We start from the raw sequence: 144179 nt of genomic DNA, 5'->3' as shown, positions 1-144179 counted from the left end.
GAAATTTTATCATAATCTAGTTTTAACTATAACTATATGTGAATAGTTGATTGCGTTTGGTTCCTGATGAGAGCCGTCTACTATTGTAAATACATTTCATTTAGAAATAGTTTCATATTAACTGAAGATGAAATTTTATAAACTGAATTCAAAAGATCTCAAACAGAATAGAACGCTTTAAATTGTTTTTAACAATGAGTTTGATATTTTTGCACCTGATCTTAATTTCAAAGTTTCCTCTAGGATATAATAATGTTTAAATTACCCAAAAATATATCAACTTTGTGGTGCAGACACATTCTTCATTTGGCTTTTAAATGACATTTTGTGTAGAATCTGAAAAACACATTTTAGAATTGAAAACCTTTCTACAGCACATTAAAATCTAGTGTCAGTTTCTCAAAGAAAAAAATAATACAAATATCAATGGAAGAGCAAAAAAAAAAATAAGCTAAAGCCACCTCTTTTAGCTTTCACATGTGCCTTTTTTCACTTCTGGCACATGGAGTGTTTAATTGATTTGTAGCACAAGTTTTTAAGTACAATAAGAAGTATGAGCTGAATGTTGTTTTTTTTTTCTACTGATGCTGTATTGTACGGGTATTGTGCTGCAACAATACGAAATGTAATAAAGGAAAATTCAGTTGTTGGTTTTTTTTTTGTCCTGTACTACTACTACTGTATATGAATGGATGGATATTCTTCCTGTTAACCAATTGAAGTACATTGGTAACATGGTTGAATTAAATTTTGTGTTTTTTTTTTGTTTGCTGTGTTTTTGTAAAATTCAGTCATACCCTTTTGGGCATGCTGATGATGACGTTGTACGACTACGATGACGATGGTGATGGTGATATTGTGCATACATACAACACAGGGCTTAAAGCCAAATGAAATTGCCATTAAGTGAGTGTAGGCAACAAATGAAAAAAAAATATTTACGAAAACAACAAAAAATAGTACAAAAAACCACTGTATGTAGATGCAAGACCAAAAAAAAGAAAAAAGGATTGAAGTTGCACCAGTAAGTGTGTACGAGTGTGTGTCTGTGTGTGCCACAGCCATAAATTAAGTAATGTTGAAAAAATTAACCCTTAGTACAACAATAAAAAAAGCCATAGCACAGCAAAAACACCAACAACAAAACAAAAAACAAGTACATTGCACACTCAATTTAAGTTTAATGTTTTCATAGCCGTCATTATTGATAATATATTGATTATTGGTTTTTTCTGTTACTTGTTCATTTCAGTTTTTATTACCAAAATAAAAAGAGAAGAAACAAAATTTGTTGGTGGCAACAGCAACTTTTTATTTTATCTTTTTTTTCGGAAGTAAATGATTTTAAATTATGTGTTGGCTGGCAAAATTTATTGTAATTTTATTGAAATGTTTTTTTTTTTGTATAAAAATGAAATAATAAATGCAAATGCATACAAGATTTGGTTATAAAAAAAATGTTAAACAGACATTAATATTTATTAGGATCTTTCAGCTTTCAACACATTTTTCTTAATATTTTATCAGAGACATCAGCTTTTGTAGAAGAAAAGTGCGAAGGCGAATAACGCAAATTAAATGATAGCAAAATGAATTCTTTAATTGTCAGATTTACAACTTGACTCCAAAAGCCAGGAATACTGCTGATGAAGATAGTTATATTTAGTCCTAAATGAATGGTCCTAGTTGGTGGAAATTTCACTAAATTTTAATTTATTAAATTCTGCATAGTTAAATATAACAAATTTAATTGTTTTGTTTTTGTCTACAATGCAGACATTTCTGTTAACAATTAAACAAACCCAAAATAATCACGTACGAGTACAACAAGTAAAAACCTTAAATTTTAGTTGTCATCAATGTTTATTTTCTCCTCCTGTACTGTATTTAATTCTTCAATTGCTTTTTTTTATTATTTTTCATCCACTCAACTTTTTTCTAACAAAAAAATCCGGGTAAACATTAAAACAAACGAACGAGTGTAACAAACTGGACACCAATCTGTTGTGTTTCGAATACAAAAAGTGTCTGCGTTGTACGAATAGAAACGTGTTTGCATTTTGCGGTCTTAGTCAGGTTGTAGAAATTTGTTCTCAGCTTTAACAAAAAAAAATCCTAAATTAAATATTAAAAAAAATGTCGAAAAAGTTGTATTGTATCCAACTGAGTTTCCGTCAACAAATATCAAAATGACTTTGAAATCCATGAACCCCACTATTCTATAACACACTTAGCACCAACAATACCCCCCATTTCAAGTGTAAAAAGACCAAACGTTTGGTCGACCAATATTTACAGTATGACAACCTTAAAATCCCTGGCAAAATCCTGCTTCTTTATTTTATAAATTTTTATTTCTCTTGCTTTTTTAAAGGGACAAAACATCAATATGTTTGTGGGTTTTACCTGGTGTATGGTCAAATTATACAGCAAAATTTGCCTTTTCGCATTAAAAGTGTTTCAGCCAGCCATTCAGCTGTTAAATTAAAAAACATATAACAAGAAACGAAATGGTTTCAGGAACATTTCCGGAAGACTTTAATAAATGTGCATGTTTTTGAACTAGCAGCAGCTTAAAATTATGATTATAAAGTTAAAGGATATGTTAAATAAAGTGTCCGCGATCATATTATACCATATTATGGTTGAGGTGGAATTACAATATGGTTGGAATAAGAATCATAAGGATAAGAATATAACACGGTGCTACGATGGAAAAAAATTTGGAAAACGACCTTGCGTGGGTTATAAGACTTGCTGAGTACATTATAAATTGTGTCAAAAAATTTCAGAAACACCCTCATATTCAGAAGTTATTCTGAAAAACCGTTTTCAGTGATGTACGTCAACTTATCGTTCTGTAACTCAGTCAGTTTTTGACCGACTAAACCTGATTACGTTTTAAAACGACGTGCATTTTTTGATACATTTGTAAGTTATAAATAAGTATAGTTTTTGTTAAGAGTATCTAACAGAAAAACAAAATTTATCAACTTTTTTGAATTTAGTCGCTTTGCATTGCTTATTTAGTTCTTAACAAAACGTGGATTTAATTATTCAAATGGGATGAAATTTGTAAAAGTTATTCAACTTTTCATTAAATCATTTTTTTAGTATTTTATCCCCCAGCCCATATGAATAAAAAAAAACAAAAAACTAACAAAAAAAAATAATTGTACAATTTTTAATTTACAACGTAAATTTTTTCGAACTTTTTTCCAAAAAGTTTAATAATTTTTGCAATTATAAACCAATTTTAACAACTAATGTCTCATTTTTGTCTATATAAAATTGTCTTTAAAATACCGTGCAAAAAGAAATAGGGTTTCATAGAAAAACTTAAAATAACTATTGTTGAATTTGAAAAATGACGAAACAAATAAAAAAGAAAGCGAAACTTTTTATAAAATCTTACACAATATCTTGGATTATAAATTTTATGCATACATTTTATGAAAGATTAATTCTTTACCTATCCATAGTTGTTTAAAATTTTGAAATCGGTCTAAAACTTTGTGAGTTAGAGGTACTAAAGTACTACGACCTACCCTAAAACAGTTTTTTTTTCAAAATAACTCAAAATTTTGAGGGTGTTTCAAAATCTTTGAAAACGGTTTCAGTATGTCCTCACCTAGGCCTACAACCTCCATTAGGTCGCTTTTCAAGTTCTGATAAAAACTGTTATTTTGTAGCAGAGTGTAATTTTCCAGCAACAATAAAATCCAATCATAATATGATGCTGTTCGATTATGGTCACCACAACTATATTTATTCAATCACCCACGAAAATAAATTATTTTAAATTTTAAATAGAAAATGTGTGTACTTAGTGTAGGGTATTTTATGGTCCGGCTTGACAGACTATACTTTCTTACTTATTTTTATATACAGGCAAATCCCGGTATAACGAACGATATGTTGTCAGGCCCATTCGTTAAATTGAAAAATTCGTTATATCGAGATGTTTTTTTTATTAATTTTGGACAACTTTTTCTATATTGGAATTTAACTAAACATATGCCGTTTTGATCCCTAGGTTGGATGAGCGGTGTGACATTAGGAGGCATGAATATAGTCCAAATTTGTATATTTTTAGTAGTTTTTACTAATTGTTCTTCAGGAGGATGGCTTGGTGCATTATCCATGATTAATAAAGCCTTCATTGTAAGTGATTTCGATTCTGAAAATGATTCAACCTGCAGATAATTAAACTCAGGGACAAATTTGAAGATTCCAGATTCCACTTAATTTATGTAAAGATAATTTACAGGAAACACTTAGTCACGATAAAATGTTTGTTTTTATTTTCTTCAAAATACATGTTGATAATTTTATTATTCCATATTTCATTCATTCATCCAAATTTTTAGTTTTTCTTTCAATGAAATTCTTCTACGGTTTCCCATACTTAATTCACGTGAATTATAGCCTGTTTCACAATATCGATTCCCTAATTTGGATTCCCTAACTTCATGTTTATGTGAATCAGTTTTCTTTCGCTTAGAATGCGAACGAAATCTTTCATTCGATATTGTGAAAACAAGCAATTAAAACAAACCACTATAGAAAAATGCAGCACCTATTAATAAAGAGAGTAACCATTGAAAACGGTACTGTAACGACTTATTTTCTTATTTTCACATTCTTTACTACTTTTGTTATTTATACTTTCTGTTAGTTATATTGAGCATACAATTTCGAAATATTCGCTATATAAGGTTGTCAATTTTAAAAATGTGGTCGTTTGTTTGATTTTGTTTGTTTTTTCTCATCATTCGTTATATCGAGCATACAATTTTTGAAACTTTCGTTATATAAGGTAGTCAATGTTACTAATTTGACCGTGCGTTAAATCGGATTTTCGTTAAAGTGAGATTCATTATACCGGGATTTGCCTGTACATACATTTTTTCATTCTTATTTCAAACTCATTCATGTATGCTAAAATTCGAATGTTATTATGATTAAAAATTCTGTTTAATAGAAATTGACAAAAAATATAGCACCAATCGTTGGATATAATAGAAAATAATAATTTTTTGTGCTGTTTAATTCTATCACTTGACATTTGAAAACATTCAAATTTGTTTGAATTGTTGCCGTTAAAGGGGAGACAAAGTTTGATGTTTTTAATCTATTACTATGTGATATTTTTTCTTGTTTTTTTTGCTACAAATTATTAATTGCTTTTGACACTATCTGTTTTTTGTAATTTTTGTATGATTTTGATCTGTGTTGGCAGTTTTATATTCTGGTTTTATAACATATAAATTTTTGCTTAAATTATTTAAATCATATTATTGTTATCCTGTGTTAAAAATGTTATTGTATATTTAATATGCAGATTTAAAAATAATATGATTCTCTTTGTATCTTTGTTATCACTATTATTTCATCATAATAAATAAATGATGTAATAAAGTTGCATTTTTTTTTAATTATAAAATAATAATAGTGTTTTTATTATATAGTCAGTAAATTTAAGTAAAATTAAAAGTAAAAGATTTAATATGAATTATGTTAGAGTGGAAAAGTTTATTTTGAAAAAAAAAATTGGTTTTATATTTCTGAATTTCTGATAAACCAAAGAGATTTTGTTGATTTTGTTTTAGTTTGTAATTTATTTTTTTTTAAATCTTAATATAAACTTACCGTTAAACATTCAGAATTTTGTTGACATAACGCGTCTTTTGTGGTAAACTGAAATGAAACAAAATAAAGAAAAATAACAATGAAATAAAATTTTATTTATTTTGGTTTAAATAATTAAAAATAATGTTACCCAAACACACATTTTTTAAACTAATTAGTAATGCTAAAATTATTTTTATGTTATTTTCTAAAACCAAAACTTTAAAATTTTTGTTTCAAAACAATTTATTGACATCTTCTGGAAATATGGTGTGTGTGTGTGGTACATTTGTTTCTATTCTTCAACTAAATGAGGTCAATATCTTTTCCGACAACCCTCCAAATTATTTCTTAAATTGTCTGCTGCTGCTCCCCAATTGGAAATTATGTTGTTAGAACTGCCAATACAGACGTAGCCACTAAACACATGTTAATAATTCATGACAGTTTTGGTGACACATTTTGTTGTTTTTGGTTGATTTCGGTTAAATATGCAAATGGAATTAGGGGCATTGAAAATTCATTAATTTATTTGAAAACAGTTTTGAAATTGTTTTTGTTTTGTTTGAGTTTTTTAATGGCCCGTTTTTTTTTTTGTCAAATAACTTATGTTCATGATTAATGTATGTTAATTAATGAATTGAAAGATTAACTAATTTGAAGAGGAAAATCTTGTGATCATTATTTGTTGTCATTTCGGGGGATATTTTGTTTTCTAAAGATGATCAATTGCTAAATGAATTATCAAACAATTGTTCAAATCGGATGCTTATCATTTGCGAGGGATCTAATGAGAAATTAGTTGAAGGTTTTTTCGATTTTTGATCAGTTCAGCGGATATTGATCAATTAGCTCAAACTTCGTGATCCTAAATTATGTTTAGAATTTTTCTTTTTCCATCTTTAAGGAATTTGTACAATAGTTAATTTAAACGATTATTGATCAGTTTAGTGGACATTGATCAAGTAGCTCCAACTTCGTGATCCTATATTTAGTTTAGAATTTTTCCTTGTCCATCTTTAAGGAATTTGTACAATAGTTAATTTACTTTTAACTGAGACGTGTTTACCCAGCAGTTTTACAAGTAGTCAACGTATGCCTTTAAGACAGTAATTTTAACTACTGTCCAATTACTAGGCTGACTGAAATTTATATATTTGTGGATCATTTGACACGTATCCTTGTAATGCAAAGAGAAGTCGTTTTAATGATAGGTAAAATCATTAGCTCGGTACAGTCACCTTAAACAGCTGGGCGTTCTATCACATGTTCTCCACGCGTAAAAATAATTAAAGATCTATATAAGCGATAATGCCAACTACAGTTAAAGTTCTGATAACTTTTATTAAGATCACTACACTTTGGGGTTGACGCAATCTTATATAAATTTGGAAACTCAGATTTAGTTAAACTTTCACTGATAACACCGAGAGTTTGGATAAGTAGAAACTATTTTGGATCTGATTAAATGGACAACAATGTTGTGGCCCAACTATCAAATCATTTTGATGATTGGGGTTTTTCAAAGAGTGTACAGAAAATAATATTGAAAGGGAATGAGAAGAGCTCTCAATGTTGAGGGCTCTAACTATCATTTTTGTTCAATCACTTTTGTTCAGTAAAAAGTTTTGAAGGAACTTGCTTCCTAAATATTTTTCATCATGTCTTTCTTTCAGAGTCTTTATTTTCCTAATTCAATTGATATCAAATTAAATTTTGAATGATTTAAAATAAGACCGCTTCTAGACTGCTAATCGTTTGAGAACGATTTGAGAATAATTGGCGTCTCAACAGAAAAAGTTTATTTCCAATTCGAGAAATAATTTATTCTCATTTAGTTTTCTCTTAAAATATTTATTAAAGTTAAGTAAATAGCTATTTAAATTTGACTTTGTTTTTGGTTTGAGAATAGTCAGTTGTTTAAAAATGATGAGAATGATATAATTGTTATGATATTATTGTTATGAGTTTGAGAACGTCTTGAGAATTATATATTTTAAGCTACAATACAATTAGAAATTTTCCTAATAAGCATTTTTAGTGGAATTCGACTTGAAAGCAAGTGTAATTCAAGCCTTGAATTATAGTCAAGCATTTGAATTCCAGTTGTATTATACTTTATATCAGTAGCATTATACAGTAAAAGGGAAACATAAATTCAAACCATATGATTTTTGTTTGAAAAATATTAAATTTTTTCAAATATTTTTCATGTTTAAAACATAATTATTTTTGCATTCAAGTCAAATTCGAACAAAATATTCAAGTGCTTGAATTTGTGGGGCTTTGGTGCTTATTGGGATATAACAACTTAAATTAAAAAGCATATTAGTAAATACTATCAGCTCATTGTAGTAAAACATGGTGAAGTTTCTGGTGGAAATCGATCTTGCACCCAAAGAGAAAAATAATTTATTATAAGTTTTTTCTTAAATTCAAACATAATTTTGGGTTTGATAAATTCTGTGACATAACATATGAATCAAATGGATAAAAAGGACATTTGTACATATTTTTTCTCCAATCAAACTCAAATATAAATATGTACCTAGGTTTAAGAATAATTGGAAAATTTCATAAAATAGCTAAGAACAATATGCATAGGAGAGTTTCCGCTCTATGTCTATTCTCTGTGACACTATGTATTAAACATTTGTTTCCTAAATTCGATTATAATTTTGAGTTTAAGAAATATTTTGTTCTCAAATTTAACTCAAATGTGAAATATAAACATCTAGGTTTGAGAATAATTAGAGAATTACATTTGATATCAAATGAAAATTAAAACATTTTTCTAACATTTGATTTTGGGGTTCTTTGATTTAACCACTTCCCAAATCAATCTCTCTTAATTTAAATAATTTCTCACAGTGTTTTCCATTTTTCTAGATTGATAACAAATCTTCTGTTTCATTCTTCCAACTTTAATTTATTTATTTTTTTGTTATAAATCGTTGCTAAAGACTTATCTTTAAAATAACAGACTTCTTTACTTACCTCTAACCAAGTTTAAAGTCAGAAAACCAGTAAAAAGAATGAAAAATCATTTTGCATAAATATAGTCTTCTCAAATCATGATAATTTTCCCCCTTAGCCATTGTTTTCTTAACTTACTCGTATCTCTAAATACTTATATTTCGGAAGAGCACAACAACAACAAAAAGTCAGTCAAACGGCAAAACCAAACGGCAGTAAAAGAATACAAAAAAAAAGGAAAAAACTATTCAAATTGGACACTAAATGTGTCAGAGGAACTCTCTTAATTGTAAGATTGATTGATTTACGATGAACAGGTCCTTGTTTTGATATGCGTATAAATTGTGGTCACTGACAATACAGCGCAGTCAACAAGGAGAGATGGATAGAGAGAGAGAGTGAGAGATACATATACAACATGGTTAAATAGAATGGTTAAGTTGATTTGACTTGCTGTTGCTGCTGCTGCTAAAACTGTGGCAGTTACTATTTGCTGGCTTGAGAATGGCTTTTCGAAAGCTTAATAATCATCATCATCATCCATTGTTAAAATGTTACTTTTTTTTTCTCCTTTCCTTTTATTCATTCTTAGTTATTTTTCCTGTAAAATGTATGAAGTTCGCAAATATATTGAGCAGAGAATGAAAAATGAACTGAATGAAGTTGCTTGAGGTTGCTTGACTTGTGTATGTCGGCCATAGATATTTATTATTTTTATTTTTCGTTTCTTTGTATTTTTTATTTTTTGTTGCTCCTGCATTTTTATTTGATCGGCCATTTGACAATTGTTGTAGAAAATGGGAAACAAAAATAATTGATTTTGAGTTCAGTGAATAGGAAACTTTTGTAATATACAATAATCATTGGAAATTGCTAAATTGTATTTTCAATTTTCTTCAAAATTTAGAAACAAGTTCAAATAAAACTTAATTTTTCCTTTTGATTTTTTTAGGCTTTTTAAGAGTTTTTCTTTTTTGGTAATAAACCACAATTGTTAAAGGAAATTGTTTGTTTACTTATTTTCTCTTTTTCTACTGAAATTTTAACCAAATATTCAATTACGGTACAGTGTAACATAATGAAGGGGACTTTACAGCAATAGAAATTTTAAAGCTAAACAAATTTACTGTTATTTGAAAATTCTAAATAAATTAATTAAAAAATTATATTTGATTTTAGATTTAAAGGTAAGTAGAAAATAAATATCATTTGTTATTACTAAAGCCATTGCTTAAAGCTTTCACTGTCTGTTGTCCTTAAATCATTGACAGTTGCCGTTTTTCTCTATTTGTGTTGCATGTATGTATGTGCTGATTTGTTTCGTTGATTGATTTTTGTGTTCGTTGAACGTTTATGTTGTTTTTTATATAAAAAAATTTTGTTTCTGTTACAGTTTTTTTTACCAATAAGTGAATCTACATTGGGGTTGCTTCTTATCAACTCATCTATTTGCGCCCCCTGAACTTGTTGTCTTCATACAAGGCCTATTGGGAAACAATGTTGTTGTGTTTTCTTTTTAAGAAATTTTTATTGAATTGCTTGATTTTGATTTATATTTTTTTTATTATATTTTTTCTGTTTTCTTTTTTCATCATCAGTTTGTGAAAATTGTCTCTGATTTGTATTTGTTTCCTTTAGATGACATTGTTAGTATTGATACTGTTGTTGTTGATGATGTTTTTTGTTATTATTATTATTGTATATTTAGTCTTACAACATGTCTGTGTATGTTTTCTTAAGTCTTAAAATTACACAACTATATAAACATGGATACGAGGGTAATTTAAAAAGTACTGATCTAAAATCTGTAATACCAAATATTTGGAAAACAACATTTTTTAATTTCGTAGGTCTTTATTATTCAACAACATTATATCAATAAATTCACTGAATTTTAATTGTCCGATATGTCAGTCAAGTTTTTAGTCATATGTGGGATGTTTTGATTTACTTCTTTAATTTGACAAAAGGGTTTGTGGGATTCAAAAGGGGTGATTTTGACAGGGAAGAAAATTTTCGCTCAGGCCACTCTATGAAGATTGTTGTCAAACTCAACAAGAGCTTGCAAAATCATTGGGACCTACTCAAGCAGTAATTTAAAAGCGTTTGCAAGCAGCAGGATTCATCCAAAAGCAGGGCATTTGGGTACCATACGAATTGAAGCCGAGAGGCCTTGAAAGACGATTTTGCATGTCCGAAATTATGCTTGAAATCTATAAATGAAAATCAATTTTGCAACGAATCATTACTTGCAATGCCAAGTGGATCCATTACGATAAGAAAGCCCAAGCCAAATATCCATGGTGCTAAGTTAATGCTCTGTATTTCGTGGGACCAAAAGGGTCATATTTCTTATGAGCTGCTGAAATTTGACCAGGGGATCACAGGGAACCTCTACCAAATGCTACTGATTCCCAGAATATGCGGCCAGACTTGAAAACGTAATATTCCATGATGACATCTCTTGGCCACATGTTGCAATACCTGTTAAAAACTATTTAGAAAGAAGTGGTTGGGATGTTTTACCTCATCCAGCTTATAATCTAGACCTTGTCCCATCCAACTACTATTTGTTGTGATCTATGCAGAATGCTTTCACTGGGAAACGCTTCACTTTGGAACAGAGTATCCGAAATTGTCTTGATTCGTTCTTGGCCACAAAAGCAGTTCTTTTGGTTCGGAATGCACATGGCAAAAGGTCGTAGCTAACAATGGCCAATACTTTGAATAAATTTATATTGTACAAATGTTTTAAAAATCCAGCATTATTTAAGTTATACACTCAATTACTTTAAAATTATATATAAAAGTTTTAAAAACAAAAACCACTTTTAAAAGATATTGTAAATCCCGCATTTTTAAGTCATACACTCAATACTATTGAAATCAGTACTAGCTCCTGTTATATTCCTGATATCTAGTGAGGAGATCTGTCTGATGGAACTAGACTGTGTCCTCAAGGTATATTCAACCAGAAATCTGTGTCTTATTATATGAAATTCTGGACAGGGAAGACAAAATCTCGTTTTCTTCTTTCCTAATAACTGTTACAAGAATCAAATAAAAAAATAATAGTCGGTCAAGCCCGACCATATGATACCCTACTCCAAGAAGATGATTATAAACAGTTTTGTTTTAAAATTTATATGGGAGGTGTGACTAATTATGGACCGATTGTCACAAAATTTGGTAGTGCCAATTCGACTTATACAAAACTAATTTTCGCTGAATATATATAACTAAGATATTTATGAGAGCTTTTCAGTTTTCAGATAAGGAAATCGTAGTAATAATGAACCAATTCTAACCAAATTCAGTAGGTTTCGTCCATGGAGCAATGGAAAAGCTTGTACCAAATTCTGTGGAATTATCTTTGAAATTGCGACCTGCATTTATATTACAAAGGTTTACATGGACGGACGGATATGCATCACTTAATCCACTCAAAAAGTGATACTGATTTTTACACGTTATAAACATCAGTACTAACCCAATATACTCTTTCCCCTAAAAGTATAAAAATTCAGCTTGCATGATTAGATATTGAATGCTCAAATGACTCGTTAGCACTGCTATCCTACTTGAAATAAGCTTTCGATTTAGAGTTCAAAATTGAGGGGTGTAGAAGCAAACGGACTTTTTAAGTTTCTGTTATAAATGAGAAAAACTTGTATTTCTAATTTATTAATTAGTTTAACGTCATAGTCAAAACAATATTTCAGAGAAGTTTATCGAAATCGGCCAAGGAATATATAGAAATAATGTCGTGAAATATAAAATAGTTAATCTACAGCAGTCGTAAGCATTCATAGCCACTGGGGCGGCACATGATCGTTTATTTACCTGTAATTTACCACGTATGTCAATGAAGTTCATAAAAATTATCAAATTAGCTACAAAATCTTCATTAGTAGTAGCCTGTCGGAAACAGCGATATTGGGAGTAAGATGTTACCTTCAGAAAATTTGTGTCAATTGTATTAAACGAACTAGTTTCGTGATATGTGAAAAGAGGTCATATCACTTGACTTGTACAATTTATAAATTGTCAACTATTTTATCAATGAATTTTAAACAAATCTGGTAAAAATATTTTAATAAAATTGTATGACCAGTATCAAAATATCAAAATCAGAACAATTGCTTTCAATTAGTTTCGTGACATATCACAGAGTGCTTAAAAGGTGCCAATTTACCCCTTCCTAGGGCATCGCCATGTTAAAGTGACAGGTCCCCTTCATATAAAGCGTTTGAGCTAGAACCGTTTCCTATCACTTTGGAACTAGGCACGTGACAAGTTTTGTGTTAGTTCCTGTTCCCCTAGGGTTATTATAATTCATATATATGACGACTATTTGGTATTCTGTGAAATTTTAATAAAATTTTCAGTTTTGACTCATATATCTATATCTCCTACTTGTATTGGTTTCAAATGTTTTGTATTATTAAATTGTGTATGTACAGAACTTTTTATTCTATTACGACCCCATATATATAGAAATATATACATATATTTAGTTTAATTCAATGTCTGTATTTTTAATAGACATCTAGGAGGTCTTCACATAATACCTATGTATGTGTAATATAATATGTGTATGGATAATTTTTGTATATGTGTGATGTTATTGTTATTGTAAATAGGTCTTTTATATGAAAAATCTTTGTAATTTTATTGATTATATGTGTGTGTATGTATGTTGCCATCAATAGAAAAACATATCAAATGTAATCAAATTATTATGATTATTATTTGAACATAAATTGTATTTTGATGCTGTGTATTATGATGTTTCGTTATAATTGACAAAAACAAAGTATAGAAATCTACCACATACTTCAACTACATATGAGTAAGTGTCATGGTAAATTTATTAGATATTTATTAAGACTCTTTTTATATGTACATTTATCGAACATATAAAAACTTTCGATAACACACATGAATTACAAACATATCTAATATTGTTTGTAGGCGTATTGTCTTAGATTTATTTCAAATACCAGTGTTTATATGGAGTGTTGCACTATTTAGTCAGGTAACATAAATTGAGTTATTGTAAAGGTAATTGCTTAGATATTTGCCAATTAATTTAGGTTGATATTGTCAATATTTTGCTGTAAGGGGTTTTCATTGTATATTTTTTATTAGTTTTGTGGTTAAATTGAAAGGCAGCATAATAATAATAATAAAAATAATAAACATTTTAATAAAAATAACTTAAAATATGATACTCTCCTATTAGCTTGATGTACAATCGTATATTATTTATATTGAAACCTATCCCGATTCAATTCCTTTACATATCTGTAACTCTTCCCAACAAAACTAACAATGAGCAATTTTCCAATTACAAAATTTAGTTGTAGTATTTGCAAATCTATTTAAACTGTCTGTCTAACTGGCCGATTTTGTTGTACGACTGTGTAACATGTAAATCTCCTACAATTGCAAAGATAGATGTTAATTTGAATGCCTTCCTTCATGCTCGTATAACAATCAACAAAAACAACAACTCTTCATTCATACTGTGAAACATCATCCACCAACAACAACAACAAAACCAACTACAACAACTCACTTAAACTTTACTTTTTAACCTCTTCTACGCCAATTAGTTAATTTTATTTAAACTAGCATTATTATTATTATTAGTATTGCTGTTGTTGCTCTTGCTGTCGAGTACCATGCATTGTATCGCACAGTTTACTGTACGATAAACTTTACTGGCAGGCATATTTCATTCTCTGACTCTGACCAAATATGTTGGAATAAAACCAACACCAATCAGCCTTAAGCCGGAAGGTTGGTTGGTGAGGGAGAGAAATAGGAAAAGTGAAAAAAAAGATCTATAAACATTATTACAATGTTTAAGGTACGAGTATAAACATAAGTAGTTTAGTATTTGATTACAAAAACATTAACAATTTTCAAAATCCAACATATGTATATACAATTTGTAAGTGGTGGATGTATGTGCACACAATTGAACAATATAGTTTATGGAGGAAATTATGGGTACATATAAGGTGACCAGAGAAATTATCCAGTTTTCTAAAGTCTAACTTTAAAACTAACAAAATATGTTATTTAGTGACATCAGGAAAGCCCAATTTGTTTACTATCAATATTCACAATATAGTTTGAAAAGTTGATTTTTGAAAACAAATATTAACACTACTTATTTCCATCTTTCTTGGTTTCAGAAAAAGACAGGTACAACCATTATCCGAAAAAATTATATCTTCAAAATTGCTACATATTATTGTCGAAAGGCAAATTTATCAACAACATGTTACTGTTTGAATTTTGGAGACATCATTGGAAACAGTAACTGCTACGCTAGCGATATCGCACCATAATAACAGAGTTCTTTCGGCCTAAATTGGATGTGGTTACAACAAACCAATTCCACATGCCATACAACACGTGAAACAATTAAATTACTGCATGAGACTTTTCTTAGTCGCTTACTCTCTCTAAGGTTGGCATAGACCTTTGACTTGAAACAACTCCATAAAAATAAATCCATTGATGTTATATCACACGATCAGGAGACCAATTTTTATCACCGGGTGAGGCAAAACTTACCAACCACTTAATTCTAAATATTTTTTAACATGTATTTGCAATATGCGTGTGGCATTCTATTCTATGCATTTTTCGGCAAATGCTCATTTCAAACGAATCATTTACGTTCGGTACAGGTTCCCTGTGATGGTCAACTCAGATTTCAGCAACTCATAACAGACAGAACCCTCTTGCGCCATGGATATTTGGCTGTGTTGTCTATTCGGCTGCACGCAGAGAAAAAATATAGTTGGGCATGGTTACTGTAACCATTTCAATATTGTTACAAGTTTTTTAATTATATTATAGTCACAGTAACCATTTACATGATTGCGGTAACCGTAATATGGTTAATTTACGATTCACATGATTGTATCAACCATATATATGGTTACAGTAAACAAATATATGTTTGTGACAACCATTCATATGATGAAGGACTTATCATATTATGTTGCTCGGCTTATCATAATCTGAGAACAACATATTATGATAAAATTATTTATCATAAATATGGTTGCCACAAACATATATTTGTTTACTGTAACCAGTAAACAAATGTGAATCATAAATTAACCATATTATGGTTACCACAATCATGTAAATAGTTACTGTGACTATAATATTGTTAAAAATCTTGTAACACTATTTAAATGGTTACAGTAACCATGCCCAATTATATTTTTTCTCTGCGTGTGGTTTGCCGGGCTTCACATACGATCTCTTACGCTTTGTGTTATTGCAAATTCATCTTTCAAGGTCTGTCGGCTTCAATTCGTATGGTACCTAAATGCCCGGCTTTTGTATGAAACCTGCTGCTCGCAAACGTTTTGAAATAGCTGCTTGAGTAGCTCTTAATGCTTTTGCAAGCTCTTGTTGAGTTTTACAATATCATGGAGTAATGCCTCCAATTCTTGGTCTTCATACTGCTTTGGCTGGCCAAAAAAACAACTTATTTACTATGCAATGGTGCTATTAACTCGAAATTTGTGTTTTTTGAATTATGACGTTGTTACAGCAAATGAGCGCTATGTGTGGAAAACCACACACCAACGTTAAAAGCAACAACTGTATTAATATCTCGTTATTAACACATTGACTGCCACGTCGGACACATATGTGTGACACTGCACTATGCGGTTTACGCCACGTCGGACACATATGTCTGACACGACTTTTATTCTCTCTAGGCATGTCAGACAATAGTGCTGGATTTTAAGAATTTTATCGATGTTGTCTGGAAGTTCCTCATCAAAACTGTAATCTTCACATTCTTCATCACTTTCTGAACTTGTACTGAGTATTTTTTCTAACTCAGTATCCCATAAAAAAATCCTTTTCGCCATTTAGTAAGACCCTCTATTTTATATCGGTTTCTAAGCAGTAAATATTACTGACAGTAGCCTAAATTCCAATATTGGCGTTTTCGAAGAGATTACGCAAAGAAAATGCTGTGGCCCCCAGCATCTTATTTGGTGAAAGTGCCTTGGCAGTCAATGTGTTAAAAAATAGTTTTAATCAATTAATGGAGAAGGATTGTCGTATTAACAGAATTTGTTGCTAATCGAATGATTTAGACTTAACGGCAAAAGTTTTCAGTTGTGCATGAACAATTTTAGTAGGCCTGACAAAAATTGTGTTATTTTTATCGCAATTCTTCATTGTCAACTAACGGTCTGTTGCTGAAACCGAAAATGTCTATGGACATAATGGAATCATTCGATTGGCAACATATTTGGTTATCACAACAATGTATATAAGATGAAAATTCCAGAATTTTCCAGACAAAAGTCTACCAGGATATATATGAAAAATATTCCTTTAATATTATCCAAATAACTTCAGTCTAATATCAATGAGTTCGGAATGTTAGTGGACAAACCGAATACAAACTAGTGAATTTGTTGCAAATCGAATGATTCGGTTCAACGAAAAGAATTTTTCGGTTCTATTAAATAACAGAAAGTCAGTTGATAAAGAAGAATTTTGGTTGAAGCAACCAAACTTTTGTTTGCTTCATTAAGGTCATTAAGGCAGAATCGGTTTTCTCTGTGTAGTCAATATTCGAATTGTTGTGTTTTCTTTGGCAAGCTTTCACAATAGATATTACCATCGCACATTTTGCAACCCATCATACAAATACGACTGATGCGAAAATACTCTCACATATCGTTTTGGCATAACATATTATTTATGTAAATGTTCTTTGATATTTTTTTAATGTTTTGCCAATTTAAATCTCGGATGTCTAACATTTCTAATTAAGCTAGTAAATTAAAATTTTCTGTAGCTTACTAAAATAATTTACTGCATATTTTAGATTAGGTCTGCAAAACTTTTACATCCGTTCACATGGCCACTTTAGCTAAAAGGTTGATTTGTTTATTTACAAAACTCAAGTACAACAATCATTTAGCCAAAATACAAATTAACAAATACAGACAGACAGACAAACAAACATACTTTATGTAAGTGTATAAAAGTAAATAAGTAAGTAAATATGTATGTATGTGCCTATGTCTATAATTTTTATATAGAAGAATTAACAATTACAATTTAATATATAGACATACTACTTACAGCTATGGACATATAAATGGCACATTTTACCAAAAGTTCTTTCTTATACTACTATATCGTAAATACTATTAACAAACAAAAAATTTTTGGTTTTTTGCAAAGTTTTATTACTTATCTTTAAAATGAATATAAACAAAAATTTAAATTCATTATTTTAAAAAAATTTCTTTATTAAGAAAAAAAACACCACTGAAATCAGCTGGACACATAAATGGCACAATTTTTAAAAAAGAGAAAAAAATCATTTTAATATTTCATTTGTTGGTTTTTTGGTATGTACAAATATTTTACTATTAATATTAGTGATGTAGCCTTTGTTTTTGATAACAGCTTCGCACCTGCGACCCATATTTTCCACTAGTTTTTGGCATTTTGTTTTGGGTATGGCATACGAATCTTTCTGAGCTGCCAACCACAGATCGTCCATATTTTTATAATTTTATTGTTGCTGTATCAACCTTGACTTCGTTCCAAAGGTCCTCTATAGGATTTAAGTCAGGGCACTGGGCTTGCCAATCCAAAACTTCGATCTTCTCTGCACAAAACCACATCTTTTACTTCTTTAGACGAGTGTTTGGGGTCAATATCTTGCATTAATTGGCATGGAATCGAAGGCATATGGCTCCATATGGTTTATTATAATATCTAAGTACTGAAACTTATCCATTTAGCCATTGATTTTTATAAGGGGACCTACGCCATGCCAAGAAAATGCACCCTAAACCATAATGCTATCACCACCGCGTTTCTCCATCTTCTGAATGAACCGAGGATTGTACACTTGTCCTTAAGGACGATGAACAAAGGTTCTGCCATCTGTTCCTATCCTATTAATTTTTGTTTCGTCACTCCATAACACGTTTTTCCAAAAAATAATGGGCTTTTCTCTATGGGTTCTGGCGAAGACTAATTGTTTTGAAATATTTTTGGTTTGGGGTGTTTTTTTTTGGCATGGCGTAGGTCCCCTTATAAAAATCAATGGCTAAATGGATAAGTTTCAGTACTTAGATATTATAATAAACCATATGGAGCCATATGCCTTCGATTCCATGCCAATTAATGCAAGATATTGACCCCAAACACTCGTCTAAAGAAGTAAAAGATGTGGTTTTGTGCAGAGAAGATCGAAGTTTTGGATTGGCAAGCCCAGTGCCCTGACTTAAATCCTATAGAGGACCTTTGGAACGAAGTCAAGGTTGATACAGCAACAATAAAATTATAAAAATATGGACGATCTGTGGTCGGCAGCTCAGAAAGATTCGTATACCATACCCAAAACAAAATGCCAAAAACTTGTGGAAAATATGGGTCGCAGGTGCGAAGCTGTTATCAAAAACAAAGGCTACATCACTAATATTAATAGTAAAATATTTGTACATACCAAAAAACCAACAAATGAAATATTAAAATGATTTTTTTCTCTTTTTTAAAAATTGTGCCATTTATGTGTCCAGCTGATTTCAGTGGTGTTTTTTTTCTTAATAAAGAAATTTTTTTAAAATAATGAATTTAAATTTTTGTTTATATTCATTTTAAAGATAAGTAATAAAACTTTGCAAAAAACCAAAAATTTTTTGTTTGTTAATAGTATTTACGATATAGTAGTATAAGAAAGAACTTTTGGTAAAATGTGCCATTTATATGTCCATAGCTGTATATACATACATATTGTATAGTTGTTTATACATAAGTATTACTTACTACCATTGATGTTATTTTGTGGTACAACTTAAGGAAAGTTAAGGCAGCAAAAATTGCAATTCAATACTAGACGTAAATAAAACAAACAGAAAAAGATGTACAAAACACTACAATTTGCTGTATAAAAATTAAACTAAAGAAGAAAAAAAAATACACAAAATCAACCTCATTTCAAGATTATTTACATTTCCTTTTAATGTGGAGACATTGAGTGACTGAACAATGTTGAGAAGCAGCAGCAGCAGAAAACAACAATCAGCAACACACAAAATACATAATAACAAAAAAAATAAAAACGAAAATAATAGTTGTCGGTTGTATCTCTACGAAATGATTGTTAACCCATTAAAAGCCAAGACCATTTAAAATGAAAAATTTTTAAATTCATTTGTTTATTTAAACTAAAATACGGTCAAAGAACATAGAAAATTAAAAAAAATTAAAAAAAAAATTTAGGAAACGTGTTTTTGGGGCTGTACCTGAATGGGTACAATGGCGTAAAGTGTATGCTATTTTTATAATGTGTGAAAATTTTTAAAACATTACTTTTTCAACACAACGCAATATCGCATTGTTCAGACAACCATCTTATTCTGTTATGACATTCACCCCATCGTAGGGGATTTTTTATCGTTTAAGGAAATTGGTTTCCAGGAGTACTTGCGACACCAGAAGCCAGTGTAATTTGTATATGGGTCTCACCTTCTCAGTAGCATCTAAATTAGTGTTATCAGCCAAATTAACAAAACGTTTTATTTCATTGAATCTGTTCCGTGATATAATTTCGGAAATTTTGGAGTGCGAGTATCCTCACAGAGCACCCAATACATATCTTCTTTTGGCATAGAGCGAAATCCAATGTAATGCAAAATACTCAAGAATATATTCAAATCTTCTGCGTTGAAGGATAAATTGTGTTTATTAGCTTGCGATGCATAAATGCAAGTCTGCTAAATGGTTAATCTAATAACCTTTTCCCATTCAAGTATGAAATAATATTGAACTCATTGTCCAAAAAAATAGATTGAGACATTTGAACATCGCATGGTCTTATTATCCAAATAGAATTTGTTTTGCTTGATCTTGAGGGCATTATTTTCTGTCAGAACATCTCAAGTGGAACATCATCGTCGCTATCACTGTCACAAAATACTAATATTTCACATGGTACATGCGATCTCTAACAAAGTCGTCAGCAACACCTTCATCTTCATCCATATTACAATCCGGATCTGATAAAATAATAGTTATCAAAATTGTGGTGCTCATATTTTTCCAAAAAATCTAGTTTTTAAAACATTTGCATTAAGAACTTCACGTTTTGATGGTCTGAAATTCTATTTTAGCGTAAGAAAAATCTTAAAAAAAATAATACATATCAAGCCATTGTACCCAATTGGGTACACCGATTTTCCTAATCACACAACTTTGTCCCAAAAAATTATTTTTCTTATACATTTTTATAAAATGTACACATAATCACTCTACTTCAAAAAATTATAAAAAACTCTTGCTTTCGTAAAACTGTGTTTGCTCTCCGCAGCTCAATTGTTACTAACCTCGCTAATATTCCAAAAAATGATATAGCGTTATAAAAACAGGACAAAATATACCTTAAGGGTATTATTTTTTTAAAATTTTTATGTGTGATGTTTAAAAGCACAGTGTGCTGAATGCAAAATCACAAAAAAAGTTGTCAAATTTATCTTGTTAAAAAATTTATGAGTATTTGAATATTGCCTTTTTTCTGTACTCAAGCAGGTACAATGGCTGGGAATGGGTTAAACAATGTTGTTGCCTTTTTTACTTGCTACACTTTTTACTGTTGTTTGTTCAATGTTGTGAATTTTGTAGGAGATTTTGCCACACTTTTTTTTTTGTGCCCAGTTAGTTTGCTGTTGTTGTTGGTTGTTCCTTAATTTCTGTTGCTGGCTACTTTGTTTGTTTACTACTTTGATTTGCTGTTTGATATGGTTGTTTGTTTTAGTTGCTATTGTTGTAGTTTTCATGGCCAGATAAGGAATAAGTTATTTTTTGTTTCTTTTTGTTGCAATGACCATTTTTAAGGTTTTATTTTGTTTTATGCATTTTCTTCTCTGTATTTTTGATTACCTGCTGCTTAAGCTTAGCTCCTTGCAACTTCTACTAATACTTCTGCTTTCTACTGATATTACTCATTTTAGGGAACTTATTACAATTGGGATATTCACATGGTCAACTATTTGTGTCATATTGTCATAATGTCCTAATATATTTGATAGTTTAATCAAATTTTTTTTGTGTTTCAAACAAAAAAGTTCTAAACTAATAAGACCATTTGAACTATGTTTATTGTTTTGTCATAAAATAATACTTTTTTTGTTTAAAACACAACAACTATTATAATATAATAGGACAATACGACTAATAGCAGACCGTGTGAATACCCCAAATGTGTTTATTTGTATGAGAATTATAAAATTTGTTAAAAGAATTATATTACATATAATTACTAGAGTGACCATTAGAATTAAATTTTTGAAATGTTGAAACGGTACCCGCTGAAAACTGTCGTAATGACCTAAAAAAAAATCAAAAAAAATTTAGTTTGTTCTAAGAAGGGCAAACCCTGCCGACTTTCTATTTAGTTTTGAGATGGAAAAAAGGGGAAAAAATGTTTTTTTTCAGTTTTTGTAAAAATTTTGCCATTAAATAATTACTTTTGCAATTTAATTTAAAAGAATCGAAATGTGTACGTAATTGTCGTTCTAATAAGATATATAAGACAAAAATTGGTTAAAAAATGTAAATGTTATTAAAAAATCGTCAGGCCATTAACGTGTCTCAGGTCACTAGAACAAGAAATGTAGGAACATAATTAACATATTTTTTGGCCCGATTTTTTTGAAACTTAAAAAAAACATAACATGAAGTCTAGTATTTACAATAACATCACAAAAATGGAAATTAACCTTTAAGAACACTTGGGGTCAAAATTACTGTGTTTTTCGAGATTTCAAAAGTTCAGGGTCAGTTGGATCCCAAGTACTATTAAGGGTTAATTTCCATTTTTGTGATGTTATTGTAAATACTAGACTTCATTTTATATTTTTCTTAAGTTTCATCAAAATCGGCCCAAAAATATATAATATTTCGATATCTTTCCATTAGAAATTCCAAATATTGAAAAATTTGAACTTTGACCTTCATAAATCGTGAAGGTCAAAGGTTTAAAGTTTTTTAATTTTAATAAAACTTTCAGACTATATTTAAAATTACCTGGACTATAATATTCTGAACAGATTTTATTTAAAATTAAAACCAGTAAGGAAATTGGTCTCATTCTCCAAAATATGGCCAAAAAATTTGTTTTTCTCGAAAATCGCAAAATTAATATCGCAGGTACGGAAAAACTATATGGGGTATTAACGTACTTTTTCACATTTTTATTCCCTATTATGTTGTAAATAAATCCCCATTTGATGATCAACAAATTCTGAAATTTGTTTAAAATTTTTTGAAATTTGTTTTTCCGAAATCAAAAACTTTTTCTTAAAGGAAAGCTTAGATATTTTCTTTGAAGAACTGTTTGGTCGCTTAGTGGAATGCGAGTTTATAACTATCAACATTTTTTTTATATTGACTATAAGGCGGGTGAGATACAACTTTCTTCTTTCTAAATAGTTTTTAGCAGGTATTTCACCCTGTTGTCTAGCGATATATTAATGGAATACTACTGTTTCATGCCTGGCCGCACATTCTGGGCATTTTCCGGCCAATGCTCGCTTCAAACGAATCAGGTGCATTCGGTAAAGGTTGCTGTGATTTTATTTATTTTATTTATTTATTTATTTATTTAATAATTCAATAGATTACAAGCCTTTAAGGCCAATACATCTAGGAGATAAATATGACTATATATTAAACAAATTCATAATAACAAATTTTAATATAATTTTAGTATCCTTATAAATAAGATAAATCTAATTTTAATTAAATTTTATATATAAAAAAAAATTATAAAAGACCCACCCCAATTTTGCACAAAATATCGAAGTTAAAAAAAATTAGAATATTGATGATAAACGCTTAGATCTTTGTTTTGTTAGTAACAGCAAATATAGGACTTAAATGTATTTCTTTGAAATATTCTTGAACTCTCTAATAGATTTGTTAAAATTTCGCTCTTCATTGGGAATACAGGTGTTCCATAACCTTGTAACTCGGACCAGAAAAGATCTAGTCATATACAGAGATGAGTGATTTGGGAATATAAGTGTGTTCGTCCTAGAAGATCTGCCAAAGTTGAATTTCTCATGCAGATATGGAGGTTTACAATACTTAACAATTTTATAAAATTGCATTATCAATCGTAATTTAATAAAACTTTCAAAATCTGAGCCCATTATACTGAAAATATGTCCAGAAACATGTTCTCTAAACTTAAGATTGCAAATATACCTAATAACTCGATTGAAACATATTTTCAGTTTAGCTAAATTCTGTTGAGATATTTTTTGAGATTTTGAGATTTTAGCACCTCATTAGAGAGGTTTTGGCTTTGGTTTCGATTCGGCTGGTTGGCCTGGCTTCACGTACGATCTCTTACACTAATGGTTTATCGTAATGGATTAATTTTTCATCGCAAGTAATGATTCGGTGCAAAAATGATTTTTTTATAGCATTCAATCAGCATTTCAGACATACAAAACCGTCTTTCATGTGTCTCAGTTTCAATCCATTTTCCATGGTTTTAGATGAATCTTGCAGCTTCTGATTGAGTAGCTCCCAAAGATTTTGCAAACTCTTGATGAGTTCTTGGTCTTCAAATTTTGTTGGCTAGCATGGGCGATCTTTGTTTTCCGTGTCAAAATCACCACTTCTGAAACGCTCAAACCGATAAGTTTAAGTGAGCAATTGGTGTGCTTCAGCGACACTTTTTCCAAATTATAAAAGTTAAGCAAAACTTCCCACATATGACGCTTTGATGGTACAAAATTCAACATTTTCGAAGCAAAAAAATGTTGTTTTCTTCACTATAATGTTAAATAACTAATTGAGAATAAATGAGAGATATGTAATCATCAAAATGACATATAATTTATTAAATACAAAAACCGCGTTCAAAAGATATGCCATCTATTTGAAATCGGTAATTTTTAAGTCATACACCAATAGAATATTGGTCAATGCTTTCGTCAAAATTTTATTGAGATCTCTAATTGATAATTTCATAATGGCTACATTCTACTTAAATTTTTTGATACGTCATAGCAGCGTCTATGACATTGAAAATTAACAAACTCCAAATTAATTTTCAACCCAAAATTTTCATTTAAATCATTGCATACAATTGTGCAATCTTCATTGGCCTTAATATAGACATTGACCAAATAAAAGTATAAAAAAATTGGAAATTACAAAGTCATTGTTAAAGTTCAAAATCTTTAAAACATGCAAATTACCACAAAATGACTAAAGAACAATTTTTTTTTCTTTTCAAAAAAAGAACAAGTTTTGCATACCAAATTATGCCGTATTATTTCACTTTTTGTTGTTGTTCGTGTTGGTTGTTGCAACAACAAGTTCAGAACAGAAATATGATCATGTACGGAAAATATGCATACCGAAAAAAAATGCATAAAAAAACAATTCTTATAACCGTTATTAAATACACAGATTATTATGACTCCCAACATAAAGTAACAAACAATGATATGTTGGCTGTATGTTGCACAGACACAAATGCTGTGCTGTTTTGCTCTCTCAACCAAAGTGAGTTTTTGCTGCAGCCGATGATGATTACATGTGGAATGTAAAATACTCGCTCGTACATACAAAAAAAAAGACACAGAAAAATGCAACATAAAAATAATGTTGTCTTGGCATTAAATTGCAAGATGTCATGATACAAGGCATCAGCAACATAATAATCATTGACAACACTTTTTTTTTCTTTTTCATATACAATTTTTTGTTTGTTTGTTGGTCTAGAGTCAAACGTATGCGAATAATGCCAAAGACATTGGTAGACAACAGCAATAATAACTGGCTACACCAGCCAGGCAGTGGTAAGTGAAACTCATCAGTGTCATAACTGCATTAAAAAAAGTAGAAACGGCCACAAACAAACACGGCAGCTAGTTGCAGTCAGTCGTTTCGATGAGTGAAAAAAAGAACGCATCATGTTTCTTGCCCCATACAACATGTTTTGGGTGGTAAAAGCGTACACCCTCTCTCTGGCAATTGTAGCCAGTGGGCAACATTAACTACTACCAACAATGACTAAAATAAAAACAACATCAGCAGCAGCAACAACAACAACAACATGCAAAAAAATACTTGGTTTGCCACATTTGCCACCATATGAGATTTTGTATACATGCAATTTTGTAGGCAATGTTTTTGTATTTATGCATGCAAGAGGTTAGTCTCAAAAGTTGTTTTATAAAATTATATTGAAATAGAATTGTTTTTAATTGAATTTTTCGCAAGGATAGAAACATAGATGACAGCTAGATATGTAACTGAGAGCCAACCACCTAAGAAAGCGATTCCCCAATGATTGATAGCTTTATTATCGTCAGCCGGCTTCGTGTATTTTACTATTTATTATCTAGTCCCTTTTACAGTTTTTTACTGACAGTTTTCATTCAAAAATTATTTGAACAGACAGTATAACTTTCTGTTTCAAACATTGTGAAAATTTTGCTTATGATAAAATAGTTATTACTGGATGTATGACTTAAAAATGTATGATTTTTTGAAATGTTTTATTTTGAAATATGTAAACAAAATAAAATTAATTCAAAGTATTGGCCAATGTTATATATGACCTTTTCCTATCTTTCTGTCAACACATGGATTCCGAGCAAAAAGAACTGCAACTGTTTGGCCGGGCCTCACATACGATTTCTTAAGATTTGGGTATTCGGTGCTAAAATGATTTTCTTTTACATGTAAAATCATTTTTCAAGCAAAGAGACTTCAATTGGTATGGTTCAGTTTGGTTGAATCCAGCTTCTCCCAAACGTTTTGGAATTGAGTAGCTCCGAATGATTTGGCAAGCTCTTGTTGAGTCTGACAACAATTTTCATAGAGTAATGGCTCCAATTCTTGGTCTTTTAACTTTTTTTGTAGGCCTGGGCGATCTTTGACTTCCGTGTCAAAATCGCCACGTCTGAACCGCACAAACCATCTCTCGCACGTTGAAACCGATGGAACACATTCACCATAAGCTTTGATGAGCCATCAATAGATGTGATGTAAGGCATATGATTCGTTGGTTAAACATTCTAAATGTAGTGTTGTTTACTGTCTAATGTTCAATAACTAAATAAGAATAAATGATATAAGGACTGAGATCGAAGAAACACAAGTACTATTTGATGATTTTTTTTTATCAAGGCATCTTTCAACAAAACCCAACTGGTCCTACAAAAAGTTGGCCAAAGCTTTGTCGTCAAACTGTTTCCAATGTTATTAAAAAGTACCGGGAGAACTTGTCCGTTGATAGAAAACCTGGTTCAGGTAGAAGGAATGGTCCGCATGATGTTTCTAAAGCCAATAAATAGAAAGCATTTTCAAAAGAGCTCCCAACACATCCGGTAGGAAAGTAGTCCGATTAGCTCAGTAGTCGGACTATTTGGTACGAAAAACTAAAGCCAATGCAGGTTTAAAAACATACAAGGCTCAAAAAGTTCCTGACAGGAACTCTGCTAAAAATTTAGAGGTCAAAGACAGAGCACGAAAATTTATAAAAGAAATATTCCCTGCTGCATAATGGATAAAACGTATGTTCTGGAAAATATTTCGCAAATTTCCGGTCAATATTTTTATGTTGCTAATGCTCGAAAGAATGTCGTAGAAGTATTTATGACCCAAAAGCAGACAAAATTTCCCAAAAAGTTCTTGGTAGGGCAAGCAATATTCAGTTGCGGCAAAAGAAGCCAAACATTTGTTACAACGGGCTTCGATGTGTCCACTTATTTTTGGCTTGATTTGGCATCCTATCACTATGGTAAACATGCTCTTGAGTGGTACATGAAGAATAATGTGGTATTTGTACCAAGAGAGACAAATCCTCCAAACTGCCCGGAGCTAAGGCCAGTGGAGAGATAGTGGGCTCTTGTTAAAAGAGAATTGGACAAAAAAGTATCCAAAAGTGTGGTAGATTTTAAACGGAGATAGACTACGGGTTGGAACACAGTGACAGAAAGGGCTATAAAACCTTAATGGAAGGGTTTCCGAGACAGGTTCAAAATTGCATCACAAGTAATTAGAACTATAAAAATATTTTTTTTTTTTAAATTTTAATAATAATTTCAATCAAATAAAAAAAAACAAAACCGTAAGTTTAGTTGTTTCATTTTTATTATGTTAATAATTTTTCGATCTCAGTCCTTATAAGTTATTAAAAACCAAAACCGCGTTCAAAGATAATAATGTTTCTGCCCTATGCCTTTTTAATATTGATATATTACTTATATATTGTCATTTCGTCTGTAATATCCATATATATTTTGGATCGTTATAGATAACGTAGTTGTTTGCAGAAATTTACTTTCCGAAGGAATACAAATGGCTGAGAAATAAGCCATATCGACTACCGCGATATTTTGAATTAATGAAAGGCATTTATAACGTCATTGAAAATCGGACTGGCAAATGTTCAAAACGGGAAAAATATCTCTTTAAACCGATTTTTCACCATAATTTGTTATCAGCAAAAATTGTATTAAGTCTTGGTGAAGAGCATTTAACAATGATCTTTGGCCATAGTCCTCAGGGGTCGAGTAACTTCGGCTACTCAACAAGATTCTCAACTAAGAGCGTAAGCAAAACTAACATTTAATTTAGTTGTATGTTAGGTTTAATATTTTAAAGTCGATAGAAAACACTATTAGTTAAGTTTCAATGACATCCAGAAAATTTTAGCCTACCGACATGGAGACTAAGAACCCTATGCTGGGATCTGTTGGATACTATTCCATCTTTAGGTAAAGGGTTTAAAAATGAGTAAAGATATTTTACAGACTTATCTCGGTAGCTCCTGCTCATTACATACATATGTATATTATTATGATGATATTTTTATTTGTATGTGTAAAATTGCATTTGAGCCTGCATGTGCATGTACGGCAACTGTGTGATTGTGAGTTGTTTACTTTCTTTGAATGGCTTTCACGAAGTGCTATTAAAAATGGCCAGAACTGTAATTACATGAATTTTTTTCTGCGTGCCAGAGACATCAAGTGTTTTCATAGGATTTACAACCGAAAAAAAAGCAGAAGTAACAACATCAGCCGAAGAGTTACTCTTCTTTCCACATTTTCCAACGTCATCAGCAACATCAACAACAACTGCACGCAGTCAGTCAGTTAGTCAGTCAGTCAGTCACTCAGTCGTTAAGGCCATAACAATTCAGTAGAGAAGTTAAGTTAAGAGAAATGTACATAAATACACGAATTTTATTGAGTTGTTCATATTTACTTACTGTTGGGGGCTATTTGTTGTTTGAGGTCATTAAACGTCATAATAAACTCCTTAATTTTACAATTTTGCTTTCAATTTTTGTTATTTTTTTCCAAACTCCCCTCTGACCGCCCAACATTCAAGGGAACTCAGGCAAAGACAAGCTTGAAGGCTTTTATTTATTTTTTTGGGTTACTGTTTGTGGGTATGCAAAACTCATAATATTTTAAAATCCATAACATTTTGTTTTGGGGGGAATTTTAAATTGTTTAAACTCTACTTGAAATTTAACAACATCTGACAGAAACATCATCAACTGTAGGATGTTTCGACTAATGAGTTACTTGAACGAATATATAAATTGTTAATATTTTGGAAACTTTTAAATAATGTTGGGTTTTGGAACTCTATAACGAAAATTATTTCTTTATACACTTGGAAAAACCCTGAGTTAAATTAAATTGATTTATTATAACCATTTTAATATTGCAACCAAACTCAATTGCTAAATAAATGATAATAATGCTTTTGGACATTTTTTGTTATTATTACATTTTAAACTTTTTTTTTACAAAATCTACCATTTTTATTTATTCCCATCCGTCCATCATCATTAGCTAACAAAATAATTGAAATCAATATATATTTTTTTATTAATTTTTTTAATGATTCTATTTCATTGAAACTATCCAATAATCATAAATTTTAATGCATATCTGCAGCAAAAAAGCACACACAAAAAACAACATTATTGATTTGATTTTCAATTACTAACGAAAACTTAATAAAAAATATTGACCTGCAAAAACAGCAACCACTCACTACCTAAAATATTTTATAACACAAGCACACAAGTATATTTCATCAATATATCAACGAAATATTAGAACGTATTTTATGCTCTACGTATGTATAGATAGATATATTGTATAAAAAGTCTTTGAGCAGCCTTTTAGCCACATCTAACGTAACACAAAATCTGCAATATAATCAACCCATATCTCAAACGTACATAATAAGCGAGTAATATTAAAACTATAAAAATAATCAAAGGGATTTAAAAGATTTACGTAGTAGTCGTGGTATGATCTCTTTTGCTGCTGTGGCTAAAACTATAGAACAGGTATATACGACTTGGCCAACTGCCAAGAAACGTAATAAAACTGAAACACACAAACATACACTGAGATATAACAAATTAAGCCAATATAAAAAAACATACACAATAATAATCAAGCAGCAGTAAAATAAAAAATAAATAAATAAAACTGAAGACGAAGAAAAAAAAAACATTAGCAAATAAAGCAAAAAATCAGCGGCTAAATGCAATCAAATCTTTGAGAGAAAAACATGATACACGACACTGTGAAAAATGTTTCTTAAAGAGTAGAGATTTTTGTGAAAAAGATGAGCTAAAACTGATTTCAAATACGATATGCGTTGTAATTAATTAAAATTTCCTTTGATTTTCATAACTATGACAAAAATTATACTTTGATTGAATATAACTTATTATTATACTCATGGTGAAGAGTGGTAAGGTTATATACATATAAGTTTGTCATTCCATTTGTAATTTCTAGATTTTTCATTTGCCACACCACAAAGTATATATATTCAGGATCGTTATTGATAGCGGAGCCAATATAGCCATATCCATCTGGCCGTCTGTATGTTGAAATCAACTTCCCATATCCTGCAAATAACTTACATAATTGATTCATACATCAATATATCCGCTATAAAACCGGTTCGGTTGCTAGTTAAAATCGAAAAAATCGTTCAACAAATTGCTGATATATATGGAAAAAACTAGGACAACCTCGATTTTTCATCTACTTTTGATCTATATCTGGAATAATAAATCATTAATATAGACAATATGGATATCTAATGCTACATATTTCAAAGACCTTTGCAACAGTGTATATAAGGTCATCATAGTAAGTCGGACATATAATGGGTCAAAATCGAAATTTTTCTTTCATAAAATCGTGTTCACTAATAAATTTAAAAAATTTAAATTTTTTAGAATTTAAATAAAAAGCTAATAAATATTTTTTTTTACATTTAAAAAAAAATGTAATGTATGATTTGGTGAATGGTATAAAAGATTTGGCATAGCCGAATAGAGCTCCCTTACTTGTTTTAACATTGCAGGAATTACCATAACTACATTACTTCGTTATTACTAAAACTTCTTACAAATAACTACTTTAATCTCACTAAAGCCGTTAAGTAAAAAAATGTAAGTGACATGAAAATAAGTAATTATATATCAGATAATAAATAACTCATTATTTAATTACATCTTGGTAATGCAAATAGTATGTACAAGCTATTTTTTTTTGCATGCTTTACATTATATTCAAAATCCTGTTGCCCAGAGATTCCCTCAAGGATTTCATATGTATACATATCGAAAAATTAATCCTTATATTAATCTCTTAATTTCGCCATATTGAAAAGAAGAGAGTTGTCACACAATCCTCTTTACAATAGAAAATTCTGTGTATAACAGTATTCTCTATTGACGAATTGAACAACAGAACTACGCATATATGAAACAAATTAAAAATTTCAACTCTGAGGTTGAAACTAGTTCTATTTGACTATAAGAATATCAGAAGTTCTTGTTCACAATATTGGTTCAAATCTATGGCCTTCAAAAAGTTGAGTTTTTGAAAAAAAATTTCTCTTTCTGGCAATAATTTTACCCTGTTTCTGCCCTATTTCTATACGAGTTGCTATACTTTTATTCTTTTCTGGCAAAAATGTTGCCCCTTTTCCGCCCTAAGTATTTTGTAAAAATGTCAGTCTAAGAAGGTCAACAAGTGTAGATTCGAGAATCAATATTTCACATGAAATTTTCCCATTTTTTGTTCACGTGAAAAAATTCACCAATATGGGAAATTTTTAGATGGAATTTTGTAAACAATAAACAGCTGTTACGAACAAAATCAGTTATTGTGAATGAAAAGTTCAGGGGAATTTCACGATAGCAATTTTCCTTTCGAGGGAAATTAATATTTCATGGGAACATAAATTTCACATGTTTTGCCGATAGGGGTGAGTAACTCTTGTAAATTCACTTATAGCAAGGCTCTTAATAAAATCTTAACGAGTGTCTCTGTTCATCAATGAATATCTCTGAATGAGAAACTTTGTAAAGGAAGATAAGTCGATTCTTCATAAGGTATTGATCGGCCAGTCTTGATATGAAGTTCAATAATGAACATGCCGACTGGTAAGTACTTCCTGTATATGGCTTCACAAAAACTTGTGGAGAAGGGAGCACAGTTCTTTATTTCCTTAGAACGAGTGTGCTAAAATACAAGAAGCTGTTGCAGATCCAGACATTTAGTAAGGCTTAATATGGAGATATGCCACCTATTTGTGAAATTGTACAAAATATTGATTTTTATTTTGTTCGTGTTTGTAGTGAAAGTTGGAGTAATCTTGTCGCCGATATTTAGAAAATCCAGAAAATGACAACAAAATTTGAAATTAGAGACCTCATAAATATATAATATTCAATAAGCTAAGTCTAATAGTGGGGTTTCGGCCAAAGCAAAAAAAAATTTTAAAATTTTCGTTCATATTTTTGAATATGATTTTTTTATTTATTAATTACACAAGGCAAAAAAATCGAAAAAATTTTAAAGAATTTTTAAACCACTACACAATTTTGATGTAAATCAAATATGGTCCAAATTTTAAGTTCTATGGAGAGGTTTTTTTTTATTAAATTTGTAAGTAAAATTATAAATTTTTTTAGACGTTTCTCCACATAATTAATGATAACTCAAAAATTTGTTGTTCGATGTTATTAAAATAAACTTAAAAAAGTTGAAATTTACATGACCTTTAATCTGTTTATATATTGCGTTTCAATAGGCTCTGTAGTTTCGGAGTTATAATAACAAATTTTAGCAAAAAATATATTTTTTACGTAAATATAGCAAATATTTTTTGTTTTAAAAAAGTCATGAAAAATCGAAAACGGCAAAAATTGTTCAAATTTATTGAATTATAGCAAAGCCACATGTAATAGGAATAAAATGATATATCGAAAATAAAAATCGATAGATTCTTTTCGAATTTATTCAAAATTAAGTGAATTCGCTCACTTTTACAAAATTTTAGTTTTTTGTTTGATATACCATGGTGCATCAAATATATATAGTGGTTGTTCAACCTTTTTTTGTTGTTGACCTGTGTTATCTAACAGGAACAATTCGAATGAAATCGGTCATAAATATTGTAAAGTGAAATTTTTTTATTTAAATTTTCAAATGCAAGTTTGGTTATCAATTTAGCATGCACTGTAGGGTCTTAAAGAAGACCCTACAGTGCCGTAGGGTCTAACCTTGTATAATTCTGCCCCACTATGAGTCTTCATATATTTAGAAGCCAAGAGACATCACATAAAGATTAAAGCTGCATATTTGAACATGTTGACAAAGAAGAAATTAAAATTTAACCTTGACTGTAATGTTCTGCAGCATTAGATTATTTTAAAACCAATTTAATTATGGGGAACTGCTAGTAATGTCAGTATGGACTTTGGAAAATATAAATTGAAAACATTGAGGCAGATTTGAAATGACCTTTTATGTTTTGTAAAATTGTGAATTAAAATATTGAAATCCCAGTAAATCATATGTTGTTGTATTTGCGAACATTTCTAACCATTTTCCACAAAATTTCTTTAAGTGTAAATATCCCATAAAAAAATACACTGAATTGATAGTATGAGTCAGTATATACGATACAAATATGAATGGATGAATCGGTATATAAGTATGAAAGAATGTATGCATGTAGTATGACGGTTCTGAATGTCTAGTATACCAGTACATGCATCTACATAAGGGAGATGCGTGATCTTTTTGAAGATGACGATGAAACGTGATGAGTTTTGTATTAGCACAAGAACGTATCAACAGACGGACAGACAGTCGGATGAATGCAGAAATAATCTTTGGACTAAATTCAGTTTTAGTTTTTATTTTTTTCTGTTGTTATTATATTCTTTGTTTACTTTTCACCTTAAGAGTTGCTTACCAGCTTTTCATCATCATGCTGAGGCAAGGAACACTAATAAAAAAAGAATAAAAGTAAAAAAAACTAAAACACTTCTTTCTACCTCAATCATTTTTTCTTCAAATGATTTAATAATGATCTCCTTGATGTTGCTGCTGCTGCAGTGTTCAACATCTTGGACGTCATCTCATCATCATTATTATATGTTTTTTTTTCTTCTACTAAATACTAAATACTGCATGGATTTAAGTTTTTTGTTGGTTCATCTTTTACTTGATTTTATTTCGTAAGACAAAGAATGCGTGTTACACTCGTCATCATCAGCCAGTGTTTTTATGTTTCTGGAGTTTTTTGTTAATAAGAAATGAAAATAGAATGCATGTTCATGCATTTAGTAGTAGACAAACAGACAGACAGGCAGGGGGATCCAGAGTCATAGAGAGCCATACCGACCAAAAGAACAGACAGACCTACAGTCGGACATATGTTGAACATACGTATATCATAAAAATATTACATGATTGTTGCATGGATGGCCTGTATATTATTCTTTATTTGCCGCTTCATTCTTTTTTTTCATAATTTTGAATTTATTGTTTAACAAAAGTCGAACGGTAAGGCTGGGAGAGCAAGAAGAGAAATATATAAAACGCCAGCTATAGGAATACTTTAAGTGCAACAGTGTTTCTTTATTGGTTTTTGATTTGGATTTATTGCTGCAATGAAAGTAACCGTGGAAAATTATTATGATTATGTTTGCTATATCAGTTGTTGTTGCTGCTGCTCATAATGATGATCATGATTATGGTCAGCCAACCAATCGTCCATCTAAGGCAGCCACAAAGTTTTAGAGTAGACAACCTCATGGTCATAGAATTTAAGCGTTTAGTTTAAAAGCAAAAAAAAATGTTCTATAAGAGGGTTGTCTTTCCTACTGCTTAATTTGGTAAATTTTTTGTTAAACCTTTGATTTGCTGTTGTGGTTTTTTCCTTCCTTCCTTCAGTTTGAGTCAATTAAATAAGTTGCTGTCGTACTTAAAAATATTTATTATGAAAGCGGTTTATTTCTATTTGCTGCTCTTATATTTTTGGAATTTTATTTATTGAAGTTAATTACATTGACTGCATTTTGTTGATGTAATGGGGCAATGATGCAGCAGGATTTAGTTTTTATGTTTTCTAGAGAATATAATTATTAAATTTTCTAAAAAAAAGAACATAATAATAAATCTTTAAAGATTTTCTTTAATTAAAAGTTGTTGAAGTCAATTAAATTTAAAAGTAATTTTTGTTGGATATTATTTTTTAATTTAATCTAACAAATGCATGAAAATTGGTTTAAATTTATTTTATTTAAATGGATTTGTAATATATTCCAAGTGGTTTAAAGTACTTGAAATATATTTAAGAATTTTCACAGTAATTTGATTTTAATTGTACCATAATACATTATTAGTAAATAAAACATACTATATCCAAAAATTGTGGGATAATTTGCAAAACATTGTCAGGTTGAGCCGGAATAAATAAAGGCAATGAATTTATTTACGCTCAGGTTTCTTAAATGTGTAGTAATTTCGAAAAACTGTGAAAAGTTATTTCTATAGGCAAATAAAAGAGTGCAATGCATTTTGTGGCCCGCTACTGTCGTGTTCAGCACTCTGTAGATACGACTAAATCCAGTTTTTTATGAGCAGAAGAATCCAATAGCTAGTCGTTAACCGTATGAGAACAGAAAAATTGTGAAAGGAGGAACTTAACAACTTAGGATTGCGTTCATATTGGTTACGCCGAGGTCTTAGTAATTGCTGTTAATGGATGACGTAACGATATCAGAAAGGACCAAGACTGCTCTGAATATAACCACCAAGTGGTGCTTGGAAGGAATGTTGGCCATTATCCCAGCCAAGACAATTCTTGTAGTTATTCGACTTATAGAGCCTACATTAAATATCTCATCTATAGGGTTTTCTAAGGAGGTAAAATATCATGGGGTTTCACTTGATAGGTTTCTCACTTGGAATTTTCACTTATCCAACACTATCAAAAAAACTACTACGGAAATATATGCCTGCCAGCGACTTTTTGGTAAAATCGAAGATTATTTACTAGTATGTATATTGGTATATTGCCTCATCTGTATTTCTATTACTGGATCCATGAGGACCTGTCCAACTCATGCCCTGGGTACAATCTTACACATCCCAGTCTTACATATATTGGTAATGGAGGAGGCCTACAGGAGTGCATCCAGATTACCGGGGATATTCCTGGTGATCTATTGGAATGATCTTAGTATTGCAGTATTAGACAATATGTCACCAACTTTGGTGTTACATAGGAAGTTTAGGGTCCTTATACCTGAAAGGGATGAGTGGTTAAATCAGACATGGTGGCAGGATAATGCCGATCAAATGTGGTTTACTCAATTTTAAAATTGGTATCAAAATGGGTACATTATCATCAATATTTTAGACGGATATTTACGCCATCTTGTCTAAGAAGGGGAATAAGCAATACTAGAATATTTGTCAGGCTTCTCTTATAGCCTTATCATCATATTAAGTGAGGTCTGGTGTTCCTTGTATGCTGGGCACCTGGCCATGAAGGTCACGCTGGCAATGAACGCTTTGATTGTCTTGTCAACAGGGATGCCCGGTACTTATTTCTAGGTCCTGAACCGTTCTTTGGCATCCCACTTCAAACTTAGATCTCAGTCGTAGCTATCGCTCGGAAAGGGTGACTTGAGAATACTTACTGAATTATTCACCGGTCACTGTGGTTTAAAGTATCACCAATCTATTTTTGGTCATGTTGAGAATGAACAGTGCAGGTTTGGTTAACTTCATGCTGAAACCTCTGAAATGTTCTATGCGACTGCCCCATGATAGTAATGTGCAGAACTAAATGGCTGGGAAGGGCCTTTATGGGTTTCCTTAGTACTTAGCCTGTACGAAATAATTTTTGCAAAATTTTATTAAGATTGCCGTATAATCAATTGGGGGATTCAAACGGTCTGCTATTAAGTCGTATTGTCATAATGTCCTAAATTATTTTTTTAGTTTAAACTAATTTTTGTTGGGTTTCAAACAAAAAAGTTATAAACTAATAAGACTTTTTGAACTATGTATGTTTATTGGTTTGTCATAAAATAACACTTTTTTTGTTTGCAGCACAACAAGAATTTGTTTAAACTAAACAAATATTTTAGGACATTATGACAATACAACCTAATAGCAGACCGTTTGAATCCCCCAAATATATTTATGACTGTTCTAACAGTATTCCGTGGGGATATTTGTATGGGGGCTAGGTGAAATCATAAACCCATTTTCAATACCAAAGATACCATATTAACATAGAATATTGTGATCGTGTTTTCAACAGACAGACATTCGGACGCACATAGCTAGATCGTCTTAGAATTTCATATGGAGCCAGAATATATATACTTTTTTGAGTCTGCGATTAAAATTTCGGTGTGTTACAAACGCAATGACAAAATCAAAATGATGGGTATAAAAATGTAATCATTCAAATAAACTTATATGTCAGACATTACCAAACTACTTCTAAGTAATGCAGATGTTATGAAGTAGTTACTGAAAAGTAAGTTGTTCAGCAATTGCAAGTCATTATCAAGTTTTTGTTGGAAATACAAACAAATATCAATTTTGGTCTCGAGGTAAAGCAGTTTAAATATTTTTCGTGTTAAAATTGTTGCAAAATAGTGAGGATTGGTTTAAAATTCTCCATGCCTAACTTGTTTACTTATTTTGTAATGTTGTAGATACTGCGGCTTTGAGTTAGCAAGATTATTTGTTTTAATTATATGAAATATATAAGTTTAGCATTACTACTGACAATGGTTTCGTTCAAGCTGAACTTTGATCAAATATGTTTTTATGAAAAGTGTTCCATGAAAAAGTCACCAAATACTGTGATCAATACTGTGAGAAGTTGCCAAGAAACTTCCAACTCAAGTTTTTGTAGATTATTAACGATATGTTAGTTTTATTTGTTTGATTTTACTGGAAATTACTTAAAGAAGTTGATTTTTTGTACATGTGCCTTTAATAATTGGTTTCCTTTCAGCATATAACTCATTATTTTATCTCCATATGTTTTTTTGTTAAGATTTAAATCTTGAATTTAATAAAAAGACAAAAAACTGAAAGCTAGCAAATGTCTTGCATATTGCTTTTAAAATTCGAGTTGAATTAAACGGTGTTTCCATATATTTTAATGATCAATTTAATGACAAAACAAAATTAATTAGTTTTTGTTTAATCTTTTTTCTTTAGCTTTTTTTTTTTTTTTGTTATTTTGCATCCAATCATAATAAAAAACAACACCTGCATTGTCACACAAAATGTTAAACTCCACTTGTAGCAATAACAATTTTGCAACAGCAGCAGCAGTGGCAGCCGATACCGCAGCAATAGCAGCTAAAATAATATCTGTCAAGGCAAACCTGTGCCGTGATCAAAGATTTGAATGGGGAATAAGTTAAATTTTTGTTCAAATATTAACAAAAAAAAATAAAATACTTTAAGGCAAAAAAAAGAACAAAATAAAAATGGTACTATGTACTACTACCAATTGAACTGGTACGTAACATTTTATTAGTAACAAAATAAGTAATTGCCAATGATGGGTGCTTTTGTATTGTTTAATTTTGTTGTTTGCTGTTGCTATTGTTGCTGCTGCTGCTGATGTTATTGTTGTGTATAACAGCAACAGCAACATCAATTGCAATAACAAAAATCATAATAATACAGTTGGCTGGCAATATCAAATTGTAGCCAAGAAGAAAAGATTCTGTTGGTTTGTGCTTTGGCTTTTAGTTGTTATTTACAGGTTGCACCAATTTCAGTCCATAAAGTTAGTTCAGCTGTGGCAGTGGCTGCTTGCTTTATGATGCTATATAGACGATATTTGTTATTGCTGGCTGACTGGCTTATTATTATTATATGTATATATTTTGTGTTTCTTTTATTGGGGCAAATGCAATAGAATATAAAAAACTTCATATTTTTCTGATGATGTTTTTTTCAAGTCTTTTAGGTTGTTTTTTTGCTGATTTTCATCTACCATGGAGGTCGCTATTTTGTTTGAATTACCAAAAAGGCCATACCCCAGGTAAACAATAAGAAAATTATTAAAGAAAATTTCGTTGCAGTCAGAATCATGAAAAAATATTATGGAAAATCAAATACATTTTAAGTTTTATTTTCAGCTTGTGCGCTTTTACTCAATATTCTTCGTATCACAATTGGCAACAACAATATTTATATAGAGTTTTTTTTTTGCTGTATTGCAGTCAAGTAAATTCTGTTTACGTTTTATTAGAGCCCTCAAGGTGTTGTCGTACTATATCTACATATATATACATAGATATTCAGACAGACTTTTATAAATACATACTCTTGCATGCAGACTCTCCTCACTTGCTGGCTAAATAACACTCTCACTTGGCAATTCATGTAGGCCTGGCACCTTTCAATATAGAAAAATAAAAAAACATACCATAACCAGAGTCTTAGCAATACATTGGTTTAATGGGACCAACAGATTATTGAGTTTTCAGCTTAATGTAATGACTGCTTATATCAGACTAAACTAATCTGATTTTTGCTCTATTTTTTTATCTATATCTGGATTACTAAGTCATTACTATAAACAATATGGATATCTAATACTAGATATTTCAAAGTCCTATTTGGACCTAAAATTGGTCAAAATCTGTAAAAAAAAATTTTAACCCGAATTTTTTTTTAACAAACAATTTTTTTTTTCATAAATTTTTTTCACTAATAAATTAAAAAAAAAATTAAAAAAAAAACAATTTGAAAAATAAAATTTCAAAATTAATTTCGAAAAAAAATAATTTTATGTCGCAAACATACATACCATATATATATATACCACATATACATATTATGGTTACTACATTCATATAAATAATTACTGTGACTATAATATTGTCAAAAATATTGATATGTTGAAATGAGGCAAACATTTACCTTTATGGCTTTATTTATGGTAAAAGTTGTCTGATTTTGGGCGCAAAAAACCCTCATGTGATTGTCGAACAGAACGTGTCAATATTTGGTGCTAACTTTTGGCTGAAGTCATCATTGGATCATACTTCTTCGAAAATCGATATCGCCTTACGATAACAGAGTTCTTTTTTCCCCAAATTGGATGATTTTGAAGTCAACGACACTTTGTTAAATAAATTAATTACTACATGATACTTTTCATGATCATGTTTTCTACCTTTTCAGTGATCAGAATTGGGCTCAGAGATCGTGTAATTTTATATTATTGGATTCCTGTTTCTGTGCATATTTGAAGTCAAAGGGATATGCCAATAAGCCCTTAACAAACCATGTATTGAAGTAGAAAATTAAACGTAGCATCAACGAAATTTCACCACACTTATGGAAAATTATCATGGAGGGAAAAAGAACGAATCCTATGACATCTTCCCCATTACTCTGGTAAAATATGGATTTTGAGCCAAAAGAATGGCTCATCTTTTGAGGCCAAGAATGAGTCAAGAAAATTTCGGATACTCTTTTCTAAAGCGTATCAAGAGAGAGTATTCTGCATCGATCGAAACAAATAGTAGTCAGACGGAGATAGGTCTGGTCTATAAAGCGGATGAGGCAAAACTTCCCAACCAGTTCATTCTAAATACTTCTAGCAGGTATTGCAACATGTGGCCGAACATTGTCATAACGGAATATTACTGTTTCATGTCTGGCTGCATATTCTGGAAGTTTTTCGGCCAGTGCGTGTTCGTTATGCCAATTGTGTTCGGTACAGTTTCCCTGTGATAGTCTGACCAGATTCGTAAAAGATATGACTCTTTTGGTCCCAACATATACATAGCATTACCTTAGCGCCATGGATATTTGGCTTTTTTGTCGATTCGGCTGGTTGGCCAAGCTTCACATACGATCTCTTACGCTTCGGGTTATAGTAATGGATTCATACAAGTAAGGATTCGGTGCTAAAATGATTTTATTTTATAGCGTCAAGCAACATTTTGGACATGCAAAATCTTCTTTCAAGGTCTCGCGGCTTCAATTCATATCGTAGCCAATTTCCCTACTTTTGGATGAATCCTGTTGCTCGGAAATATTTTGAAATTCCTGCTTGAGTAATGCCTCCAATTCTTGATATTCAAACTTTTTTGGATGGCCTAGGCGATATTTGTCTTCTGTGTCAAAATCATCACTTATGAACCGCACAAACCATCTCTCGCACGTTGAAACCGATGGAACACATTCACCATAAGCTTTGGTGAGCAATCTGTGTACTTCAGTGGTATTGGGAGTATTTCCAAACTTCTGCTTTCGACTTAAGCTATTCTTCCATACTGGCACAGAAATATTCTAAAGAAACAAAAATAAGTTGGTCACATTACACCTCCTCTATGAGCACAATTAATCGTCTTCCTTAGCAAAATGTTAAAAATACAAACAAAAAAACCTCAAAATGAAGGAAAAAAAAATTAAGAAAAACAATCTTGAAAGGAACATAATACTGCGACACAACTAAACGTGCCAAAAACATGACTACAGAAAAACTGCCTCGATGTAGTTGTTTTCTTTAGCTTTTGCTTAGTGCATGGATAGATGACTGGCTGGTTGGTTGGTTAGTTTGTTCTGTGGATGACTGGGTAGCTAACTGACTGACTGGGTTGGTTCAGTTCGTTTTGGTTTGGGTTTTTTTTGTGCAATGTTCAATGTGTTTATGCTTCTTGGTTGATCGCGCGTCTCCTCCTCCTTGAGGCAATTAGGAATTTATTGCTTAACTTTAAAATTCACTTGATTAGTGGAATTAAAGTCACAATGATATACAAAACATATTTTGTAATGGTCCAAAAAGACATCATCTCAAAGCTAAAACGTACAAGACACCAAAACAAACCGGCCAAAAAGGAACCCAAACGAAACAAAAAACCTGTAACCAGTCATATAATAAGTTCATCATGTCATTTTAACTACAGGGTTGTATTTGAAACCAGAAAGAAAAAAAAACTTCAACTGAAATTATGATATAAAAAATACACCATAAAAGATAAAAAAAGATAACTGTCTTTTCATTGATGATAACCTTAAGATATTAAACAACTTGGTGATGCTGTGTTGTTTGTGGTGGCAAGATGACGAGCCAAGAAGATGATATAAACCAGTGTCCAAAAGTATTTTTTTCAATTTTAATGATTTCAATTTCTTCGTTACTTTTTTTCCTGCCTTTTTCCAACTTAGATGCATAGTGATGTAAAAGAAATATATTTTTTTCTTATCGCTGGAAAAAATCAAAGTCTGTAATAATAGAGCATGTACCAGCATGCCAGACTGCATACAATTTCACTGAAATCTCTACAAAAAAAAAGAAGTTATGCATCTGTATTTTCTTATTATTTTTAGTGTTTTTGGTGAAGTTTCATTATAAGTTTGCGAATATAAAATTTTCTCTGACAAACATCAAGATTTCAAAAAAAAAAACTTAAAATCCTACACGCTGTAATCTGCAATTATTTCTATCTGTTTTTATTTTTTTCAAGTACGTTGTTGTTGGCTTCATGTTGCAATCTGTCTTTGTACCGCAGAAAATACCAAAAACAACAAATAAGAAACAGTAGTTCTCATATACAGACAGAGATGAAAATCTTAGAGGTTTTAACCATGATCTTTGAATATGCGTTTGGTGCGCTGTTTTTTGTTGCAAACCGTAAAAAAGTGGCATTTCAATGTTAACATTTTCAAATAGACAGATGAATAGATGAAATGTTGTTGCAGCAAAAAATCTAAAGAATACAAAACACAAAACAACAAAAAAAAAACAAAAATACGTGCGTACATGTTGCTGCTGCGAGTAAAGTTGTAGAGCTGTTGTTACTTGTACATATAATGATTAAAGTATACAACAACGAACGTTTTAACTTACAACAACATTTATGTTTTTTTATTTCTCTTCTTCTGCTTCTTCTTTTGCAACTCTTTTGCCATTTTACTAATTATAAACCGTAAGAAAACGTTTTACTTTACAATTGTGTCATACATAACGTATTCAGCAGCTTCCTTTTGTTTGCCACAAAACTCAATGCAGACAGAGGATGTTTTGCTGGCAACAACCAGCAGCTACAAATGCAGTTAAAAGCCACCTGAAGGTGCACCAACACGTACGCGATCTATGCAGCAAAATTGTTGTAGAGTTCTTAAATAAATGATCTGCTGATCGGCTAGGCACGGCTACCTTTGGCTACTTGTTTAGCAAAAATCCTAGTTACTGGAATCGTTTGTCTTTTTTTTGCCTTTTGTTTGTTGTTCTTTTCATTGCCAGCCACCAACCCGTCCATTCATCTGATTACAATAGTGATTGGCTGCTTTTCAAATAAAATTCTATAACAAAAACAACAACAAAAATAAAAAAATACAGATTGACAGCCTGCTGACAGTATGTTCAAATACTTACGATAGATTTTCATGTTTCAGTGTATCTATCACATTTAGAGCTTAAACTTTTCATGGTCGGCTTTTTTTCAGTTCAGCCAGACGAAAATCAAAAAAAGGAAGTCGAACTAAACGTTATTAAACTTATGTTCAATCGTTTGAGTTTGTAATCAATTATACACTGTGAAAAATGTTATGCGACAGTTGAAATACTTTATGTATCTCTAAAGAATGTTTTGAGAACTGTCTTAATAATCTGTAACTGTTCCGAACTCGCTTTCGACTCAGAGTTGCTTTAAAAATAACTGAGTGAAACTTGATAATCTATATTAAATAAGTCCTCTTTCCAAAAGGAACTACCCAGAGAAAACAGTTTCGTTTTGTCAAACAAATTTCTTCATAATCGAATTATTCGTACTAAGTGACCGAATTTTCATGTTGTGATTATAGATGGGTTGACAGAAATATTATTGTTTCAGACACAAATATAGTAACGATATGGATTCCGATCATATAGAACTGCTCATCTTTTGCGGCCAACAACGAATCATGCCGATTTCGGATACTCTGTTCTGAAGTGAAGCGTATCGCTGAGTAAGCGCTCTGCATCGATCGAAACAAATACTAATCTGACGGGGCTACTTCCCAATCACTTGTTTCTAAATAGTTTTTAACAGGTATTCCAACATATTGCCGAGCGTTGTTATGATGGAATATTACGGTTTCATGTCTTGCCGGATATTCTTGTGTGGCCAGATTTCTGCAGCTCATAATATATAGGACCCTTTTGCACCCACCAAATACAGAGAATTATCTTAGCGCCATGGATATTTGGCTTTGGTTTTGATTCGGCTGGTTGGCAGGGCATCACATACGATATCTTATGCTTTCGGTTATCGTAATGGATCCATTTTCTTTGCAAGTAATGATTACTTTTTTAGCGTTCAGGCATCATATCGGAAATGCAAATTCGTCTTTCAAGATCCCTCGGCTTCAATACGTATGGACCCTGTTTTTGAATGAATCTTGCTGCTCGCAAACGTTTTAAAATTGCAAGCTCTTATTAAGTTTTACAACAATCTTAATAGAGTAATGCCTCCAATTCTTGGTCTCCAAACATTATTGGCTGACCTTGGCGATATTTTTCTTCCGTGTAAAAATCACCTCTCCTGAACCGTTGAAACCATCTCTCGTTGAAACCGATGTAACACATTCACCATAAGCTTTTCTGATCAATCAGATTAAAGAACTTAAGCAAGTCTTCCCGCCTATGACGCTTTGTTGGCACGAAATTCAACATTTTCGAAGAAAACTTATTTTATTACGATATTTTAATCCATTCGTATGGTTACTAAATCGAATTTAAAATTGTTTTTCTTTCTCTAAATCTCTCTAAATCATGAAATTTCAGATTTCAGTCCTAAGGTCTTCAATAATACCAAATATTGGCTTATATCTACTCTTCAGGAGACTCACAAACCTTGCCTTCTCTTGAAATTTTTAGTGCAAAATGTGTATAGCTTTATATAGACCATAATTTGTTAAAGATCACTGATGTTGATCATTGATCTTGGGCTTCAGCAAGATGGCGATACAAGTCACACAGCTGGCCAATCAATTCAGTTGTTGCATGTCAAATTTTCTTAATTTCCCAAATTTGCGATCTCAATAGGATCGTTTATTTCAAAAACCAGTTAAGCAACAAAAAATCCAAAATTGAGTTATTAGGCGATTACAGTTGTAAAGGTAAATGCATCGTTTTAGGATAAACAAGTAAGAAAGTATGGTCGGTCAAGCCCGACCATATAATACCCTACACCAAGTAAATGAGTAAAAATATTTTTCTTTTAAAATATCAATAATTTATATTCGTGAGTGATTTTCGGAAGTGGGACTTATATGGGAGCTATGACCAATTATGGGCCGATCACCATGAAATTAGGTCGTGTGATTTATGTCTATATGGAAGTTATTTATTTTGAATTTTGTGTATATACCAACATTTTTAAGAGATTTATGCACGTTAAAGTGATTTTCGGAAGCGGGTCTATATGGGAGCTATGACTAATTATGGACCGATCGTAACAAAAATTGGTGACATGAATTTCGTATATATAAGACTTATTAGGAGCGAAATTTGTGTAGATACATAGATAAATTAAACATTTATGACCGATAAAGTCCAATTTCGAGGGGACATTTGTATGGGGGCTAGGTGAAATAATGAACCGATTTCAGCCAGTTTCAATAGCCTTTGTCCTTGGGCCGGAAAAGTAATATGTACCAAATTTGATCGAAATATCTTCAAAATTGCGACCTTTACTCTGCGCAAAAGGTTTACATGGACAGCCAGCCAGACGGGCGGACATCGTTTAATCGACTCAGAAAGTGATTCTAAGTCGATTGGCATATTTTAAGATGGGTGTTAGACTAATATTTTTGGGCGTTACAAACATCTGCACAAACGCATTATACCCTCCCCACTATGGTGGTGTAGGGTATAAAAATTAAATATTGTCTCTCTATTATGATGAAGCAAAGCCTAGAAAACCGTGTTTAGTGCAGAAGGAAGTCTATTTTATTTTTTCATAAGTAAAATAGGTCTCAATAAAAGTACAACGGAAGCAGAACGCACTGTAGAACGAGTTTATGATGACGAATAGTTATTTCAGAACAAATATGAATATGATGTTAAACTCTTTATATATCACATATATACGAACTATTTTTCAATGTATCATATGAGTACTTTACTTAAAAAAATATAATTTCCTCGACTGCGAAATTCTGTCTTTCAGATATTTTCCAATTAAATTTAATCAAATTGTTTGCATTCAAACTTTTTAAGAGTTTTTTTTTTTCGAAAACAAAAACATACTCGCAATCCCCAAATATATCTCATTTATTTACACAACTACATACTATACGAAAACGTATATAATATTTACGTATGCCCTCAAAACTAATGGTGCTTCAAACTTAAATTGAAAATTATTTTTCTCTACAACAAACCTCTGCGTCTGACCATATTCCTTCTTCTCCTCAACATTGTGTCAATACTTATCAAAAAAAAAAAATGGACTTTTTCATATTACTATTCGTTAAATCACAAAAATTTCTTTTCATATTTTCGGCGAAAGCGAAAAGAGAAGTAGAAAAAAATCATTCATTCATTCAATTTAATTTTATACTTTATTCAATGACCTGTACCAACTGACAGACGACTATGACTTTTTTTACCTTACTTTATTATTATTTGTATTTTTGGCCATTATAACTTGTGGCCTTTTATGTATTAAAAAGGGAATTTCAGACAGTTGTCGTCTTCTTCCATTTTAAAGCTTAAAATACCAAAAATATACAAAATAGTCTAGTGTCTACGAAACTTCAAGTGGCCACTTTATTTAGGAAATTATTTTAAATAATTTTTGTTTTGGTTTCTTTACGGGGTTTTCTACAATTTATTTCCGTTTGAAATTTTATAGAAATTCATAAAAAAAAAATTGTTGTGTTTTTTATGAAAAATAATCTACATAAAATTGTAGACATAACATGGCATTGATTCAGACAGTCACCATCTAGAAAGTCAACATTTATTTGTAGGTTTATTTTTAAAAAAGAACACTGCTAGTGAGAGGAAGGAGGAAATTTAAGTTTGTATTTACACACAAAAAGGTGACTGTAATAGAAATTCTTGGGGTTGTTTATTTTCTGTATATATTTATTTTTAAGTATTTTTGAGGGTATTTTGGTTTTGAGGGGGTCATTTTCAAAATGTGTTAAAGCTTTTAATTTAGTTGATTTATTTAAGTTTGTTTCAAAAAAGCGTGCAAATAGGTTTTAATGAAATTTAATCAAAATTACAATTAAATTATTTACATTTCAACATTTTATAAGTAGTTTATCTTGTTCACACTTATCTTTGTATTCTCTCTCATTTTATTTTATTACATACATACATATGTATATTTTTAATAGGATTTCAAAAAATGTTTAAATGAGCTTTAGCATTTGTTCAAGTTTTTGTTTTAGCATTGACTTTTTCATTTAAACTCCTTTTTAGTTTAGTTTTGTGAGCTTAACTGCTGAATAAATGCAATATTTTTTTTATTTTTTTGTTAAAAAGTTTCAACTGTTTTTGGAAAAGAAACTTTTAGTTGTGCAACTGTATGTATTTGCAGTACAATGAAGGAGATTATTCTTTCGAGGGAGTTTTAGATAAACAAATTTTAAATTTAAGAGATTAAATGGGAATTTCACCCATTTTTCAAAATAACATTAAATTTTTTTCTGCCTGTTATAATTATTGCTTATTGATAATTGAATTTCCTCTTGGAGATGTATACAAATAAGTTCTTATAAAGGTATCAAATTATAAACCAACCATTACTAAACTATTTCTAAGTAATGCATTACAAAATATAAAAATCTGTATTTGCATGTTATTGCCTAATTATTGTTTGATTATTATATTTATACATACAAATTTATTTCTGAGAAATTTGAGATTTTTTTATATTTTCATTCTTTTTCTGTTGGTTTTGCATTATTTTATCTTTGAGTAAATATTGACAATTATCATTAAGAATCGTGTTTAATTATTTAATATATTTACTCATCAGGACTATATCTTCATTATTCTTCCATTGTAAGTTACCTGAAAATTAATAAAAAAAAAGAAAATTTTATTAGTTACATTTCTAACTAAATTTGTTTAATGCTTAAGAAAGTCAGGTCAAATAGAAAAATAATCAATTTATTTTATCATTTCAAGTCTTTTAGTTTTACTCAAATTATTTTTAAAAAGTTTAAAAGAGTCAATATAAATTTAATACCAATTTATAATAGTATAAATTTGAGGTTAGGAAATATATCATTAAGACAGCGCCATGAGCCGTACAACCGGTCAAACAATTCAATTGTTGCATGAGAAATATCACGATCGCGTAATTTTACAATTTTGAGGTTTAAATTGGCCTCCTCGTTCTAGTAATTTTCTATTACATCGGGCAGCATATGGATTCCAAAATAATTGTTCATCTCTTCAGGCCAAGAACGAATCAAGCCTATTTCGGATACTCTGTTCCAAAGTAAAGCGTATTACAGAAAGAGCGTTCTGCATCAATCGAAACGAATAGTAGTTGAACGAGGCACGGTCTTGACTATAAATTGGATGAGGCACGATTTCCAAATCACTTCTTTCTAAATACTTTTTAACAGGCATTGTAACATGTGGAAGAGCGTTGTCATGATAGTTACTTTCGGTATAGGTTCCCTGTGATGGTCTGGCCAGATTTCATAATAGATAGCATTATGGATATTTGGCTTTGGTGTCGATTCGGCTGGTTGCCGGGCTTCCCATGCGCTTCGGGTTATCGTAATGAATGCATTTTTCATCGCAAGTAATGATTCGGTGCAAAAATGATTTTCTTTTGTAGCGTTCAAGCAAAATCGTCTTTCAAGGTCTTTCGGCTTTAATTCGTATGGTACCTAATTTCACTGCTTTTGGATGAATTCTGCTGTTCGCAAACATTTTGGAATTGCTGATTGAGTAGCTCCCAATGATTTTGCAACAATCCACTATGGTTTCAAATCCAGTTTTTAAGGTATAAATTAAAATAATCATGTCAGAGCTTTTAATTTCAGCACATTTAATGTCCATGGCATATAAATAAATTTAAACAAAAAATAGTCAATTGGACCACGTCCACACTCTACGCCCACTAAATGGGAAGGTATCCAAACTGAACTCTTTTTTTATATGTAAAAGAAAATTATATACATATATTTGTTTTATTTGATTATTTTTGTTAATATTCAGATTTTTATTGATTTTTTTAAAGAACCCACTCTATTAATACATCATATTTGCGCCCGTTAGTTGTCCAATCCGAAAGCATTTCGGTACGGGTAATCAAAAATTGTGCTAAAATAAAATGACAATTGTGGGTGTTTGCTGAAAAATGCTGGCGAGATATGAATATACACTCAAAATACACACTTTGGCGAAAACTTCCACATTTAAACTTCCATGCAAGTTCGTGCCCAAATTTTTAATAATTTTTAAAAAAAAATTTTTGAATTTTTGCCAAAAAAAATCGATTTGGGACCATAGTGCAATCTTCATGTTGAGTTTGACAACAATTTTTATGATGTAATGCCTGCAAGTCTTTGCCTTCCGTGTCAAAATCACCACTTCTGAACTACACAAACCATCTCTCGCACGATGAAGTCAATGGAACACATTAACCATAATCAGAGGCACTATTTTGCACATTAAAGAAGGAACGCAAAACTTCCCGCATATAACGCTTTGTTGGCCCAAAATTCGACAAAAAACTTTGGTGTTTACACTATAATATTCAATAACTAAGTGAGAAGAAATGGCAGATATGTAGCCTTCAAAATTACATAAAAGTTACTAATAGCAAAACCGCGTGGAGAAGATACGCCATTTTTTGTAAATCCCGCAATTTTTCAGGCATACAACAAATATCATAACCATACCAAATATAGATTTTCATAGAAATTTCATCAAAAAGGTGTAGATATAAAACTTTTGATATTTTTCTATTCTTATCTTAAGTATCTAATCTTATTATGGGTTAATTGTTGTGATATGGAGTGTGAATTTGTTACATTTTTTAAAAACATCAATTAATATTTTTAAATGAAAACAATAATGATTACTTTCTTTAAAGTAACTTTCAACATAATGTCTATTCATGAATACACAAACGATGTCATTCATTCAGTTGGGAATTTCATATAGTTTCAGTTCTTACCAGTTTCCAAAGTTTGCTATAATGCGACACTCTAGACTCCCTTTAATAAGAATTTAGTTTTTATTTGTCATTTGGAAAAAGCGCAATGTCATTATTACAAAATATCCTTTTCCTTTTTTTCTTGCTTGAGTAGCAGCTCAGTATACCAGCACTTTAAGCAGAAAAGTTCCTTTTTTCCCAAAAAGTAATTTCTAAAAACACTGTCAGCACATTTTGTCGTTCAATACGACGCACTACACATTTCTCTCTCTATGATGCCCCCTCTAAGACTACATTTGAATGAACAACAAATTTTAAATACAACAACAAAAAAAACAGATGAAGTTTTGTAGCTTTTGGAGTGAAATTAAAGATGCAAATAGACAGCTGTTTTCTTCATGTTTAACATTGTCATTGTTGTTATTATTATTGTTGTGCTCTGGTTGGGTGTCTGTATATAAAATGACATTAGGGAAGCCAAGCCTTTTTTACAAGGATTTTTTTGAGTGCAAAATTTAAGCTTGAATTTATTTTAATCTGTCCTTTTTTACATACTCGTTTTTGTATAGTTGGCTGTGTTCGTTTACTAAAAGGATAAAGTTCCATGTTTTGTTTAATATATTTTTTTTATTTGGGCAATTGTCGCTTGTCTTTTACATTTTACTGTAAAAAAAGTTTTATTTATGTATTTGTCCGTTGTACTCTCATACAATATGCAAATTGAGTCAGTTTTTTTTATAGTTTTATTAAAAGGCAATAGTTTATCTTTGGTTCATATTATAGAGTCATGATGATTTTGAAAACCTTTTACATTCATTAGTTTAGAATTGTTTTGAAATTGTCTCTTATAGAATATACGGAGACGAAAACTAAACTTTTCACAATTATTCAAATTTATTAAGGCTAATCAGATATGCGAGCATGAGTTTTTTTTTTATATATAAAACTTAATTGCTTGAGTTCATATTATAATACGGAGTTTTTGTCCGATAAAAAAATTAAAATGTGGCATAAACAAATTTTTACTTATCCCATTACATATACTTTAAATTATGTTAAATTTTATGTTTCTAGGTGTGTTGAGTTAGAACAGATAAAAGTGATAGTATGGAAAACAATTAAAATTTTGATGATTGATTTATAAAAAAACATCTAAAAATCACAATCAATTGCTGATCAGATTACAATGCAGAAATAAACTTATCATAATGTTAGCATAATCCATATTCTCTTCATGCCGACCACTGTGTACAATGTGGATCATTTTGCATTAGAATTGTTTACCCTGACGAACCATTGGGCGTATGACTTTGAAGGCAGTTTTTGTTTTTAATAACTTATATATCATTTTGAAGGGTACATATCTGTCATTTGTTCTCACTTAGTTATTGAACATTACAGTGTAAACAACAAAGTTTACTTTTGCTTCGAAAATGTCGAATTTTGTACCAACAAAGCAGCTAATGCGGGAAGTTTTGCTTTACTTTTTTTAATTTGAATGGCGCTAAGGTAATTCTCTATATTTTGTGGGAGAAAAAGGGTCCTGAAATCTGACCAGACCATCACAGGGAACCTGTACCAAACTCAACTGATTCGATTGAAGCGAGCATTGGCCGAAAAACGCAAAGAATATGCGGCCATACAAGAAACCGAAATATTTCATCATGACAACGCTCGGACATATGCTGCAATACCAGTAAAAAAGTATTTAGAATGAATTATTTGGAGATTTTTTCCTCACTCGCTTTATAGTCCAGCATCGATCGATACAGAACGATATCACTGGGTTAAGCTTCACTGTGGAACAGATTATCCGAAATAGGCTTGATTCGATCTTTTCTTCAAAAAAACGATACAAATTTTAAAAAATCCCTAATTTTTAAGTACAGGCAAATCGCGGTATAACGAACAATATGTTGTCAGGCCCATTCGTAAAATCGAAAAATTCGTTATATCTAGATTTATTATACCCTTCACGTTCGTGAGAAGGGTATATATAAGTTTGTCATTCCGTTTGTAATTTCTACATTTTTCATTTCCGACCCTATAAAGTATATATATTCTGGATCCTTATAGATAGCGGAGTCGATTAAGCCATGTCCGTCTGTCTGTCTGTCTGTCTGTCTGTCTGTCTGTCTGTCTGTCCGTCTGTCTGTCTGTCTGTCTGTTGAAATCAGTTTTCTGAAGACCCCAGATATCTTCGGGATCCAAATCTTCAATAATTCTGTCAGACATGCTTTCGAGAATTTTGCTATTTAAAATCAGCAAAATCGGTCCACAAATGGCTGAGATATGAGGAAAAAACCAAGACAACCTCGATTTTTAACCTATTTTTTTACCTATATCTGGATTACTAAGACATTAATATAGACAATATGGATATCTAATGATAGATATTTCAAAGACATTTTCAACGACGTATATAAGACCATAGTAAGTTGGATCTACAATGGGTCAAAATCGGGAAAAAAAATTTTGAACCCGAATTTTTTTTTTTTTTTTAAAAAATTGAAAAAACAAAAAAAAATTTTTAAAATTTAAAAAAAAAAATTTTTTAAAATTTAAAAAAAAAAATTTTTTAAATTTAAAAAAAAAAATTTAAATAACAATCGAAAAATTTTTTTTTCAAAAAAATTCAAAAAACAACTGGAAAAAAAATTAAATTTTGTTTACATAAAAATATTTAAAATTTTGAAGTATAATTTGGTGAAGGGTATATAAGATTCGGCACAGCCGAATATAGCACTCTTACTTGTTTTTTGATTAAGTTTTAATCGGTGTGACATTAACATTACCAAGGATTAATAAATCCTTCATTTAGGTTCTAAAACGGATCCTACAATTAAAAATATCCATTATTTATTTCAATGAAGAAAATTTCAAAGAAAATAAATCTTCTTTGTTCCGCATTCATTAACGTAAGCCAAAATTGTTATTCTATCCTTCGATAACTTTTTTTCTGGAGCATTAGTTTCTCTAGAGTGAACAAACATTTTATATTGTATCATTTTCCAAAAGATATCAGTTTCATTCTTTATAGATCGATAATTATTTGAGCCATTCTTGATTGCTTGATATAATTATCAATGTTAAAAATTTGATCGTTCGTTTGATTTTGTTTTATTTTTCTCAACATTCGTTATATCGATTACAAAACTGTTGAAACTTTCGTTATATAAGGTAGTTAATGTTAAAAATATGGTTGCACGTTATATCGGATTTTCGTTAAAGTGATATTCCTTATACCGGGATTTGCCTGTACTACACCCAATAAATTTAAATCCCTGCACAGAGAAAACAGAATGATTCTGCCTTGATAGTAACAAAAGTTTGGTTGGTTTGGTTTTATAATGCTCAATTTTCTGAGATATTATATCCATAATTATTATTCCAATTCCTAAATCTAACTTGTTACTACTTATACATATTTAACAACTCTTGACTTTTCAAATTTCTCAATTACACATGTTAATTGAAATAAAACCATACAATTTATATAGACAACAAGAAAAATAAAAAATTCATTACTATTCGCAGGTGTTACCCATACAAAACGATATTCTAACATATTCAGTAATTTCTCCCTTCAAAATTTTCAAATTTGATTGCCACATAAAATATTTAAAACCAATTTTGTTAGCTACTCTTAAGCAAACCCTTATAATTTACAGAAATAATCAATTTTGCATAAGCAGTACTTTGAACTTTCGACAAGTTATGGAAACAATTGTATTAGAGGGCATAAATACAATACTAAAGCGGTAATTTGCAAGACACAAGGGCGGTTTTATAAAAAGAATATATAGCAAAAAAAAAAAACAAATTTAAAAATCTCTTAAGCACGTTCTTTAAAACATTATACGAGTACAAATAAAAAGATTTAAGTTTTTTCAATTTAAATTCCTTAAATTTCATTTCCCTTAAATTTGAAAATTTAATTTAAAATAAATAAAATAACCTTTAGCAATTTTAGTTTTCTCCTGGTTTTCTTTATAACAAACATTTTTCTAATCATACATCCATACGTACGTGTTTGTATTACATATTTTGTTTAAGGATTTTAAATCCAACCATAAAACTGTTAAATTTTCTAATAACATTCTACAGTATAAAAGGATTAAATGTGAACCCTTCTTCATCATTCTTATTGTTTTTTTTTAAACTTAAACATAAACACGTTGAAATCGAAAGAGGAAAAGGAACAAAAAAACTATAGTGTTTTACACACACACACTAATCTTGGTACAAATACTTTTAAACATATATACATACACACTTGAATTATAAACCCAACAAACCAACCCTGCCAGCAACATTAAATACACATTAGATTCCTTTAGAAACAACATTCATCAAGGGTTTTTGTTTTTTTTTGCATTTTTTTTTGTTTTTCTTCATGCATGCATGCATGTTGTATATCATTTTTTGTTGTTCTTATTTTATTTTTGCAATAACAAAATCACACTTCCACTTTTAAATGAGAGAGTGTGTAAGTTGCAGGATCAGGCTTGCCAGTCTTGGGGATTTGTCCTCAGAGAAGGGGATTTTGAAAGGATTTTGGGAACGGAAAATTTCGGGGATTTCACCCAGAAAAAAAATATGTTTACTGTAACCATTTCAACATTTTTACAAGTTTTTTAACAATATTATAGTCACAGCAATTATTTATATGATTGTGGTAACCATAATATATTAAAGTTACGATTCACATGATTGTAGCAATCATATATATGATTGTAGTAAACAAGTACACATATACCTGTTTACTGCAATCATATTGCTATAATCATGCGAATTGTAAGTTAACCTTATTATTTTTACCACAATCATATAAATAATTACTGTGACTATAATATTGTTAAACAATTTGTAAAAATGTTTAAATGTACAACTATATTTTTTCTCTGGGTGTACATCAGTATTTCCAAGACATCTAGTATGATACAATTTTTAAATCCTAATCAGTATTTGCAAAAAGTTTTCTAATTGTCGGATTTTATGTAATGGTGAAATTTGTTTCATGTTCTTTGGATAGAAAATAGAGATGTTAAATGCTAATGAATGTACTTATCATTACAATTGTATTTCCAAGTATGATACCATTTTTCATCCTAATAAGTATTTGAAATAAGTTTTCTAAATGACTGGTGAACTTCTTTAATTTCGAATTAAATTTTTAATTGAATTTTCTCAAATGTGCAGTTTATGCTAAATGTGTGGTTTTAAAAGATACCACTACTATTCTATATGTCTAAATATACAAAAGAGTAACGTTACAGAGTGACTAACTGGGAATTTGTACAATAGGTTATCCTCTCCGAATGTAAATGCACTAAGAACGAATTTTTGGAAACTCTAAGGTTTAAGGGATAATAATTCTGTAACTTTATATTTTCCAAATTAATATAGCTACCAAATGTACAGACACTATACCGATACCAAATATACTATATACAACTATACCGATACCAAATTTTTAATTAGCAGGGAGAAAATGTGTACTTTTGGTACTTTTTTTTTTGTAACCTATGTATATTTTAAACCAATAAAAATATTACTAAAATTTAAAACGTGTTATTTACTTATCAAAAAATATCAAAAATAAATTTGATACTTTTTGGAAAATCAAACCCTTATTTTATTTATTTTTGGTACTTTTTAATAAAATGTGTTTTTCTATAAATTGACATAGACATAAGAACATCTTATTATAGCTCCCACTATGATTCTAAAATTTATTTGAATAAAATTTGTGTCATCTCAATATTAACAAAAAGGTACCAAACGCAAAAAATACATTGGATCCGAAATTCTTAAGGCAATTTTGATAAAAATTTAAATATTTGTTTCTCCAGTCATACACAAAATTAACTAACTGATTGTTATTTGAAACTCGAGTGCGAATGGTGAGATTGACCCAAATCCGGGTAAATAGTTTGGTACTTTTTTAAAATAGATGATTTTCTTGAGCAAATTAATACAAACTTAAATCGTTTGACACATGTCTGTGTCGCAAAAAAATTCGCCGTATTTTAATATTTCAAACTTGACGAGTGTTCAAAAAACTACCATTAGCACTTTTTCTCCTAATGGTACTTTTTTAATATTTAAAATTATTTACCTTTTGCATTTTCTTTAATAAAGCTTCTAGGAACACTAGCACTAAGTGAAAACGAACTAATGCGGACTAAATTTTATATTTGTTACTGGTACCTTTTGAATTTCTGTTATGAAGAATTCATGCATACGATTCTAAGTGGGAACTTTTTCTAATTCTTAAAGCCAATTTTTGAATCTTGAATATTTATGAATCGGGAAATTTGAAATTAGGTACTTGAGAAACTAATAGTACTTTTTTAATATTTTATTTTAACAAACTCGTCCTTTTTCTAATTGGATCACTATTAAGTGACTTATATCCACTTCTCTATTTCAGTTAATTATAATTTGAATAATCGATTTTTTCTTGCAAATATAAGTGATCTCAAATGATCGGCGTTTTCTCATTTGGGCCACTATTTACCGGCTAATAGCCACGTTTCTGTGTCAGTTCATTTTCATATAAAAAATCAATTTTGGATTGAAAATATAAGTGATCACAGATGATCGTCGTTTTTCCATTTGGACCGTATAAAAAAAAATTGATTTTTGGTTGATAATATAGGGGATCACAAATGATCGTCCTTTTTCCATTTGAACCACAATTTACTAATTTATAGTTACTTTTATGTTTTACTTGATTTTCATATAAAAATTCAATTTTTGGTTGAAAATATAAGTGATCACAAATGATCGTCCTTTTTCAATTTGGACCACTATTTACTGACTTATAGCCATTTTTATGTTTTTCTTGATTTTTATAAAAAAATCGATTTTTGGATGGAAATATGAGTGATCATAGATGAATGTCCTTTTTACATTTGGACTACTATTTACCGACTTATAGCCTCTTTTTAGTTTTTCTTGATTTTCATATAAAAAATAGATTTTTGGTTGAAAATATAAGCGAGCATAGATGAATGTCCTTTTTACATTTGTACTACTATTTACCGACTTATAGCCACTTTTTAGTTTTTCCTGATTTTCACATAAAAAACTGATTTTTGGTTGAAAATAAAAGTGATCACAGATGAATGTCCCTTTTACATTTGGACACTTTCATTTTTTTACTTTTGGTTAAAAATGTTAGTGATCGCAGTGATGGTCATTTTTCCATTGTGGCCACTATTTACCGACTTATAGCAACGTTTGTGTTTCCATTAATTTTCATATGAAAAATCGATTTTTGGTTGCAAATATAAGATGGTCGTCCTTTTTCTATTTCGAACACAATTTACCGTTTTGTAGACACGTTTATGGAATGATTAAAAATCTAAGCTGCTGATTTAAAAGTTTTTCAGTTTACACTGTTACCCCAAAAAACTATTTTCTAAAAAGTTTTTCAAAATTTTCGATTATAAACTCTCTGTATCCAGTTTCAATTTTCTACAGACATTTTTTGGGAGTTTTGAAGATATTTTTAATTTTTGGTTGGCAACTCTGTGCAGGATACATATGTTTGCAAATAAAACAACAACCATCCATATGTTACATTGTTTATGTGCGTTTGGTTGGATGTTTTTAAATTTATGTGTGTATGTTTGTTTTAATGTTGTTGCTTGTGTTATTTATCATTCATGTTGTTGCTGTTTGTTGTGTATTTAGAAAATTAATCTATTTCTTTATTTGATGCACAGCTTCCCTTCAATCTTTACTACACCCTCTTGGCCCTCATTTATATACATATGTATGTTTGTGTTCCTTCATTTATTCATTCATTCACTCATTCATTCCAGCTTTACAATAATCTTAATCACATCCATTTTTTTGTTGATGTTGTTGCTGCTATGTTTGTTATAAAACATGTTTATATGCAATTGTAGGCAGATATTAAGGAATGTATTCATCCTTTGAGAATAGCCAATGACTTTACAAGAAGTTGTTCGTTAGCCGAATTTTAGTCTGGAACTTTTCATTATGTTTGTATGACAAAGGCATTTGTTGATTTTCCTTCTTCATATAATTTACACTAGCGTTCGTAGCTTCCTTGAAGTAAATCGAAACAATCCAAGTTTTGTCCACAAGCAATATCTATTAGTACTAGGATTCCTCAAGATATGTTCGGTACTTGAAATAGCCCAAAAACTGATGTTAATTACACTGTGCACGAAATTGACACTTTTTTTCAGTCAAGAAGGGCACCCAGTGGCTTAAACTAATTCGGGTATGCTGAATTCAGTAGTGCTAACCGTTTGTTTTTTACGCGTAACTCAAAAACGGTTTAGTTTCTTGAATAAACTGAAAAAACCGAAATTCCGCAGTAAAATTACCTTGAAGTTGGGCTTAACATGTTTTTAATCTTCGCAGTCGATTTAGAAATATAACTTTTTTGACAAATTTCGAAATTTTTGGTTTTTAAAAAGGCATAAGAAATTGGAAACGATGTTAATTTTTTCTGAGCGTATAGAAAACAAAGTTTAAAAAAATTGGATATTGGAGAAAGAAAATTTAAGAATACAGGAATGACGTCTTAGATATAAAAGTAGTTGAACCTGGTTGGTTTATAAACAAGAGTTACAAAATCCTTACTTTGATATCACTGAGGAAACTAGTTAAATTTATAATGTAAAAATTGTCATTTCCACATTAATTTATTATGCTTTAGCAAATCCTTTTCATATGAAAATATAAATCAGTTTAAATTCCATAAAAAGCTAACACGTATTATGCAGAATAATACGTGAGAACTCATTGGTATTTGACATTAACCCTCATAGGATCTTTTTTTCTAAAAGTAAGTGCTTGATATTTTATGAATTTTATTTAATTTCAAATGTCAACAACTACGTTAGGTTTTTTTAAAAAAAAAAATTGGCAACAAAAACGCACATTTTGACCTGGAGCAATGTTTTCAGAGCTTTGATAGCACTACAATATATCATTGGTAACACAAATATACATATATCTGTCTCTTTTCATCATACTTACTGAACATTATATTTATATGAAAACTGGGTAAATACCAAAGCAATGTTTTTCTTATCCTGCATAAGGTTTCGGGATTTATTTGAACTTATCAGATACATAATGTAAGATTTGCATTGAATTTAGCTTTTACTCTTATATTTCACATGTGAGTTAGGTTATTATTATATTACTGTATGTACCGATAGGCTAGTTGGCAGTGAGCTAGTTCGTCGGGCTGGAGATTGAGTGTTCGACTCTGATCTGTTTCATTACAACTCTTCGTTACCCTGTCGGTGAAATTAAGTTCAAATACATCTTGTAATAGGCCATTAACAACTGCCCGAAATCTACTTTAAATTAGATTTTCCATACTAAACTTTAACTAGTTCTAATCAATTTATCTGGGATTTTACAAATGTGAAATCCAACAATGAGCTAAATAAGAAAGTGACATTTGTGTAGTTACAAAAATTTTTAAAATTAAAATAAAGTAAAATTTGAAATAAAGCATTAATTTATTTAATATAGAAAATAGAAAACATTTAATAATGTTTTAGTTATTGTGTTTAATTTGGTTATTGTGCACTTGTCAAAAAGCATTATTTAGTAGCGTATGTTATTCAGAAAATTAAGTATTTTTTTATTATAATTTAAATAAACGCAGACATTTTTTTTATAAAGTTACAAAGACTTAATACTCTCACCAAATGTTTCTAATATTATGTAGTGATGATTACTAACTACACGCAGAGAAAAAACATAATTCGATATGGTTACGAAAACCATACTTTTTTTAAACAAACACAAACTGAGAAGCGTTTTGCTTGCCTGCAGATACACCCAGAGTCTCTGGTGGGAATCGAATTCAAAAACCTCAGATTAATAGTTCAGCAATATATTGTTATTGTAAACATATAATTTTTGTCTTAATTTAATTTCAACAATATTTTAGTTACTGTAAACGTTTATATGTTGAAATTTCAGTAAATTTATCAATAATATTTTAATTAGAAATTTAGTACCTTAAAACTAAAACCTATAAAAATAAATTTTAATAATTATATGATTACTTTGGATCATAACATGATTTCATTGGATGATAATATGATTTAATTGGGTCATAAATATGATTACTTTGGGTCATATTATGAATGATTTGTATCATATTATGATCATCTATGATATGATATTAAAACAATAATAATAATCTTCATAATATGTTTGGAAATCATAAATCTTATCACATTATGTTACTCTTTGATTATCTTTACCATAAGCATGTTTTTTCTCAGCGTGTACTTAAATTTTAGACATTTTAGATGATTATAATTGCCCATACAGTATATTCTAAGAGAGCAAAAGTTGATTTTACTTAAGAGTGGACTTTAGGTCTATAATAGATAAGTTAAAGTATACTTTTCTATATGAAACTAGCTGAGGCTATTTTTAATTCATTTAATAACAGCATAAGCAAGTAGAAAAGTTCGTGCAAAAAGTCAAAAATGTTTAAGTTACAAGATATTGGCAGAGATTTTGCAATTATTGATCATTTGGAGGGGAAGTTCCATGAAAAGAATCCTAAAATATATAAAAGGAGGTTTAATCCTTTTCTTTTTTTTTAATTTTCAATGTCAGCTGTTCAGCGGTAACACTTGTTTAAATTTTGTTGTATATTGTATGAAAAGATTTTCTACATCTGAGGTGGCACCCAGTTAAAATCGGTTAAATTTAAAACATACTTCAAATTTGACTATATTTGCAAAATAATTAAAGGCTGGTTTTTATTTTAAAGTTGTTTTAAAAAAGATCAGACTTTAGTGTTAGACTATGATTACGGGTTATTGTTTTTATGTAACGTTTTTATAAAAATATTTGTTTATTTTTCATTTCTGTGGAATCTTCTTAACGTTCTAAAAAGGTAATACATTTTTTTAAGGATGCAAAACATTGCTTGTTGAATTTTTTTAATTTTAAAATGAACACCTCCTTTTAGTACACTATCAAAATAAAATATTAAATCGGTTCAATTCTGCATTATGTACAAGATAATTCTCAGTTACTTAAACGTATTTATGCTTAATGTTTGTTTTAAGCAATATAAGTATTTATTCATTGTTAAAGTTTTGCAAAAATCTTATTAGATTATCACTGTTTGAAGTTCAAGAAATTTTATAGATTTAAAATTAAAAAAAAAAACTTACTCGCCTATATCTCAGAATAAAAAAATGTTAATAAAGTCACATATATGTATGTTGCTTTTGATTTTATTTATCTGAAAGATAGGACAAATATTTGACAAAACAAACATAACCACTAAAAAAATATAGGTAAACAAGAATAAATCACAATCTTAATATTATATTGTATTTTTCTAATATGATTCCTCCTAAAAAGAGCTATAACAATTTGCTGAAAATAGTGTTTAGTCTTCACCCTTCAAATATTTGAAACAATCTAAATGTACCTTAAAAATTATTTATAAAATCGTTAAAGAAATCTCTCTAATTTGAAATAATTGTAATTATTTGGCCAATATTTATTCCATTAATTAAAGGTTGATGTAAGCCAAGTCTTAGAAAAACTTTAAATCACATAATTTAATATTCATTATGAAGCACTTCTTTATGACAATTTTACAAAACCTATTTTGAATATATGATTAAGAGGGTGTGGCAGGAATACTACTCCTTTAGCTTGTTTATAATTTGCTCAGGAACACATTCCTTAATTACTCTGCTTACATGTGCATTTATTTATTTTCATATGTATGCACTCACACACACATACACTCACACATAGATTAGCAAAAACAAAAAAAGTCGTATTTGATTTGAAAACATTTTTCAATTTGTTTAAATACCTTTTCTAAGCATCCCTCGCGGCATTGCTGGACACGTATCGTTGTGGCTTGCTGTTGCTGCTTTTGCTGTTGCTGCTGCTGTGTGGGACTACTTGATGTGGATGTTGCACACAAGGCAATGACCATTAGAAGAAGGGTTAATATTTGTTGATTTATTAAAAACATTTTAAAGCTTAATTTAAAGCTTCTTGTTTTCGCAAACCACTTCATATTTCTTGGTATTTTGTTGCAAAAGGGAATTTGAAATTTACAAAATAAATTCGAGCTATATTCCCTAAGAAATTGTATAATTACTTTATATTTTTAATTTATTATTCAATTAAATGTTTTGGTAGCATATTTTTTGAAACACAAAATTTTAAACTTTTTTTTCTTTTTAAAATTTAAGGAAATTTATGCAAAAAAAACCTTTATATGGGTTACAAAATTTATTTGTTATGATTTATAGCTGCTATATGTAAATATTTTTTTGCAAACAAAAAAATTTTCTTTTAGCACAAAATAATTTTACAGGATAAAAATTTAATGCATTTGGCCTAGATGACTTTTTGCTACAAACATAATTTGTTGTTTAGATGGATGATGAAAAAATTCCATTAAATTTAGCTGGTTAAATTTATATAAAATCAATTTTATTTATATATTTTGTTGAATTAAATTCTTTTTTTTTATTTGTTATATCTGTATGAGTGTTATACCGACGGAGTTTTGAAAATCTTATACACACGCACAGTTTAAAAACAACCGAAACCTCAGGGAGTCTACACTAAACTGTGTTTTGCAGAAATTTTCTACATAAACCCATAAAAAGAGACCAATTTCATTAGAGCATTACTGAACAAACAACACAAAGCATACACACATAAAAACATTCATCCAGTCAGTCAGTCATTCATTCAGTCAGACAACCAGCCAGCCCGGCTGCCAGCTAGTCAGACAGCCAGTTATCCATGCAGCCAGCCAGCCATTCACACAATGTAACCAACAGAAGATACAGTGTTTTTATTTTATTCCGGGCATGCGACATAACAATACGACGAAAGCCTTTTTTCCCCAAAAAATCCAACAACAGCAGAAAGAAAACATAAGAAAATGCTCTCGGTCAGGTGTATAAACCCAGCTACTCTTATTGGATTATGCTGGGAGAGACCAAAGCAGATGTACGACGAGTCCAACCAACATAAACAACCACTGGGAGAACAACCAACTAGTGGAGATTTACAGGAGTTTACAGGAGAGCAGCCTGAGAGTATCACTGAAACTCACAGATACTCACTGCTAAAATAACCTTCGTTGAGGTTAAGTGAAGTTGGTTGTGTGTGTTTTTGTTGTAGCCCTTTTTTTGGAAAATAGGCCTGACTGTTCTAGATACAGTTTAATGAGATAGATATCTGCAAATAGATAGAGATGTTTATTTATCCCCCACACAAAAATATCTTTCAAAACAATTTACAGACTGGCTGCAAAGTAAACACGGCGCACACGCCAAACCAACCAACATACAAGTTGCAGGGGTTAAACGAACCCAACCAGTGTGTGTTCCAACAAGAATTGTCATACTGGTCTGATTAAACTACCCCTGTCTAATTCGAATACAACCTTGTCAAACTCACACCAGTTGGCATCAAACAATAAGACCAATTCGAATACAACTCAAAATGCATCTGACAAACAAGTTCTAGTTGGCAGTAAACAAGTTGTTTTAGTAGTTCCATCAAACGCCGCTATTTAAATAGCGCCATCATACACAACAGCTCATGGTGATGATATAAAAGTTTCTCAAATAGACGACAACGACATTCATCATCATGGGTGTATGAAGAGGTATTTGCCGGTTATTTCTTCACCAAGTTGTAAACATGGAATTTCCTTTTCGTTCTCTAGGCTTTTTATAGCAATTGTTTAGCAAAGTAAATGTTTTGCCCACTCGTGACTAGAGGGCATTTAGGAAAACTAGAAAAAATAATAATTTTCCTATTCTTTTGCAATTGTTGTCGTTGCTGGTTTAGGAGACCAGAGATATGGATAATTTAGCCAAAACCTTTTCCTTTTGGCCAGCAAAGAACTCGAACAGTCCTTGTGTGAGTAAGTGTGTGCGTTAGACTCTTTCTGTCTTTCTGCTGCAAGTAATAATATTTGTAAAAAATATGTATTGTCGATCTGTTTCTGTTGTAGTTGTAGTCGTTGTTAAACATTTTGTTGTATTTTGCCTCATTATCTACCACTTGACTTTCTTTATCTTTAACTAAGCAAGAAATAAATTTATGACCTGTGCTTTGTCTTCAACTGGTTAAGATGTAAATTCACTTTGTGTTTGGGTTTTTATTGTATTTTACTGTTTGGTGTTTGTATTTGTTTCTGCTGTTGTTTCTTATTCTTTATTTTACAACTGGGCTTACACGTGTGCAGGAATTTTAATGTTTACAATCTGAGAAATTTGCATTTTATCTAAAGTACAGAAATGTACGACTAAAGACATAGTACGTACAACAACATGCTGTAATAGAAAATGAAAAATAAGGAAAAACGATTTCATATTTTCTCAAAATTTTTATCTGCAACAGAAAAATATAATACAGTAGCTTATTTAACTTTTGGTCTATATTAGATTGGAATGGTTTTAACTAAACAGTGTTGCCTGACCAGGAGTTTTTTTTAGTAGATTTGGTCAACTAACGATTGTAAGGTTTAAATGCTAAGGAATACCGATCTTCAATATATTGATTACATCTGTTTGGAACAAGAAGACCCACCAAAATCATTTTTTATTTTTCTATTTCAAATAAAAGGATTCAGTAGTTTCTGGTTTCAAATATATTAAAATATCAAAATGTTTGCTCATTTTTTATATTTCCACCTCTAAACTAAATATTTTTAGCTAGAATTTTAGTTTTTTACTAAACAGTTTGGAATAAAAACTAATCAGAAAACCGGCTAAGAACCAAAATGTAAACCACCTTGAAAACAAATTTAAATTTTCATATAAAGTTTTTGTAATTTATAATAAAAATTGTTTAATATTTAATGATACTGCATCTTGCTATTATTATACATTTTGTAAAATGACCCATTAATATTCATAGAAAACTCCCTAGCGTCACAAATCTTCATTTCGCTAGAGCCGAACAGTGGAGGAGTCGAATGTCCAAAAAGCCAATAAATTTGAAAAACTGGTTTCCGGTTTAACCGAAATAGTGTGTATTAAATAATAATTTAGCATTTTTGAATTTTTAAAGCTCTATCTTTATGCAATTATTTGATATCTTTTACGAAATATTATCAAATGCTATAATTTTCTATAAAATAAATCAATATTTTTAAAAATGGTATCAAAGTTTTTCATAAATATGTTTGATTGAGCTTTAGAAAATATATTTCACTAAAACCGGTTAACCGTCTTACAAAAACCGGTTTGTTAAAAAAGCTAAACCGGTGGTGTTTACAGTGATAAAAAACCGGTTGACCGGTTTTGGAATCTCTAATATATTCTGGATCGGTATATATAGCAGAGTCGATATAGCCATGTCTATCTGACCGCCTGTATGTTGAAATCAACTTTCCGTAGCCCCCAAATAACATGATTAATACATTTATACATTAATACATATCCGCTATAGACCTGGTTCGGTTTGCTATTTAATATCGAAGAAATTGGCCCACAAATGACTGAGATATTAGAAATTACCAGGAAAACCTCGATTCTGGATTACTAAGTCATTAATATAGACAATATGGATATCGTAACGACGTATATAAGGCCATAGTAGGATGAACCTACAATGGATCAGAGAGAAAAATATTTTTTAAATAATTTTTTTTTAACAAAAAAAAATTTTTGTCATAATTTTTTTTTTACTAATAAATTTAAAAAAAAAATTAAACAATTTTAAAAAAAATAAAAAATAAAATTTTGAAAAAAATTTAAAATTTTGTTTCTTTAATAATTTTTAAAATTTTTATTTTAAGGTATAATTTGTTGAAGGGTATATCAGATTCGTCACAGCCGAATGTAGCACCCTTGCTTGTTTTTTTTTAAATTATAATAAACATATCTATTACAATTTAGCTGCCAATTAGTCTTCCCGACATGTGGCGACAGTACAAAAACGTGGACATGTGGAGCAAATTTTGTAAAAATAATCAAATCTTCATTACCATTTCTTCAAATGCATAAAAATGATACTACAAACTGTACAAAGTATTAAAAACACGGGGAAGTCAACTTTGACACCCCATCTTACCTTGTAACAGGGTGGTCCTCTATGAATGTTTAATACATTATTTTCCATTCGGACTATTTTTGCGATTGATCCTACTGTGTCACAGTTGTATTAAGGCCATTTCCCCCTTGTCGTTATACGAGCAACATCAGGTAAGTTTTGCTAGGTTTATATCCCGAGAGGGAAAGAACCAGAACTGGTGCTAGGATTAGCATTAACTTGGTTAACATGACATTCGGGAAAAATAGTAATATTACTTCCATTAAAGACAATAGAAACAAAACAAATCAGTTCGTATAGATCATATTTTATTTACTCTTTTGGAAATTGTAATAACCTTAATGTTCATTTGAAGACTAATTTTATTCTAATATTTGCTAAAATATAATATTTAAAAAAAAAAAACCGATTATACTATTGCATGTTTGAATTTACTTAGTTTATGAAGAATTTCTAGACTCCATAGAGAAACTCTCCGCTTATCTGACAATTCTTATACCTACCTTGGCGTTACTGTGCGTATGGCCGAAGCCACTGTAGCTTTTTTATACCCTTCAGCTTCGTGAGAAGGGTATATATAAGTTTGTCATTCCGTTTGTAATTTCTACATTTTTCATTTCCGACCCTATAAAGTATATATATTCTGGATCCTTATAGATAGCAGAGTCGATTAAGCCATGTCCGTCTGTCTGTCTGTCTGTCTGTCTGTCTGTCTGTCTGTCTGTCTGTCTGTCTGTCTGTCTGTCTGTCTGTCTGTCTGTCTGTCTGTCTGTCTGTCTGTCTGTCTGTCTGTCTGTCTGTCTGTCTGTCTGTCTGTCTGTCTGTCTGTCTGTCTGTCTGTCTGTCTGTCTGTCTGTCTGTCTGTCTGTCTGTCTGTCTGTCTGTCTGTCTGTCTGTCTGTCTGTCTGTCTGTCTGTCTGTCTGTCTGTCTGTCTGTCTGTCTGTCTGTCTGTCTGTCTGTCTGTCTGTCTGTCCGTCTGTCTGTCTGTCTGTCTGTTGAAATCAGTTTTCTGAAGACCCCAGATATCTTCAGGATCCAAATCTTCAATAATTCTGTCAGACATGCTTTCGAGAATTTTGCTATTTAAAATCAGCAAAATCGGTCCACAAATGGCTGAGATATGAGGAAAAAACCAAGACAACCTCGATTTTTGACCTATTTTTTTACCTATATCTGGATTACTAAGACATTAATATAGACAATATGGATATCTAATGATAGATATTTCAAAGACATTTGCAACGACGTATATAATAGTAAGTTGGACCTACAATGGGTCAAAATCGGGAAAAAAATTTTGAACCCGAATTTTTTTTTTTAAAAAAAAAAAATTGAAAAAACAAAAAAAAAAATTTTAAATTTAAAACAAAAAAATTTTAAAATTTAAAAAAAAAAAAATTTTAAAATTTAAAAAAAAAATTTTTTTTTAAATTTAAAAAAAAAAAAATTTAATTTAAAAAAAAAAAATTTAAATAACAATCGAAAAATTTTTTTTTCCAAAAAATTCAAAAAACAACTGAAAAAAAATTAAATTTTGTTTACCTAAAAATATTTAAAATTTTGAAGTTAATTTGGTGAAGGGTATATAAGATTCGGCACAGCCGAATATAGCACTCTTACTTGTTAATCATCCTATTGTTTCATTTAGGGTTTATGTCAGTAAGTTTTTGTTAAGCAAACATTTTATTTGTATTAAGTCCCCAATGCTATCAATAAATAATAGATAAGATAATGATCTGTCTCAAAGTCTTTCCAACTTATATACACATCTTTGTAAGGGATTCGAATCCTGTGAACATGTGCTGCGTATGTGGAACCTAGGCAAATTATCGCATGTATTTTTTGATCTTTGTGCAATTTGTCTCTTTCTACCATCTTCCATGGCATTGTATGTGAAATTAGTTGTTTATCACTCGAAAGAAGAGTACCAATGTCACAACTGAAGTTAATCAAGGCATTCAATTCTACTATTTCTTTTAATATCATAATGCCCAGGAACCCATATTACGGTAACTGATGTATAATTTCGTTTTTATTTACGCTACAGTAATGTGTAATGCCTGATGGACAGACTCAAATACAACTGTTGCGAATATATCTGGTGAGGTGGAGGTCCTTGGGTAATTTTTCCATACTACACATGATCATTAAGACACTTACAATTAAAAAGAATACCGTAATAATTGAAAAGATTTTCAGATGTAGACTTTCCGATTGAAGAGGTCTAACTTTAGTGAATGTTCGACTCCTTCACTACATAGAAAATTCTCACACATATTAGAGCCATCAGCGCAAAAGTGGTGTAACTCATAATTTTGTTTGGTTGCTGTTCTGGTGTTACATATATCCTTACATTACCAATATCAATACAAAAGTGGCGTAAGCTACCTTTTGTTATTCAAAAGCGGATGAATCTGAAAAAATCGTTTTTGTACAGAGCGTAATAAAACAAAGTAATGTAGAAAAAGTGGTGAAACTTGAATATACCACTACATAAATAGTTTGGGGTTACATCACTTTTGCACTGTAACCATGAGTTTGAAACTATTTTATCTAGCTTGAAAAAGTATTACATAAGATGGTCTTAGTCCATAAGTAAGCTATTTAAGCTCTTACACCGGCATCGTATAGTTAAGAGTTTTCAGTATATTAGTATCGGATATGTTCCGTAGTCTCCTTCTCATTGATTTTTACATAAATCATTGGACAACAGCGGACTAATGGTTGGAATTTTAGTAGCTTTTTAAGATACCTTTTGGAAAATAATTGAATGGTAACCCTGCACAGTTTATAATACAACCAGCATTTGCGTTTCGTTCCCAATATAAAAGGTTAATCTGTTTTAGTTTTCAAAGATTTATGATCAATAGTTTTGCATATTTAATTTTTTAATCTGAATTCTGCTTCTTTTATTATTTATACATATTCAATAACTAAAATCCTAAACTAAACTTTTGTTTTTATTTTATGGCTTAAACTCTACGTAAAAACGATTTGAAATGCAAAGTTTTCTATTAAAAGATCTTAGATATCAAATCCACGAACTAAACAAAAAACCAAACCTCAGTGTTCACTTGTTTGTATATTTTAGTTTTACAACAATGTGTTTATTTCCGTTAAATAAAACAAATAAATTTTCAGTTTATTTATTGTCTACTTAAAGGTTTTATATTTGTTCACAAATGTTTGTTTGTTGAAATTTGTGTGATTTAGTTTTCTTGTGTTTATTGATTAATTGGTAATAATTAATTTTCAATTTATGCCGGTCTACAAATTTTATAACTATTTTTTTTTTGTTTTTTTCTTTTTTAATTTTAAAATAAAGAACATCTTTATAAGGCCTTATAAATTTATCTTGAGTTTCTATTGATAGAAATACAATAAAATCGTACAGCCAGTAGTAAATGTTGCTGCTCTTCTTCTGTAGCTTGTTCAATAATTCACTTTTTATTTATTTTCTCATGTTGAAATTTTTATATGTTTTTGGGCCATAAATTAATCAACTCGAATTCAATAAAAAAAAAGAAGCAGTTCTCTGTCTGTCTTCTATGTAGTTCGTAGAGATTTGCTTTTACGATTTACTAACGAGTTTCATGTTGTACTACTGTTTTATTTTAAATTTGTTGAAAATACCGCATTTAGACACACACTGACACCAAAATCGACTCTTTGCCAGTTACCATAAAATGTCTAATGAATGTAGTGTCATAGAAATTTCCCAAATAACATTTTTATTTGTGATATTGATCTTAATTAATAAATCAATAAAGTTTCGATTTATGTGACTGTTTTTTTTTGGGGGTTTGTTTTTTCATCATTTTCATTTTGAGTAATCACCTGCTTTTAAGTCAGGTTGTTTTAATAGTTTGGTAACAGTACTTGTTTGCACAGTACTTGGAGTTTTAGTTATCTAGATCAAGTTTTGATTGTTGTCGTCTTTTCGTCTAGTGTGTTTTTAATTGGAAGCAAATGAAATTTTGTATATCCGAAATAAAACCTATCCAGCAAAAACATACATTACAAAGTAATGAGTTTTTCATCGACTGGTTTCGGTGTTCTTTAATTTTTCCGTTTTTAACAAATCGTATTTTTTTAAGACGTAACAGGTTTTCATGAAACTTTTTTAATTTATTATCGAAAAAACTTTTTTAACCCGAATTTTTTTTGCACCAAAAAAAAAATTTTGATATAAAATAATTTTTTTTTAAAAATTTAAAAAAAAATTTTGAAAAATATAAATTTTAAAAGAAATATGGCCAAATTTTTTTTAAATTCTTTTATAATTTATATTTTTCAAAATTTTTATTTTAAATTTTTAAAAAAATTTGATTTTATATCAAAATTTTTTTTTGGTGCGAAAAAAATTCGGGTTAAAAAATATTTTTCCGAATTAGACCCAATGTAACGAATTACTTTGGCCTTATATACGCCGTTGCAAAAGTCTTTGAAATATCTATTATTGGATATCTATATTGTCTATGTTAATGACTTGGTAATCCAGATATACATCAAAAATCGAGGTTGTCCGGGTTTTTTCCTTATATCTCAGCCATTTCTGGGCCGATTGTCTCGATTTTAAATAGCGAGCCAAAATAATTCCCGGTATATTGATGTATGAATCATGTATGTAAGTTATTTGGGTTCTACGGAAAGTTGATTTCACCATACAGACGGACCGACGGACATGGCTATATCGGCTCTTCTATCTATAACGATCCAAAATATATATACTTTGTGAGATAGCAAATGAAAAATGAAGAATTTACAAACGGAATGACAAACTTATACCCTTGCCACTCATGGTGAAGGAACCACTGAACAAGGATGAAAAACAGTATACGGAGGTATTCAAGGTTGCTGATTTTGAATCTGAGTTAAAATTTTTTAAATTCAAAATGCCGGATCCAATATGGCAGCGTAAAATTTTAGAATGTCTTCTGATTTACATGAATATCGGTATATAGGGGTACTTGCTGATTTGGAATCTGAGGAAAAACTTTTCAAATTAAAAATGGCGGATCCTATATGGCGGCGTAAAATTTAAAATGTCATCTGATTTACATGAAAATTGGTATGTAGGGGTATTGAAGGTTACTGATTTGGAATCTGAGGTAACATTTTTTCAAATTCAAAATGGCGGCGTAAAATTTAAAATTTCTTCTGATTTATATGAAAATCAGTTATAAGGGTATTCAAGATTGCTGATTTCAGATTCAAAATGACGGATCCAATATATGGAGGGAACTCTCCCATCTAACATAATCCGATTCCTCTTTCAAAACATTGCCCCATTCAACTCTATCAACTATAAAATTGTAAACAGCAGCATTATTCTCATCTTTCGCAAGTTCGCTATTTTGCAAGCGGAGGCTGCCTACGAAAAATGATAAATTGACAAATTAAACTCAAAATTATTCATTGAACACATTTCTGATTGTTTAAACCCAGCCAAATCGGCTAATTTTTTAAAAGCTTATCCAAAATTTATTTTTCAGACAAAATTATAAAATTAAAGGTTATGTCAGAAGTATGAGTTTCTTTACTGCTTTCACTTTTTTTACTTTTCTCACAAACAAAGACTTTGAACTCAACTTGCCGTTATTTGCTTTAATGTTTTCTTTATCAAATACCAACAACAAAAAATGCATTTTTGAAAGTACTAAAACACATGCAAAATATTGAAAATCTATCAACTACAGTTCACTTAATATTTGAAAATGACTATCTATCTTGATATGTGATATACGACTCCACTGTTCTGATCCCACCCATATTTACAGTAATGGCCAGGTAATTAAGACACAAATTGTTTGCTAAATTCCATGTGTTTTTCAATTATTTTGTCAAATATTTCCACAAATATATATGCATGAGGACTGTTTTAACACACAAGTGTGTTTCATTCAAATGTGTCAATTCATATATATTCACCACGAACACATAAGATATTTTCTCACTTTTATATCATAATATTTTTATTATTATAAAATATTCGGACCAAATTTCGTATTTTTAGTTCCATTAGTTTCGGTCATATCATGTTATTAACAGCGGATGTTCGCTGAGGTGGGTCAGCGTATTTCCACATCTTTGTCCATATGTGTTTTACCGATTTTTCCAAAAAATTTTGAGAAACTAGAAATAGAAACATTAATAATAAATGTCATACCCTTATAGGTCCTTTAATTTTGGCTCTATCGCACTTAAAATTCAGTTGATAAAAAAAATTCAAGTGTTTGTCTTAAATTGTTGGCCATCACTGTATATCTTTTATGTAAAAGATAACTCATGTCAAGCTTTAGTTTAACTACTATAATTCTTCAATTATAATTATATCCCTTATAGGGGAGGGGTCATTACTACTAAGCCGATCCTGGCCAATTTCAGAAAAACATTATCAAAATAAAAGTGATTCAGATCAAGCTTAAAGACTCACGAAATTACAATTTGCTTTGTATTGGCGGTCCCACACCCATTGTTCCGGTCTCTAAATTTGTATATTTGTTGAAATTGGTCTAATGCTTAAATCGAACTTTAAATTGAGTTTATATTAACACTAATCACGTATGTTCCAATTTCCATTAAATTTATTAATTTGTCTCTTCTTGTTTTAAGTTGAATAATTTTTATTTTTTTTGAAAATAAAAAAGTTCACTAAAATGAAAAAAAAATATTTTTTTTAAATTGTGCCTTTTTATGAATGTTTTGGTTATTTATTAATAAAAAATAAAAATATATTACCATTACGGTTTCCATGAATCTCCAATTTGTAAACATTTGAACCCACTGTGCAGATTAAAAAAAACATATTGTACAAAGAAAAAATATTTTAAATCCATTTGGATTAGATTTGAATTAACAATATGTAATGTAATCAGTCAAAGGATGAACGAATTTTATAATGAATTAATTCTAAATATCCTAAACAAGTACATAAATAACAAATTATATGTCAGCTATTACCTAACTACTTCCAAGTAGTCATTGAAAAGTGAGTTGTTTAGTAATTGCAAGTCATTACCATGTTTTTGCTGGGTTGTTAATCAATTCTTCAAATGTTGTACATTTTTTGGTATTTATATTTCTGCATATTGGCATAATAAGCACATAAAATCCAAATAAAAGTTTCTTGAAATAGTTTTTCTATTTAAAGAAAATATATTAAACAACTAGATATTTACAAAAGCATATCATAACACTTGACACTTGCATTTTTTCTATGTAAATTTATTTGTATTTCTTAGAAATATATTTCTGCTTTAGTTGTTGAAATAAAATATCAAAGTTCAAGTGTGTATTTGTAAACATAAAAATAACTAACATTTTTGCAACGACATCGACATCGACAGACAATAAAAATGTATCTTGATACAATATTCAAATGACACCAACACTGCTGGGGCTCTCTCAAACCCTGAAAACTCTATTACACAAGTACATTTACAAATCTTTGGGTGTGTTTTGTTTATTTGTGTTTTTTTTCATATTATTCTGAAACTGATTTCAAACAGGTGGGAATTCTATCAATACAGGTGACATACGATTCTCTAACTAAACAAAGATAGAATTTCTAGCAATGACGAGGGTGATTGAAAAAAAAACGTCCATACTCCTTTATATCTAAAAAAAAACTGGCACAAAAAAATGAAATAAAGAAGAAAAAATACAAACAAATAAACAATAATAAAAAAAGAGAATAATTGTGTGTAGGTTGTGCTGTTTGTTTGTATGTTATCGACATGAAACCTAAAAAAGAGCCTTCAAGGATTTTACCGTTGTTGTCGGTGATGTTGTTGATGATGATGATGATTTTGTAACAAACAATAACTTTGGGTTAAACATACTTAGGCTTTGGGTTAGACTCCTTATTGTTGCAAATACATAGAATATCATCAGCTTTTATGTATATTTGTGTGGAAATATACGAGGTTGGATTACGAAATATGTATATGGGGGAGGGATTTCACGTCAAGTGAACCAACTTTTAAAATCGATGTCTTCCGATCGGGATGAAATTTGTACCAAGGTTAGACCTATTCGATAGTAATTCAGACACAATTTTTCAACAAGATCGGTCAAGAACTCTCGGAGTTACATTTCGGCCAAACATGAGATTGTTCTCATCCATGTAAGTTATTACCTACTGGTCTTAGCCAAATATGTCCCAAATAGTTTAGATAGCTATTTCTTTCGAAAAAAATATTTAAAAAAAATAAAAAAATGTTAATATTTTTTTCCGAAATCCAAAACTTTTTTTGACTTTTTTCAAAATGGGCCCTTTTTTCTTAAAATAAAGTTTAGATATTTTAATAGAGGACTTATTTGGTCGCTTAGTGGGATGCGAGTTAAAAAAATCTATCAAAAAAAATGTGTTGTAACTCAAAACATGCAATTTATGATTTTTTTGCAAAATCAAAAAATTTGTTGACTTTTTTTCGAAATGAGAGGGCCCATTTTTTAATTTTTTTTTGCTCAACAGAAAGCTCAGATATTTTCAGATAGCTTTTAGATAGCTGATTTGAAAAATCGGCCAACTGCCATTCGTTGGATGTATGCAAAAACAACGACTACCTCGATTTGTTGATCTATTATTCACAAAAGAAAATTTTCACCAGAAATGTGTTTCCAAACATTTTTTTTCACCCATAATTTGTTAAAATTTTTTTTCTAATACTTCTTTAGTAAAGGGTATATAAGATTCGGCACCAAGTTGGTCCTATCTTTGAGATATTCTTAATGACTGATGCCAAACAATGTACATGCAGAGAAAAAATATAGTTGGGCATGGTTACTGTAACCATTTCAATATTGTTACAAGTTTTTTAACTATATTATAGTCACAGTAACCATTTATATGATTGCGGTAACCATAATATGGTTAACTTACGATTCACATGATTGTCTCAACCATATATATGGTTACAGTAAACATATATATGTTTGTGACAACCATTTATATGATGAAGGACTTATCATATTATGGTGCTCTCGGCTTAAGGTTTATCATAATCTGAGAACAACATATTATGATAAAATTATTCATCATAAATATGGTTGCCACAAACATATATATGTTTACTTTAACCATATATATGGTTGAGACAATCATGTGAATCGTAAGTTAACCATATTATGGTTACCACAATCATGTAAATGGTTACTGTGACTATAATATAGTTAAAAAACTTGTAACACTATATAAATGGTTACAGTAACCATGCCCAATTATATTTTTTCTCTGCGTGTAGAATCTTGGACGACGAGTAAGAAACGTCCAAAACATTTTCAAAAAAGTGTCGCGTGCATGAGATCATTATTCAATGTAGATTGTTATTCGATTCTATGAATCGAAAAAAAAACTGACCATTTTCAGGTAATTTGGTCCGCTTTTAGATACAGTATCTCGAAAACTAGGTAACGGGTCGTTATTATTTTTGATTCTATTGATAGATCGATTTATTAAGAAAATAATAAAAAAATGTTTGCTTTGTGTTTGTCCAGGTAAATCGATATTTACCAACTATCCATATTTCAAAATTTCTCAACTTTGATGGAAAACAAAAAAACTATAAATTTCTATATTTGCCATATTTTCAAAATAAGTTATTTGATTATTCCTTTACCTAATACAAAAATTACTAGCTGCCCGTCCTCTTCCCATTTTTAGCTAGAGCTAAAATTTTAAAAAGACATGGTTTCAAAAATGAGTTTTTATGAAATTTTGGGCAATTTATGACATATAACCCTAATGGACTGTGAGCAATATGTTACAAAAAATGTAAAAATAAATTTAAACAAATTTTCTAAATTTCCTACAATTCCGTGTTGCCCTCGTAATTTTGGTATATGTGTTTGGAGGTATTACAAGAATCTTCAAATTACACAAAAATAAACAAACATGTACAAATATATGTGGTAGTATTCCGATGGAAAAATATCATTTAAAATATGAAGAAGAATGAATTGAAAAGGATGTGATATGACGAAGTCGAAGAAATAGCAAAAGCATACGAAAAAACACATTTCAAAGAAACATTTTTTGCTGGTATTATTTCTTGTGTTGCCTTCTGTTTGTTACAACAAAATGTTGTAATTTGGCAAATAACAACTACACAAGTATAAAAAAAGTCAAACAAGTCGCACTAACACAGGCAAAAAATCTCAAGTACTTCTTACATATATCTATGGAAGTGCGTTAAAAGAACATAAGTTGAAAACGTAATTTTTAGATATTGAAAGTATTTTGAAAAATTCAGTATAACTTTTATTAGAAACTGATGTAAAAGAAGCACATACATATATCCATATAAAACGTAAAATTTCAATAATTACTTAAAACGATTTAAGCTGTTATTTAACATAGCCACAGATATAATAAGTAAAAATCGAAGACAGCCAACTACACAGACACACAAACAGACACTCGATATCTAATTTTGACTTTGTTGTATTTGTTTCTTTTTTAATATACATTATTTGTATGTTACAGAAGTAGTTGTAAAAAAATTACATGAATGAGAGCAACATCTGCAAAAAATGTTCAAGTTTGTTATTGGTATTAATAAAAGAAAGGATTCAAATTTGAGAAATCAATGGGTTTCATTTAAAATGAACACTTCTTTAATAATGTAAAGTAGTTAAAATATGGTCTAGACATATTAATATTTCTACAATTCATTTTTCTTCTAATTATAATTTTCAATTTTTATTTCCTCTTCATTGTTGAGGCGAATATTGGAGCAGTATATACAATTTGAGAACGACTGACATAGTTCATGAGTCTCCAAGTAAAAATAATAATTTTTGAGTTTTTTATCCACTACGATACATGGAATTGTAGACCCCAGAATTTATATATAAAAAATTCTATCTTAAAATTTAACTAAACCAAAGTATATGTTAGATGTCATCAAAATTGTTTATTCGTTTGAAAGTCCTATCGATGTCATTATGTCCGAATTATGGCTTTGTTGAGAAATGTCTAATATCCATGACTCTGGCTCATAAATCAAGCTGAACTTGACCGATGACATGGGTTATGTTGACTTTGAGTGCCGCTGTGATTTGTGGCTTATTCGCATAAACCCGCGACTTAAGAAAATCCCACAAGAAAAATTCTAACGTAGTCAAATCCGACGATCTGGAAGGCCAGTTCACATCACCTCCACGTGAGACGTCCATGACCTTAAACCGCTGTGGAAACCACATGGCGATGGTGGCTATATCATACAGTTTAGGCCAAGATTAGTCTGTAATCATCGTCCTATAGCGTTCGCCAACGTCGGTGATAGACTGGAGTGGTCAACATCGTTCTCAAACAAATATGGACCGATGACGACACCAGCCCATAATCCACATCAGTGACTTTTTCGGAATGCATTGGAGGCTCTTGGATATCACGTGGATTAGTATGGTCATAAATCCGATTATTATTCCAGAAAATTGCCTCATCGCGTAAATTAGGCAAAGAACGCGGAATTTTGCCTGAACAGGACGCCCATTAGGATAAAATATATATATCATTTGTAGGTATTGTTGAACACAATATAATATTATATCGGATACTCCCAAAGAGAGCATAAGGCGGTGAGGCAAAACATCCCAACCACCTCATTCTAAATACATTTGACCAGGTAATTCAACATGTGTCTGAGCATTTTCATATCTGGCCACATATTCTTGGCATTTTTCGTCCAACGATCGCTTCAATTGAATCAGTTGCATTCGGTACAAGTTCCTTGCGATGGTCTGGTCAGATTTAAGCAGCTCATAATAAAGAGGACTGTTTTGCTCCCCAAAATACAGAGAATTACCTTAAAGACATGGATATTTTGGCTTTTGTGTCGATTCGGACTCCACGTACGATCAATTACGCTTTGGGTTATCGAAATGGATCATGGATCGAAATGGATCCATTTTTCATCGCAAATAATGATTCGCTGCAAAAATGATTTTCTTTTATAGCATTCGGATATCAATATGATATACATATAAGTTACTAAAAACAAAAACCGCGTTCAAAAGATACTCCATCTATTGTAAACCCAATAGCTTCAACAATATTGAAGATATCAACTGTCAAAGTTAGGCAGTTGCTATTGGAATACCCTTTATTTTGGGTCGCTATGCAACTTAAAGACAATCTTACTAACCAAATTTTTGATTACAGTAAAATTGAATGGGTGGATTTGTCATAAATACTGGATTTTTTCTAAATGAGTCAGAGACTCTAAATCATCTGTCGTACACAGAGAAAACAGATTCGTGATAGCAACCGAATTTGTTGCTAATCGAATGATTCGGTTGCACACATAGAATTTTGCAGTTCCAACAACAGAAAGTCAGTTGATAAAGAAGAATTTCAGTTGAAGCAACCAAACTTTAGTTACTTCTTCCAAAATATTGTAGCCATAACTGTAAAATTCGGTCACTTAGATAAAACCATTCGATTGGTAACAAATTCGGTTGCTATCACGAATCTGTTTTCTCTGTGTAGGCTAAAGAAAAATTATTCAAATTTTAAAACTAAAATTTCGAAAATTTAAATAAAATTTTCCTAACTTCATTGGCGGCTTTTAAAATTTATCGGCAGATAGGCTCAGTGTGATTACAGACTGTTGTCAAAGATTTTTGTATATAATAGAAATATACGTTTTTCCAATAATTTTAAAATTTTGTTTTGAAATGCAAACTTATTTTTTAAAAATCTAGTTTTGAGATTTTTAAAATTCTACATTAAAAATATGTTTTTATTCGAAATTTAAATCCACTTTCGAATAAAATCAAATTTTAATATTATTTAAATTTAAACTAGAGATTAGTATTCAATTTCAAATCGGTTTTCAAAAGTATACCTTGCATATTTTTTATATCTATAACATCTTAATATTTAATAAATTAGTTAAAATCGAAAATTAAGGCGAAACCATTCGGTTAATTAAAACCAAACTCTATTACGACTAAAACTGAAAGAAAATCGATTTATCATTTCTAAACATTCAACATTCAATTATTAACAAATACTTAAGTATTTATAACACACCATCTGTAATTGCTTTTTATAATATCATGCAAAATAGATTATCTTTTTCTTTAACCAACATTTTCTTGTGGGTGTTAAATTTAATTTATTTATCTACACTTAATCATCTAACTCTTTCTTTATTTTTTTCTGTACTCGTGCCCATACAAATATATAGAAAATTACTTTTATCATTTTTTGAAATTTGTTTTTTTTTTCGAATTTTTTTCATGTTGTTTTGTAAACATGTCTCTATTTTCATAGACAAACAAAATAAAATGACTGAAAGATGTGAAGGAGAAGATTCATTTCAATATTGTAATTGATCTTTGACGTTACAAGAAAATTGAAATTTGTACATGTTTTACATATGTTTGCGTGTGTATGTTGATTTACTAAAAAACTGTATTAGCAGTTGTTGGTAGAAACTAGAAACTACTCGTAGCTCAAAAAATTCCAGGCCAGGATGTTGTTTCTCTGATGTGATGTGATATGATTTGACTTGGCGTTGTTCCCATTTAAGTAAATGCTTCTTTTTTTTCTTTCTTTTTAGCATTCTAGTTTCTTGCTTCGATGCGTTTGTAGTTCGTTTGCATTTATTCTTTCCTATTACATTTTTTTGCTTTGGTTTTTTTTCCTCCGTTCTTTACATTTTTCCTTGTAATATTTGTGTTTTTATTATCTTTTCGCTCGGGTTTGTATGTATTTGTTTATTTTTCATCTTATTGACAGTATCATCAGTAATCAACCACATTTTTTTTGTTTGTTGCAACAAAATAATAAAAAAAAAGAGTAGAAATACTTATTCATAATCAACAACAACAGCTTCGAGTACAACAGTGTCATCATCGTCATCATCATCTGCATGTTATCTGTGCTATGGTATTGTGATAAAACTAGAGTTATATAAATGACAGAGTTTGCAATGAATTCATCTACATTCCAGAGAAAAATATAGCTTATAGTAATTTTTTTATTCTAAAAAACATTTCCTTTACATTCTGTCCGGATTTAATACTCTTTTTCTGCCTCCTTTTTATATAAATGTATTTTTTTATTATTTTTTTCTTTCTATTTAAATTTTTCAAGAGAAAAAAACAAATCTAGAAAATTGAAATTTATGACGGATGGTTGATGTTGAATAAATGAAGAATTATTGTTGTTACTGCACTACTCACACTGCAACTACTGTAGTAAAAGTACCATTACTACCACTCTTTGGTACTTATTACTTTGTTGCATATTGAGATTAAACAGGATAATATTACAAAATTTTTAAAATGTTTTTCTGTATGACCTTGTTTCACATGCTACATTTAGAATATGAAAAAATATGTATGTAAAATACAATAAAACACCAGCAACAATTTTGAAATAAAAATTGTAATTGTTTTTTTCTGTGCCCTTCTTTTTTGTTATTAATATTTGGTTGTGTATTTTGCTGGCAGGATTAAAACAGAGATCCATTGCATATATGAATATACATATATACGTGTGGCATACTAATACTCGCACGCAGATTTGAGAATGTGTATGTGTACAGTGCGTGTGAATAAATAGATTATAATGAAGACACATTTTTTAAATTTGTTTGAGTTGATGTCTGGCCCTCAAAAATAGTTCCACCTGTACTTTTTGTCTAATTTTCAATATTTCCTTAATTTGTTGACTATCAAAATGTAAGATTGGGTACATGATTTTTAAGGTTCTAGCAGTCGAAAATTCGTTAGATGTTGCCATTCGGATTTGCACAATATTTTCTGTAGATAATTTTCTATACAAAATTTTCTATAGAAAATTCAATAATTTCAATAGAAATTTCAATAATTTATATAAAAAATTCAATAATTTCTATAAAAAATTCAATAATTTCTATAGAAAATTCAATATTTCTCTAAAGGAGTTCAATAATTTCGAAAGATAATTCAATAATTTCGAAACCAAAATCAATATTTTCTATAGAAAAAGAAAATTTAATATTTTAATTTAAAACTTAATGTTTTGTATAGAAAATTCAATATTTTCTATAGAAAATAGAAAGTTCAATATTTTCTATAGAAAATAGAAAATTCAATATTTTCTATAGAAAATTCAATATTTTCTATAGAAAATAGAAAACTCAATATTTTCTATAGAAAACTCAATATTTTCTATAGAAAACTCAATATTTTCTATAGAAAATAGAAAACTCAATATTTTCTATAGAAAATAGAAAACTCAATATTTTCTATAGAAAATAGAAAACTCAATATTTTCTATAGAAAATAGAAAACTCAATATTTTCTATAGAAAATAGAAAACTCAATATTTTCTATAGAAAATAGAAAACTCAATATTTTCTATAGAAAATAGAAAACTCAATATTTTCTATAGAAAATAGAAAACTCAATATTTTCTATAGAAAATAGAAAACTCAATATTTTCTATAGAAAATAGAAAACTCAATATTTTCTATAGAAAATAGAAAACTCAATATTTTCTATAGAAAATAGAAAACTCAATATTTTCTATAGAAAATAGAAAACTCAATATTTTCTGTAGAAAATAGAAAACTCAATATTTTCTATGGAAAATAGAAAATTCAATATTTTCTATAGAAAATAGAAAATATTGAATTTTCTACAGAACGGATATTGGCTTGATTCGTTCTTGGCCTCAATATATGAACAGTCTTTTTGATTAGAATCCATATGTTGCCAGAAAGATGGAAAAAGGACATAGTTAACAATGGCCAATACTTTGAATAAATTTATATTGTACAAAAGTTTTAAAATTAAATCTAAAAGTTTGAAAAATCCCGAATGTTGGCGATAATATTTTCTATAGAAAATTTGGTTGGCGACAATATTTTCTAAAGAAAATTCGATTGGCGACAGAATTTTCTTAAGAAAGTTCGGCCCTAATTTTGTAAATCGCGACACAAAGTGATATTTATATGGAAAGCAAAAACAAAATTTCAAAAATTTTAAAAATTTGTTTTTGTTTTATATACAAATTCTAAACAGAACAAACGCACCAAAACTCAAGCGTTGATTTGTCTTTCATAATTTGAAAATTTTGTATATAAAACAAAAACAAATTTTTAAAATTTTTGAAATTTTGTTTTTGCTTTCCATATAAATATCACTTTGGTGACGTGATTTACAAAATTAGTGCCTTCGATTTGTATTGACGTGGATATTTCCTATTGAAAATATATTGCAATTCTGTATGCGACAATATTTTCTATAGAAAATTTGTTGAATTATTCGAGATTGTGAAGCAAGGAGTGAATTTACAAGACATGTTCACTTAAATTTTCTGGAAGTATTGCAAGATCTTGATCACAAGAGCGGGTAATTGTGTGCTCGATTATTTCTTATTTTTTGTAGTTTTTTGCTCGAAAACTAAAACTAAGCAAAATCTACTAGGTTTTTGTCTAGTCTAAATGTAGTATTAAAGAAGAGGTCACTTAAAATCGGTACAGATTCATTGTCATTGAGTAATGACAACTTTTCTAAAACTTTGTATCAGATGTGTGATGTCTTATAAATGACAGCAATAGCTCTTGACCTGATATCTACCGAAATTCTGATTTTGCTATTTTCTAGATATTTGAGCACAATTTTATGACTAGCTTCTTTATCCATTGTGTCTACACTTTTTAAAACTAAACATAATGACTTGCAATTTTTTCCCCTTGCAAATGTTCTCACGAACTTTAACCCTAGTGCGGCACGCCAATTTTTAACCGATCGTGCTCAAACTTTTGACAAAATTGTTTTTATCCTAACCTAACACAAAACTGCCCTTCGTTTTTGAAACAGATGAGTTTTCAATTTTTCCACCTTAGTCTTTTTTTTTTTTTATGAAAAATACAAACTACAAGCTTAGAATCAACTTTTCTAACTCACTGTATTTTCCCATCGCGCAAAAACATGAAATTTATTATTTTTTTTGTTTATAACTGAAATTGATATAAACAATATTTTCAAATTGAATCTTATTTTTGTTGTTATTTTTTTATGATTTTTTATATGCTCTTTGAATGTTGTTTGAACCCAGAACAAAGTTAAGCCTTGGGATATTTTAGCTAAATTGTTTTTGATTTCTCTTTGTTTTTTTTTGGCTAAAATTTTCGTTAACAAACAAAAAAAATTTCCAACAATTAAAGTAAAATAAAGCATTTAGGCAAGATGCCGAAAATGTTAAGCGTATTAAAGAGGGGAAAGGATGGAAAAAAGGAAGCTAAAACAAATATTATGTGAAAAACAAGAAATCTCTTGCCATAAAACTGAAATCCAATGATGCCACAAATTGAATCTAATAATAATAAAACCTATTGAACCATAACTAAATTGACTAAAGTTTATACTTTTGTGATTTAGATTTTTTTTGTTCATTTTGTTTCATGTAGTAAATGGTATTTAGCTTTTATTATTCTGCCGGCTTAAGGGAATAAAATTCCGAGGAAGTCTTAAAAACTAAAACCTAAACAAGGTTACATTTTAGTTAATTTCTTTTATGTCCTTTTACTCATCAAACTGCTCATTTGCACAAACAGTTGTTTATAGCATTTCGTGGCATTTTAGTTTTAATCACCGCATCTACTTTGAGTTGCAGTAGTTCTTTTATTTTTCTTCAAATGAAAGTTATAAACTTCTTTTCGTTCCCTTTTAAACATGATCATAAATTATTTTGGCTATCAGTCCATAATCCATCCATCTTTTAACGTTTTCGTCTTGTGTTTTTCATTAAAGTGTTTTGATGGAACGAAACGGATTAGCATAAAATATATAGATGTTATTGTTGTTTTTATTTAACAAAAAAATATATTTTTCTTTATATACCTTTGTTTTTAACCAAAAACGTAAAGAGTAGTTAATAAAATTTTATTCGCTTTTGGTATTAAAAAAATATAAATCTTTTAATGTTATTCATTCCATTATACTTTTTGTTTTGTATGAAAAATTGTTGAAAAAAAAATGGGAATATTTATGTTGGTTGTAAAACAGATTTGATAAGTAAAGTATGTAAAGATTATGTTGTTAAATGATCTTGGGAAAATGCAGTTGTATTCACTATGTAAGGACACTAAATGATGAGTCATTTTTAAAAACTGATATAGTTCCATAGAGTAATAGTTTTATAGCTAAATAGAATGAAAATACTTGTTAAGATTCTCAAAATGATTTACTATTGTTAAAATTGTACACATCCTAGACAATATTTTCTATACAGAATTAATAATATTTTTACAACATTTTCTAAATAAAATTCATTTACGTAATTTACTTTAAAAAACTTAACAGTTTTGTCTACGAATAAAGATTTATATTCTTAGCAAATTTCTTCTACAGAAAAATATTTACAATTTCTTTTCTTTAGAAATTTTGCCATACTTTTGGATTTTTACTGGTATTAAATTTTGGAAACAAAATTGTTTGCGGACATTTGCGGCATATTTTTCCAAATATTTTTGAGACAATATTTTTTAAATAACAAATTTTTTGAAATATTTTGGGACTACATTTTCTACAGAAAATTTATACTTTGGGAAATTATTTATAAAAAATTTGTCCAATTTTTTTTATGACAATATTTTCTTAAAAAAAATTGTCTACGAACAAAAATATTCAGACTTTTTGGAACAAAATTGCTAGACATTTTAAGAAATGATGAAGAAAATTTGCTAGATTCCTTATTGCAACATTTTCTATACAAAAATAGTCTATTGTTGGGAAAATATTTGGGAAAATGTATCTGATTTGACTACGTGTTCTATAAAATCTATCCGATTTCATTTTACTACAACATTTTCTATAAAAATTTTTTCATTTTATTTTGGGACAGTATTTGGCACAAAAATGGTTCGATTTTATTTAAGAAATTAATTTTCTATAGAAAATATATTGAACTATTTCTTACAATAGCTTTTTCTATAAATAATTTGTTCAAATATTTTTTGGAACACCAAAACTTATCAACATTTTTTCCGAAATAATTTTCTGACTGATGTATGATTTAAAAATACGGGATCTACAGTATATGGCGTAAGTATATGTGCCAACAAATCATCATATGCGGGAAGTTTTGCTTTACTTCTTTAACTTGAAAAAAGTACCGCTGAAACACTCGGATTGCTCTACGAAGCTTACGGTTTCAACGTTCGTAGGATGGTGTATACTGTGGTGATTTTGACACGGAAGACAAAGATCGCTCAGTCCATAAAAAAGACTTTGACGACCAAGAATTGGAGGCATTTCACCATGAAGATTGTTGTCAAACTCAACAAGACCTTGCAAAATAATTGCAAGATTCATCCAAAAGCAGGGAAATTGGAATTGAAGCCGACAATAACATATTGTATGTGAAACCCGAACAACCAGCCGAATCGACAACAAAGCCAAATATCCATGGCGCTAGGTGAGAGCAAAAGAATCCTATCTACTATGAGCTGCTGAAATCTGACCAGAAAAACGCCCAGAATATGCAGACAGACATGAAACAATGCTCGGCCACATGTTGAAATACCTGTTAAAAAGTATTTAGAATGAATTGTTTGGGAGGTTTCACCTCAACGGTTTTATAGTCCAGACCATGCCCGTCCAATTGAAACTCGGCATGCGTTCCTTTTTTGTTTCAATAAATGTACGTACCAAATTTCTAGACAAAAGCTTGGATATAAACAATTTTATGCGAAAAAATCAATTTGGATTGTATGGGCAGTGGGCGTTGGGTATGGTCGATTTTGATAAAATTTAATTTTTTTCTTAATTAAAAATTCTCGATGCCAAATTTCAATGTTCTACGACCACTCCTTATTATTTTTGCACAAAAATGTATTGCATTTGGATTGCATGGGCGAATTTTATATATATATATAAAATATATATTTATATATATACCAAATTTCTAGACTTTTACTTGGATAGAAAAAATCTTGGGATTGTATGGGCAGTGATAAAATATGATAAAATTTTATTATTGTCTTAGTTTTGTCCATATAATTCTCGGTGCCAAATTTCAGTGCCCTACGACCACTCCTTATAATTTTTGCAAAAAAATGTATTAAGCCATCCCTCTGTACGCTATCTCTGGGATACGCTTCACTTTGGAACAGAGTATCCGATATTGACTTGATTCGTTTTTGGCCTCAAAAAATTAGCTGTTCTTTTGGAGCGGAATTCATATATTGCCAGAATGATGGGAAAAGGTCATATCTAACAATGGCCAATAAATTAAAGAAATTTATATTGTACAAATATTTCAAAATACGAGCTAAACATTTTAAAAACTCACGCATTTTTAAGTCATACACCCAATTTGTTTTAGAAATAAAATTGTCATTGGAGTTTTAGAAATTTTATTTTGTGACAAAATTTTTTTAAAAGACTTCTGTAATTTATATTTGGCACAAACTGTATTCGTATTTATTTTGGAACAACTTATTCTATGGAAATTTTGTGAAACTTTTATTTGTGACATTCTTTTAATGTCGGGGAAAATTGTTTTATATTTTTAAAATCCCACTCGTAAAATCATTTTCTTAACAAAAAATGTGTTAAAGAAAATCTATTATTTAAAATTTCCTTCAGTTAATTTGTCATTTTCTGACTCATGGTCATAAAAACTAACATTGACTAATTTCCCAAACAACATACAGCAAAGAATTTTATAATTCCAGCTAAAGCAATTATATGACCAACAAACTCTTCAATAAAATCTCCATAATTAAACTAAACGTTTTGTGGCAGAGCGATCAATAAAATTCATTACACACACAGCAGAAGAAAAAAAATACACGAATTTGATTTAATAGTGACTGTTGATTTTTCAAATGTATGGTATTTTAAAGGATTGGGAAAACATTTTTGCATCGATCGATCGATCGTTGGTCATCATTGACCACATGTTGTTAAATATTTATGACCCTAACTATAAACGTTTGTGTTAAACAAAAAGTAAACTAAAAAAAAAAGAAACTTGTGCAGAAAACAAGATCACTACAAAGTTTTAGCAGTTATAAATTATCAAAACAACGAAAAGCGAATTCTTTTGCGTGCTGTTTTGCCAAGAACAAGGAAGAGTCAAAAAAAGATCATCAATAAAATCAACCAAAAAGTGACCGCGGCGAAGCACACCAGAAGTTGAAGAAGTTAAAAATGTTACGCATATTTAAGCACAAGATCTTTGTTTTTTTTTTGTTTTTGGCCAACAACTTCTTTGTTGGTTTGATGAGTGAGCGTTGTTGGTGTTTTTAGCCATTTAAAGTTTAAGGTTATAACAGCGTAATATTTATGATGATGTTTAACATGTCAAAAACGTTTATGATAACCAAAAATTAAAACATACAAAAGCATCTACTCATCTAAACGTACCTCCACTACTTGTTGTTTATCTGTGAAGCGTTTAAATTTTTGATTAGGGTTCCTAGAAATGATCAATTTTGTTTCTATATACTTAACAAAAAACAACAGATTTGATTTCGTTAACTGTTTCTAACGCTAGTTTATGTTTGAGTGGCAGTATTAATGAAACGGACATACAGTGGTTCAAAAGCATTATAATTCATTTTTCGAAAGAAGAAAACTATTATAAAATAATGATGAATTTTATGATTGGATTACCATTGAATTGAATAAAAATTATGTTTAATATTTAAGAAATTGTCGGGTTTTCTTGAATAGGTCTGAATGCGTTTTGATTTATATACGAATAGCGGCATGACTTAATCGCGAAATTATCGGTTGGATGACTGAAAATTTCGGAATTTACAATATATATCGTATCTTTTTAACGCCTTTTTTGTTTTTAATAACTTATATGTCATTTGGAAGTGCACATGTCTGTCCTTTACTCTCACTTAAACACTAAACATTATAGTGTAAACAACAAAGTTTTTATGCTTCGAAAATGTCAAATTTTGTTCCAACAAAGCGTCATATGCGGGAAGTTTTGCTTTATTTCTTTAATTTGAAAAAAGTACCGTTGAATCACATCGATTGCTCACCGAAGCTTATGGTGAATGTGTTTCATCGGTTTCAACATGTTCGGTTCAGAAGTGGTGATTATGACACGGAAGACAAAAATTGCCCAGGCCAGCCAAAAAAAAATTTTAAAACCAAGAATTGTAGGCACTACTTCATGGAGATTGTTTTCAAACTCAACAAGTGCTTGCAAAAGCAATGGGAGCTACTCAAGCAGTAATTTCAAAATGTTTACGAGTAGCAGGATTCATCCAAAGGCTGCGAAATAGGGTACCATATGAATTGAAGCCAAGAGACCTTGAAGCTTATAGTGAATTTTTTCCATCGGTTTCAACGTGCGAGAAATATTTCATGCGGCTCAGGAGTGGTGCTTTGGACGTGGAAGACAACTATCGCCCAGACCAGCCAAAAAAGTTTGAAGTCAAAGAATTGAAGGCATTTCTCCATGAAGATTGTTGTCCAATTCAACAAGAACTTGCAAAATTATTGAGCTACTCAAGCAGCAATTTCAAAAAGGCTGGGAAATAGGTTACCATACAAATTGAAGCTGTGAGACCTTGAAATACGATTTTGCATGTTCAAAATGATGTTTGAACGCTGTAAAAGAAAATAATTTTTGCACCGAATCATTACTTGCGATGAAAAATGGATCCATTACGATAACCCGAATCGTAAGAAATCATACGTAAAGCCCAGCAAACCAGCCTAATCGACACCAAAAGAGTCTTATCAATTATGAGCTGCTGAAATCTGGCCAGAACATCACGGGGAACCTTTACTGAACGCAACTGATTCGTTTGAAGCGCAACTGAAAACGCTAGACCACATGTTGCAATACCTGTTAAAAAATATTTAGAAATAAATGGTTGGAAAGTTGCCCTTCCGACTACTATTTGTACCGATCGATGCACTCTCTACACGCAGAGAAAAAATATAGTTGGGCATGGTTACTGTAACCATTTCAATATTGTTACAAGTTTTTTAACTATATTATAGTCACAGTAACCATTTACATGATTGTGGTAACCATAATATGATTGCAGCAACCATATATATGGTTACAGTAAACAAATATATGTTTGTGACAACCATTCATATGATGAAGGACTTATCATATTATGTTGCTCTCGGCTTAAGGCTTATCATAATGTGAGAACAACATATTATGATAAAATTATTCATCATAAATATGGTTGCCACAAATATATATTTGTTTACTGTAACCATATATATGGTTGGTACAATCATGTGAATCGCAAATTAACCATATTATGGTTACCACAATCATGTAAATGGTTACTGTGACTATAATATAGTTAAAAATCTTGTAACACTATTTAAATGGTTACAGTAACCATGCCCAATTATATTTTTTCTCTGCGTGTATGATACTCTTCACTTTGAAGAAAAGTATCCGATATTGGCTCGATTCGTTCTTGGTCTCAAGAGATGAGCAATTCTTTTGGCGCGGAATCCATATGTTGGCAGAAAGATGGGAAAAGGTCATAGCTAACAATGGCCAATATTTTGAAGAAATTTATATTATACAAATGTTTAAAATAAAATCTAAAAATTAGAAAAAATGCCGCATTTTTAAGTCATATACCCAATACAGATAGTGGCATGACTTAATCTCTAAATTAATTAATTTTTTATTGGTACTCCACTGTGCATTGTTTCGAAGGAAGTTTATAAAAAACACACCACTCTCCAAGTGTAGGTGCTTGAAATTTTTTTATATGATCATATATTATTTTCTTGATCTTGAAACACAATTTTAAAATTAATTTAATTGCTGTGTTATAAACAAGTATTTGGAAGATTGAAAACCAATCAAATAATTATTATAATTGGCATAACACAAGAAAAAATCATCTCAAAATTATTATTGTTCAATATTTTTTTCTAAATAAATGGTGGAAAAATTACTGTAACCCTCAAAATTTAATAACCACGATTAAGAAGAATGAGAAGAAGAAAAAATGTTTAATATAAATGTATGGTCTAAATACTTACCTGTATGAACAAGTATTAGATATAAAATCAATGATTGTGCAATTTATTGTTAAAACACATTAACTTCGTCGCCGTTTTTAGATGTCTGTATATATAATAATTATTAAATAGGGAGAAGCTTGAACAAAAACAACATAAACACAAAATATATTTGTTTGAAAATTATGTGTTTAGAATTGCAATTCATGCACAGAAATAATATTGTGCACGCTAGAGACCACCAACATGATAATACTATTTTTGTAGTCTCTAAACTGAAAATAATAATAATAAGAATATAAAAAAAGAAAAATACAAAATCCGGTCGAGTGGTCGGCAAATTATTAATAAATACAAAATCAGCCAGCAACCACCATCAGTATAACAGCAAACACTTTATCGACACTTATACACCTGAGGATTTTTCGTTGTAAGCAGCGATATTGATAGCAATGACGTTGTCTTTGAGGATGTCGTTTGTCGATGGTGACGATGACAATGATTCCAAAGAGGAAACACATTTAAACTTATGTCAACCAACACCTCAAAGTGTGTTGTATTCATTTTTACAAATTCACTTGACACCTTTTTTTTCAATATGTCACAATCCTTCGCCGTCTGTCTGTATGTCTGTCCGTCCTTATGTTCATCATTCCTTTTCTTGTATAACCAATATAAAGATGAGAAGAAAAATTAAACATACCAGCAAACCAAGGAAAACACATGACAAACATTTGTTCGTTTAAATTTGTGAAACCTTAAGACTTTATAATATTACAATATACAAAAAAAGAAAACAGCCAGGAGAAAAAATCATGTCATTCCATAGCAAATGATAAATTTTACAATATCATAAGAATTAAATTCCTTATAATGATGGTAATGATGATGGTTATTTATATATGTATGAACAAAAAGGTTCTAGCATAAAAAGAGTATCTTAAGAAGACGATAAATTAAGAAAATAAATAAAAATACGAAGTATTTTTATGTTAAAATAAGACGAATTTTAAATACCCTAGCTTGGGTGAGGTACAAGCTAAGGGAAAAATAAAGTACAATAACCGATACTTTAACATGTCATTTGCATAAAGACAACATGAACTTCTCATTATTACAACTTGTTATATAGTTTATTTCTCTGTTATAATTTGTGAAACAAAATTGCTTCACATTTACTCATTTATGTGAACTTCGTGGATACTCGTGTAGTTTATAGGTAAATATTCCCCTGGTGACTATGAGTGCCGGCCCACGCTTTAAAACACTTTCACAAATTTCCGCAAGGAACATAATACATTGATGTGTTATATTTTTCACTAAATTCAACATCAATATCGATAAAAATATATATGTAAACGTTGGAGTTATTTTATTTAAATGATACGTTGTGTATTTTATAATACTGACTATCTTGCAATATTACCAATGATACTTGAATGATATCGTTACCCCCAGAGCTTGATCTAGAGAGGCTTACAGCAAACACACCTACTAAGGGACCGTTCTAGAACTAGTTCTTCCATCAGTGATTTAAGTTTGAAATATTCAAGCGTGACGCACCTTCTAAGGAACCGTTCTAAAAATAGTTGTTTCATCAGTAATTTAAGTTTGAAATTGTCAAGTCTAGACGACACTATATTCAGGGCTATCATTGAAGAATAGTTCTGATTAAAATCGTTATCGATCTAGTTATTGAACGAGGACTAAACATTTTCCAGGGAGATTTCAAAATCACCTCTTTTTTCCGTGGATGTTGTTATGTTTACTCGGGGATTGAACATGCAGTGGGCACAGGTTTTGACGCTGCTTCTCACAAAAATCATTAAAGTTCAATCAGAGGATGACACTTTATATTAAACAAATCCATGCTATTTTAGCACTATTTTTTTGTTACAGCCTAATTGATGTTCCAAAGTCAAGCAAGATTTGAATTTTTTTGTTGTTTAAACAAATAGACAACAAACATGGAGGTTGGATAAATGGAGCATTACCTCCATCATTGTTGCACAAAACATTAAAAATAATGAAATTTTGTCGTCCATAGTTCAAAAATTTCGTACAAAATAGGGCTGGAATATTAATTTAATTCATTTAACTCCCAAGAAAGTAATTGGTGAATAGCGGAGATTGCATTAATGCACTATTAGTCCACAAACAAACCATTCAAATGTCAATATTAAAGAAGTGTGCGGGAATATTAGTGAAAATCCAGGAACATGAATTCGCCGTCATATACAAGTATACAAGAGCGTAAACTCACTGAAAATCAGTTACACATACGTCGATTGGGACAAGAACTGAAGTCTAATGACATCCACAGCAAAGGGAAATCGTAGATTTGATTACCGAAGTTAACAAAGTCCATAAATATTTTCATTTGACTCCCTCATGACACACCAACCATGATACAATAATTGTAGAAGGTAGAATCACTAGGCAGAGTTTTCAATATTTACCACTATAACGTCAAACTTTGATTTTGATTTTTTTTATATTTTATTTTGTTTGAAGTTACTGAGTCTACCTTATATTGTTGTGTCATGACTCCAATTCCATTCAAAATTATAGTACAGGAGGACAGAAGATTTAAAAAATTTAAGTTTACGATCACCCTATTAGAATTCAAGGAGAGATAGAGGTCGCGAAAGTTGACCACATTTAGTTAGGGCTGTGACTTGTACAACTAAGGACAGATATTAATTGAATAGGATAATAAAGATAATACTCTTTGTGATATTTAAGTTTCAATTTTGAAATTTTCGTTTTTTAGATTGACTTTAATTTATTTTTCGCAAATATCTTTCCTAATAGCTGTCAAACGTGTTTTCTAAAAACGTTTTATATCCAACGAACAGCAAATAAATGCGCAAGTTTTTCGAAAATCTCAATCCGCCTAGTCGTGAAAAAGAAAAAAATTAAAAATATTGAAATGTTGTGTATATGTACATTTTGACAAAAATTAAGATTTTTTTTTTAAATTTGTCTAGAAGATTTTTTTTTAAAAATTTAGTAAAATTACTAATAATAATACTTCAGGCAATGGTCAAAAAGTGATATTTTAAACAAAATTTTAAGTTTATCATTAAAAAAAATGATGTCACATCTAGCTTTTAAAATTTCTTCACAATAAAAAAGAGATGATGATTATACGATGATCAACATATTGCAGTTATCGTAGGGTTTTGAAATTCGCCCAACGGTTAATGTGGCCATCCATAATTTTAGGTACGTTGAAATGTAACGCATAAAAAGTGCATTTGGACCACTCTAGATGTTAGTTTTAATACTTTGCATGAGATGGATCTGACAATTTAATGTGGTTGAGGTGATCGTGGTGACATTTATAGATACTCTTTTTTACAAGTTTCAGATGTAATCCTAATGCAATACTTGAGACTTGCGTTATTAATTATAATACTGGTTCCAAACATTGAAACAATTTATAAGTTCCATAATAACACTACACTAATGTTGCAAACAGAATGATAAACTTATTACAGGTTATATGGAGCATAAAAAAACCAATCACTTCAACTTTAATCACAAACAATTTGCTGATAATATTTTCATATGTACTTTAAATTTAGACGTTTCTATTCACGAGACAAATTTTAACAAAATATCTCAAATTCAGTGAATCATCATACACCAATAGACATTAATTAATTAATCATGAAATGTTACCAATTCTATGATAAACTTAGCACACCATCAATCATATTATTTCGGTGGTAAGTTCATAATGAATGATGAAAATATAAAAAAAAAAAATGAGAATGAAAAAAATCAAATATTTATATCAAGTCTTGTTTAATGCTATTAAAAAGGTGGTATTTTGTCAAGTCCGTTTGTTTTGTGTTGTTGGGTTTGTTGGAAACTACAATGAATTATGATTTTGTAGTTTTTTTTGTCTGTTTCTCTTGTATTTGTTGATTTTGATACTTAAATTCAACAGAGGATGGGACTGGCTGGCCGGCTGACTGGCTGTCAATGACAAGCAACAGGACCTGTTGATTTTACCATCTAACAAATGCTCATTACCACTGCTTAAATGATGTCTAAAATGTTGCTGACACATTGACAGTCAGGGCCACCATCAACGATTCTCATGGTTTATTTGTTTGTGGAAATGTGTAGTAAGTAAGAAACTAAGAATACAATACCATAAAACATACGTTTTTACTTATATTCTTATAAATATTTATTTTGGTTCGTGTTAGAGTATCTGTGTGGCAGCATCATCTTCATTTCAAAGCCATTTATACAGACATTTATATACCTACAATCAACAAATAAATCTCAAATATAGTATTGTTGTCTCCTTAACAAAAGTATGTTTAACTACAACTAAATAACTATTCTACCTCTACCTCTACTACTTACTTATTTACTTAGTTACTTAGCAGAAGTATCATGATCGTTTGTACTAAGTAGTTAAGGCCCAGCTCCGACCAGCTCCTGGCAATAAAAGAGTAAGTATCATTTGTTGTACAATTATTGTTTAAACATTTGGTATGCGTTGCATGTTCTTGAACAGAAGTGTCGTACATTACTTGTTTTATTAATTATCAATTTATTAACAAAAACTCTCAACGAGTAGAATGAAGTTAAAGACGATTATATACGTATCAGGATGTTTTTTTATTTGATTTTACTTGTCTGCTTTCCAAATAGTAGTCTGTTTTGTCCGTCTCTCCAAACATCCATTTAACTTTTCAGAGTGTGTGGATTTCTGTTTTATTTTTTTTTGTTTTTGTGTAAAATACACACAAAAAAAAGTAGTAAGTGATTTTTATGTTTAGCACAACCATAACCATTTTTAGTGTTTTGTATACAAGAACAATAATAACCACAGCAACATGGAGTACAAATATGTACGTTTACGTCTTTTGCCGTTTTCGTCGTTGTCGTTTGTCAACCCATCGAACTGGCCGTCCACCAACCATCATCAATCCATCTTCTTTTATACCTCATGTGATGTGTGTTTGATGTAAAACAACAACCTTAAAAAAAGTGTTGATGTTGTTTACCATCTTTAAATGGTACCGTACCCTGCAATAAAACAACACTCTCTTATTCACTAATTTCAGGGTTTTAAAGAGTGAAAACTTCATTGGGGAAGTTACTCATTTGAAGTTATTGGTGTGTGACTTAAAAATGCGAGATTTTTTCAAACCTTTAGATTTTATTTTGAAACCTTTGTACAATATAAATTTATTCAATGTATTGGTCGTTGTTAACTATGACATGTTCCCATCTTTCTGACAACATATGGGTTCCTAGCCAAAAAAACTGCTCGTCTTAGATGCAAAGAACGAATCAAGCCAATTTCGAATATTCTGTTCTGAAGTGAAGCGTATCCCAGAGTGAGCGTTCTGCAATGATCGAAACAAATAGTAGTAGGACTAGGCAAATTCCAGACTATGAGATGAAACTTCCCAACCACTTTATTAAAAATAGTTTTTAAGAGGTATTTTAACATGGGGCCGAGTGTTATCATGCTCGATTCAAACGAATCAGTTGCATGCAGTACAGATTCCCTATGGCCTGATCCCACCAAATACAGAGAATTACTCTAGCTCCATTGATATTTGGCTATGATGTCAATAATACGATCTCTTACGCTGCGGATTATTGTAATATATTCATTTTTCATCGCATGTAATGATTCGATGCAAAAATTATTTTCTTATGGATTCCGAAGAACTGCTCATCATTAGAGACAAAGAACGAATCAAGCCAACTTCAGATACATTGTTCTGAAATGAAGCGTATCCCAGATATAGCCTTCTGCATCGATCGAAACAAATAGTATTTGGACTGAGCATGTCTGAACTATAAGGCGGGTGAGGCAAAACTTCCCAAACACTTCTTTCTAATAGGTTTTAACAGGTATTGTAACATGTGGCCTAGCGTTGTCATGATGGAATGTTACGGTCTCATGTCTGGCTGGATGTATCAAACGAATCAGTTGAGTTCGGTACATGTTGTCTGTGATGATCTGGCCAGATTTCAGCAGCTTATAATAGATATGACGCTTTTGGTCCCACCAAATATAGAGTATATCATAAGTACCTTGGATATTTGGCTTTGGTGTCGATTCGACGGTTGCCCGGGCTTCACATACGATCTCTTACGCTTCGGGTTATCGTAATGGATCAATTTTTCATCCCCAGTAATGATTCGGTGCATTATTTCGGACATGCAAAATCGTCTTTTAAGCTCTCTCGGCTTCAATTCGTAAGGTATCCAATTTCCCTGCTTTTGGATGAATCCTGCTGCTCACAAACGTTTTGTAATTGCTGATTAAATAGCTCCCCATAATTTTTCAAGCTTTTGTTGGATTTGACAACTATTTTTATGGAGTAATGCCACCAATACTTGGTCTTCAAACTTATGGCTGTCCTGAGCGATCTTTGTCTCTTTGGAGTTGTCCCATATAAAGTGTCATCGTCTGTTGAATTTTGTATAAAGAATCACTTGTAACACTGTCGATGAGACACAATTTTCTGCTGGGCTTCAAATGATTATTTTAACTTCCGTGACGTTTGTAAGATACCGCGTCAAACCGTAAAGTATATACCATTTGAATTGTCAATTACCGAATGATAAAACTTATCGAGATATTTAAATCTGCTTTTAAATTTACCAAGAAAATTTTTAAAACCTGTTCAAAATAACTAGTACATTAGTTGGTTCATTCACAACTATTATTTAATGAAAACCAAAAATAACAATTACATCGAAGAAACAATACAAATCCATCAGTTGCTTCTCGGCAAGTTTAACAAGCTTGACAATTTTAAAATAAAATTGCTGATGAAAGAACTAGTTCTAGGAACGATTTCTAAGAAGGTGTGTCTTCTATGCAAAGCAAGAATCAAACAAGAATCATTGATTAAAAAACTGGTTCCAGAAAATATCCAAATAAAATCAGCAAGCTCGGCTTAAGTAGTTCTGAGTGCGACAATTTGAAATAAAACTCTTTGATATCAACGCCGAACTAGAACGAGATCTGACTATAAGGATCCGCTCTAAAGCTGGAAGTCGAACTAGCTTTGAACAAAAAAACTTATCATCAAAGTGTTTTAAGATTAAAATTCAGGTTTAAATTGTAGATTTTAATTTATATATTCCAAGCCATAGAGAACAAACTAGAGCGCAAACTAGAAAAAAACTCAAACAAAAAAGTACTTAAAATAATAGTTTTTTCTACTAATACATTCTCACCACTTAGATTTTGACAACTGATTTAGGTCTTTGACAGGAGAGTTTCCGCTGTAAGTCTACTCTCTATGTTCCAAGCGAGTACTTTGAGTGAAAATTTAACATGTGTTTTGTTATTGTAACAAAAACGAAATACATTTCAAATTCTCATTTAAAGTACCTGCCTGTGATATAGAAACTGGTAGTAAGACATTATTTAACTTTTCATGCTTTTACACCTCTGCCGCATACGTTTTACTCTTTATTTTATTATTTTACAAAAAATAAGAAAACAAAAATTAAAATTTTTCGTTCTAAAAATGTATTATTTTCCCGTTTGCTACTATTTTATTTGAAATAATCTTAGTGCTCCTGTCGCTGTTATTGTTTGCATTGGCGTCATCCTCATCATCGCGCGCGCTTAGAGATTTAATGATGGACATTGTTGATCGTTTTAGATGGCGTTATGTTAAAATGTTTAACAAAAGTTTAATAAGGTTTTAATGTCAAACAACTTAACAGTCAACAACACATCAGTCATCCGACCGTCATTGTCAACTATTCAGAGAGAAAAACTCTTTAGAAAAGAAATTAGTGGTTGTTTGATTTGATTTTAAATTTTTTTCTTTTCGTATTGCTAGTGTTCTAAACCCAATTAAAAACGTTTTTTAAATTTATTTTGTCATTACAAAACAACCACATTTAAATTCCATAAAATGAAATTCCGTTTATTTTTTAATTATCAACTTTCGGAATATACAGAACTCGTTCAAGTTGTGACATTATCCATATGTTTTATATAAATTTGTTTACACACTCACTCACAATTTTGTGTTTTATCAAAAATCTTTCAGCATTCTGCATTTCATGTACTTCTTCGTGTGTCTGCAACGGATTAAAATATTTTAATCTGATTTTAATTAACGCATTTTTTTAAATTTTTTTTTTTTTTTTTGTTATGTGTTTGGACTTAAAGTAAAATGAACAGCCTGTTGCAAAAGAATTGAAGCATTCACTCGTAACAGTTAAATAAGAGAATTTAAGAAAACATTTTTTGTTGTGCAATAGATGTGGATTTTTATCATGACAGAGTGTCATCCAGAATCTGATATCAGATTCGAAAATCGTCAAAGTTTGAAATGTTGCCACTGTCTTGGCATAAACAATTATGTCAATATATTTTTCTTTAATTCGTCTGAACAAAAAGAAAACCAAAAGCGTCCTTTGATAATGTGTCCTTTCATATCTTGGTAAATTTTATATTGTAGTTCTCAAAAATACCTTTAATTTGATATGTTACATGACAAGATTGAATTTATTGTGCAATCATTTTTCTCTGACAAATCTGTAGCATTAAGTTTATTTCAACAGTAAGAAAATTATAACAATGATTTAATTAACTAATATTGTTCCGAACCGTTAATCGGTTAACCGATTAATTTTGGTCGGTTAACTGTTCGAATAATTCAAAATTGGAGATTTTCAAATAACAAATAAACCGATTAATTTGTGTCGATTAACCGATTAACCGAAACTTATTTTTTTTTGTGCTTTAACATATTTTTTTGTAATTCAAATACAAATGTCAAGGTAAAATTACATATTTTTCGAACATCCAAGAAACATATAACAATTGACATTTAATTTACATGTATTTGTTGAAGTAATATATGATAATAGACCAAACTAGAGATATTACCGAAACGAGTATTTCATCAGAACTTATCGAAATTATTAAAAGATTAAAAATGTAAAAAAATCCATGCTTAGAAATAACTAAAAAAATATCTGAGATATTGGATATTATTTATCATGCTTTACTTTCGATTTCTCCAAAATCTACAATCAGCGAGAGAGTTTTTCCCAAGTTAAATTTAATTAAAACTAAAGAAAAGAATTTATTTTTTGGTTGAATTGTTATGTTTTGTGTTTTGTTTATGTTTTTGTTCTTTTTATAACTGAGGTGCCGCAGAACAAAAGGTACTTTTTCGCACATTTAAAATTTTTGGGAAAATGAGTTTTATTTATTTTGCCCCCTTAAAAAACAGCATGAAACTGGAAATGGTAACAAGTTTCTTACTTATCAATAGATACATCTAACTGCGATAAGTCACCACATTAAATGTTAAGGATGTTTGATATAAAACCATTTTAATATCGGTAAAAGAACCTTTTGTTACAAAATAAAGAAAAAAAAGTACGTTTTGTTAAAAACTAAATTAAAAAGTATGTTTTTTATGGTTTTTTTTTATCTATAATATATTAAATGAATGCTTTTAATCCTGATCTAATATATAAACAAACTAGCTGTCCCGGCAAACGTTGTTCTGCCATAGCTCACACACATTTTGAAGACTCCCACTATAGTAGTACCCCAGATATACAATAATAAATTTTTACTTTTTATGGGAGGTGCCATGCCCATTGTTCCTATATAAGTCAATTGTGAATCTAAACCATCCAGGGACCCACTCAAACACACACAACAAATTTCATCGAAATCGGCCCAGCCGTTAAGTAGGAGTTCTGTTACTAACACACGTACAGAAGAATTATATATATAAAGATTACACATTGAAATTAAATAATTTTTTTTTCGTTTTATACTAGTGTTTATGTTTTGTTAAGCACAAATTTTTTTAGAACCCATTTACTTAGCAAAAAAAATTAGAAAAATTTTGCTGACTTCATTGTTTCTAGAAGATTTCAACCCAAATATTATAAAAAATACCAAAAAACTAATTTTTGAAATGATGCGATAAAGTACATTTTGTTTTACGGCTCCTCAATTAAAGTACTTAAATAAGTACAAAAAATTCGTGGTTTTATTTTCAGTTTAACATTTAAATAAGAATTATTCGGTTAATCGAATAATTTAAAATACCTAACAAACTTTTTATGAATGAAAATAACAGTGTTAGTTAAATTATCTACGAGATGTTAAGTTTTTCATAATTAATTTGCCATGTAAAAAACATATGGTAGACATGTTATATATAAATGAATTGAGCATCTTGTCTACTTTTCAAAAATGTATATAACTTATGACAATTAAAAATTTCATGGAATACTTTTTTGAAAAATATGAAAAAAATGCTTTTTATTGAGTTTTTGCAAAAATAAAAATTTTTCAAATTGAAATTAAATTTTTATTTATGAATATTTTTGAATAAAATTTTACAGTTATGTACATTTTTCTATTGAAAATGAAAAAACAAAAACAAATTATGAAATTTTTTATCAGGAATCCCGAAATTCCAAAAAAAGTGTTGAAAAATTCCAAAAATGTGACTTTTTAGTTTTTTACTTATAATATTCATACCAGCACCGGAATAAACGGAACCCTTTACAGAATAACTAAGATCACGTAGCGTCATATAAAATGGGTTATCGCGTTTTGATATGGACTACGCGATTTGAGAATTTAAGCCCTTAAATTCTGGTCCCCTCGGTATCTAAAATTTTCAACTTTTTTTTCATATAGGGTATTTTACTGAAAACTAGCTTTTCAAAAAGTATAAATTTTTTATACATCTTCTTATAATTTTTTTAGATAACTTAAAAAGAAAAAAGTATTTTTTCCAAAAATAAACTAGAGAAAATTCGTATTTTTAAATTTTTTTAATTTCAAATGCATATAAATTTGAATTCAGTCGTGGTTTTTAAACAATTATTTTTTATTTGACATACACATTTGTTGTTAGTCTAATAAAAGAAAACTGGAGAAAATCAGAAAATATTTGGATCCGCTGTTATCAAAAAACTGGAGTAGGTTGGGTAAAAATGTTGAAAATTTAATTTTCAAATGAGAATATCTTATGCTATTAAAGATAATTGATAGGTTTTTTGTATATTTTTTTGAAATCGAAACTAGGAACCTCGGTATGTTTGCATTATGCTAAATATATAGAAATTACATGTGTGTGGAAAACCACACACCGGGAAAATCAACGTCACTTTTTAAATTTCTCATTATCAAAAAATATTTTTGAATCAATTAAAGAGTTTTCTGTGCAAAATTAATAACTAACAAATTGTTTAAAAAAAAATAATTTTGTGTTGATTCCCACACAAGTGTGAGATGCAAATTAAAGCTGATAATTAAGTTTAATTTATATTAAATGAAATAATTTTTCTCTTTTCCTTTTGTTTCAGATTTAAAATCAAATGTCAAAGGTAAGCCATATACTTATTAAACAAAAAATGTTATTGTAACTAAACTAATTGTACTAAAGTTAAATTAAAACTAAAAAATATATTCGCAAAAATATTTAAAATTTTGATAAGAAGCAAAAGCTATTTATCTATTTGCCTTGGAATATGTTTATCTATCTCGTTTTTTATTTCCGTACGTACACATATAAAGTCAATACAATATTACTACACAGTAAAAATTAAATTATTTTCAATTTATACAACTTTTCTCTTAAAAATACTAAATTAAACCTTTAAATGTTTTAACCTTATAAAAGTAATGAATCACACGAAATGCAACAATCTTCCAAATAAACAAAACTCATCCACTTAAAACATGAAACACTAAAGAAACAAGAATTAACATTCATCTGTTCATTTATTGTTTTTGTTGTCACATGTATAACACCATAGTCAGACTCTGGGATTCCTGATTCTGATGCAACACATTTAGCAATGCGTTCGTTGATTCTGTTGCAACAAACAACAAAATGCATCATGTTGCGTGACATTGGTCCATTAGTTTTGCTCATGACTTTTTGGGAGAATCATTGAAATACATTTATTCGCACAACATCAGCAGCAGCAACATGTCTCTGTATAACAGACTTGTAGGATCGTAGGTTTGGTAGACAAAAAAAAAACTGAAACGCAGACAAAATTATAGAACAGACAAAACAAAAAAAAACTACAACATGATTTGACCTGATCCTGGTTAAGTTTTAGTTAAACCTTTTTTTATAAACAAAAAAAACCTAAACATGGTTAAAATAAAATTTATTTAAAACATTGAAATAAACAAAAACAACAAGATCTTAAATGAATACGACTAAAGAAAAAAGCAACAAAAATAATCGAAATATCACAACTGACCAAAAATTCGTTAATTTGAAATATAACATAAATTATACAAACTATGTAAGCTTCCTATAACAAATAATTCTCGCCATTTTCTAGAAACCACAAATGGAACATTCAAAATATCGAATTATTAACTATAACTTATTAATACAAAAAGTCGAATAAATATCCAAAAAATATTAATATAATCAAAGAAACTTTGAAGAAAAACTAAATAAGCTCAACAGATACATTTTAGAATTAGTATTTAAATGAAAATCTTTATGGATATGGTCATGGGGGTTACTGCAACAGCAACAACAATAATATCAGTGGTAATATTCACAACAAATAAAAATACTTGCAATTTTCGATACTCGTTTTTTTTTACTTTGTTCTTTCTGTACTGTGGCAAAAGATTTGTATCAGGTGTGCAATTCCTTAAGGTGGCGATTCGTTAATGTACTTTAAAGAACATGTTAAATCGAAAGCCGAATACAATGGCCAAAAGGGAAGATTTTTCTGCACAGCTATTCGGGAAAAAAACAATCCTAAATTTTGTATGTAGCTTTTGCTTCTGTGTATAACATTTAAAATGAGAGACTAAATGCAACAACAACAACTAAATTGTCGGAACAAGTTACAAATTAAAAGTCAATCTGGGCCGCTTGAAAGATACGTTACTATTTTGTGGTAAAACTGGGAAATATTTAATTAAAATAATATTTGTTGAGCTAGGTCAGATTTTAATAAAATAGTTAGTATTTTTATTAATTTTTCTCTTATATATTTAGATATCCGTCGGATATAGGGTTTCCATACGCCCTTGAGTGAGCTTGATTGTTAATCTATTGTATAGTTGCAAGCTAAAACTAAATTTGTGAATCTAAAACTTATTTTTTAATTTCTGGGAATATACATTTTATGAAAGCCTAATTTTTTGCCTCTTCATAAAGATTTAAAACTTTTAAAGCGGTCTAAAAGTGTGTAAGTTAGAGGTACTTAAGTACAACAAGTACACAGAGAAAACAGATTTGTGACAGCAACCGAATTTGTTGCCAATCGAATGTTTCTGTCTTAGTAACCGAATTTTACATTTGTGGCTACAATATTTGGTTGCCTCAACCGAAATTCTTCTTTATCAACAGACTTTCTGTTGTTAGAACTGAAAAATTCTATGTGTGCAACCGAATCATTCGATTGGCAACAAATTCGGTGGCTATCACGAATCAGATTTCTCTGTGTACAATCTTTGACAACGGTTTTAGTATGTCCTTATCTAGGCCCATTACATCGCTTTTCAATTTCTGACATAAAGTGTTATTTTGTAGCAGAGTGTATTTTGTAAATCTAATATAAGGCGAGACACTCTTATTTATCAGACAATAATAACAACAAGCAACAAGAGTTAGGTTTTCGGATAAAAAATCATTTTATTTTTCAACATAGTCTCCTTTGAGCTCAAGCACTTTGTTAAACGTTTCTCCAATTTTGTTATCCCTTTTTAAAAAAATATTATTTGTCGAAGTCATAGGTATTTTTTGTGATATGGTTTCATCGTCATCGTGGAGTCAAATGTCTTTCCGCCCAGACATTGTTTCAGGTTTTGAAACAAGAAATAGTCACTCGGGACTAAATGCTAAATTGGTCGATCGACCAATACCATATCGTGATTGAAATTGGTGGTGCAGAGTTCCCATAGCATTTATCAAGCTTAGCCTTTATTTGAGTGATTATTTTTCTCAAAAAACTAATGCTTAATGAGTGACGAAATTAATTTTTTTCCAATTTCACCTCATATTGTACAAATATGTATATTTATTCTTGAGTTACAATATATTTATTTTGATAGATACACCACTCGCATCTCTCTAATCTACAAAAAAAATCTAATACGAATGGACCTACGCTTTCTTTTGAGAAATAAATTAAAAAAATTTTGAAAAAAAAGTCAAAAATTTTATGTCTTGATTTACAAAATATTTATATTGATAGATATTCCATTCACATCCCACTATGCGACCAAATATGTCTTCGAGGAAAATATCTAAGGTTTCTTTTGAGGGAAAAATATTGTTTATTTTGTTGTTTTTTCGAAAGATTAAAGAAATAGCTATCCAAACTATTAGGGACACATTTTACTAAGAACAATAGGTAATAAGTTACATGGATAAGAAAAAACCCCTGCTTGGTTCTCCACCGATCTAGTTGAAATTGTGTCTGAATTACTATCCAATAGAACTAATCTTGATGCAAATTTCATCCCGATCGGAAGACATCGATTTCAAAAGTTGGTTCACTTGACATGAAATCCCCTATATTTCTAATCATTATTCGATTTTTATTGATAGCTTGAATAAATAAAAATTGCTGAGTGAGTTTTATGCAAAAACTTATCAATACATGTTATTTATGATAAATACTAGGGTATTCTATCGATTAACCGTTAATCGGTTAACCGATTAATTTTGGACGGTTAACTGTTCGAATAATTTGAAATTGCCGATTTTCAAATAAGAAATAAACCGATTAATTTGTGTCGATTAACCGATTAACCGAAATTCCTTTTTTTTGCATTTTAAACATTTGTATGTATTTATTTTTCCGTTTCAATTCAAATACAAATTTCAAATGAAAATTAGATATTTTTGAATATCCAATAAACACGTATAAAAACTGACATACATATTTAATTTATGTATATGTATTTGAAACTTTGTTTGTATTTACATGTAAAGACGAAACTTTTTTTTGAAATGATTCTTTTATCATAACTAAACGAAACTATTAAATTAATCAAAATCTAAAACAATCTAAAAAGGAATATTCTTTATCATGCTTTTGATTTCTCCAACATATACAATCAGCGAGAGAGTTTTTTTTCCAAGAAAAGTTTTATTAAATCTAAAGAAAAAATCGTTTAAATTATATTCTTTTTATAAAAGATTATTTCAGAAGATCTCACTAAAACCCTAAAAAACTCACACATCGCTCATTTGCTGCAACAACGTCATAATTCAAAAAAATGTTTCGAGAAAAACGTCTTTGAATATTTTATGATATTTTACTATTTCTTAAATAAATTTTCAACAAATCATGCGATTTCAGAAATATAAATAGTAGATGTTAATATCTTTCTGATCTGTATTTAACCCAAATTTTTACTTATAAAATATACGAGAAAACATGAATTTTAATTTTGATGTTTACAATAAAAAAACACTCTCACACAAAAAATAATTGACTTTTTTGAAAACAGATGAAACTATATGAAAGATTATAGAACAGCGCATATTTTGTATTACTCAGTTCAAAAAACACGGATTTTGAGTTATGACGTTGTTGCAGAAAATAAATATGTTTACAAAAATGATCTCAAATACCTTAGTTGCTGTTTTTTATGTTTTTGTAACCAAATTCGTTGTTGTATTTTCAATTTAAAATGAAAATAGAAATTATTCGGTTAATCGAATAATTTTAAATTAACCGATTATTAACCGAATAAATCTATACCATTTTTATCATTTTTATTATAAAAATCAAAAAAAAAAAAGTTTTTAATTGATAAAGTTCCGAGAAATGTTACGGTGTATATAAAGTATTTCTAAGGTATTTTCTTCATACTGATTTTTTGAATTGAAAATTACACGGTGCTACGATGGAAAAAAAACTTGGAAACCGACCTAGCGTGGGTTATAGGGCTTGCCGAGTACATTAGAAATTGTGTCAAAAAATTTTAGAAACACTCTCAAATTCGGAAGTTATTCTGAAAAAAAGTTTTCAGTGATGTTCTTCAACTTTTCGATCTGTAACTCAGTCAGTCTCTGTCCGACTTTAAATTTTTAAACGGGGTTAAGAAGAAAACTGATTACGCTTTAAAATTACGTAAATTTTTTGATACATTTGTTAGTTATAAGTATTGTTTTTGTTAAGAATATCTAAAATAAAAACAAAATTTATCAACTTTTTTGATTTTAGTCGCTTTTCATTGCTTATTTTGATATGGCAGCTTATAAAATTTTATACCAATATATTAAGGAAATTTAGTTCTTAACAAACCATCGTTTTAATTATTCAAATCGGATGAAAATTATAAAAGGTATTCAACTTTTCATTAACACCTTTTTTTATATTTTCTCCCCCAGCCCATATGAATAAAAAATAAACAAAAAACTATACAAAAAAAATTTTTGTACAATTTTTAATTTACAAGGTAAATTTTGTGGAACTTTTTCCGAAAAGGTTTAATAACTTTTGCTAGTATAAACCCATTTTAATTAGTAATGTCTTTAAAATACCGTGCAAAAAGAAATAGGGTTTCATAGAAAAAATTAAAATAACTATTGTTGAATTTGAAAAATAACGAAAAAATAAAAAACAAACCGAAACTATTTATAAAAACTTATACAATTTCAAGGAATATAGATCTCATACATACATTTTATGAAAGCTTAAATCTTTACCTATCTATAATTAAAATTTTGAAATCGGTCTAAAAATGTGTGAGTTAGAGGTACTAAAGTACTACGACCTACCCTAAAACAGTTCTTTCAAAATAACTCAAAATTTTGAGGGTATTTCAAAGTCTTTGAAAACGTCATTTTTTAGCAGAGTGTTATTTTCGGTCTGTGACTATGACACCAATATTGTAAAAATAGGATAAGCAGTCAAACAGTTATATACAATTGAAATCGGCCGATTTTATACAATTCTTATATAAAATTTTAACTTTGAACCTTGATAACAGACAAATTTAAAATTTTTGACCAACTCCAAATTATGTATGATCACAAAGCACCAGTGTACCAAGTTTTAACAAATCCGATGCCTTGTCGATAACTATATTTTCCTCCCAAATATAAAAAATGTTAAACTAAAGAAAAATGCACGATTCTCTAGATTACCTGGGATGTGTAAAATAGACAATTCACGCAAGTATCCAATGACCACAAAATAAGTAAATTTGGGACATTAAAGTAACTTAAATAATTTAAAATTTACATTGTCAAAAAATATTGTCATGCACCCTTTGTAACCACTTTAAATGTAATCTTCACGTATGTAGCAAGAAAAAAAATGTGATTTCCCAATTCAGCCTCTAATTTGCAACATCGCTTTGTAGGGTACAGAAATAAAAAGACGTTACAAAAATCTAAGCAGAGAGTCTGTGATTAGTGTTTCATTTGATACAAACGTATTTTTTAACGTTGTTTTTTTCATACATACGAAACAAATTTTCTGTGGCTTTGTCTTGCTTTGGCCGCTGATGTGGTAAATTAAAATTCGTAGGTATGTTTGTGTGTGTACAAATGTGGTTGCTAAGTTGCTGTGTAAGGACAGTTTGTCTGTCCCCCAGACTCTCTATCTAGCTGGCTAGCTAGGTTTGTATGTTGTATGGATGAATGTGTGTTAGCAAAGTTTTGTTAGTTTTGGATTTTTAATTTACTTCCACTTGCAACACAGACACATACACATACAAACGTACATGCAACATAGTTTTTTCTGCTGTTCATTGCTGTTACCATGAATCTTAATGTGTTGTTGAGGTTGCATTGTAGTTTCTGTTGTACAAGTACATACATTCATACATTTTTTTTTGTCTTGTTGCTGTTTGTTGGTGTAGCAGCAATCTTTTAGACTCTCTGTAGTAAATCTTTATGTTGTGCTACATTTAATAGTTTGTTTCTGTTTTGTTGTTAATTTTGTTGTCGCTGCTGTTGATGTTGTTGTTTTTGTTGTTCTTGTTCCTGTATTTAATGCTGAAGCAGCCATTATTGAAGTGATAAACAATTGATTGTTGAAAATAGTCAAACATATTGTGCTGAACTAAAGTTTATTTAATTTTTCTTGAGATTTGTTTGTTTTGCTGGTAGTTTCGTTTCTTTCGCAATTGATTTGTTTGTTTATTTAAGCTGGTATTTTGATTTTTTTTTAATTTCTGCTTGTTAATCTAAAGCTGGCTTGTATGGTTCTTATATCATTTGTTAACCATGGGAGTAGGTATGAGGGCAGGGGGCAAATTTGTTTTAATGTTATTATAATAAACGCATTTTCTATGTAGGAATTTTACTTTCAGTTGAGCCCAACCTCTCAATCAAAATACAGGAAATTAATTATGCAATTATTGATATGAGCTATGATTTTCATTGCAAAATTCAAATATGAATGTTTTAATCCAAAATTGGTAAGTAATATGTTGTTCTATAATTTCAAAATACTCTTCAACTTGTCCTCGTATTTAATTTTATATATTCCTTCTGTTTCCACATGTCCGACTTATCGGAAGTCTTACGCAGTAGAGAACCTTTTAGCAGTTTTACTTAAATGTCCTCTATGCTCGTTTACGGAATTTTAGTAAACTTGCGACTGTTGTCATTTAGCCAATAGACTACTACCAAAAAATTTATTTAAAACTTGCACTTGAATTGTTCTTTTAATGACATGACCTAATATAGGACTAAGTTTTTGTTTTTATAATCGAAAATGTTTTTCATTAGTTGTTTTCTAATAATTTGGATTTATATTGTTTTGTTTGTCACATAAATAGCTGTAACGAAATCGTGTAATTTAGGAAGATTCTATAACTTTTATAAATGTTATACTTCACAAATATTTGTTTTGATATTTGAACAGAATATATTTACAGTTTGCAATTATCCTAAATATATTCTGATAATCAGCTTCTAGAGCGCTGATAACTCAATTCACTGAGTGGTGCGCCTTTTAAGCCATCAAGATCTATTTTATCGAAGAAGCTGGTGTAAATACGGTTATTGTTGTTGTTGTAAGAGTTAAATTTTCTATCATGCGACCACAGAATTAATGGCGTTTCTATTACTATCTTTAGAAGTTGTTGTATACGAGCTGCGATCTAATGGATCCCGCACAAACTTCTATACGTTCTTCTTGTGCATATGCCCTGGGGAAGAATCCAACTATATCATGTTGCAGTTAGGAATACTTTTCCAATATCATCCAAGGAAAAGTCAACAAAACATTGTGTTCCATGATTAGAAGAACCTTTATTGCCTCATGAATATAACATATAACACATACATATATTAATTTGCTAGCAGCCTGAATATTACTTCATTGGAGCAGCGTAATAATTGACCACTTACCGACCAATAAGCTGTAAAAGAACCAACAAGGGTTCTTTTACCATATCCCAAATAGGAAATCAGGAGTGTCTACAAGATCAATCTCTGTGGAACTGCTGCTAATGGATTTTAATCATTTGTATGTACAATATACAACATACTGACAGCCAGTAAGATAATTCACCCTCCTACCCAATAAATTATTGGTCAATGTGGTCTGCAGCAAATAGAGTTCGCAACAAGTATCAACAGGGTATATGCTAGAGTTCTTAATTTCCCGGACGGAAATTAAAAAATCGTTTCACTCCGGGGAATTCTCGAGAATTTTTTAACACTAAATTAAACCAAAAACCAGAAAATTTTTTCAAATAAATTGACTTAAAATTTTAACAGGGTTTTAAAAGAGGTATAAAATAACTATATTTGGTTGCACAGCTTTTATAAGGGTTTCTAACTTAATAGTGGCATTTTATTGGTATTATCACAGTCGTAGTTTTAATCAGTATAAAATCAATAAATTCTTTGTTTAATTAAAAAACTTAAGAATATCGACTATGTTAAATCTATAAAACATGCGTAGTTAGAGACATTTTTCATATCTGATTGTAGATAAATAAATTTGAACCACTATTATTGTTATTATTTTCTCTAAATATGAATAATATTCATTGAATATCCGTAAAAGACGTAATGTTAGGCATCTTAATAATTTCTTTAAGAGCATAAACTTTAAATTTGATTTACTCTTAATAACCAAATTATTCTGCTGTGGCTTGTGTTGAATGAAAAAAAATTCGGTTATTTCAATAGTAATACTTTTTTGCCAACTGACTATCTGTTGCTAAAACCGAAATATCTATGGATATAATAATGATTCAATTAGCAACAAATTTGGCCATCGAAACTAATCTGAAAATTGTAACTTTTAGAAGAAAACTTATGAAGAAATTGCCGAAAATTCTCGACAAACATTTCCCGAAAATTAACAAAAATAAATTCCCGGGAAATTTTTCACGCGTAGGAACCCTAGTATATGCTCATCTTTCACATGTCAAAAACCTGTGTCACCCCACATTTTTTTTTTGGTTTGTTCCTAATCGGAAAGAATTTCACTGTAAAATTTTTTTATACATTTTCTGAACATTTCTTTTTAGAAATTTTGGTAATTTATTTATAAGTTTTCTTCTTAAAGTTTCAGTTATATATCAGCAATTCTTGTAATGTCAAACAAAAGAAAATATAAAAAAATATGCAAAAAAATCCAATTCAAAATTTGACGTTATAGGGCTAAATATTGAAAACACTCCCTAGTGTTTCTACCTTCTACAATTATTGTATCATGGTATAAACGTTTTGATAATTTTTCGAGCAATTGGTAAACTTTTTAGATTTTTTTAAAAATTGCTGGTTTTTAGATTAATTTGTAATTTTTTTCTAAAATTGCAGCTTATTTAAAAAAAAATGTATTTTTTAAATTTTCAAATGTTAATTTTTTGAAAATTTTTCAAATTTAACTTATCGATTTTTTCATTTTTGCAAAACATGATTTTTTTACATTCAATGATTTATAAATTTAAATGAAAGTGAAACCGTTATTTTCGGTCTCTATAATTAGGTATTATTCATGAGTATACTTGTTATGGTTAATTAATATTACTCATACCTTAATATTATGTTTCCCTCGTATTTATATGGCTCGAGTTATTATACCCTTCACCTTCGTGAGAAGGGTATAAATAAGTTTGTCATTCCATTTGTAATTTCTACATTTTTCATTTCCGACCCTATAAAGTATATATATTCTGGATCCTTATAGATAGCGGAGTCGATTAAGCCATGTTCGTCTGTCTGTCTGTCCGTCTGTTGAAATCAATTTTCTGAAGAGCCCAGATATCTTCGGGATCCAAATCTTCAATAACTCTGTCAGACATTCTTTCGAGAAGTTTGCTATTTAAAATCAGCAAAATCGGTCCACAAATGGCTGAGATATGAGGAAAAAACCAGGACAACCTCGATTTTTGACCTATTTTTTACCTATGTATATCTGGATTACTAAGACATTAACATAGACAATATGGATATCTACTGATAGATATTTCGAAGACATTTGCAACGACGTATATAAGACCATAGTAAGTTGGACCTACAATGGGTCAAAATCGGAAAAAAAATTTTGAACCCAAATTTTTTTTTTCACCAAAAAAAAAAATTGAAAAAACAAAAATTTTAAATTTAAAAAAAAAATATTTAAAATTTTAAAAAAATTTAAAATAACAATTAGAAAAAATTTTTTTGCAAAAAATGAAAAAAAACAACTTTGGAAAAAAAATATATTTTGTTTACCTAAAAATATTTAAAATTTTTATTTTGAAGTATAATTTGGTGAAGGGTATATAAGATTCGGCACAGCTGAATATAGCACTCTTACTTGTTTTTGTTTATAGTTTAGTTAAGTACACTCAGGTCTCGTTTTATGAGTTCCAAAAAAAATCACATAAATTGAATTCGCATAAAACGAACCCTAGCTTCATATAACAACTAATGATTCGTTCCAAAATTCTGGAAAACCGCATAAATTCAGATTTTAATTAAAAAATCAGAACAAAATCGCATACAAAAATTAACAAAAATATATTTATTTAATTTACTTAAACAATAAAATAAAAAAAGTTAAAAAAAATAAACAAAAATATTCATTATTTACAGAAAAAGTGAAAATGATCCAAAAAAAAATGAGCTAAAACATTTTTTAAGGAAATTCTGTAAATATATATGATTAATCTGAATCACTGAATAATTGTCTGCATCGTTTTGTAATTGGTTCAACGTCACTTTCATCACTAGATGATATAATCTTATTGTCATCATATGGTTAAATATCATTTTCATCACTAGAATTAATCTAGTGAATGGTATATATATCAGTGATGGTGAATATATCAGAGATGCAAACTTAGTTTAATTTTAAAAACAACTAAAATTTCAAAATCTTTTAGAATTAAAAAAAAAATTAATTTAAAAATCGCATAAATTTGAATCCGCATAAAACGAGACGTGAGTGTACTACAATAAATATTTATTATTAGTTTCAGTGAAACATTTTCATTCTAATTTTATATTGAAAATATCAAATAAATTTTAAATTGTTTGTTGTTTAGGAAACGGGCAAATAATTATAAATAAATTTGAACAATTTAACCTTACTTAAATATGTAACTGCAATTGCCGATACTAAATATAAAATACCGTTACCGATACCGATATAATCGTAAATACCGTTACCGATATTATATAAATAATTTAAATTATAAAAATGTTTGATTTCAATAATTCAGTTTATTTTAATTTTTTGTAAATTTTTTTTAATAATTTAATTCAGGGTGAAATTACCGAAATAATAATTACCGAAATTGGTATAATAACCATATTCTGAAAAATGAAAGTTTGATCTGTGCAGTTCTAATACAGGGAATAATTCTAAAGTAATTAAGGCCAATATCTTGAAAAATGTTTCCTCCATACAATCTTGCAGCACTCTAATGTTCAAAGAATTAGTATATGCCTTTTTGTGTGGCATATTTGTGTGCTAAGTTCGTTTCGTTTCTGTTCTGTTGAGTTCAGCTCTGTTGTGTGAGTGTGATTCTCTTAATTAAAACAACTGAAATGTTGTTTGTTTAAATTTAAGCGTAGTTTGGCTGGCTGTGGCTGCTTTTTTTCTTCTTCATCAACATTATTTTTGTTTTCAGTAGAACCCACCGTTCTTGATTTGCGAAAACATTTGTTTAAGCGTGAGTGTGTGTGTTTATTGAGTGGCATGTTTTTTTTTGGCAAATTTCCTCTTAAGCGTCGTTTGTGTGTGGGTCCAAAATAATGTTGATTTTAATGTGAATTTTTGCAAATTTAATTGCCGCCTGCTTTTTTTTTGGTGTACTTCGGTTTTGTGTGTGTTCGTTTGCTTGTTTCTTTGTTGAATTTTATCTTTTTGGGTTTCTGGTATTCCTGGAAGTAGAAATTTTTTTGATCCACAAAAGAATTTTTCTTTATGCATGATTTATTACTCGTCAGGTTTTGCTGGTTTCTTAATTTGATTTATTTAACAGGCAACGTTTACAGATTTTATAATAACTTTAAATTTAAATTATTGCAAATGCAAATATTATTAAAGTTTTGGAATCAATCATAATTTTGAAAAAAAAATATATTTTTTTTCCTTTGCCAATATGATGACCAACTATGTTTATATTATTGATACCAAAATTGTATTATTAATTTCTGAATGAAAATTCAAGTGCGAGAAACTTTGAAGAAATCTCAGAAAAGGATTTTGCAAAGTAGGTTGCAACAAATAAATTGAAATTTATGCAATTGGGGAAAATAACTGACCAATTAGTGGTTAATTTTAAGTGGTTTAAAGTAGTTATTGCTAAAAATATGTATGTTTTTTGCTTATTTTAATTGTTTGTAAATTCCATTAATTGAAAATTATCTAATAAATTAACAGTCCTAGGAACTATATCTACATAAAAATAAAATCTTTATACATTTAATTACAATGGGAAAACAACACTTGTTTTTTTTTCTTCATTTTACAACATCAATTTCATTTAACACATTAAAGAACATTGCGAAAAGGTCAAACAATCATCCGAAATTCTTGCGAATTACGTTTCAGCGAGAAAAAATTAGCACTTAAAATTCCATCCCTTCAAAATGTGATCAATCGGATTTTCGAACTTTAAGTGTCACATTAAGACATAAAATTTGTAAATTGTTACTTTGTGAGTTTTTTCTTTCTCTCTGATTTGTTTTATTTTTGTTTTTTGTATCAACTTAAAATCGTATAAAATAAAATTTGTCTTGTAAAGATAGTGTAGGCCTTGGATGGATTATTTGTCTACACTTATATTTATTTGCTGAAACAACTATTTTTATTGTGATTTGATTTTATTTTTGTAAATATTTTTGTTTCTTTTATTTATTTTCTTTATATTTACAATGAATTGAAGCATTTTTTTGAAGAGAGACGATGCGTATCGGTAGGAATAAAAAAGAGAAGAAACAAAAAAGTACAGAATCATGTTGCATCTGAATGAGTTTGATTTGAGAAAAAAATTAAAAAAGACAAATAAATATAAACAAACAAATGAACGAAAGGAACAAAAATATTGCGCGACATCAGTATTTTGTGATCCATTTAGTTTGTTTTGAATTATTTCTGTGTAAATGTTTGATGATACATATTGGAGTAAGGATTAAGTAGTTTCGGGAGTTCTAGGGACTCAGATTTTAGTCTATTGGGGCATCCTAATTGGAATTTCATGTAGAAGGAGTTGTGTTAAGTTTTACATAGATGAGTGATAGTTTTCTGATTCTATGGCGGATCTTAATACATATAAACAAGGTTGTCGGATTGCTGCAGACAGATAAACAAAAGGGCCCATGCTTGATATAAAAATTTGCACTATTATTTTGGCGAGAATTCCTTGACTCAAAATTTGTCATTATTCATAAAAAAGCGAATATTGTACCAGCATATGCATCGAATTTGTATCGATCCAGTTAGCTGTGTAGTTGCCGCTTAAGGAACCTGCAATCTCCACAAATGCTATGAGTATTTATTCTAACATTCAACCTTTCCTTTCAACTCTAGATACAAAGCATAAGTCGATAATTTGGATCCCGGGGCTCTGGATCATGGTAGTGAAAGTCTGCTTGGATGAGCTTGTCATATTTGAATCTACTGGGTTCTACGAGATTTGGAGTCATCTAAGTTCTTGCAATCTTAGACTTCGTTGTGAGCCTAAAGAGTTGCTGAATAAGAGCTACATAGGAGAGCTATGAGGCATACTACTATTATTGATTATTGCTTCATTGGGCGGCACTGTGTGTTGAATACAATTTTTTCTGTCGGATCTGTCGATATTAGACCACTGATAACGAATGATCTTTAGCGATTCGTCAGTTCGATGAACTGTCTGAAACTTATTTCGTAAAGTGGCCAGAAATTAAATATTTGAAACTAAGCATTGGGACTGAAAAAACAAAACTAAAAGCACTACGAGGGCGAGTTGAACTTCCCTTAATTTTAATTAAAAATCAATAGTATTCATGTCATCTAACATATGTTAGTAAATAGTTGTGGAATTTGTATGAACTTTTCTGGGTTAACGTGCGCCAAGGTAGGTCACCACCAAAATCAAGCTGACTGTTTTTTTTTTTGGGAGCTGTTGAAAAAATTTGGCATTAGCTTAACGAAAAAACAACCCGATTGGCGATATACAACCACATTCCGAAACATGGAGTCATCCCAACATATTAGAGACTAAGGAACAGTCAGAGCAGTGAACTTTTATGAGTGAACGTGCACTAAAGAAGGCAGGTATGTCAGCCAACAAGGTATGGCGGACTTCTCTGGATACACGTATTCCAAAGAAGGCCAAAGTAAATCTGTCGACCGACAACGACAGGGGGAATACGGTCGCATTCCCATGGATTACCTTGAATAGGATGAATCATCCGCAAATATTATGCACACACAGAGAAAACAGATTCATAGTCACAACCGAATTTGGCGCCAATCGAATTTTGTCGGTTGCATGTACTATCGATTGAATTCGATTGCAGTGACTGAATTTACGGTACACACAACTGTTTTAAAAATGTATTCGGTGAGGAGCACCGATACTATTAGTTGGAGCAATTAAATACAATTTTTGGTGGTTTTTCTCTTATTATATTTAAAATAATTTATTGTTCTTTTAATTTTACAATATATGTATATACATAATCAAAACTGATTGAACAAAATACTGTTGAATGAAAACAAAAATGTTTTTCTTATGTAGAAGTTCTATATTTTAAATCTGATCGTATCTGCATTTTGGTGGTTTGCTTCATTGTTTTTGGTATGACGTAAAAAAATGGAGACATTTCATCCGTCGTGTCATTGCACATCACACCAAGGTTAAATCGAATCAAAAATTACTGGCAGGAGCATAGCAACGATTTATTAATAACAAATTGAAGTATTCGGTTGGTCATAAACATGTTGGTTCTAATAGTGGATGCAGAAGCAGATACAATTAATTAATTGTTGTAAGGATGCCTATAATTGTAATAAAAAACTGTCGTTAGTGCATCAACAAATCTTTATCTAATATGTACTTACATGCAAAACAAACATATTTACACAAAATTTGTATATATACAAATATTTATGAATTTATAGTCCACAGAAAAGCGTAACTTGCAATTTTATAGTCATTATCCAAAATATATTTTGTATAATCCGTATATGTTCCTTCAAATATTTTATATTTTATTACATTACAATTTTTTAAAGGAAAATGTCAAAAAATCTAAAATTGCTATTGATAGAGAACACCGAATTGAAATTATTATAACTGAAAACTTTAAATAAAATTTAGTAAAGACACAAACCAAATTCAATTAACCAGTTTTACGGTTGTTGGCACCGCAATTCGATTGTGATTGTGGTTTTACAATTCTAACTATAAGAAATCTATTAGGAATATAGAATATCTATAATTGCAATATTATTTCTGTCTTACGTATTAAATATTTATAATCAGAACTGAATTCCAATCGATTTGTTTTCTGTGTGCAACTGTAGGACATACTTGACAAAAATCCATAAATTGGGGTGCGATCTGCATAGTCTCTAGATTTAAACCCTGCTTGGCGGTAAGAGATTTAGGTTGATACAAAACTTATCTCGAAAACTTTGAGAAAGAAGCAAAGTTGGCTATTGTTACCCCTAAATCTTTTGCAAATATCAAAATGACCCTAGCATAGTCAAATAGACCATTGCTCAGTAGAAAATGTTGGTCATTTTCGGATCAAAATTCTGTAACTTTTGAATGGTTGAGGATTTTTGTAGGATTTTTTTTTGTTGAATAGGTGGGACTATAAGCTTTAACATGTATTTTTAATCATAAAAATCGAATTATTAAAAAAAAGTTTTTTTTTGAGTTTTTGTATAAAATTATTAGTACAATAGTAACTCTAATTCACATATTTTTAGACTGATTTCCAAATTTTAAACAATTATGGAGAGGCATTCATGAAATTATGTAAGTTTTTATAAAAAGTTTCGCATTTTTTTTATTTTTTTTCGTAGTTTTTCAAATTCAACAATAGTTATTTTAATTTTTATCTATGAAAACCTATTTTTTGCTCAATTGAGTTGCTCATATTTTTCGCATGTCATTTGTTTATACGCACCAAAAGGCAGCTAATAAGTTAAGCTTTAATTCTATGTTAAAACTAAATCGGCTGCAAACGGCGCCAAGTCCTAGTCAAAGTTGCGTAGGTAAGCCAAACAACATTATATATTTCAAATGAATAAATTTCAAATCTGCTCACAATATATACAAAACTCATTACAAATATAGAATCAAAGTATAATATTCCTAAAAAATAATTATAAATATTAAAAATACAACCTTGAATATGGTATAATTTTAGCTCCCCAAATCTTTAAAGTCGAAAGTAGTGTGTTCTGTTGCCATTTTCGAATACTTCTGTTGACATAATAACTATAATTTCTACAAATAATTATTGCTTGACATCTTAACTTTACAATAGAACTTGTTTTATGGTTAATATCAATCATTTGCAAAAAAAAATTATGAGATGCCTTCACCTTATATAATCCACTGGGCATTGAAAGTTATTTAAAAATAGTTTGGTTTAAAAAAAAATCCGGTGTAAAAAATTATTTTCCCGATTTTGAAAAATTGTAGGTCCAATTACTTTGGCCTTATATATGCCATTGCAAAATTCTTTGAAATATCTATGTAATTACTTAGTAATCCAGATATAGATCAAAAATCGAGGTTGTCCCGGTTTTTTGCATATATCTCAGACATTTGTGATCCGATTATCTCGATTTTAAATAGCAACCGAGCCGGATGAATTGCTGATATATTAATGTATGAATCATGTCTGTGAGTTTTTTGGGGGCTACGGAAAGATGATTTCAACATACAGACGGACATGCGGATATGGCTATATCGACCACGCGTCGACTTGAAAATGTAGAAATTACAAACGGAATGACAAACTTTTATATACGTGAAGGGTATAAAATAGTTTCATCTATTTTTCGCCAAATTGGAAAATTACAGCATTCAAATATGATCTTAATTCATCCATAAGTAATTTTAACAATAATTTATCTTGTACTTAACCACATTTTATTATGCTTAAAAAAAAGTATATTTTGAAATTGTTTCCTGCAGCTAAATTCGAATGTAGTATTTCGATTTAGTAGATTTTTTCGTGATGTCATTTCTAACCAAGTAGCCTCACCATAACCAATTATTCAAATAACAGGAAATTAATTTTACGTTAAACCAATATTTTTTATCATATATTTCGGTTGTTGTGTTCAGTTTTTCACATCTCTCTATATAAAAGACATAAAAAAGCGAATTTCTGATTTCTTTCGTGAGATTAAGACATTTTAAATTTTAATGAATGAAATAATTTTTGTTCATTCTTTTTTAATTTCATTGCTCCCATTTTGTTGTTGTTGTTGTTTTGTTCGTTTAATATTGTAAACATTTATAACGTGAAGCTACTGTTGCTGTGTACAATGAGAGGAGGATTTTTTTTTTGAAGGCATCATCCATCCAAGCATAGCCGAATAAATACACCAGCAAGCAGTAGGAACGAGTGAGTACATAAGGCAAAAAAGGGGTTGGATGGATGCTTTTGTAGGCTTCTTATTTTTGGATGCTGTTCATTTCAGTTTTTTTTTTTGTTCGTCTTATTGTGCGATTTTAATTTTGCAAGAGACTCATTATGTCTGATTTTAATTTTTAGTGTCTTTGTTGTTGATGTTCATCGTCGAGTACCATACAATATTGAAATGTGCCTTTTCTTTTGCTTATTTCATCATGTTGTTGTTATTATTTTTGTTGTTTTATTGTTACTTTTTGTATTTAAAATTTTTGTTGTTATTGTTGGTATGGATGGATGTTAATGTTGAATTTTATTTTGGCTGCTGTAGCTGCCGATTTTTATTCGCGTTGTTATAGACTGTGTTGAATTTTTGTTAATTTTTTCGTTTGTTTTTTTTTTCTGTGAATGCTTATGTTTTCTGGCAATTGAAACTAATTTGTACGAAATGGAATGTGATTATTGTGCATTATTTAAGACTGTTGAGTAATGGGAGCACATGTGTGCAACACAGAATTTTATTTAATTTTTTTGTTTTTTTGCTTTGAGTGTATTTTTTCAATTCAATGTTCTTTTGTTTGCTGCTTTACAGGGTGTTGTAAGATGATGTATTTTACTACAACTAATCCAATAGAAAATTAAATCATTAAATATTCTAAATCATTATACTTAAGAAAGCTTAATTATTCTGTAATACTCTGGTGCTGCTGCTGCCACATCACCATTCTAGTGCCTTTATATTCTAAATGTATGTTTTATTCTGTTCTGTATTGAAGCCAACAATGCATATGGATTATTTGCTAACACACGTACTCTCTTGTTTAGGATGTTCGCTGTGAGATGTTTGAAAAATTACATTAGATATTTTGTGGCACCCAGTTGTGTTCTTGGATTCTTAAAAACATCATTCATTGTTTCTTTGTATATGCTTAAAATGCTAATGGTTGATGTTGTTATTGTCGTTTTTCGTCTTTTTCTATTTGGCTGTTGTTACATTTAAAATTGCTAATGCTGCACAGTGTTCATAGGGGAATCAAAAATCTGCATTATCTTATCTGAAAATATTACTTTAATTATGAGTTTTATATTCTACTGAGATTAATATTGTTACGTTTTTACCTTTTAACAAGTAAGAGTGCTATATTCGGCTGTGCTGAATCTTATATGCCCTTCACCAAATTATACTTCAAAATAAAAATTTTAAATATTTTTAGGTAAACAAAATTTATTTTTTTCGAAAGTTGTTATTTTACAAATTTTTTCGTTTTTTTTTTTAAATTTTAAAAATTTCAAAATTTTTTTTAATATTTAGCAAAAAAAAAATATTTTATCCGATTTTGACCCGTTGTACGTCCAACTTACTATGGTCTTATATACGTCGTTGCAAAGGTCTTTGAAATATTAGATATCTGTCTCTATTGATGAAATCGAGGTTGTCCGTGTTTTTTCCTTATATCTCAGCCACTTGTGGAAGCTTCGACTGATGGACATGTTTAAAAACATGATGAATGATGAAACCAAAATACAACAAATCACATGTCTGATACAAAAACAAAATACATTGACTAGCATGTATTTTGTTGTTGCCAGAGATAGGTTTTTGACAATTACGTCTCGTCTCTATGTTACCCTATGTTCTATTGAATTTTGAATTTGATAATTTTTACAATTGAATACACAATTTTCGTGATTGGTTGAATTTCAAATAAAAAAATTATTGAATAGATAATTTTCGTAATTGAAATCACTTTTTTGTTATTTTTTGTGTTTTCAATTACGAAAATTATCTATTCAATAATTTTTGTATTTAAAGTTCAACCAATAACGAAAATTGTATATTCAATTGTCAAAATTATCTAATTCAAAACTCAAAATTCAATAGAAAATATCAGAATATTTTGTTTTTGAGCATATGAATACTTGATTTAATTATGAAATAATTGAAACAAGTTCAATATGGGATAAATGTTTGAATTGAAATATAATTTTTTTCTGTGTACTGCTGTATTACTGTTATGAACTGGTTATTTTACTAGATATTTTAACTTGTTAGAGTCGTAGGCGAAAGTCGATTAACTATACATAGACTAAAAACTATAAACTCCAGATTACAGAATGACACTCAGTGACAATTGGCTCTCCAATAGATTACTTCTGGTGGGCAATGTAACTATATACAAGATTTCTAAAGTGAAAAAAAAACAGTTTAAAGTGACAACATGTATGTATAAAGTAACGAATTGCATTACAAAGAGCACATATTTTTGAAATGACACAAAAAGTATGAAAAGTGTAGTCAAAACAAGTACACTTTTCATTACTGGCACATTGGAATTATTTTTTCCTGTAAATTTGGCATAAATGTAGTTGAATTTTGTTGATTTAACGTTGAATTTCCTGCATAAATGTAGTGGTTGTTGTGGTATCTTTGGCTTAGAACTTTACTTCAAATACTTCCCTAGAAAACAATCCAATTGTTCTAAATTACACGATCATGAAGGCCAATTCTAATCACTGAAATGAGAGAGAGTAAACAATAGGGTATTCAATCGATTAACCGTTAATCGGTTAACCGATTAATTTTAGACGGTTAACTGTTCGAATAATTTGAAATTGCCGATTTTCAAATAACAAATAAACCGATTAATTTGTGTCGATTAACCGATTAACCGAAAATCCTTTTTTTTGCACTTAAAAAAATGCTTTTGTATTTATTTATACGTTTCAATTGTATATTCAATTGTCAAAATTATCAAATTCAAAACTCAAAATTCAATAGAAAATATCAGAATATTTTGTTTTTGAGCATATGAATACTTGATTTAATTATGAAATAATTGAAACAAGTTCAATATGGGATAAATGTTTGAATCGAAATATAATTTTTTTCTGTGTACTGCTGTATTACTGTTATGAACTGGTTATTTTACTAGATATTTTAACTTGTTAGAGTCGTAGGCGAAAGTCGATTGACTATACATAGACTAAAAACTATAAACTCCAGATTATTTTAAATAAATTTTAAATTAAAATTAGATATTTTTTGAACATCCTATAAACATGATTAGTGAGTTGTATAACAACTGACATATTTAATTTACATGTATTTGAAACTTTGTTTATATTTACATGTATAGACGAAACTTTTTTTGAAATGAGTCTTTTATCATAAATAAACGAAGCTGTTAAATTAATCAAAATCTAAAACAATCCAAAAAGGAATATTCTTATCATGCTTTTGAGAGTTTTTTTTTCCAAGAAAAGTTTTATTAAATCTAAAGAAAAAAATCGTTTAAATTATATTCTTTTTATAAAAGATTATTTCAGAAGATCTCACTAAAACCCTAAAAAAAACTCACACATTGCTAATTTGCTGCAACAACGTCATAATTCAAAAAAGTCGTTTCGAGAAAAACGTCTTTGAATATTTTATGACATTTTACTATTTCTTAAATAAATTTTCAACATATCATTCGATTTCAGAAATATAAATACTAGATGTTAATATCTGTATTTAACCCAAATTTTTACTTATCAAATATACGAGAAAACATGAATTTTAATTTTGATGTTTACAACAAAAAAACACTCTCAAACAAAAAATAATTGACTTCTTTGAAAACTGATAAAACTATATGAAAGATTATAGAACAGCGCATATTTTGTATTACTCAGTTCAAAAAACACGGATTTTGAGTTATGACGTTGTTGCAGCAAATAGGCGATATGTATACAAAAATGATCTCAAATACCTTATTTGCTGTTTTTTATGTTTCTGTACACAAAATTTGTTGTATTTTCAATTTAAAATTAAAATAGAAATTATTCGGTTAATCGAATAAATTTAAATTAACCGATTATTAACCGAATAAATCTAAACCTCGATTAATTATTTGCTCGATTAACCGATTAAACCAGAAACCCGATTAATTAAATACCCTAGTAAACAACCAAAAAATGTGTCATGCAGTAATTTAATTGTTCCATAAACTTATGTCATGCGGTATAGAAGAAAAAAGTCCGATTTGAATGAAATTCGAAATTCTTAAAGAGGAATTGTTTTCGAGTTTATGTTTTATATATTTGGACCTCACTGACCCACCAAGGGCTGTCAGGGTACCCCAAAGTACGACACATGTATCAATTATTTCTTACAGCTTAGGAGCTATTTCATTTTTCTTTTATTGAACTAACAACAATTGTATATGTTTAATAAAAAAAGAATTGTTTAAAAATCATGACTGACTCCAAAGTTATATGCATTTGAATTTAAAAAAACGATTTTTCGCAAGTTTTTTTTTTTTGGAAAAAAAGTACTTTTTAATTTATCTGACAAATTCTTAAGAAGTTGTGTTAGGAATATACATATATTTTTTGAAAAGCTAACTTTACACCAAATACATTTGAGATTGCAAAAAATAAAATATTTTTGATACCGAGGGGACCAGTTCCAACCAAAAAACCTGTATTTTTTATGTACAATTCAAATTTGCGACTAAAATTCACAAATCGCATTGTCGCTATTAAAATATAGTAACCTATTTTAGATGACCCAATATATTCTTAATTGGTTTGTAAAGCGATTCGGTAACTCCTCCTCTGATGTGGCTATTATAGCCAAAAAACTAAACGATCACATTTTTGCGATTTTTCAAAACTTTTTTGGGATTTCTGATAACAAATTTCAAAATTTGTTTTAATTTTTGCATTTCAAATAGAAAAATAGTAAAATGTCATTAAATGATATTCATAAATAAAAAGTTAATTTCAATTTAAAAAAAAATTTTACAAAGATCTTGGTATGATTTATCTTATAGAAGCAAAATTTCTTCAGGCTCGTATACATTTTGTATATATATTTTTATGAAAAAAAGTTATCGTAAATGCGTGTAAAATAAATATTGACCCTTTCCAAACTTGGCAAATTTTGAAGAAAAAAAAAATTTATATTTATCTAAAAATATCTAAAAGGGTAAAGATCACAAAATAAATATAATTTTTGGGAAGCTCTATTTAATTTATATACATCAACATTTAATAAGATATCACATGGTGGCCTCTTTTATAAAGAAAACTAAATTTTCCCTCATATTTGCACAGTTTTAGGAATTTCTGTATTTAACCCTTACCTTTATACAAAAATTTCCACAAAATAATTTTCTTAGTAGTGCAAATACATAAACAGTACGTATGTGTGGAAAACCACACAATATGGTAAGCAATGTCACTACAAAATTGTATTTTTGTTAAACATATGTACAAAACAATTGAATTAAAATTAAACCAAAATATTGCACTTAACCAACCACTGTCCCATATTTGCTTCGCTTATTATTGTTGTGTGTGTTTGTCTTTTAAATGAGCCAAAATTTAATTGAATAAATTATGCACATGTAAAACTTGTAATGTTTCCATTTCCATTCTTCATTTTGCAAATTTTGCTCTTTACGACGAACGTATTTTATCTTCAACTCAACTCACTCACTCACACCTTTTTTTTACTTGCTCAGTCTCCATTTTCTATTTGAAATTCAACACATAAATTTAAATTATTTCGAAAAACTTACTAAAAATAATATTTATATGTATATATGACAATTTGTAGCATTTTCGAAAAATTTTGCTACAAAAATTTTAACAAAACAGCAATTAGACATTTATGTATTTGCTTTTAAGGTTTGTTTTGTGGAATAATGAAGTGAGAAGGAGATTTTTTTTGTTGGTAGGCAGGAAGTTGTAGGTGGGGTCACAGTAATTGTAATTATGTTTTCAAATTTAAGACTCTTGAGACTTTTACTTTACTGTTTTGCATACAAACTACTGTTGGTATGTTTGTATTTGCCACCACCACCCATTTTGCAGAAGGAATTTTTCTTTTATTTAGCATTAATAGTCCGCATGATGAAGGCAGGTTCGAGTTGTTGTTGTTGTTCAGTTTTTCATTTTGCTTTAAAGCATTTACAAGCAAACATACAAATTCATATAAATTTCATTAATAACAAATGATGTAAATTCATTATTAATTAATTAAGACTTTTTCCGAACAAACATACAGAAATAGCAATATAAGAAAGGCAACATCAACAACAACAACATGTATATAACCAAAACAACAGCAATAAAGTAAACAAAATTTGTGTGTTCTTTTATTGTTTAATTGTTAAAACAATGTAAAAATAAAAAAAAAAATCGCCAACAACAAGAACAAAAGTTAAAATGAGGGCGGCATATCTTAATTTTGAGAAACTTTTATTTGCACACCTTTTGATGAACTTCAACATTTGCTTCATCTCAAATGTTAATTACAAACTGTATTTGCTAAGAAATAATATTATGTAGTTTACTTTGTTTTAACACGGGACCATTTGAACATGAATTGGTTGCCAGTTTAATGTAGGTTGGATAACTTACATGCTTGAAACCTATATAATATATAAAGAAGGCTCTTGTTTGACGAAAATTTTCCCGACAATTGAGAAATACTTATAACATCGAGAACCGACGTACATGTTTCGAACGAGATCATTTGAATATACGAACGATTTGCTTGGCCAATTCTGCGAATCTATATTTACAATTTATAGATCCTCTGTTTGGGTGTCCTTGTGTGCAAAGTAATATTTCGACCAAATTTTGCACAAAAATTTGTTTCTGTCCATTATACAAAATGTTCTCCCGAAATTGGGCTTTATCGGACATAACTGTGGAATTTATATAGGTATTTCATTCCAAATAAGTTTTATATATACGGAAGTCATGTCACGAAATTTTATGATGATAGGTACGGAATTAGTCATAGCTCCCATATAAGGACCGCTTCCAAAAATCACTTCAACGAGCATAATCTCTTAAAAATTTTGGTCAAATTCAACAGAAATTTCATGGCGATCGGTCCATAATTAGTCATAGCTCCCATATAAGACCAACTTTCTAAAATCATTTACGAAAATAAAGTATTGAAAAAAAAACGATTTTTGCTCATTTACTCAGTGTAGGGTATTATTTGATTGGACTTGACCCACCATAGATTCAATTTAAATCTAAGAAGATCAGTTCTAACGAAAATTTAGTATAAAACGACTAAATTTTTTTCGGATGTTATTTTCGGATGAAGGCCTTATATAGAAGCTGTAGCTAGTCATGATTGATAAAACTTATTTGTTTTGTATTTTATTGGGATACCATAACTTTTTAGATATTTATACACATTAATGTCATATTCGGAGGTGGGCCTTATATGGGAAACATGAAACGAAAGTTGGATTTTGGCCATTCTCACTCCCGGTTTGGTGAACATTAGTAAAAAAATCATCCTTAAAAAATTTTAGCTAAATCGGTTGGGGTTAATACGTGCCGCAAGCCCTTTGAAGTTTTGAGATGCATTTACAAGGAGAAAAATGCATTTTTCAGTTTTTGTAAAAATTTTGCAATTAAAAAATTACTTTTGCAATTTAATTTAAAAGAATCGAAATGTGTACATAATTGTCGTTCTAATGAGATATAAAAACAGAAATTAGTCAAAAAATTTTAAAGTTATTAAAAATTCCCCATTAACGCTTCACAGGCAATTAGAACAAGAAATGTAGGAACAAAATTAACTTATTTTTGATAAATATTAAAATAAAAGCTAATTTTTACTTCAAATATATTCATATTTACTTGTATATGAGTTTTTGTCTTCGTAGGATACCGTTAACCTAGTCGATGGTATGACCAAAAAAATAAAATTTTTTTAACGCCAGTTTCAAAACTCCATTTTCAAACTTTTAAAAATTTTGTTAAACAAATGTCAGAATTTTTTTATCATCTCATTGGGATTTATTGAGAATATAATAGGGAATAAAAATATGAAAAAATTATGAAAATATCTCTTATAGTTTTTCCATACCTGCGATTTAAATTTTGAAATTTTCGAGAAAAACCAATTATTTCGCCATTTTTTGGCGAATGAGCTCTATTTCCTTACTTTTACGAATTTTAAGTAAAACCTTTTCAGATAATTCTAAATATAGTCTGAAAGTTTTACTAAAATCGGAAAACGTCAACCCTAAAATCGTGAAGGTCAAAGGTGAAATTTTTCAATATTTGGAATTTATAATTTATGTTAGAAATGTTATTTATTTTTGGGCCGATTTTGATGCAACTTAAGAAAAATACATAGAATATAGTATTTACAGTAACAGCACAAAAATGGAAATTAACCCCTAATGTCTCTTGGGGTTAAAATGACACTCAAATTTTAAAATCTCGAAAAATACAGTCAATATGAATGGTTCCAATTTTAATGTTTTTTATATAGAAAGAATTGTGTTTTATATTTATTTCAAATCTTAAGTCAATTTTGGGATACTCTTCTTATCGCAGTTATTGGTATAAAAGATTCATTGGTACCGAATGTAATGCTTTTATTTGTTTTAAATTCAAAAAATATTTTTATAAATTTTTAAAAAATTTAAGTATCCCTTAGTTTTAAACATATTTAAATATCGCACCTTATGAACAAATAATAATAAGAATAAAATTTATGTTAATTATAATACGAGTATCATAAATCTTAAAAAATGCGTAGCTTTACAACCCAAAAACAAAAAGAAACAAGTGTGATAATTTTATGCAAAGTTATCAAAAAATAAAAATATTATACTTACTTCCATTTTGCTTTTATCTTGTATTTAGCATTAATTTTAAGAAGCTTATGACATTGTTTGTGCTCACATTCTTCTATAGAAACACTTACACCCGTATGTCTGACACAAGGTGCTAAGATTCCCTTAATATGCAAGAAATTTAACATAGACTAAGGGAATCTATCTATGTATCTCTCTGCCCTTATCATTATTAGACTTAACCAAAAAATACCTTGGTGAGAAATTTCCAGCCACAACTACACCTGTCTGTCTGTATATCTATTGGTTGGCTTCAATACTCTGTGCTTTGGTATCCAATGGCTCAGTCCAGTCGTTTTTAGGTTTTCAGATTTCGGCACAATGTTGTCGACAGCAAAGTGTTTGCTTGTTTGTTTGGTTTTTTTGTTTCTCAAATATTTGATTATTGTAACGAAAAAAACAACAAAGTTTTCCCAGCTACCTTCCGCATATTTATAAGGGAAAAAAGTTTCTTTGCCATCCACTTTCATTCGATGCTTATACTTACATAGTTTTAGTTTAAAATTTTCAAATTTGAATGTTTGTAGTAGCTGCTGTTGCTGATGATGCTCTGCTGCCACTGCTGCTGTGTAACATAGTTTTGGCATGCAACATCAACATTTGGCGACACTTTTATTTAAATTAATACACAAATTTTACTAAAAGATAAAGTTTGCTTTTAATTTGTGTGTGGGTTTCTCTATGCTGAGTTGTGGGATCAGTTCTTTGAAATAATTTATTGTTATTTATTGTCGATCATAAACAAAATATAAACTTTTGTTAGATTTCTCAAAAAGCTATGGGTAAGTAAAGCTAAAAGTAAGTCCTTTAAATGACTAAACAAACATTATTAAAATTAAATCTTGATTATATCGTACATAAAGTTCTACAACATCCAGATAAAGTTGTACATGTTTACTGTAACCATTTCAACATTTTTACACGTTTTTTAACTATATTATAGTCACAGTAATCATTTATATGATGGTGGTAACCATAATATGGTACAGTTAAGATTCGCATGATTGTTGCCATCATATAATGATTGTCACAATCATGTAATGACTGTCACAATCATATAATGACTGTCACAATCATATAATGATTTCCACAATCATATAATGATTTCCACAATGGTATAATGATTTCCACAATTATGTAATGATTGTCACAATCTTATAATGATTGCCACAATCATATAATGATTGCCACAATCATATAATGATTGCCACAATCATATAATGATTGCCACAATCATATAATGATTGCCACAATCATATAATGATTGCCACAATCATATAATGATTGCCACAATCATATAATGATTGCCACAATAATATAATGATTGCCACAATCATGTAACGATTGTAGTAAATAAATATATGTTCAAAAATTCACTCTTTCTTACTTCTGTCCCTACTAAATTGTTACAATTTTTCGGAAATACGTTGTGTTGTTGTTATTGCCACTGTCCTTGTTATCTGCTATTGTTGTAGATTCTTTTTTTTTTTGTCTCTCCATATTTTAGTGATTGTGGTTGTTACTGTGCTGCTGTGCCAACAAAGCGTTAAATTGTCTACTCCTCTTGCTCTCCATCTTGTCATTTCTCCAGCACAAAGAAACTAAACATGTACAAGAGTAAAGCTTCCAAAAAGTAAATTAAATCTCAAGCTCAAAATAACTTTGCGCAACAAAAGTGTTGGAAACAAGGACAAGGCAGGTGTTACTGAAATGTATTTCCAAAATAAAAAAAAATACGAAAACCAAATTATATTTAACACAAATGCAAATTTCTTTTAAAACAAAACAAAAAAAAGGGAAAAACTCTAAATTAAACAAAATTGTATCTTGATATTAGAGCAAACAGTCGGGTGGTTGTTGTAGTTTCTGTTCCAAACTAAATGAGAATTTTATCACTTTCATCTAAAGCAGGTTTCAACTATGAATTTATGTCTGTCGTACAGCCATAAACTTTTACTTTTTATTTGTTCCTCCTTGGTCACAATTATGCTAATAGATGATTTTTTATTTATTTTAGTGGCTGTAATGTTCATTATTAATCGTATTTAAGCATAAATATTGTTACATGTGGACAATAACAATCGTATTTTACGAGTTTTATTATCAAAGTAAAGCCACAATTGAAAATTATATTTACTAATCATAATCGTAATAATAAAATTGTATTAATATTGCATTTGTAGCAAATACAAATAATTCGTTTTTAACTTAAACAAAAACTTAGATGACATTATACATATATACTGACTTAGCGCATTTAATTTGGTTAGTGTTTTTTTTCTATTCTTTTCCTATTTTTCTTCCAGTCTAAATATTTCTTTATATTGAAATTTTTATACACCCATCCACCCATGTTCTTCTGTTGAGAGCTTTAAGCTAAATGTAATTTTCATTTCATTTTTGTTAGCAAATATTTACATGGCGTTCGTGGGAGTTACTTAACTTTACACTTAAGACTAGTTGCTGCTGTGTGCACACACTCCTCGTACTATTATAGTACACATGTATGTAAGACGACATGAAATACTCCAAGCAATTGATGTTTTTTTTTCATTTTCACTTAAATTAATTTTCAGTTTTAGGTGGGTAAATAAATATACCGTTTGGACTAACAATTTGTTATAAATACGAAGAATGAGAAAATTGAAAAATACTAGAAACTGATTGTGCATTAACTGTTTTGCAGAACGTGAATTCTATAGTCCCTGGTTTCAAACACAGAAAGACGATTTTGCATGTCCGAAATGATGTTTGAACGCTATAAAAGAAATAAATTTTGCACCGAATCATTACTTGCGATGAAAAATGGATTCATTACGACTTGAATCGAGTGCAAAGGCTGTCGTAAGTCAATGGCTCTGTATTTGATGGGAGCAAAGGGGTCCTATATATAATGTGCTGGTGAAATCTGGCCAGACCAGTAAATGGAACCTGTACCGAACGCAACTGATTCGTTTGAAGCAGACATGAAACAGTAATATTCCATCAAGACAACGCTCGGTCACATTACGCAATACCTGATAAAAACTATTTAAAATGAAGTGGTTGGAAAGTTTTGCCTCACCCGCCATTTAGCCCACACCTTGCCCCGTACGAATACTATTTGTTTCGATCGATGCAGAAAGCTCACTTTAAAACATTGTATCCGATATTGGCTTGATTCGTATGACTTCATATGATTTCTCATCATATGAAGATGAGAAATTTTTTTGCCTCGGAATTAGGGTTTGGGGTTTCCCGGATAATTTTATTTCCCGGGAAACGGGAATTAAAAATTGCATTTTTTTTCAACTAGAAAAATAAGTAAAAAAAAATTATTTTACAAAATTGTGTAATTTTATTAAAAGAAAACTAAAAACAATACATTACAATTCTACTAACATAAAACAAAAAAATGTTGGTAAAAATATTTGGAGATCATTTGTTACTATAAAATTAAATATTAGCGATATTTATGATGTAGAGCTCTTGTCCTGGTAATAGAGAAAAAGAAAGTGTTACAAAATTTTATAAATTGTGCTTGTACCTTTATAATTCGCTGTCGATCAATATGTTCGAATAGGTTGTTGTTTTATCGTTAATAAAGCATTATAAAGACAATCTAAATTTTTTCTCCGATTGCGACTTTCGACTTTCAGCATTTGATTTTAAATGTTTAGGATTTTTTTTTTTCAATATTGATGGAATAATCTAATTCGTTTTTAAAATTTTGCTCCATTTGTATTTCGGAAACATCATCATCATCCCTTTGAACTGATGAGGGAACATTGCTGTCAAATAGGCGTATGTTTGAATATTGTATTTTTGTATTATAATTTATCTTATTATGTTGTGAAGTTATATGGAAATTTACATAAGTCTGCTGTTATATTGTTTATTAACTTTACATTTTATTGCAAGAACCATTTTTTGAGAAATCGTAGAATTTTTAGATAACATCTGTTCATAAAGAGTGTTCATCATTCCAAAATATCGGCTTAATGATTCTACTGTATCCTTAATGGGAATTAAAGCCTCCACTAATATTTGAAACAAGCCATTCATCAAACAGAGATGTTATATTTAAATCTATTAAAGTATTTTTAATTAATTTAAAATTTCCCGTTTTTCCCGGGAAAAAAAAATTAAATTTCCCGGGAATTCCCGGCAATAATTTTATGGGAATTCCCGGGATTTCCCGGGCCGGAATTCCCGGACCACAAACCCTACTTGGAATCCATATGTTGTCTGAGAAATAATCATTGAATCAATTTCTCTCTTTGTTGATATGGTTTGTTTGGTATTGAAAATTGGCAATATTAGTGCATGATTCCACCTAGCCATTATTTAAATGTCGCCTTCGGAATACTAGTTGAACAGTCATGAATATGTTGATTATTCGGCTAAAATTCTGATAATTTTTTGAATAAATTAGTTCCATGTACTCGGATATATGGTCCCTAGGGTGGCACTTAATAAACAAAAGTTGGATTTTTGACAGTCTCAACCCCCAGTTTTGTGAAAAAAATCATCTTGAAAAAATTATAGGTAAATTCGTTGATTTCAAATTTTGATCAGCACACAGAGAAAACAGATTCGTAGTAATAACCGAATTTTTTGCCAATCGAATGATTCTGCCTTGTTGACCGAATTTTACAGTTGTGGCTACAATATTTTAGAAGGGGTAACAAAAGTTTGGTTGTTTCAGCCGAAATTCTTCCTTAATAACTGATTTTCTGTTGCTAGAACCGAAAAATTCTATGTGTGCAACCGAATCATTCGGTTGCCACCACGAATCTGTTTTCTCTGTGGACTATTGAAATTCACAAGGTTTTTTTTGTATTTAAAAGTTTGGGTTCATTTTAACCCAAGGGTTAATTTCCATTTTTGTTCTGTTATTATAAATACAAGACTTCGTGTTATATATTTCTTAATAAGTTTCATCAAAATCGGCCCAAAAATATATACTTTTAGTAGCTATCTTTTCAAGAGAAATTCCAAATATTGAAAAATTTGACCTTTGACCTTAACGATTTAAGTGTTAATATGTTAATTTTGTTCTAGTGGCCTGATACACATTAATGGCCTGGTGAATTTTTAATAACATTAACATTTTTTAACGAATTTTTGTCTTTTATATCTCATTGGAACGACAATTACGTATACATTTCTATTATTTTAAATTAAATTGCAAAAGTAATTTTATAATGGCAAAGTTTTTACAAAAACTGAAAAAATTGCATTTTCCCCCTTGTGAATGCATCTCAAAACGACCTAGCGTAGGTTATAGGGCTTGCTGAGTACATTAGAAATTGTGTCAACAATTTTCCAAAACACCCTCAAATTCAGAAGTTATTCTAAAAAAACCGTTTTCAGTTGTCCGTGAACGTATCGATTTGTAACTCAGTCAGTCTCTGTCCGGCTTTAAATTAAACGGGGTTAAAAAGAAAACTGATTACGCTTTAAAATGATTTAATTTTTTGATACATTTGTTAGTTTAAGAATATCTAAAAGAAAAATAAAATTTATCAACTTTTTTGGAACTTTTTTCGAGAAAGTTTAATAACTTTTGCAAGTATAAACCGATTTTATCAACTAATATCTCGTTTTTGTCTACATAAAATTGTCTATAAAATACTGTGCAAAAAATATATGGTTTCATAGACAAAAATTAAAATAACTATTGTTGAATTTAAAAAAATAGGAACAAATAAAAAAGAAAGCCAAACTATTTATAAAATCGTAAACAATTTCTAGGAATATAGATCTTATACATACATTTTATGAAAACTTAATTCTTTACCTAACTATAATTGTTTAAAATTTGAAAATTTGAAATCGGTCTAAAAATGTGTGAGTTAGAGGTACTAAAGTACTACGACCTACCCTAAAACAGTTTTTTCAAAATAACTAAAAATATGGAGGGTGTTTCAAAATCTTTGAAAACGGTTTTAGTATGTCCTCACCTAGGCCTACAACCTCCACTAGGTGGCTTTTCAAGTTCTGACAAAAAGTGTCATTTTGTAGCAGAGTGTAATTAATATAGTGATGAAATTGGACATAAACAAGTTTTATATGAATCTAAATTTTTCTACATTTGTGAGGATCGGTCTATAATTGAACATACCCTTATATGAGAAAAATATTTTATTGTTACATATTATAACATTCTTAATGATTTATTATTATTTTTACGCTATTATTTTATTTTGCAGTGAAGCTCAAAAATCTCAATTTTAAAATTCGCACATCTGATTGCTTATTTTTACATCCAATATTTGATAAAAATAAACTTCTCTACATACGATTATTATCACATCATATATAATGATATCAGATGTAATGATAACTAAACTTTATAATTGTATATAGATGTAAATAGAAATTTGTTAGTTTAGTATGATAATTTAAGTAAAATGTCTGCAAGTCTCTAGACACTACTAACTAACATCAACTACATACATACGAATATGTAAGTTTATATACACACCATCAAACACCGAAAGAATGTCTTTAAAATTGAAAATTTTTACAAGATATTGGCAAACTTTATCTTGCACTTTAGTTTACTGCTATGTACGAGTATTTCCAACAAATTATATTTGATTAAATATTCTACCCACATGCAAGCACGCACAACACATCATTTCTTTCAGTGTGGTTTTTGAAAACCTATCAAAATTTTTCATTCATATAATTGCATTTCTAAGCACACACACAAACACATACACACACACGGATGCAAGAGAGTTTCGACAGTGAAAGAGAGCACAATAAGAATCTTATAGAATACAACCAATAAAAACATGTAAAGTACGTGTTTAAAAGGATGTAACACAAGAATTCTACAAGAATATTCTGTGGTTAAAGATTTTCTTCATGCATTCATGTTGTGGCATTCTCAAACAACTAAAGAATACATGTGTATATGTCTAAATCTATGTATATATGTATGCATGAATGTATGTATGTATCTATGTGTGTTTGTTCTTTTTTATAGCAGACTAGAAAAATCAAAATTCTACAATAGTGTGATATTTATTGAAGTGGGTGGCAGAGAGGCTGCTACAAGTTATCGACATTGTCACTCATATGCACTTTCATATGTGGCATGATAAATGTCTGCATGTAGGTTTGTGTGTATGTGTGCATTTAAAAAATGTTTTCTTTCTTTTCTTGTTATTTTTTTCTCTTTATTTTTTGGGTTGTCATTGTGGCATGTGAACAACAGCATAGTAAACTTAATTAAGTTTTCTAATACCACCAAAGGGAAAACTATACAAGAACAAAAACAACAACAACATCAACTACACGAAGAACAAGAATGAAAATTACTAAATACAAAATACACTTAAAAACATTAAAATCATTATTCTTCTCATACCAAAGACACTGCCACTGTGCAGTTTATGGCTGTGTAAATGCTTTTAAAATTGAAGATTTTATAACAAGAAACAAATTAGGAAAAATTAAAATAGAATTACGTTTAATTGAATTCCTTTCATTAGAAAGGATATAATATTTTTTTTAAATGCATGTTTACCTTTTTCGGAAGTTATTAAATTATAACCTGCATGTCTAATTTAATAATTATCAGAATTACTTCTAATTTAAAAATTCAGTTTTGTTTCAAATATTTTCTATGGTCGATGGTCTCATATTGACAACTCATAGCCCACAAGGGTTTTAATGTCAATAACATTGAAATCGCTCTCTATTTGATGTGAGGGAATGTTTTCTCCTAACTGCCAAATCAGTGTTGTACAGCAGAGGATCCATCATAATATCTTTTGTTTGAGAGCGGACATGTGTGAGCTGCCATTATTGGGGTCAGTTTTTCATATATCTCCAAATGCTTTTGGAAAACAAATAATTCTACATCATTTAAAAATGAAAGTCAGTTGTAATTCATCATTCATTCATTTGGCCGATTTACATGTGTTTTGCCGTTTGTTACGATATTTGTTTGCAGTTATTACAAATTTATGTGGTACAGAAACTTTTTATAATTCAGATTTATGACTAAATGTTTATGAACCAAAGCTTGTCTTCAAATGAAGAATCATGATATTTATAAGTCACTTCATAGGCCACATGAGGGCATTTCAGGCAATGCAGCAAGGGCTTAAGTATCAAACTTGAAACCATTTACCTTGAAGGCTTATCGTGAATCTTCTTTAACATATTAATGTGAAAACATTGTAACATTTTTCTGTATCAGAATAAATCCAAAATACATTGTTATTAAAATCTATGGACTAAAGTGTGCAAATTACGAATGATATTGATATCAAAGCATCCGCAGATTTTGAAACGGGATCAACTTTCATTTACTCCTGACATCTATTGGGCTTATAATTTGATTAAAACCGTTATATGATTATATCAGCTATCATGTTTTTACATAACCATATTATGCTTGATGTGGAATCATTTTTTGGACACAATCATATTATCGTTGCGCCACTACGTATTCCCGTCGTTCCTACAAGGGCCTCAATAAAATATTTGAACATCTATCTATTTTGTGCTAACGCCTTCACTTCTACCAACTCTTGCCACTGAAATTTACTTCGACCTCAATCTGTCTTCTCCATGTATGAGCTGGGCGTTCCCTTCTTCTATTTCCTTGCGGGTTCCAGTCTATGGCAGTTCTAGTGATGTCATTAGTCTGCCTTCTAAGGGTGTGGCCCAGAGTGTCCCTTAATATTAAATTTTTTGAAATGTTGAAACGGTACGCGCTGAAAACTTTCGTAATGACCTAAAATACCACCAAAAAATTTTTTAGCTTGTTCTACGAAGGGCCTGTGCCGACTTTCGATTTAGTTTTGAGGTGCATTTACAAGGGGAAAAAATGAATTTTTTTTAGTTTTTTTTTTAAATGTTTGCCATTAAATAATTACTTTTGCAATTTAATTTAAAAGAATCGAAATTTGTAATTTGTTATCGTCTCTCAGGCCACTAGAAAAAGAAATGTAGGAACAAAATTAACATATTTTGGGAAATATTAAAACAAAAGTTTATTCTTACTTAAAATATATCCATATTTACTTGTTATTATCTTCATAGTTAACCTATTCGCAGGTATAACCAAAAAAAAAATATTTTTTTTTAAAGATAGTTTCAAAACTCCAATTTCAAATTTTGATCATCACATGGGGATTTATTTACAACATAATAGGGAATAAAAATGTGAAAAAATTATGGCAATAGCTCCTATAATTTTTCCGTACCTGCGATATAAGTTTTGCGATTTTCGAGAAAAACTAATTTTTTGGCCATATTTTGGCGAATGAGCCCAATTTCCTTACTGTTATTAATTTTAAGTCAAGGTAGTATTATAGTCCAGGTAATTCTAAATATAGTCTGAAAGTTTTCCTAAAATCGGAAAACGTTAACCTTTAAATCGTGAAGGTCAAAGAGTCAAATTTTTCAATATTTGGAATTTCTAATGGATAGATAGCAAAATATTATATTTTTTTGGGCCGATTTTGATGAAACTTAAGAAAATTTAACATAAAGTCTAGTATTTACAATAACAGTACAAAAATGGAAATTAACCCTTAATAGTACTTGGGGTCAAAATGACTGTGTTTTTCGTGATTTTAAAAGTTCAGGGCCATTTTTACCCCAAGTGCTTTTTTAAAAAAATCAATATTTATCTGCTGACATCAGTTTTATCATATCTTCAACAAATTTACAACGGAATATTGTAGTAGCTTCCATTTTCATCACACTAAGATATGTTAAAAAACTGCATTTCGATTTATATTTTCGTATATATTTTATTGTTGTATGTTATTGGTAGTATATACTTTCAACTAGTCCACACTTTTTATGGGCCACAAATATATAGCCTTCCAAACTGTTTTTTTTTCATTTGGTTTTTACTTTTTTCCATATTTCCTGTGATAATATTTAACAATACCTTTCTCCTACTTAAATTTTTTTCTATAAAACTCAAATCAAAAGAAATTTAAAATATAAAAGAAAACACTAGAGTCTATTTCATTTGTCTAGACAAATAAGCCAATTTTAAAGTTTTTATTTGCTCTCTAATTTTTTTTTGCTCTTTTTAGAAAAATATAAAAAAAGAATTAAAGAAAAGCACCATTATCAAATGGTTATCATCAGAAATAACTGCTTCAAGGGGAAATACAATATTAGTTATATGAACTTTTTGTTATACTTATTATTTCTATTTTTAACTTAGTTATCATATTTTTCCTGTTATTTTTTCGGGACCAAGTCTACACAGCCAAAAATACCAAAAAAAAGAAGAAAGTAGAAAGTTGCTCAATCTTTGTATTTTTATGATTGCTCATACAAAAGAAACAATATAGAACTTCCTAAAAAAAATAAAATTAAGTTACAAACAAGTATGTACAAATACCACTGTCTATAAAAATAAATAAACAAAAGGTTTTTAGAGTACGCAAAAAAAAATCAGATCATAATAACATCCATACATATAGAAATACTTGTATACTTTTATATCTGTAGATATATAGACGGCATAAGTTATAACTACAAACTAAGTTTAAATACGAAATATTGTGTAGAAATAAAATCCTTACATTTCAAACGTAAACGTAATACGGTAAAAACTTATCTTAATTGAAAATCGACTAAGCATGAATTCCGACAGATGTGGTTGTTATTTTGTTGTTTTAATATTTTTTTTTTTATTTTTCTCATCTTCTATCTTCATGGACATATAGATGGTGGTGAGCATCAATGCAGGGGTTCTTAAACTATTGAATCTTATAAAGAGTACAAGACAATGGTCTTGAAAAGTTTTACTGTTCCTTAAATTACTTTTCATGTTTCATGACAATATTGCACCCTATTTCTACAAAATTTATCACATCCCTATATGGTGGATTTCATGTCAAGTGAATCAACTTTTGAAATTGATGTCCTGCGATCGGGATAAAATTTGGATAGTAATTCCGACACAATTTGTCATCAAGATCGAGAACTCTCTGAGTTAGAGGGGGTCAAAATTTGACATTTTGGTCAAACAGGATATTTTCTCATCCATGTAACTTATTACCTATTGATCTTAGCAAAATGTGTCCAGATAGCTATTTTTTCAATCTTTCGAAAAAAAATAAAATTTTTTTCACATTTTTTACCGAAATCAAAAACTTTTTCGACTTTTTTTTCAAAATGGGCACTTTTTTCTAAAAAGAAAGCATAGATATTTTCCTTGAAGATATATTTGTACGTATTCGATTAATTTGGTGCGTTTGTTTTATTTTACATCAAAGTTTAAAGACAAAGTCCTTTCCAGGATGGCCTTAAAAATAGATGAAATTATGGACTTGTCATTGGATGATTATATTGCCATTTCCAAAAAGTCCACAAACAACAATACCGTTACAAACAACAATAACCACGAAAAAATCCGGCTCGAAGGACCATGTTTAAACGGGTTATAGGGTTTGGGTAATACTTGACCTTATAATTAAATAAAGTAAATAACAACACTTTAACTTTTATTAAAACGTTATAATATGTCTTAGGTGTTTATTGAACTCATTTATGTATTATGTTTATGTATTCTATTTTTGGGATGTAGGTATTTAAGTAATTAATTTAATTCACAATTTACGGTAAGTATTGGGTTCAAGGTAAGTATAAGTTTTAATTTAAATATAGGGTTTAGGGTAAGTAAATATAAATTTTATTATAGTTTTTAAATTATATTTATAATTCGGGTTTCACTTTTTCTTCAAAGATTCGGATCACGCACGTACTCGCATCAAAGGGTTGATCGATTGTGTTTGTTTTTGTGGGGCGAATTGCAAACTTCATCTCTCACATGAAGTTAGTTGCAGTTGATGTGGGTGTGATGTGTTTGAGGGCAGGGTTGGACATGCACATGTGTTCACAGATGTGAACAGTCCCTATCGAAAAAAATGTTGTAACTCAAAACATAAAATTTTTGACCTTTTTTGCAAAATCAAAAGCTTTGTTGACTTTTTTTAAAATGGAATTTTTTTGTGCTCAAAATAAAGCTAAGTGCGATGCGAGTGCTGATTTCATTATTTGTAATTTTTAAAGACCACATGATGTCATATGATTGTGAAAATATTATTTTAGCATTAAATTTCAGCACCCTTCTAACATTAACTAGTCATATCCTTTTGATCTTGAGCTCTTATACACTCAGTTTTAGGCACACTACCACAATTATTTGATTTCCTTTTCATAGAGAATATCCGCAAGATTTTAAATTCGTAAAGAAATAAATAAAAATTCTTAAAATTTTCTTGGTTTCCGAAAAATTCACCATTTGAACAGAAAATTCATCATTCGTTAATTCTGTTATCCTTTATAGATTTAATATCCTTGAATTTATTAGTATTAACAGTAAATTACTGTATTGTAACAGTATTATAGTTTTTAGCAATTTTGTTATAATTATTTTTTTTCAAAATTTTAAAAATCAAATCAATTTTCTTACAGTTGCATTTTTATTGCTCTCACAATTTTACCACTGTTTTTACTAAACATTTTATCATTATTCTTACGTAAAAAAATATTGGAAAAATGTCATACGATAATTGCCTATGATCAATAAGAATATAAAAACCGCAGATATGGACAATTGGTTATGTGGACATTTGAAAATCGCACTGCATTGCATTTTTTATGCTCGCTACTGTATATTTTCTATTGCAAGTATTGATTAAATCACAAATTTTTGGCAGTAGATATTTTCCGGTACAAAACTATGACGTCTTGAATTAAAACAAGTAATAGAGCTATATTCGTTGCCGATATTATATACTCTTTACCAAATACTTTAAAATATAAATTTTAAATACTTTTAGTTAAACAAAATTAAATTTTTTTTTTTAATTTTTTAACATATTTTTTTTTTAAATTTATCATTTATAACAAAACATTTTTTTTGGTGAAAAAAAAATTCGGGTTAAAAATTATTTTTTCCCGATTTTGACCCATTGTAGGTCCAACGTACAATAGCCTTATATACGTTGCAATGAAATTATCTATCATTGGATATCCACAAATCGCGGTTGTCCCGATTTTTTCTTATATCTCAGCAATTTTCTTGATTTTAAATAGCAACTGAGCCGGGAAAATTTCCGATATATTGATGTATCAATTATGTTTTTAAGTTATTTGGGGATTACGGAAAGTTGATTTCATCATCATATCGACTTCTCTATCTATAACGATCCAGAATATATATATTCTTTGTGGGGTCGCAAATGAAAAATGTACACGCAGAGAAAAAATATAGTTGGGCATGGTTACTGTAACCATTTCAATATTGTTACAAGTTTTTTAACTATATTATAGTCACAGGAACCATTTACATGATTGTGGTAACCATAATATGGTTAATTTACGATTCACATGATTGTATCAACCATATATATGATTACAGTAAACAAATATATGTTTGTGACAACCATTCATATGATGAAGGACTTATCATATTATGTTGCTCTCGGCTTAAGGCTTACCATAATCTGAGAACAACATATTATGATAAAATTATTCATCATAAATATGGTTGCCACAAACATATATTTGTTTACTGTAATCATATATATGGTTGATACAATCACGTGAATCATAAATTAACCATATTATGGTTACCACAATCATGTAAATAGTTACTGTGACTGTAATATTGTTAAAAATCTTGTAACACTATTTAAATGGTTACAGTAACCATGCCCAATTATATTTTTTCTCTGCGTGTAGAAATTACAAATGGAATGACAAACTTGTGTGGTGTGTACAAATATATATCTATTCTTCGCTTTAATATTGGACTTTTTCATTTTGGTAAGCTCTGGTGAAATCTAAATTTAAACCTTGTGTTTAAAAAGATACATCGATTTTATATATTTAGTGAATTTGATATTTGATTGCCATTCGAAGTTTTGGATAGATAATTTTGAAATTTTGGTTCAGCACAACTTCCCCAATTGCAGATATAACAGTTAAACATGATTAGGAATCACTGGCGGCGAGTATAAAAAAACATTACCTTAATATCCAGTAGTTATTTAGTTGCTTTTGATTCGTATCATCTTCATTCGTCTTCACTCCCCTTTTACCATAAGTTTTGTTTCACTTTTTGTGTGTGTGTTTTTGTTTTTTGGTAATTCCCAGCATAAATGCGAAAATAACTTCAATGTTTTCTTTTAATAATTTATTTAATTTCGTATTATTTACTTTACATTTTATGTTTTTCTTTTACGCGAGGGCGAGCAAGTACAGCTTGCAGCTAAGTTGGTAGCCAGCAGTAAAACCATGCAACATACCAAAAATCTGTATTTAAAGTTAAGTTAAGTTTTAAGAGCCATCATCATCATCATTGAGTCGTCATATATATGTAGGTAAGAGAAGAATCCCATAGACAAAGTTTGTTCCGAAAAAAAAGCAAAACTTTTTTAATACCAAACAAAAAAAACAAGATTCACCTTCTCCTCCAACTCTTTTTTTATAAATATCAAAAAACCAAATTTTATTATTTTGTGTTGTTTTTTATTTTTAGAAAATGTATTCAATCCCATCCGGCTTATTTCGAAAACCTTGGGTTTTCCTTTAATTTTGTTGTTGTTGTATTTTTGGCATTTCTTCTCATCTTAACCAATGCTGTTGGTGTTTGGTGTTATTCCTCCTTTACTTCGTCGTCGTCTTCTTTATAAATTTCTAATGAAATGTTGTATTATTTTTGTTTTGTTTATTTGTAATAGTGGTATGTATAATACGTATACGTATGGGGTACTACGACGTGTTGCAATATCAGAGTTTAAGTGGAGATGCTTGGTTTTCTTTATGTATATTTGTGTGTGTGTATGTGTTTATATGCATGTAGTAGTCATAGTCAGTTAGTGGTTGCTTGTTTATTTATATGGATTTGTATGTGAAAATGGCCGAGGGAAAAGGGTGTGTGCAACAATATTTAATGGAGCAATTATAAAGCAAAGGAAATGAGCAAAAACGGACAAAAGACCGTGATCATCTAATTATAAATATATTAAATTGTCTTTCTTAACAAATGGTAAAAATCGGTTGGAAAATACTCGAAATTTCTTATAGCATCTTCAAGCTCCGATTTTAATAACTTAAACCTATTCTAAAAAGATAGGTATTGCTATCCTATTCAGGACTTACAAGAGAATAAAGTAAAAAAACATACTGAAACATTCTTATGAATTTAAAAAAAAAACATTAAAATGGGACACTCATTCTCCTGAAGGGTCAAAGGTCAGATATTGGAATATCTCAGATTTTTTCCATCAAAAGCTAACTCAGTATTATTTGTTTACTGAATTTTTAGAAATTTCAGAAAAATCATTAATGAAGTCTAAAGATACATTTTCTGTCGAAATTTAACCTTTATCACACTTAAGGTCAAAATGCAATGCTTACAAATACTATCAGAATAAAATTGTTTAACAATGTATTGTATTTTAGAAGAATAGGGCATATAAGTATCGTAGCCATATTTTTTGCCTAGAATATTAATTTAAAGTTAAAATTCTTAAATTTCATTAAATTGTATTCGGTGTATGACTTAAAAATGTGGAATTTTTATAAGTTTTTAGCTTCTATTTTGAAACATTTTAGCAATATAAATTTATTCAAAGTATTGACCATACAGAAAGAATTGTTGCTGAAATATTTTCTAACATTCGCCTGTCTGAAACTAATTTTATTTTCTATAAATATTTTTATAGATTCTATTAATGTTTTTGTTTGATTTTTATTTTAATACAACACTTGGGATAAAACAACAACACAAGCAAGTAAATAAGTGTGTTTGTTGTTATCATGTGCATCTTACTCACATTCGGTAATTTCGTTTGCATGCGTGTTTTTAACATGAGTTGATATAATTCTCATTTGGTTAAAAATATTTGTTAAATAAGTAGTTTTGTTTTTGTCAAAGACTTTGCAAAAATTTTATGATGTATGATAAAAATTAAACACTGTTTTAGATCAAGAATTATAAAAATATAGATTACGCATTGCGCAGGTTTTTTTTGGTTTAAATCAACAGGTGTTCGATGTGCTACGTCACATCAGCAAATAAAGTGATTGACGTCTAAAAAAAAATTTAAAAAATGTTTTTTTTTTATGTTTTGCTTTTATTTTTCTCAAGTTCTAGGCTGATATGACGTACATGCGCAGAACGAACATTTTTTTACATACTGAATGCGCAA

The sequence above is a fragment of the Calliphora vicina genome, chromosome 4 (assembly GCF_958450345.1).
Source record: "Calliphora vicina chromosome 4, idCalVici1.1, whole genome shotgun sequence".
NCBI classification, from domain to species: domain Eukaryota; kingdom Metazoa; phylum Arthropoda; class Insecta; order Diptera; family Calliphoridae; genus Calliphora; species Calliphora vicina.
Note: the sequence above shows the minus strand (reverse complement) of the source record.